This window comes from Chelonia mydas, chromosome 3 (assembly GCF_015237465.2).
Source record: "Chelonia mydas isolate rCheMyd1 chromosome 3, rCheMyd1.pri.v2, whole genome shotgun sequence".
NCBI lineage: Eukaryota > Metazoa > Chordata > Testudines > Cheloniidae > Chelonia > Chelonia mydas.
This window is the reverse complement of record NC_057851.1, coordinates 126,074,159-126,218,337: the sequence shown is the minus strand read 5'-3', so window position 1 is coordinate 126,218,337 and position 144,179 is coordinate 126,074,159. Positions and strand designations below refer to the sequence as shown.

Here is a 144,179-nt window from a genome sequence, read left to right as displayed (position 1 = left end):
GGACTAGAATTTAGATATAGGAAGGCCAGAGAGGAGAAAGTTGCAGTAGCTGAGGTAAAAGATAATCAAGCTATGGACCACAGCAGCCAGGGTTTTAGCATTTGGGATGAAGAGGAATGGATTGATTTTTAGAGATATTATAGATGAATAAGCAACAGGATTTATGAGAGCCTTGATGAGGAGAGGTAAGATTTGAATAAGACTTCAAGGTTGTGAACCTAGTTGACACCACAATACAAAGGTAACACCACAATACAAATAAAAAATGACAGCATGTAGGGTTCTGTTACAAGCCCTGTAATTGTTTCCCTTATAACTTTGCATAGTACAAGTATTTTTGTGTTTATTTGCCAGGCACAACTAGAATTTTGAGGGGAAGTGTGAACCATTTAAAAAATATAAAAAACCTATAAAAATGCATTTGCGTATTGCTGCAGACTGCTTCCAGTGAGAAGGGAACGGAAGGATGAAGTATGGAGATGAGAAAGGTGAACTGAGTGCTAGTGTCAACTGTAGGTTAGAGCAAAGAGAGCATCTCAAAGAGAAACAGCAAATAAGAAGGTGGGAGGGAGGAGTTCCAGACAGCAATGACAATGAATCATAGAATAGAATCATAGAATATCAGGGTTGGAAGGACCTCAGGAGGTCATCTAGTCCAACCCCCTGCTCAAAGCAGGACCGATCCCCAATTAAATCATCCCAGCCAGGGCTTTGTCAAGCCTGACCTTAAAAACTTCTAAGGAAGGAGATTCTACCGCCTCCCTAGGTAATGCATTCCAGTGTTTCACCACCCTCCTAGTGAAAAAGTTTTTCCTAATATCCAACCTAAACCTCCCCCACTGCAACTTGAGACCATTACTGCTTGTTCTGTCATCCGCTACCACTGAGAACAGTCTAGATCCATCCTCTTTGGAACCCCCTTTCAGGTAGTTGAAAGCAGCTATCAAATCCCCCCTCATTCTTCTCTTCTGTAGACTAAACATCCCCAGTTCCCTCAGCCTCTCCTCATAACTCATGTGTTCCAGTCCCCTAATCATTTTTGTTGCCCTCCGCTGGACTCTTTCCAATTTTTCCACATCCTTCTTGTAGTGTGGGGCCCAAAACTGGACACAATACTCCAGATGAGGCCTCATCAGTGTCGAATAGAGGGGAACGATCACGTCCCTCGATCTGCTGGCAGTGCCCCTACTTATACATCCCAAAATGCCATTGGCCTTCTTGGCAACAAGGGCACACTGTTGACTCATATCCAGCTTGTCATCCACTGTAACCTCTAGGTCCTTTTCTGCAGAACTGCTGATGAGCCATTCAGTCCCTAGTCTGTAGCGGTGCATGGGATTCTTCCGTCCTAAGTGCAGGACTCCACACTTGTCCTTGTTGAACCTCATCAGATTTCTTTTGGCCCAATCCTCCAATTTGTCTAGGTCCCTCTGTATCCTATCCCTACCCTCCAGTGTATCTACCTCTCCTCCTAGTTTAGTGTCATCTGCAAACTTGCCGAGGGTGCAATCCACACCATCCTCCAGATCATTAATGAAGATATTGAACAAAACCGGCCCCAGGACCAACCCCTGGGGCACTCCACTTGATACCGGCTGCCAACTAGACATGGAGCCATTGATCACTACCCGTTGAGCCCGACAATCTAGCCAGCTTTCTATCCACTTTATAGTCCTTTCATCCAGCCCATACTTCTTTAACTTGCTGGCAAGAATACTGTGGGAAACTGTGTCAAAAGCTTTGCTAAAGTCAAGAACAACACGTCCACTGCTTTCCCTTCATCCACAGAACCAGTTGTCTCATCATAGAAGGCAATTAGATTAGTCAGGCATGACTGGCCATTGGTGAATCCATGCTGACTATTCCTGATCACTTTCCTCTCCTCTAAGTGCTTCAGAATTGATTCCTTGAAGACCTGCTCCATGATTTTTCCAGGGACTGAGTTGAGGCTGACTGGCTTGTAGTTCCCAGGATCCTCCTTGTTCCCTTTTTTAAAGATGGGCACTACATTAGCCTTTTTCCAGTCGTCCGGGACTTCCCCCGATCGCCATGAGTTTTCAACGATAATGGCCAATGACTCTGCAATCACATCCACCAACTCCTTTAGCACTCTCGGATGCAACGCATCCGGCCCCATGCACTTGTGCACGTCCAGCTTTTCTAAATAGTCCCGAACCACTTCTTTCTCCACAGAGGGCTGGTCACCTCCTCCCCATGCTGTGCTGCCCAGTGCAGTAGTCTGGGTGCTGACCCTGTTCGTGAAGACAGAGGCAAAAAAAGCATTGAGTACATTAGCTTTTTCCACATCCTCTGTCACTGGGTTGCCTCCCTCATTCAGTAAGGGGCCCACACTTTCCTTGACTTTCTTCTTGTTGCTAACATACCTGAAGAAACCCTTCTTGTTATTCTTAACATCTCTTGCTAGCTGCAACTCCAGGTGTGATTTGGCCTTCCTGATTTCACTCCTGCATGCCCGAGCAATATTTTTATACTCATCCCTGGTCATCTGTCCAATCTTCCACTTCTTGTAAGCTTCTTTTTTGTATTTAAGAGCAGCAAGGATTTCACTGTTGAGCCAAGCTGGTCGCCTGCCATATTTACTATTCTTTCTACATATCGGGATGGTTTGTCCCTGTAACCTCAATAAGGATTCTTTAAAATACAGCCAGCTCTCCTGGACTCCTTTCCCCCTCATGTTATTCTCCCAGGGAATCTTGCCCATCAGTTCCCTGAGGGAGTCAAAGTCTGCTTTTCTGAAGTCCAGGGTCCATATTCTGCTGCTTTCCTTTCTTCCTCGTGTCAGGATCCTGAACTTGACTATCTCATGATCACTGCCTCCCAGGTTCCCATCCACTTTTACTTCCCCTACTAATTCTTCCTGGTTTGTGAGCAGCAGGTCAAGAAGAGCTCTGCCCCTAGTTGGTTCCTCCAGCACTTGCACCAGGAAATTGTCCCCTACATTTTCCAAAAACTTCCTGGATTGTCTGTGCACCGCTGTATTGCTCTCCCAGCAGGTATCAGGGTGATTGAAGTCTCCTATGAGAACCAGGGCATGCGATCTAGTAACTTCTGCAAGTTGCCGGAAGAAAGCCTCATCCACCTCATCCCCCTGGTCTGGTGGTCTATAGTAGACTCCCACCATGACATCACCCTTGTGTTGCTCACACTTCTAAACTTAATCCAGAGACTCTCAGGTTTTTCTGCAGTTTCATACTTGACCTCTGAGCAGTCATACTGCTCTCTTACATATAGTGCAACTCCCCCACCTTTTCTGCCTTGCCTGTCCTTCCTGAACAGCTTATATCCATCCATGACAGTACTAAAGTCATGTGAGTTATCCCACCAAGTCTCTGTTATTCCAATCACATCATAATTCCTTGACTTTGCCAGGACTTCCAGTTCTCCCTGCTTGTTTCCCAGGCTTCGTGCATTTGTGTATAGGCACTTGAGATAACCCGCTGATCGCCCCTCTTTCTCAGTATGAGGCAGGAGACCTCCCCTCTCATGCGCTCCTGCTCGTGCTTCCTCCCGGTATCCCACTTCCCCACTTACCTCAGGGCTTTGGTCTCCTTCCCCCGGTGAACCTAGTTTAAAGCCCTCCTCACTAGGTTAGCCAGCCTGCTTGCGAAGGTGCTCTTCCTTCTCTTTGTTAGGTGGAGCCCGTCTCTGCCTAGCACTCCTCCTTCTTGGGACACCATCCCATTTTCAAAGAATCCAAAGCCTTCTCTCCGACACCACCTGTGTAGCCATTCGTTGACTTCCACGATTCAACGGTCTCTACCCAGGCCTTTTCCTTCCACGGGGAGGATGGACGAGAACACCACTTGCGCCTCAAACTCCTTTATCCTTCTTCCCAGAGCCACGTAGTCTGCAGTGATCCGCTCAAGGTCATTCTTGGCAGTATCATTGGTGCCCACGTGGAGAAGCAGGAAGGGGTAGCGATCCGAGGGCTTGAAGAGTCTCGGCAGTCTCTCCATCACAACGCGAATCTTAGCTCCTGGCAAGCAGCAGACTTCTCGGTTTTCCCGGTCGGGGAGGCAGATAGATGACTCAGTCCCCCTGAGGAGAGATTCCCTGTCCACCACCACTCGCCTCCTTCTCTTGGGAGCGGTGGTCATGGAACCCCCAACCCTAGGACAGTGCATCTCATGCCTTCCAATTGGCGGAGTCTCCTTCTGCTCCTTTCCCTCAGGCGTATCATCTGGTCCACTCTCCGCATTAGTACCTGTGGAGAGAACATGAAAACGGTTACTTACCTGTATCTGCCCTGCTGGTACATGGACGTTCCCCTTTTTTCTTCTGGAGGTCACATGATGCCAAATTTCTTCACCAGCCTCCTGTCCCCGATGCACAGCCTGCTCTGAATCTTCAGAACCTTGTGCCCATAAAAGCATATCCTGACATCTGTCCAGGAAATCTTCAGTTTCTCTTATGCAACGCAGGGTCGATACCTGTTGCTCCAGACCTTGAACCTTCTCTTCCAATATGGAGACCAGCTTGCACTTCGTACACACAAAGTTGCTTCTGTCCTGTGGAAGAAAGACAAACATAGCACATCCAGTGCAGGTCACAACAGTGCAGGTCACAATGAAAGCAAGAGTGACCCATATCTGTAAAGGAATCTAATCGGAAATGAACAGAAAGGAGGCCAAGATTGGAGGAATGTGGCTGGAGCATTAGAAAGCACCTTTAAAAGTGGTCAGCTTTGTTCTTCTCAAAACAGGGCAGTGCTAGTCTGGGGCTGAGGGGGAGGGGCTTATCCCATTCTCCAGATGGAAGTCACCACATGCTACCGCCTCCACAGGAGAGAGACCACCACAGCAGGCTTTCTCCAGGACTCCCACAGTGAGTCACACCTGATTTGTAAAGGTCTGGCATGCTCACCAAGCTGCTGAGCTTCCCTCTGGCTCCTCTGCTCCTGCTCTCTGGAGGAAAGCTTCAGAAAGGACGGAAGCATCATGCTTTGCTGCTGATTTCCCCTCTTCATGACAGGAATAGTGAAGCTGATTTCTTGCACTTGGTTTCCCCTAAGAACTGCGAGACTCCACTGTAGTTTCTCTTCCCTATTCTGGGAAACTTCTCAACACAGCTCCCCTCCACCCGCAGTGTTGTAGCAACCAGGCAAGGTACTAACAAACTTCAACAGGACTTTATTTTTAAAGTGGAAACCTCTTTACCAAGCTGCTGCTGCACCCTCGGTAGCTCTCACTCCACCTCCTCAACTTCCCCCCCACTTCCTGTTTCCTGTCCTTTCAGACTCCCAACAGCCAGTGCTCCCAGTTCTAATAATTACAAGCACCATCTAAACACCACATTCCCTCCTCTCTTAAGAAACTCTCCCAATTAAAATAAACATTGTTGTTCTAACCACAGGAACAAATATGAAACAAGATACTATACTGTTGGCAGAAATATTACACTGTAAACATTGTAGATACTACATAACATAGTCTCTAGTCCAGACAGGTGGTTGTCTGGGTCTGACAGGCCATCTCGCAAGCCTCGGTTCCGGTGCAATGTCTTGTTGTGTTGATACTATGGTGAAGTCATCCAATGCAGACTGGGTGCTGGCATAATCTCCTCTTGGTGCATAGGCAGGTGTAAGATAAGAAGCATTCCATACCCGCCCATCAGAAAGTCGATAGGTGTAAAGTCCCTTCTTCTCTATGATTTTAAGAGGAGCTGTGAGTTTATGGTCCCCTTTGCGTAAAATTCCAGGTTTTCGTATTCTAACGAAGGAACCACACTCAAACTTTGGTTCCTTAGCACCCCACCGCTTGTCTGTGAAAGCATTATACTTTGCTTGGTTCTGTTCAACTGTTTTTCTCACATCATCCTCAGCTGGGGCACCAGGTCATGCCTTTAACAATCCAGCAATGTTCAGTTTAGTATTCATCTGTTTCCCATGCAGTAACTCTGTGGGTGATCTTTGCATTGTGGCATGTCGTGTAGCCCGGTATGCTTGCAAGAAATCAGTAGTGAAGGTTATCTACAATCTCCCTTCCAGTTTAGTCATTTGCAAACTCTTTCAAACTTCTGTTAAACCGTTCGATTTCTCCATTGGCTTGAGGGTAATATAGGGATGACCTTCTGTGTAAAATGTTCCTCTCTGCTAGAAAAGTTTCAAACTCCAGGGAAGTAAATTGACTACCATTATCTGAAACCAGTTCTTTGGGGTTACCTTCCCTGCTAAAAACTGAAGAGAGGAACTTAATTACTGTAGCAGAAGAGATTTGCTATGTAAACGCTACCTCAGGCCATTTACTGAAATAATCTATTAAAGTGATGGCATAACGGCAGTCACTTGGAGCAGTATCAAAGGGTCCTACAATGTCAATCACCACTTTTTCCCATGCAGATTCAGGAAAAGGAACAGGCTGTAATGGAGGGGTACATGTCATTGCTGTCTTATCATGCATTTGGCAAGTGACACAGGATTTTATGAGTGCTTCCATTTTAGAGTCCATCCCTAGCCCCCAGTACAGATCCCATAGTCATTATTTGGTTCTGACAATTCCTTGATGAGTATCGTGTGCCAGGTGTATGAGTTTTGACTGTAATTCTTCTGGCACAAGTAGCCAGTGTGTACCTCGTAGCACACAGCCATCAAGTAAAGAAAGTTCATCCCAAACTCTAAAATAAGGCAGCAAAACTGGGTCAAGGTTTTTAGGGTTACTGGGCCATCTCTTTGTCAGAAATTCCCATAGTTTTTGTTGAATTGGACACGCTCAACAAGCAGCTTGTAAATTGTTCATTTGTAACTACAGTAAATGTGCTTTTAATAAGCGCAACTACTACATCCTCATCCTCCGGTGGACCATCTGGTGAAGGCAAAGGCAGGCGAGAAAGGCAATCAGCTACCAGATTTTGATTTCCAGGCTTATATTCCAGTTCATAATTGAAAGAGAGTCTTGCGACCATCTAGCAATACGATATCCTGCTCTTCCCAGTCCTTTCATGGTGAGCAACGTCGTCGAAGGGCTGTGGTCTGTGCGCAACTTGAATGTGTGGCCCCACAGGTAAGTTCTCCATTTTTCAGTAGCCCAGACACAAGCAAGTGCTTCTTTTTTGACTGTTTGAGAAATTTGAGAATATTTCCTCTCAGCATTACTTAGTGTCCTTGAAGCAAATGCAACAGTCCTCTCTGTGTTGTCCTCATGAAGTGGTGTGAGGACAGCCCTAAGTCCATAATCAGAAGCATCAGTAGTTACAACTGTGGGCAATGCAGGACTGAATAGTGCAAGTACTGGACTATGTACAATCAAGTCTTTCACCATTTCGAAACTAACTTGTGCATCCATTGTCCACAGCCAGGTTGAACTTCTCTGTAGTAATTCTCATAACTGTTCAATGACAGAAGCATAATTGGCAATGAATTTTGCATACCAGGAGGTAAGACCCAAGAAGGAACGTAAGGTTTGTAAATCTGTTGGAGGAGGAGCATTTGAATTTGCCAGGATATGATCTGGATCAGGTTTTAGTCCAGCCTGTGAAATTGTATGCCCCAGAAAGGAGAGTTCAGTTTGTCTAAATTTGCATTTGGACATATTGAGCTTAAGGCCTGCTTTGCTGATGCAGTTTAGTACAGACTGCAGGTTATTGTCATGCTCCTCAGAAGTATTTCCAAATACGATAATATCATCCAGATAGCACTGAACTCCATGTTGATTCTTCAGAATCAATGACATCATTTTTTGGAAGGCACTTGGGTCAGATGCGAGACCATATGGAACACATTTAAAACAAAATAGTCCCTCATGTGTAATGAATGCTGTGAGGTCTCTGCTATCTTCATGCAACATCACCTGCTAGTATGCACTCTGCAAATCAAGAGTAGAAAACATCTTTGCTCCATGGAGTTTTGCAAATACTTCTTCTATGTGGGGAAAAGGATGGCTGTTAATCACAATAGCTTTATTTGGCTCCCTTAAGTCCACACAAAGTCAAGTGCCTCCACCCTTCTTCTGCGTCACTGCTACAGGTGAAACCCATTCTGGGGAGTCAATCTCTTCAATAATGTCCTTTTGAACAAGTTTTCTAAGTTCCTCTGAAACAGCTTCCCTGACTGAAAACGGTAAGTGCCGTAACTTCTGTCGTACAGGCATAACATTATTCCGCATTTTAACTTTATGCAGAAACCCATAAGCACAGCCGAGTTTCTCCTCAACCTGGTGTTGGGTCCCAGCTGAAACTGGTGTGTGTACCACAAGAGTGCTTTGCTCAGCAAGATCAATTCGTCCATTAACTACCCTGAGATTTAAAGCAGCCAATAAATCTCTGCCAAGGATAGGAGTGCCTTTGTGGACAATGTAGAACTCTGCAGTTACACAGCAGTCACCAAAAGTAACTATTGCTGGCAGGCAGCCATGTACTGGAATATGGTTTTTCAAATAGCACACCAAGTGAAGTTTGGGTTCAGTAAGAGACGCATCTTTAAAGTAACGCAAATAGATGGAATCAGGTAGTATAGATACTGCTGAGCCTGTGTCCAACATTAGCTGAATAGAGTGTGATTTGCATGAGGGTATGGCAGAAATGTTTACAGTGCGCTTTATTTGTTTTGGAATATGTGCAGTAGTGATTTTGTCCACGCTCAGCACAGTAACATCTGGTATTGTAACTGCATGCACCTATTGATTGAACTGGCTGCTGCAACATACTTTAGCAAAATGCCCAATCTTTTTGCAATGATTGCACTGAGCTACTTTTCCCGGACATCCTGTGTAGCTTGCAAGGTGTTGTGGGGCTCCACAGCAAAAGCATGCTTTTACTGTATTTTGAATTTGCTGATTCGGTGGTTTTCCATTAGTTTTCCTCTTGTAATCGTTTGTCTGCAGCAATAGTGAACTTTTCTGCAAAGGAGTCGCAGCCTGGACTGTGCCTCCTGTATCCATGCTCATTATTTTGGCTTCAGCTGTAGCTGACTCAATCTGAGTAGCAATGGTTATTGCTTTTTCTAGTGTAAGTTGTGGTTCTAGAAGTAAATGTTCTCTTACACGAAGCACGGTTGTTTTCTCAATGAGCTGGTCTCTAATCATCTCATCTGCCATATTCCCAAAGTCAAAAGTTACAATCAGACTCCTCAGGGAAGCAAAATACTGCATTATAGTCTCCCCTGTTTTCTGCTCACTCTGGCGAAATCTGTAGCAATTAGCTACTACATTCACTTTTGGCACAAAAAAGTTCTTTAATGCAGTGAGTGCAGTCTCATATTTATCATCTGCAAGGGGAAAAGTGTAAAATATACTCTGCCGTTCTGCTCCAAGGCAGTGGATAAGCAGAGCACGCTTTCTTATTTCAGAAATCTCTGTAGCAGTAATTGCAAGCAGATAAGTCTCAAACATATGGATCCAGGCAGTAAAAGCAATTGGAGGCTCACCTGGGCTTTGCAGAAAGGGTGCAGGTGGGTTCAGAGGCAGAAGATCCCACCCTCGTTGCCAAAATGTTGTAGCAACCAGGCAAGGTACTAACAAACTTCAACAGGATTTTATTTTTAAAGTGGAAACCTCTTTACCAAGCTGCTGCCGCACCCTCGGTAGCTCTCACTCCCCCCCACCCCTTGTAACCTGTCCTTTCAGACTCCCAACAGCCAGTTATCCCAGTTCTAATAATTACAAGCAGCATCTAAACACCACACCCAGACAGACTCCTCAGCAGGGCCAGCTCTAGGTTTTTTGCCACCCGAAGCAAAAAAAAAAAAAACCCTCCGAGAGCGCAACTGCTGAAGCAAAACAAAAACAAAAAACCAACCACCCGGAATAGCGCCACTGGAATGGTTTGGTTTGCTGGTGCCTAGAGCCAGTCCTGGGACTCCTCAGTACCCTGTCTTCTTCTCACAGTGAACTCACTATTACCATCACCCTGTCCCACCAAGCCAGACTCCATGTGACCAGCACCCTTCCCTCGCCGCAAAACGCAACTCAGTGAGATTCCTCGGTACCCTCCCTTCTGCTCCCAGCCCCACCAGACTTCCTGGTACCCATCCCTTTCCCACAGCCCAGAAAGACTCTGTGGTATTCACTCCTCCAAGAGAGAGTTTCCAAATCTCCCCCACTCCCTTACCTTCAGCCAGCCAGTTTCACTGGTACCCATTGCTTCCCTCTGCAGGCCAGACATTCTCACTATGATACCTGAGAGATTGCTCCCTCTCTCGCCCTCTGTGAGTGGTGATGAATCAAAAAAAGGTACTCCACTCCCCATCTCCTCAAGTGCCTGGGATTCAGAGGGCCTCTCTGTCAGGACAAGGAGTTGTTGCTACTTGTGGAAGGTGCGGTGAGGTTTGGAAAGCTTTGAGAAGTGATTCCACATGATAATTGCAGAAAGCTAGTACAGACTTCACCAATCTTTCATTTTAAGTCTCTCTTGAGGCAGTATTCTTTGAGGCCAAAAGAAGAGAGCTAAAAAGGGTGCAAAACCAAACCCTCTCCCACCCTACACAACACTGAGTCACTGGGCTTGGTACAAGGAGATTCTACACTGGTGGGAGAGTTGTGACAGTATGGCAGATGACACAGGAGATCCCTCAGGTAGGCCAGTCCCAGGCCATAGAGAAATGTATAGGTCATAACCAACATCTTACACTTCACCCAATGGTCAGCCAGTACAGATTCCAGAGCACTGGTGTCATGTGGTTCCAGCGAGATGCCCCTCAATAAGTGAGCTGCTGCATTCTGCACCAGCTGCAGTCTTCGAATTGTTTAAAGGTGTAGTCCCATGTAGTGCACATTGCAAAGTCTAATCTTGAGGTCAGACAAGCATGGGTAGCAGTCGCAAGGTCAGCATCCTAAAACAAAGACCATCCCATCACAACCTCCCAGCCAGATACAGGTGGTAAAAAGCAGACTGGGTTACTGTTGTAACAGAACAGTCAAAGAGAAGGTAGGGGTCTAGGATCACCCCTAAATTGGAAACCCCAGTAACATACTCCCTCAATCATACTCCCTCAATCAAAGGGACTGATGGACATACTCCCTCAATCAAAGGGACTGATATTACCTCTGCCATCTCCTTCAGCTTCTTCTCCCAACCCACCGTCACCATGTGAGTTTTGTCTGGGCTAAGTATCAGCCAGCTCACTCACCTCCATGCCCCAATCCCATCCAGATGCCAGCTGAGGCACTGAAATGAAGCGTCCGAATTGACTGTGATAGACATATACAGTTGGGTGTCATCAGCATGACTGAAAACATCACACCCTATGCTTCTTTATTAACCTTCCTTATGACCCCCTGTACACCCTGAAGAGGAGGGTTGAGAGAACGGCACCCCAGAACACCCACACCTGAGTGCTCTCCAAGAAAAGGAGCAATGGCCCACAACTACTCACCGAGGTCTCTCTGAGAGAAAAAAACAAAGTCCACCCGGGTCCGTCGGTGAGTCAACAACACCTTGCAATGAATGTTATCAAAGGGAGCTGATAGATTTATACCAGCATGGACACCTGATCTTCATCCATCCCCAGGAAGAGATCATTGTAAGGGACCAGGGCATAGGCCGTCTGGCCTAAACATCACTGCTGGGCTGCTGTCATTAGGCAGTAGTCAGCAAGCAGGGATCAGAGTAATCACGAGAGCGGGGATCAATAGGCCGGGGCCGGGGGTCACAGCACCCAGATGTCTGTGTGCTTGCCCAGACAACTTCTTGGGGCAGCCATTTTGATTAAATAGTGAGTGTGAACCAATAAAAAGGCCACAGGGTGCTGTTGCTGTAGACACTCTGGGCGGTATGTCCTGCAGTGCCTAATCTCCAGAGTGATACTTGGATGTGGCTCTATGGTCTCCTGGCAGTGATGTGGGCTTTTGTGCCTACTTAAAGCTCTTCTTCAGGTCAGACTTGAAGCTCGAAAGCTTGTGTAAGCTCAAAAGGGTGTCTCTCTCACCAACAGAAGTTGGCACAGTAAAAGATATTACCTCACCTCCCTTGTGTCTCTGAGAGTCATTGACAAGCAAAAGTCCCAGTACTTCCCTGGTGGCCGTCAACAGCCAGGAAGAACATGAATCCAAAACACAGGTTGTGGGATAAAGTTGTCTCAACACCTCCAGTATCCCACTGAGCATCACTGGCTGAAAGTCTAGCAGAGAAGACCAGGCCCTTGTTCCCTCAAGACCTTCTTCTCACACCACAGAAACAGTCAGCCCATCTGTAATATGATCAGTCTTATCTGAAAAATAAGAAATTTCCTCACAATGGGAGGCACTTGGACCAGCTGCCGAGCAGAGACAGTCCACACACTGTGTACAGTCCAAACCAAATCTTCTCCAAGATATTGCAGATGCTAATGGCCGAGACAAATAACTTTTTCTTTCCCTCCTGCACGGCCACAGCATAAGCGTTTTTAAAAAAAATCATTGTGCTCCAACAACTAATTAGACTCAGAATCATAGAATCATAGAATCATAGAATATCAGGGTTGGAAGGGACCCCAGAAGGTCATCTAGTCCAACCCCCTGCTCGAAGCAGGACCAAGTCCCAGTTAAATCATCCCAGCCAGGGCTTTGTCAAGCCTGACCTTAAAAACCTCTAAGGAAGGAGATTCTACCACCTCCCTAGGTAACGCATTCCAGTGTTTCACCACCCTCTTAGTGAAAAAGTTTTTCCTAATATCCAATCTAAACCTCCCCCATTGCAACTTGAGACCATTACTCCTCGTTCTGTCATCTGCTACCATTGAGAACAGTCTAGAGCCATCCTCTTTGGAACCCCCTTTCAGGTAGTTGAAAGCAGCTATCAAATCCCCCCAGAATGAGGCTTCTGCCACTGGTATTCATGCTAGCACAAACAGTTAAGGGATCTAGCCTGTTCCTCACTGCCATGCAAACCTTCCTCGCTCACAATCACTCCACTCAACATACATCCCCCACCCAGACTTAACTTTGGTGCCAAAATGTGCAAAGATATATACAGATATACACACCTGGAGCTATATGCCTGAGCCTCTACTGCATGAGCTAAAAGCCATATGGCTGTTAGCTATGGCTGCAAAGCAAACTCCTTTCTATCCCTCTCTCTCTCTCTCTCTCCCCCTCCATTCCCCAGGTGTGTGGGTTACACATAGAAACTGCTCACCCTTCCCCACCCCCTCTCATGTCTGTCAGCATAGAGCTGCATGACCCATAATCCCCACCCCCACCCCCTGGTATGCACAGGTGTTAAGTGTTCAGTTGGCTGCTAACCTAACCACTAGGCAAGCTCAGCTGGGCCTGGTAAGCCCCCTCCAAATGATTGTACTTCCTGACTGGGCAGAGGAGCCAGCAGGGATGACACATAACTGTTGATAGTGGGAAGGGGGCATGATGTAAAGGTTCTGGTGTACGCATCTGGGTTCAGGGCAGGGCATATAAACCCTGGCAGAAATCTGGAGGGGGTGGGGGGCATGCCCTCCCCCACCATGTGTCGCCTCTGGGAGCCAGCAGTCTTCTACTGGAGCCTTGCAGCAGCTGCAGCTCTCAGTGCTTACCAGGCCCACCACTGTGCATACCCTGCTCTCACTTCTGCTTCCTACTTCTAGCCCTTGCCCCTGCTCCCATCTCTCTGCTCTGGTTTCTTACTCCTGGCTCTGATTCTTGGCTATGTCCCTGACTGGGACTCCAGCTTAGACTTTTGGCCTAGACTTTGACTTCTAACTCCCAGCTTTGACCCATGGGCTACTTAGAATCATAGGACTGGAGGGGACCCTGAGAGGTCATCTAGTCCAGTCCCCCGCGCTCCTGGCAGGACCAAAAGTCCCCTGCACTCTAGGCACCAGCAAAGCAAGCATGTGCTTGGGGCGGCCCAATTCCAGGGGCGGCGTTCCGGCCACCCTTTTTCTTCTTTTTTTTTTTGCTTGGGCAGTTGCGCTCTCGGAGATTGGGGCAGCAAATTTTTTGCTTGGGGCGGCAAAAAACCTGGAGCCGGCCTTGTCCACAACCTCCCTAGGCAATTTTTCCAACATCTAACCACCCTGACAGGAATTTTTTCTCTAATGGCCAACCTAAACCGCCCTTGCTGCAATTTAAGCCCATTGCTTCTTGTCCTACCCTCAGCAGTTAAGAACAGTTTTTCTCCCTCCTCCTTGTAACAACCTTTTATGTACTTGAAAACTATTATCATGTCCCCTCTCAGTCTTTTCTTTTCCAACTAAACAAACCCAATGTTTTCAATTTTCCCTCACAGGTCATGTTTTCTAGACCTTTAATCATTTTTGTTGCTCTTCTCTGCATTTTCTCCAATTTGTCCACATCCTTCCTGAAATGTGGTGCCCAGAACTGGACACATTAGTCCAGTTGAGGCCTAATCAGTGCGGAGTAGAGTGGAAGAAGTTTTTCTCGTGTCTTGCTTACAACACTCCTGCTAAAACATCCCAGAAGGATGTTTGCTTTTTTTGCAACAGCGTGACACTGTTGACTCATATTTAGCTTGTGGTCCAAGCTCTGACTATGACTCAGCCTTTTCCTTCGGCTTAGGCTTAAAACCTTTACCCTGACTCTAGCTTCAACTTTAGACTAGTGCCTGATCCCTGGATCTATGCTTGTCATTGCCCAAACTGCCACCACAACCACCAGGCACTGTCCTGATCCACCTACTAGGTAGGACACCCATGCTCTGGCAGCTTACAGCAGGCTGTCCCTATGCACACTGACGTGACGCTGGTGGTCAGGAATTGCTTAAGATGTGTAGGAGGAGTGGCAAAATACTATTCTTCAGATCTGTCAGCTCTGTTGACAAGCCAAGTTGCTTTTAGACAGGCAGGAACAAGCCATGGTTGGAAAGGCTGATCATCCGTGACAAGAATTTCTGCTGCCCAAATGTTTGGAATTGGATGAAGGGCTACAATCCTTTCATTTCTAGCATTTGTTGTGACATAAGGGAGGCATCTACTGCAGCTTAAAACAGTGGTAAAACTGCTGGCATTGCACCCACCTTACACATCCACTAAATACACTTATGTATTTTTCTAGGGCAGACAAGGTCCCAGAGTCTTCAATGCCCGGGAGTTATTGGAAGACCCCGCGCTGGCCACAACTTGTGCTGGCCACTCTGCCCATGTGAAAAAGAGCAGCTGACAGCCAGCTCGCTGATCATTAGAATTCAGCCATAATGCCCCCCACAGCTGAGCACTCGAAGTGCTTTCAGTGTATGTAATTATACTAACAACTGAATGCAGCTAGGCACAGATTCCTTGTCAAAGGTAGACATGCTCTTTTCTTTATCCTACATTTCCTTTCCTTTTTCTCTCGGCTGCCTACTGAGATGGGCACTCTTCCCTCTTGTGTACTCTTTGCCAGTCAAGGTTACGTAATAGCCATCCAGCCATACTTTTGGATGGGATAGATAGCTGGATAGGAGCATTAAGTTGCCCGCATGAGTTAGCATGTGAACACAGGGGTTGCCAGACAGGTTCACACCAGTGCGCCATTAGTCCAGTAGCAGGTGTTTGACAGGCTTTGCTATTATTGTATTATTGTCAGTGCCAGTGCTCATGCATTGGGGCCCTAAGCAGGAATATTTTGGGGACCCCACCCCACACAACACAAACTAATAATTAATACAGGACCCCCTGGGAGCTGCTTGGAGCCCTAAGAATTGCTTAGTCTGCTCATGCCTAGCGCTGGCTCTGACTACATGCCTTAGCCACAATTTGGGCACGTTGTGCTAGGCACTGTACAAACACAGTAAGATATTGTCCTTGCTCTGAACAGCTTCCAATCTGTTGCCCTGATTCAGCATGATATTTAAGCACATATGTAACTTTAAGCACATAAATAGACCCAGAGAAGTCATTGGTACTATTCATACGCTTAAAATTACACTCACACTTAAGCACCTTGCTGAGCCAGGGCCTATATAGACAAGGGGAAACAGAAACAATGCTCCCTTCCAAATGCTTTGGACAAAGGTGCAAGAAGCCTGTTGTGGACAATTATGGAATAATCTACCCATAGGGGAATTTTCTTCCAAACATTATCATTTAGTGGCTGACTTATGCTCCGAAGCATAAGGATTTTTATCCCAAATACATTAGATAGGATATATTTTTTATATAACTGTGGCTGTTCTCATTCCATCTCACTGTCCTATCCTTTTTTTTTAAATCCCAAGCTCTCCACCTCTATGGTGTCTTGTGGCAATGAGTTCCATGTGTTCTAGGAGGTGGCCTGTTAAAGTTGAGTGATTGTTCTACTAGTTTTCTCTCCCTCTGGGGATCTGATGTGTTAGAGCAGACACAGATTGGTTTGGCCTTCAGCTCTATAGAAGGAGCACACCCCAACATTTACCATTTTCTGCACTGAAAAAGGTTAGCTGGAGAGTGAGGTAATACATGAATGATTTATTTATGTTCTCTGCTTTGTTTGCTTTTTTCTTCTTCCAAGTTTCTCTGAAATGTAATGAAATGAAATGTGATAAAGATTTTTTTAATTGGGCCTATGCACTCTCTTGCTTTTCTGTAATGTATAAAGAAAACTTAAAGGTTTTTATGTTTTTGTTTTAAGGTGATTGTCGTTGTTGTTGGGTTTTTACCTTCTGTAAGCTTTAAGGGCAGGAACCATTCTGCTTTTGTGTTTGTTATAGCACCTAGCATACTGTGGGTGAGAGTATAATTGGAGTGTTCACTAATTTGCATGACAAACATTAAACTTTCCTTCCGCTGTCTATCATCAGGTAGGTTACTGGATGCCATAGGCGGCGAGTTCTATGGGCCCGTGGTGCCTGGGCAGCAGGAATATTCCTGGCCCAGGGCCCAGCTCCAGCAATCTTTGAGACCGGGTCTCTCCCTTGGCCCCGCCTTCTGCCCCGGGCGCTCCCCCTGCAGGTCCCCTGGGAGATTTAAAACGGCCTGGGTCCCCCACCCACCGGCCGCAGAGCTGAGCGGTTTCCTGCTTGCTCGCTCCATGTGGCTGCCAGCTCCTCCCTGTGGCCCCTGGACAGGATGGGTCTATGTCTACACATGCTGCTCCCACCCCCAAGCGCCCCTGTGGCCAATAGGAAGCTGCAGGAGCAGTGCCTGGGGGTAGCAGCACGTGGAGGCCCCCAACCCGCCCTGCCTAGGAACCCCACGTAAGCACCACACACCCCCACCCCCTCCCCGAGCCTGCACCCCCTCCCCTTTCCAACACACCCCCTCCTGCCCCCAAACTCCCTCCCAGAGCCTGCACCCTGCCCCCCAGTCCCCTGCCCCAGCCCAGGGCCTGCACTTGAGACCTCCTCCCCCGCACCCAAACTCCCTCCCAGAGCCTTAGGCAAGTGTGGGTGCGGAGGTGGGCTCTGGGCACCACCAAAATTTCTACAAACCTGCCGCCCCTGCTGGATGCTATTTAAAAAACACTAATTGTGAGTAGAGCTCGTCGAAACATTTTTGATGGATCAGTTTTCTACTGGAAAATGCAGTTTCATTGAAATCAACGTTTCACAGGAACACCTGGATTTTTGTTAATGAAATTTTATATGGAAAAAGCCAAAATTAAGCATTTTGACTTTCTCATTTTGGTAATGTTGAAAATGTTTCATTCTGACTTTGTTTTGATTAATAGTTTTGACTTTTATATTGGTAAATTATTTTAATACTATATGTATATACAGTGTATTAAATATTATGTATCATGTAGTATAGTTAATGTTTTATATTGTATTATAGTGTTTTGGTATTATCAAAACATTTGAACTTTATCAAAATTAGACATTTTCATAACTCTGAATTTAAATTTATCATTTTTGTTCCACAGGAAATCTTGAAATTTGGGATTTTTGTTCCAATTTGGAACAATTCCTTTTCCCCTCCAAATTTTGTTATTTCCTCAGGGAACAGAAATTGGAGTTTTCAGCCATCTCTAGTTAGGAGTCTTATTTATTCTTTCTATCTTGGTACTGAGAATGCCTAAGCTTTTGGAAAACTGGTTCTTTTGTATATGTTTTTACAATTGCTTTCCACTTGGTGAGAGGTTCAAGCCTTCCAGGAAAGAAGCCCATATTAGGAAGAAAGCCACTTACGCTAGGAAAGCCAGCACAAACCAAAGCTGCTTTTATTTTGTAGTCAAGAATTTCTAAAAGCAGCCTCTCAATGCCATGTGATTTTTTTGAATGATTTCTGTAAATCACTGCACTGTTGTGCACCTCTACAAACCAAGGATGGATTTACAAAATTCTGACATGGGATCAAGCTGCAACTTCTAAATCTTGATTTCATAGAATCATAGAAATGTAGGACTGGAAGGGACCTGGATAGGTCATCTAGTCCAGTCCCCTGCATCAGTCCAGGTGTTTAATTCTGGAGATTTGGTTTTGGCCAATCTCTAATAAAATAGAAGGTACAGTAGAACCTCAGAGTTATGAGCACCAGAGTTACAAACTAACCAATCAACACACACCTCATTTGGAATTGGAAGTACACAATCAGGCAGCAGCAGAGACACCAAAAAACGGGGGGAAAAGCAAATACAGTGCATTACTGTATGAAATGTAAACTACTAAAAAGGGGGAAAGCAGCATTTTTCTTCTAAATAGTAAATTTTCAAAGCTGTATTAAGTCAATGTTCAGTTGTAAACTTTTGAAAGAACAACCATAAGGTTTTGTTCAGAGTTACGAACATTTCAGAGTTATGAACAACCTCCATTCCCAAGGTGTTCGTAACTGAGTTTCTACTGTATAATCAAGTGTGCATATTGGTGCCTTATACCTCATAAACATCAGCTGAAATTTTTTTGTCTTAAGAATATTTTTCTTCTTCCAAAGGATATCATATGCCACATACAGAAAATATCTGCAAAAAGAAAAGGAGGACTTGTGGCACCTTAGAGACTAGCCAATTTATTTGAGCATAAGCTTTCATGGGCTAAAACCCACTTCATTGGATGCATGAAAGCTTATGCTCAAATAAATTGGTTAGTCTCTAAGGTGCCACAAGTACTCCTTTTCTTTTTGCAAATACAGACTAACACGGCTGCTACGCTGAAAAAAATATCTGATTACCAGTCCCCTGAGCCATCCAGTCCCCAACTGATCCAGCTTTTTAATATTTTCAGTTGCTAATGAGTTCTGTCTCAGAGTCTGATATGACCAGACCCTTTCATTCCTTTTTGTCAACACTGCAACCAGGACACTTCTGACATCCCCATCCCAGCTCTAGAAGACTGTGAGGATTGAACCCTGAAAGAATGTAATTTAAGCCATGAAGCGAACACTTGTATACAGCCACCTCATTTAAGGGGGTGGAGGGTTTCAGCTTTTTACTAATCCATAGCATGATATGTTGAATTAAATAGTAGAGAAAAGAGGGGGGGAGAAGAGCTAACAAAAATAATGGAGAACAATTATCAAAATGAAACAGACTAGTGTACCATATGATTAACAACATTTACTTTAAAATGATATTTTATTGAATCTGGTATAACTTAACTTATATCGGAAGCTGAAGCAATTATGGTGATTATGCTGGAATAATGCCAGAAAGCAGCTTGGCTGCAATATTAAGATCAAATGAAGCAGCTTCAACTATAAAATACATTACTAAATAGCCAAGGACAGTAACAGATGATGGCAAGGAAAAGTGAGGGAGTGGAGAGGGCATTTTACCACTGCATGCTAAGTGTGCAATCATCAATCCTCTGTCTCACTGAGGACAGTGAGGAGAGGTGGGGGAAATTCCAATCTGTTCAAGGAGTAAAATCAAATACTGGCACAAGGCCACTGTGAAAGGATCTCTCATACCTGAGGGAATTTAAACACATGAGGGCAGCATGAGAATCAGTATGGTTAATAGAATGCTTCAGATGGATTGAAGTCCTTCAGAAAATGCACGTCCCTTTCATGTGCAGGACAGTCTTTTCTTGCCTATATATCATCTTCCCTGTTATCAGGCCAGGGAGTTCAGACCACCCATTATTTGAAAAGAAGCTGTTTGCAGAGGTTCATAATACAAAATATAGCTGCATGAGATGCTGGGCTGTTAAGAATTACAAATGGAGACAAATTCTGTCCTTGATTACACCTTTGCTTCCTCAGTGAAGTCAATGGAGTTGCGCAGGTGCAGCTGAGGTCAGTCTTTGGCCCGATAAAAATAAATACCATCTTGTGGTTCAGACCCGGAGCACAAGTCTGTCCTGTGTACGTCTAGATTTTGAAGTGAACATCCTCAGGTCTAAAGGGGGAGAAAATCTTCCAAACAATCTTTTTGTCTGTGTTGCAGATGCATTTAGATAGGTACAGACAAACTATGTTAACCAGCTCCTGATGAATTTAGTGTGTTTAGATTGTGACAGCCTTTAATCACTAAGTGTGGAGTAAGGTATTATTCAATTTGAGTAAGAGTATCTCAATCAAACACCAATATTAAGGGCTTGTCGTGAAACAGTTCCTGTGCAAATATTTCCAGATTGCCTTATACTACTGCAGAAATGAGAACAGCCTACAGGGTTCACACTTGCGGTTTTTGAACACTTATGGTATCTTTATAAGCACTAAACCTATTCCCCACTGTTAAATTCTCCTTCATGGATATAGTTCACTATTGATAATATAACTGCCATGGAAGTGCTGAACTTAATAAGAAATCTCCTTCACAACTTAAAGGCAACTTTTTGAAGAAAAGCAGATAAATACAACATACCTCATAGTTGTGCAGCTATAGTATCTGTTCTTCAGTACAGGTTCAAGTATGCACTAGAACCCGTGGGAAACGGTTTTCCTGTTTTTGGAAAATATTTGAGATTTTGAAGAAATTTCCCAAGCTGAATTGGGACAAAAAGTTGAAATCTTGAATTTTTTTGTAAACTCACAAACTGAAAAAAAAATAAGTTTGGATCATTCTGATAATTTTGAAGTTGATTTGGTTTCAGCCATTTTTTTATTTGTAAATTGGTTTTACTACAATTAGCTTACATTTTGAAACAAAAAGTCATTTTGAGACAGGAAAATGAAATTTTTAATTTTGAAAATGTCAAAACAGGATATTTTGACAATTAAAAAATAATTTCAACATTTTTTGCAAGGCAAGAAATTCATCAGAACTGACCCTTTCCCCCTGATAATTTTGGTTTCAATGAATCCACATTTTTCAAGTGGAAAATGTCTCAGAAAATTTCCCAATCAGCTCTAGTATGTATTTAAAGGACCAAATTCATCACTGGCATAAGATGGTGTAACTCTTTGCTAAAAGGAATTGTACCATCATTCCCTAGGAGTAAGTTTGGCCCAACAAATCTTGAGGACAGTTTACTGAAGCATGGTGCCTTTCACAAATGTATAAATTCAGTCAGTTTAGACTCTTTTTAAGGTAGTAAGACATCTTCCAGTTTAAACCCCTCTTGCACACTTTTTCAGATGCTCATTACTTTGGCAAATTCTCATTCGGCTGGAAATTTGCTTGCTTGCTTTCAGCTCAATGGGATGATTTTTTTTAATGTAAACAGAATTGTTAGCCATGTGAGTTCTTCCAGAGAGTGTATATTTAAAAAAATGCACTTGGAAATTATGTGCATGCATAACTCAGCAATGGAGAACAATGAACTGATTTTGTTTGTGCTTGGTCCGTTCTATAGATTTCTGTAAGATTTAAGGTGATAAGCCAATTTTGAAGGAAATTAGGTCAGTAATTTTGCAGTTATTAATAATCTTCAATTGAAACCTTTTCTTTGGTGGGGGGGGGGGGGTTTAAGTCTTCAACCCTAGAATGATTTAGGGTTTTGAGCTGCAAAGCACTTTAATTTAATTGATCTTGCTTTTAGATGCTGGACGTCTCAGAGTTAAAAAAAATAAACATTATCTAGTGGAATAACATACATGAGTGAGAGTCTGGAGTTTGGGAGGCAGGGGCGAAATCCTGATGCCATTGAAATCAATGACAAAATTTCCATTGACTCCAACCGAACCGTGATTTGATCCCTGGATTTTATTCCCAAGCATGCAGCTGACTTGTTGTGCGACATTAGGAAAGTCACATAACTTCTCTGTGCCTCAGAGAATGTTTCATTCAATGGCTCTGTGATTTATTCATTAATGTTTGTAAAGCACTTGGAGACATGAGGATGGTGTCGCCAGGAGGGCTTTGGCTTCCTTGGCCATGGGATGCTGTTCCAGGAAGAAGGACTCCTAAGCAGAAATGGGGTCCACCTATCAAAGAATAGGAAGAGCATATTTGGATACAGACTGACTAACCTAGTGAGGAGGGCTTTAAACTAGGTTCGAAGGGGGCAGGTGACCACAGGTAAGTCAAAAAGGTAAGTCAAAAACATTGAGACCTGGCAGAGGGCTTGGAATTTGGGAGGAGCATGGGCTGTTATAGCCGGGATAAGGGAGAGACAAGACAGAACTGTGGGGGAGGGAATCAAATCAGTATCTTAGATGTCTGTATACTAATGCGAGAAGTATGGGGAATAAGCAGGAAGAACTCGAAATGCTAGTAAATAAAAATAACTATGATGTAGTTGGCATAACAGACTTGGTGGGATAATATGCATGACTGAAATGTTGGTATAGAAGGGAGGAGGTGTTGATTATATATTAAAAATGTATACACTTGGACTGAGGTTGAGATGGAACTAGAGACTTGTTGAAAGTCTCTGGGTAAGGATAAAAGGGGTAAAAAACGAGGGTGATGTCATGATAGGGGTCTACTACAGACCACCTAACCAGGAAGACGAAGGGGATGAGGCTTTTTTAAAACAACGAACAAAATCATCCAAAGCACAGGATTTGGTGGTGATGGGGGACTTCAACTACCCTGACATCTGCTGGGAAAATAACACAGCAGGGCACAGATTATCCAACAAGTTCTTGGAATGTATTGGAGACAATTTTTAATTTCAGAAGGTGGAGAAAGCTACTGGGGAGATTCTGTTCTAGATTTGATTTTGACAAATAGGGAGGAACTGGTTGAGAATTTGGAAATGGAAGACAGTTTGGGTGAAAGTAATTATGAAATGATAGAGTTCATGATTCTAAGGAATGGTAGGAGGGAGAACAGCAAAATAAAGACAATGGATTTCAAGAAGGCAGACTTTAGCAAATTCAGAGAGTTTGTATGTAAGATCCCATGGGAAGCAAGTCTAAGGGGAAAAACAATTGTAGAGAGTTGGCAGTTTTTCAAAGAGACATTATTAAGGGCACAAGAGCAAACTATCCCACTGCATAGGAAAGATAGGAAGTATTGCAAGAGACCACCCTCGCTTAACCAGGAGATTTTCAATGATCTAAAACTCAAAAAAAGAGTCCTACAAAACGTAGAAAGTAGGTCAAATTACAAAGGATTAATATAAATAAATAACACAAGTATGTAGGGACAAAATTAGAAAGGCCAAGGCACAAAATGAGATGAAACTAGCTAGAGACATAAAGGGTAACAAGAAAACATTCAACAAATACATTAGAAGCAAGAGAAAGACCAAGGACAGAGTAGGCCTGTTAGTCAATGGGGGTGGGGGGAAGGGAAATAATAACAGAAAATGTGGAAATTGCAGAGGTGCTTTATGACTTCTTTGTTTCGGTTTTCACCACTAAGGTTGGTGGTGATTGGACGTCTAACATAGTGAATGCCATTGAAAATGCGGTAGGATCAGAGGCTAAAACAGGGAAAGAACAAATTAAAAATTACTTAGACAAGTTAGATGTCTTCAAGTTACCAAGGCCTGATGAAATTCATCCTAGAATACTCAAGGAGTGGACTGAGGAGATATCTGAGCCATTAGCGATTATTTTTGAAAAGTCATGGAAGATGGGAGAGATTCCAGAAGACTGGAAAAGGGCAAATATAGTGCCCATTTATAAAAAGGGAAATAAGGACAACCCGGGGAATTACAGACCAGTCAGCTTAACTTCTGTACCTGGAAAGATAATGGAGAAAATAAATTAAGCAATCAATTTGCAAATATCTAGAAGTTAATACAGTGATAAGTAACAGTCAGCATAGATTTGTCAAGAACAAATCATGTCAAAGCAACCTGATAGCTTTCTTTGACAGGGTAACAAGGCTTGGATGGGGGGAAGTGATAGACGTGCTATATCTTGACTTCAGTAAAGCTTTTAATACTGTCTCACATGACCTTCTCATAATCAAACTATGGAAAAGCTATCTAGATGGAGCTACTATAAGATGGGTGCATAACTGGTTGGAAAACGGTCCCAGAGAGTAGTTATCAGTGGTGAAAGGCATAATGAGTAGGGTCCTGCAGGGATCAGTTCTGGGTCCAGTTCTGTTCAATATCTTCATCAGTGATTCAGATAATGGCATAGGGAGTACACTTATAAAGTTTGAGGACGACACCAAGCTGGGAAGGGTTGCAAGTGCTTTGGAGGATAGGATTATAATTCAAAATGATCTGGACAATCTGGAGAAATGATATGAAGTAAATAAGATGGAATTCAATAAGGACAAATGCAAAGTACTCCACTTAGGAAGGAACAATCAGTTGCACACATACAAAATGGGAAATGACTGCCTAGGAAGGAGTACAGCGGAAAGGGATCTGGGGGGTCATAGTGGATCACAAGCTAAATATGATTCAACAGTGTAACACTGTTGCAAAAAAAGGGAACATCATTCTAGGATGTATTAGCAGGAGTGTTGAAAGCAAGACATGAGAAGTAATTCTTCTGCTCTACTCCGCGCTGATTAGGCCTCAACTGGAGTATTGTGTCAAGTTCTGGGCACCACATTTCAGGAAAGATGTGGACAAACTGGAGAAAGTCCAGAGAAGAGCAACAAAAATGATTAAAAGTCTAGAAAACATGACCCATGAGGGAAGATTGAAAGAATTGGGGTTGTTTAGTCTGGAAATGAGAGGACTGAGAGGAGACATGATAACAGTTTTCAAGTACATAAAGGGTTGTTACAAGGAGGAGGGAGAAAAACTGTTCTTAACCTCTGAGGATAGGTCAAGAAGCAATGGGCTTAAATTGCAGCAAGGGCGGTTTAGGTTGGACATTAGGGAAAACTTCTTAATGGTCAGGGTGGTTAAGCACTGGAATAAATTGCCTAGAGAGGTTGTAGAATCTCCATCATTGGAGATTTTTAAGAGCAGGTTGGACAAACACCTGTCAGGGATGGTCTAGATAATGCTTAGTCCTCCCACGAGTGCAGGGGACTGGACTAGATGACCTCTCAAGGTCCCTTCCAGTCCTACGATTCTATGATTCGATGTTCATGAGGTGGAATGAGTTAGTGAAGTCCAGGATATTATTATAAAGACTCCTCCAAATTAAGAACACTGGAGAGCGAAGATTGTTTCAGTCAAGGACAAGTGATGTTTGAAGAAAAACAATTCAGTAATTTTAAAGTCAGCAAGATAAAACATTTCCATTCAGTACTTTAGCTCAATTCAGAACCAGTGATTTTTTTCAAACTCAGGCCCAATCTGAGCTTTTTACTGTAAAAGTTGATCATTGTAAAACCATTAAACTGAATTTCTTCTGACTGGGCTTGTTTTATGGATCTCCTTGGGACTTAATCAAACCAAAGCTGCAACCTCCATGTACTGTACCACACACTGTATTAAAGTTGTAACAGCAATGCTAGTTTGTATTATATAATATAGTTGTCATAAATAGAAAGGGAAGGGTAAACCCCTTTAAAATCCCTCCTGGCCAGAGGAAATCTCCTCTCACCTGTAAAGGGTTAAGAAGCTAAAGGTAACCTCGCTGGCACCTGACCAAAATGACCAATGAGGAGACAAGATACTTTCAAAAGCTGGGAGGAGGGAGAGAAACAAAGGGTATGTGTGTCTGTCTATATTTTGTCTTTGCCGGGGATAGACCAGGAATGAAGCCTTAGAACGTTTAGTAAGTAATCTAGCTAGGTACGTGTTAGATTATGATTTCTTTAAATGGCTGAGAAAAGAATTGTGTTGAATAGAATAACTATTTCTGTCTGTGTATCTTTTTTGTAACTTAAGGTTTTTTGCCTAGAGGGATTCTCTATGTTTTGAATCTAATTACCCTGTAAGGTATCTACTATCCTGACTTTACAGGGGGGATCTTTTTTTTTTATTTCTATTTACTTCTATTTCTATTAAAAGTCTTTTTGTAAGAAAACTGAATGCTTTTTCATTGTTCTCAGATCCAAGGGTTTGGGTCTGTGGTCACCTATGCAAATTGGTGAGGCTTTTTACCAAACCTTGTCCAGGAAGTGGGGTGCAAGGTTTTGGGAAGTATTTTGGGGGGAAAGACGTGTCCAAACAGCTCTTCCCCAGTAACCAGTATTTGTTTGGTGGTGGTAGCGGCCAATCCAAGGACAAAAGGGTGGAATATTTTGTACCTTGGGGAAGTTTTGACCTAAGCTGGTAAAGATAAGCTTAGGAGGTTTTTCATGCAGGTCCCCACATCTGTACCCTAGAGTTCAGAGTGGGGGAGGAACCTTGACATGGTGGCATAGTGGTGGGATTAACCTGAAATCATTTTGAGATCCAGTTGAGATTTTGTTGAACTAGAAATACAGATTTTTAAAAAGGAAGTCCAGAAGCAGCTGAAACTGAAAGCAGCTTGTTTTTTTCTCTGCTTTGTGGCCAAGCAGAGACAAAAGGGGATTATCTTTGTGAATTGCAGGTTTTCTTTGCCTGGAGGCAGGGTACTTAACTCCTGCAGGGAAATTCACAGTCTTCCAACCCAGAGTTTTTTTTTTTTTTCCCTAAAAGTAAATAGAAGGGGGGGTGTTCTACCCATTTGCCTGGAGACAAAAGGGGCAGGGTTTTTTTTTTTTTGGATTTTGATTTTTTACAAGGAGCACAAGTTTAAAAAGGAAACTTGTTTTTTCTTTGGGCTGGGTAAACAGGTTTCCAAGTAGTTGGAAGTTTTTTGCTTTGATTTGGGCCCAGAGCAGAGACAAGGGAATTGTCTTTTTCTGTAGGCTGACAATCACTATCAGAGAATAGGTATTCTATTCCAGCACAGCAAAATTTTACAGCCAAGTTTTGTTTGTTTATTTCTAAACCTCGGGTGTAAAGTTAGTTAAAAACAGAGAGATTAGAATGACAAAATCTGCAGCTCGACTACAGCTGGAATTAGCCAGATTTCAGGCTGAGGAAAGACAAAGGGAACATGAAAGACAGATAGAACTCATGCGGCTGAAGAAGGAGGAGAAGGAACAAGAGAGGAAGCATGTGGAGGAGGAGAGGGAAAAAGAGAGGAAGCATGTGGAGGAGGTGGAGAAGATAAAGGCTCAGCAGAATATACCAACAAACCCTAGCAATCCTTCTCCAGGTACCACTTCCCATCCCAGAAAGTTCCCCACCTACAAGGCAGGTGATGATACTGAGGCCTTCTTAGAAAACTTCGAAAGGGCCTGCCTTGGGTACAACATCTCTACTGACCAATACATGGTAGAGCTGAGGCCGCAGCTCAGTGGACCCTTAGCTGAGGTGGCAGCTGAAATGCCTAAAGAACACATGAACAAGTATGAACTGTTTAAATCCAAGGCGAGAGTCAGAATGGGGATAACACCCGAGCAGTCTCGTCGGAGGTTCAGAGCCCTAAGGTGGAAACCAGACGTGTCATTTACCCGACATGCCTACCACATTGTGAAACATTGGGATGCCTGGATATCCGGAGCAAGTGTTGAATCTCCAGTAAATTTGCCCTTCCTAATGCAAATGGAACAATTCTTAGAGGGTGTTCCTGAAGAAATAGAAAGGTACATCCTAGATGGGAAGCCCAAAACTGTAATCGAGGCGGGAGAGATTGGAGCCAGATGGGTGGAGGTGGCAGAGAAGAAGAAAACTGGTCGCAGTTGGAGCGGAGACCAGAAGGGACAACCCCAGACCACACCCTATTACCGGGGGCCGCCCAAAGCCCCACCTACCTCCCAAAGAACCCTCCAGACCCCTTATCGTCCCTCCACCCCGTTCTCCAGCAACCCTCCTCGCCCCAGTGACCAGTCAGCTGGACGATGTTTTAAATGTAACGAGCTGGGGCATGTAAAGGCCAACTGCCCCAAGAACCCCAACAGATTACAGTTCATTGCACCGGAATCGCACCAGAGGTCCACAGGCCCAGATACCTCCCAGATACCCTTGGAGCGGAGGGAAACTGTGAGTGTGGGCGGGAAGAAGGTCACCGCGTGGAGGGACACCGGAGCACAAGTATCAGCTATCCATGCTTCCTTAGTGGACCCCAATTTAATCAACCCAGAGATCCAAGTGACGATTCAACCCTTCAAGTCCAACTCTTTCGATTTGCCTACAGCCAAGTTGCCTGTCCAGTACAAGGGCTGGTCCGGAACGTGGACTTTTGCAGTCTATGATGATTATCCCATCCCCATGCTGTTGGGGGAAGACTTGGCCAATCATGTGAAGCAGGCCAAGAGGGTGGGAACGGTCACCCGCAGCCAGGCTAACCAAGCCGTGAGGCCTAGCTCTGTTCCGGAAACTTCTATCAGGACCCGGTCAGAGGTGATGGATCCGGACCCCAGACCAATGTCTGCAACAGCAGTAGTGGATCCAGTCCCAGAGACCCAGACGGAACCAGTCCCAGAACCGGAACCAGCCGAACAACCAACACCAGACCCATTGCCAGCACTGAATCCAGTACTTGCAACCTCAACACCAGAGGGCCCCACCGACCCTGAACCGACAGCAGCCGATAACCCGACACAAGAGGCTCAGCCGGAGCCTGAATCCCAACATAGTTCACCAGCGGAGAGCGGTTCACAGTCAACAGAAACAGCCCCATCCCCTATATCGCTTCCAGAGGGACCAAGCCTAGGTCCACAATCCAATAAGGAACTGATGTCTCCAGCATCAAGGGAACAGTTCCAGACCGAACAGGAAGCAGATGAAAGCCTCCAGAGAGCTTGGACGGCGGCACGGAGCCACCCACCGCCTCTCAGCTCTTCTAATCGATCCAGGTTTGTTGTAGAAAGAGGACTTTTATACAAGGAAACTCTTTCTGGTGGACACCAGGAAGACTGGCATCCTCAGAGACAGTTGGTAGTTCCAACTAAATACCGGGCCAAGCTCTTGAGCTTAGCCCATGATCACCCTAGTGGCCATGCTGGGGTGAACAGGACCAAAGACCGTTTGGGGGGGTCATTCCACTGGGAGGGAATGGGCAAGGATGTTTCTACCTATGTCCAGTCTTGTGAGGTGTGCCAAAGAGTGGGAAAGCCCCAAGACCAGGTCAAAGCCCCTCTCCAGCCACTCCCCATCATTGAAGTTCCATTTCAGCGAGTAGCTGTGGATATTCTGGGTCCTTTTCCGAAAAAGACACCCAGAGGAAAGCAGTACATACTGACTTTCATGGATTTTGCCACCCGATGGCCGGAAGCAGTAGCTCTAAGCAACACCAGGGCTAAAAGTGTGTGCCAGGCACTAGCAGACATTTTTGCCAGGGTAGGTTGGCCCTCCGACATCCTCACAGATGCAGGGACTAATTTCCTGGCAAGAACTATGAAAAACCTTTGGGAAGCTCATGGGGTAAATCACTTGGTTGCCACTCCTTACCACCATCAAACAAATGGCATGGTGGAGAAGTTTAATGGAACTTTGGGGGCTATGATACGTAAATTCGTAAATGAGCACTCCAATGATTGGGACCTAGTGTTGCAGCAGTTGCTCTTTGCCTACAGAGCTGTACCACACCCCAGTTTAGGGTTTTCCCCATTTGAACTTGTATATGGCCGTGAGGTTAAGGGGCCATTGCAGTTGGTGAAGCAGCAATGGGAGGGATTTACACCTTCACCAGGAACTAACATTCTGGACTTTGTAACCAACCTACAAAACACCCTCCGAACCTCTTTAGCCCTTGCTAAAGAAAACTTACAGGATACTCAAAAAGAACAAAAAGCCTGGTATGATAAACATGCCAGAGAGCGTTCCTTCAAAGTAGGGGACCAGGTCATGGTCTTAAAGGCGCTCCAGGCCCATAAAATGGAAGCATCGTGGGAAGGGCCATTCACGGTCCAGGAGCGCCTGGGAGCTGTTAATTATCTCATAGCATTCCCCACCTCCAACCGAAAGCCTAAGGTGTACCATATTAATTCTCTAAAGCCCTTTTATTCCAGAGAATTAAAGGTTTGTCAGTTTACAGCCCAGGGAGGAGACGATGCTGAGTGGCCTGAAGGTGTCTACTACGAAGGGAAATGTGCTGGTGGTGTGGAAGAGGTGAACCTCTCCATGACCCTTGGGCGTATGCAGCGACAGCAGATCCAGGGGCTGTGCACTAGCTACGCGCCAACGTTCTCAGCCACCCCAGGACTGACTGAACGGGCATACCACTCCATTGACACAGGTAATGCTCGCCCAATTAGAGTCCAACCTTACCGGGTGTCTCCTCAAGCTAAAACTGCTATAGAACGGGAGATCCGGGATATGTTACAGATGGGTGTAATCCGCCCCTCTGAAAGTGCATGGGCATCTCCAGTGGTTCTAGTTCCCAAACCAGATGGGGAAATACGTTTTTGCGTGGACTACCGTAAGCTAAATGCTGTAACTCGCCCAGACAACTATCCAATGCCACGCACAGATGAACTATTAGAGAAACTGGGACGGGCCCAGTTCATCTCTACCTTGGACTTAACCAAGGGGTACTGGCAGGTACCGCTAGATGCATCTGCCAAGGAAAGGTCAGCCTTCACCACACATCTCGGGCTGTATGAATTTAATGTACTCCCTTTCGGGCTGCGAAATGCACCCGCCACCTTCCAAAGACTTGTAGATGGTCTCCTAGCAGGATTAGGAGAATATGCAGTCGCCTACCTTGACGATGTGGCCATATTTTCGGATTCCTGGGCAGACCACCTGGAACATCTACAAAAAGTCCTTGAGCGCATAAGGGAGGCAGGACTAACTGTTAAGGCTAAGAAGTGTCAAATAGGCCTAAACAGAGTGACTTACCTTGGACACCAGGTGGGTCAAGGAACTATCAGCCCCCTACAGGCCAAAGTGGATGCTATCCAAAAGTGGCCTGTCCCAAAGTCAAAGAAACAGGTTCAATCCTTCTTAGGCTTGGCCGGTTATTACAGACGATTTGTACCGCACTACAGCCAAATCGCCGCCCCACTGACAGACCTAACCAAAAAGAAACAGCCAAATGCGGTTCAGTGGACCGAAAAGTGTCAGAAGGCCTTTAACAAGCTTAAAGCGACACTCATGTCTGACCCTGTACTAAGGGCCCCAGACTTTGACAAACCGTTCCTAGTAACCACAGATGCGTCCGAGCGTGGTGTGGGAGCAGTTTTAATGCAGAAAGGACCTGATCAAGAATTCCACCCTGTAGTGTTTCTCAGCAAAAAACTGTCTGAGAGGGAAAGCCACTGGTCAGTCACTGAAAAAGAATGTTACGCCATTGTCTACGCTCTGGAAAAGCTACGCCCATATGTTTGGGGACGGCGTTTCCACCTGCAAACCGACCATGCTGCACTGAAGTGGCTTCACACGGTCAAAGAAAATAGCAAAAAACTTCTTCGGTGGAGTTTAGCTCTCCAAGATTTTGATTTTGACATCCAACACATCTCAGGAGCTTCTAACAAAGTGGCTGATGCACTCTCCCGTGAAAGTTTCCCAGAATCAACTGGTTAAAATCGTCCTTGAGATGTAGAAAATATTGTTAGTCTTTATGTACTTGGTAGTATATTTAGAGATGCATGTGTCTTATTAACTCTGTTTTTCCTAGAGCTCCAGGAAGAAATCCCAGCCAGTGTTTCACCCTAGCTGAGATTTGGGGGGCGTGTCATAAATAGAAAGGGAAGGGTAAACCCCTTTAAAATCCCTCCTGGCCAGAGGAAATCTCCTCTCACCTGTAAAGGGTTAAGAAGCTAAAGGTAACCTCGCTGGCACCTGACCAAAATGACCAATGAGGAGACAAGATACTTTCAAAAGCTGGGAGGAGGGAGAGAAACAAAGGGTATGTGTGTCTGTCTATATTTTGTCTTTGCCGGGGATAGACCAGGAATGAAGCCTTAGAACGTTTAGTAAGTAATCTAGCTAGGTACGTGTTAGATTATGATTTCTTTAAATGGCTGAGAAAAGAATTGTGCTGAATAGAATAACTATTTCTGTCTGTGTATCTTTTTTGTAACTTAAGGTTTTTTGCCTAGAGGGATTCTCTATGTTTTGAATCTAATTACCCTGTAAGGTATCTACTATCCTGACTTTACAGGGGGGATCTTTTTTTTTTATTTCTATTTACTTCTATTTCTATTAAAAGTCTTTTTGTAAGAAAACTGAATGCTTTTTCATTGTTCTCAGATCCAAGGGTTTGGGTCTGTGGTCACCTATGCAAATTGGTGAGGCTTTTTACCAAACCTTGTCCAGGAAGTGGGGTGCAAGGTTTTGGGAAGTATTTTGGGGGGAAAGACGTGTCCAAACAGCTCTTCCCCAGTAACCAGTATTTGTTTGGTGGTGGTAGCGGCCAATCCAAGGACAAAAGGGTGGAATATTTTGTACCTTGGGGAAGTTTTGACCTAAGCTGGTAAAGATAAGCTTAGGAGGTTTTTCATGCAGGTCCCCACATCTGTACCCTAGAGTTCAGAGTGGGGGAGGAACCTTGACAATAGTATTCAACAGTTTATGAAAAAGACCATTGGCCAGATCCTCAGATGGTGTAATTTGGTGTAGCCCCATGGGCAGCAGGTATCATAGGCTGAGAGTGGCTGTGCCTCCCCAAAAAACCTGGCATGGCCTTGCCCACACTCTGCTCCTAGGGCCCTTCCTGCAGTTCCTTCCTGGTTCCTGCTCTTCTGTAGTCCAGGCTGGCTAGGGCTGGGGCATGCCGGTGTGCCGCTGGTACTTTTGGCCACTGGCGCTGGGGCCACGCTGCTCAAACGGTGCTCAGGGTGCTGGGACTGTGCTATCCGGCCACCCAGTACTCCAGGGCTGGGTGAGCTGCCACCTGGATCTCCGGGGCTTGGGGTGGCCGCACCGCCCGGGCATCCAGAGTTCTGGGGCTGGGGGCACTCGGGCAGCCATGGATGGGGTGGGGGTGGCCCTTAGGGGGTACTCTGGGCTCCTGCTGGGGAGAGGGGGCAGAAGAGGAGGGCGAGGGGTGGGGCCTCGGGCAGAAGGGGAGGGGTCAGGGTCTAGCCTCCCCAAATGGCCCAGCCACCCATGTGTAGCCCCTTGACTTCAATGAAGCTATACTGATTTATACCAGCTCACAATGGGGCCTTATATTTTGAGGTACATGCATGAAGAAAGTTATGGCTGAACTCTGCATTTTCTGATTTGTATGCTTGATTTCTCACCCTTAATGTTTCATTAATGCTAAGAAATTTTGGGGGAAGGGAGGGTGCACAGAAATATCTGTCAGTGTAATGTCATCTGGAGTCGGTAAAACAGGATTTTATAACTTTCAGTTTAAGGATCAGAAATCTCAGCATCTCCTTGCAATGCAATACTAAAAGGCAGAGCTGGTTTCACTTCAATTTGATGCTCAGGAGTCTCTGATGTTTCAGTCACTAGCACGCGTCATGTTGCGTTACTTCTATCAAGTCTTTGCTCCCTCAACCTTTCTTCTGTGAAGCTGCAAGTTTAATCAGAATGGGGGAGAGGGGGAGGGAAGTCAGGTTGCCAAGGATGTCCAACCTCTGCAAAGATCTAAGCTGTTCTAAGAACTGTAAGATGGCAACAGAAGCAGGTCGTGCAAGGATCTCTTCTGAGTTATAAACCCATTTTTTTCTTTTGGAAAAATCCGGTAAAGATGTTGACATTAAAAATCCCCTTATAAAGAAAGCCTCTGACCCAATTAGTTAACATGGTGATACTGATATGGCATATGTAGGAAAAGCACAGTGGGACTAGATGTAAACCTACGATTCTTGTTTTGTATTAATTTTAAGGATGTTCCTCTATAATTTCCTGTGTGATGGCTATAATATTGAAAAATATTAGGGAGAGCACCACATTTCCCCCCTGCACACACTGATGAATTAAATGATTCAGCTGTTCTTATAAGCATCATGTCACAGAGCTTCCCTTCCAGAAGCTGATCCCAAGTCCTTTGATTTCAATGGACTTTGAATCGGGCCCAAATACAGTAAAGAAACAACACGGTAGCTTCTTCACACACTCCCCTCTAATGTGTGTGTATAAGACAGATGGACGCAATACGACACTCAGTCCAACACCAGGCAGTCATTGGCATGTGCATGGGTGGCTGCTGTGGATTTGGTTTGGCTGATGAACTGGAAACGTTGCTTGAGCTTTTGCATGTACATGAGCTTTTGCGCCCTGCAGCTACATTATCCCCATAATCATCCAAGGTAAGTTGTCCATTGAGCACTGTGGAGCTAAGCTCTGCAGTGAAACTGTAAATTGGTTGAGTTTATGGGTGCAAAAATAGAGCTGGGATCCTTCAATGCCACATGGGTGAGCCTTGGGTGCAGCCGCAGGCTGAGCTGGAATATTGTGGCAGGCCTGGTGTGTTGCATAGTAGGAAAGCTGCTCCCTGAGCCATCACACACCTTAATTACAGACAGGCTGGTACTCCCACAGGATCAATAGCAATACCCAAACTGCAGCTATTCCGACCACGTTACAAAGGTACCCCTTAGAAAATCACAAAAAGGGGATCATGGATGCCACAAGGGAGAAACAAACATACCTACATTTCCAATAGGCACCAGGAAAATCTAAGAGAAACAGGACCAATACTGAACATAGACTGAATTTTGCCTTCTCATGTGGAAGAAACTGAAAATATGAATCCTATGTAGATGACAGGGGTCACCATATACATCTTTACCCTTCTGCCTTTGCAAATAGAGAACATTACCCTAGAAATCCCTATACTTTTAGTGTAAGGAATTACACAAATACTGTGGTCATATTAATTCATTGCAAAGGCAATTGTAAAGATGTTGGGCCGGATCCTCAGGTGCAGCAGAGAGGGAAGGTGGCTTTCTGCCCCCTTTCTCCCACCTCCTCCCAATCCTTGGAACTGTTCTGGGCCAATTCAGCTCCCAGCACAACTCAGAGCAACCCCAGGGCTACTCCATATTGTACTAATTTGTAATGGCTTCATCACATTTCCTAGCTTGCCTGGTCCCAATCTCTCCCGAGCCAGCCACTTTTAGAGCTGCTCTGGCTGACAGTAGACCTCTTGCAGGTGGCTTGTGCAGCTTCACCCCTGCTTCAGGCAGATTTACCTTTGCTGAAACCTGCAACCTGGGTTGCTTCTGTTTCTGCTGGCACAACTCAGAAAGCGAATGCCACCTCAGCTATGTCACTACTGGTCTGTCTCTCATGTTGCTATTAGTAAGACTGACGATAACAACCTCAGTCAGGAAAAGGCATTAGCAGAAGACACTAATGAAAGGTTCGGGATATTCTTAGAAAAGACCATCATTTAAAAGGGATGATTTAAAATATTTATTTAACACAGGAAATTATCTGAGTTAGCTGACTTCTGATATTACACTACTTTTTTCTTTCATTTACAAGATTACCAAACAAGACAGTGAGGACCACAGGTGCTGGCTTCCACCTTTCCCTGGGGATGCTCAACCCCCACTTAGCCCCAGTCCCCACCCCCATTCCACCCCTTCCCCCAAGCCCCCACCCCTGCCCTGCCCCTTCCTGCTCCCACCCCACCCCCACCCTGCCTCTCCCTGCCCAGTTCTGCCCCCCTCTCCTGAGTGCGCCCCCCCCCCCCAGTGCATCCTGAACACTGCAGAACGGCTGATTGTGGCGGGCAGGAGGTACTGGGGGGGAGGAGAGAGCTGGCTACCGGTGGGTGCTAAGCACCTGCTAATTTTTTTCTGTGGGTCTCCAGGGCTGGATCACCCACAGAATCAGCACCTACGGTGTGGACCCCCAAAGTGGTCTCTGTGACCAACCAGAGCTTTTAGGAAGCATTATGATAACACTCAACACTATTTGTCCCTGCAAAGAAATTATTGAGGAGATATTGTAAAGTTACATAGGCAGAACAGAGAGCTTTCTCCAGGAAAAGAGCTTCTCAGCTTCCAGCTACAAATGTTTTCAGAATTTCAAAAGAAAAAGGGGCCTCAAGCAGCAAGATTTGGATTCGGAACACCCTAAAGCAGTCGTTTTCAACCTGTGGTCCGTGGACCCCTGGGGGTCCTCAGACTATGTTTAAGATTTCCAAAGGGGTCTGCACCTCCATTCGAAATTTTTTGGGGATCTGCAAATGGTTGAAAATCACCACCCTAAAGGTTGGGGTGTTTGGGCCCAACCCTTTTCAAAAGTCCCAATCAAGCATTAAGCTTGAATTGTTTCTTTCAGAACAGATAATCCGTAGAAGACTTCATTTTCTTGCAGTTGGTATGAAGAATCCAAAAGGAAACCTAAAACATGGTTGAGGGGAGGAAGGATTATTGTCAGGGCCGTCCCTAGCGGGGTGCGGGGCCCAGGCTGGAAGTGACGTCACTTCCGGGAGTGACCATGCCGGGGCGGGTAGGAGAGGCGGGGGGAGATGGTGCCTCCCCAAACAGCCAGGCATAGCCTCTTGCCCACACTCCGCCTGCCCAGAGCCCCACTTTGGCGGTGCCGCTGGGCTCCAGGGAGCTGGAGCCACGCCGCCCGCCTTCCCGAGGCTGGGGAGGCTGTGGCAGCACCACACGCTCTCCCTCCCAGTGCTCTGGGGCTGGGGATGCTGCAGTGGCCCCCCTGCATGCCTTCCCTCCCAGCGTGCTCTCCCTCAGGTGGAAGGAGCAGGGAGAGGGGTAGCCTTCCCCAGCCAGGGGTTCACCCGCCGCCTATGTAGCACTGGCCAATTGCACCGGCCCGCAGGGCCCCCCAAAGCATGGGGCCCGGAGCGGTCACCCCGATTCGCCATCCCCTAGGGACAGCTCTGATTATGGTCAGCATTTTGACCCATCTGGGTCTTTAATATTAGGGTACTCTGCTAGTTGATTAGGGTCCAGTTTCTCAAAAGTGGCTATTGACTTTGGGGGACCCATCTTTGGACACCTGGGGCTGCCTTTCAAAGCTGATGCACACCCACTGCGCTCTTTGACTTCTTTTGGAGTCCTGGGTGCTCAGCACTTCTAAACAGGAGGCCAGAAGGTGTCTGAAGTTGGGTACCGTGAGATGGCAGCATCCAAAATCAGTTGCCGCTTTTGAAAAACGTGGTCTGAATCCACTGTGGTATCAGACACATCAGCCGGTGATGGGACAGTATTGGTTTCTGCTTCTAGCGCCGCATCCTGTAGATGGAAGAAATTGTGAGATATCGAAGAAATTGTGAGATATGGAATTGTTGATTTCTAGTGGAGACAAGTTTAATGTTACCCCTTACACCACCAGCACCCACCAGCCACCCAGCTGTTTGGAGGGCCCTGCTGATCAGCTCCTCCCCTTTCCCTCTCTCCACCCAGTGCCCCCTGCCGATCAGCTGTTTGGCAGAGGTTTCAGTGGTAAATTTTCAACTACCCTGCTCCTAGTGGACAGGAGGAACTCTGGGTTAGGTGCTTGCCCACCCCTCAGCTGTCTAAATATTTTGCTTGATCTCCATTTAGGCAATGCCGTGTCCCGTGCTGGGCCAGCCACACCCCATTCCTCGCTTCCGTACTGTCTGCCTTTGCTATCAGAGACATTGGCAGTTTGTACTTAGAGTGTGGGTTGCTTTTAGGGACAGCACTGGTGGCTGCCCATCTCCTAGGGTGTCATGTCTTATGAAACCACCTGGCCTTTCTGTGCCTAAAGCTGTGGTGTGGGTAGCCATGATTCAGTTTTCTGTGTCTGATGCAATGTAAGTGAAGAAGTCTGTCCGCTGGGGTCAAGCCTCTGAAAGGATTCAAGATAGAAGGTCTATGTCTCACTCTTTGTGTCTATCATAGGGACTGGATAATTGTTCTTTCTTTGCTTTTATTTTAGTTTAAGGAAAGCAATCTCGACTGAAAGTAAATGATTTGTTTTGTGTATGGAAATAACAAAAGCCCTCACTGGTCCTGAGAAGAGATTTATTATGCTGGATTTTGCCTAATTATGTGGTGGTTTCATAGCTACAAAAATCTGCAAGATTATGAAATTGGTATAGTTTTGCAATAAGGGAAGAGAGAATAGCACTAAGAATGGAGACAATTTCCCCTATAATGCTTTTGATGACTGGATATATAAAAAACACAAAGGAAATTAATTTTATGATCATGTGGTCAGAGCTCTGTGTCAATCAAGCAAAATCTATATAATTTTCTATCAGTCAAACTCCCCTGTCAGCCAGAGATCCAGATGGTGGTGGTAGTATAAACATTTAGGTCAGCAAACATGGTTATCTACATGCAGCTTAATTGGCTGAGGGTAAGTTTCCACACCCCACCAACGTGTCTGAGCCTAAGCAGAAGGGCTCCCCACTGGAGAAAGAAGGTAGTGCTCTCTCCAACCTATTCACTACTTGGCCTTGCTGAGGAAATTGCTTGATCCTTCTGGCACTCTTGCCCTCTGTGACGTGGATATTTGTTCACTATGGACCAATGGGACAACCAGCTCATTTAATCGTACTCAGATCAGCCAGGGGATGATATGGATTCTGAGCACTAACAACCTGTTCGGGATGTAAACCAGTGAGTGAGAAGGTGAACAGGATACAAAGCCTCTCCCCAGAGTTGTCTTATCCCCTTTCGGTGATATAATGTTTGTCGTTCTTTGCATATGGTTTAATCCGAATTAATTTTTTAAGCTAGGTCTGGCGCAGGTTGACCTTGGCAGCACTCAGATTCTGTCTGCCCTCTTCCCTCTACCAGGCCTGATTTGAGAACCCCTTAATGCTTTGTCCAGAAGGGTCCTGGTGACCCCATACAGCTGTAAAACATCCCCTTTTTGTTGACCCCAGTAATTCTGCTTCAAAATTCACATGCTACAGGAATTGTCCCTTTAGTGGCCCTCCAGAGAGCATGTTATACCAACATGGAAAAGACTTTTAATCAAAGGTGCGTAGGGCCTAACAGAGAAGCTGCTACTGCCGCTGAGCTCAGTGGGTTATCCTGACTATCTACATGCATAAGTACATAAGTAGTGAGGAAGGGGTCTTGTTGTGGACCTACAGGTGGGCATTTCACTTATCTGAATTCATCCAAACCTTTAAGTATTTGATTCAGCTGAGTTTCCAGCTGGATCATTTGTCCCAATCCTTAATTATGAAAATTCTGTGCTTGGCCTTTGGGAAGAAATGTATTTGCTTCACAACCATTCAGTATCTTCTTCTAAGAAGAAAGAGATTAACAAAGGGTGAAATGGGGTGTGCAAGAGCAGATCACATATTTCAGGTACAGAAATCTGCAAGTAAGCATCCCAGGAGAAATCTAGAAAAAGAAGAACCTGATCTGGTCTTGCCTTTTTATTTTTGGAAGCAATATTAATGTGTGAGAGAAAGTTCTGTCTATTCTGAGATAGATTTAAACCTCAGTGGAATGTTTGAAACTCATTTCAATGACAAACTATTCCACTGAAATGATGAGCTGATGATGATTTTAGAGCAGCTATAAATAAATGGAAGTACTTTAAATAAACAATGTCACATAATTGGCGTGACTGAGACTAACTATTAAGACAATCTGAGGGAACTGGGATTGTTTAGTCTGCGGAAGAGAAGAATGGGGGGGGGGGGAAGGGGATTTGATAGCTGCTTTCAACTACCTGAAAGGGGGTTCCAAAGACGATGGATCTAGACTGTTCTCCGTGGTAGCAGATGACAGAATGAGGAGTAATGGTCTCCAGTTGCAGTGGGGGAGGTTTAGGTTGGATATTAGGAAAAACTTTTTCACTAGGAGGGTGGTGAAACACTGGAATGCATTACCTAGGAGGTGGTGGAATCTCCTTCCCTAGAAGTTTTTAAGATCAGGCTTGACAAAGCCCTGGCTGGGATGATTTAGTTGGGGATTGGTCCTGCTTTGAGCAGGGGGTTGGACTAGATGACCTCCTGAGGTTCCTTCCAACCCTGATATTCTAGGATTCTATGATTCTATGAAACAATAACAGCTGCCACTCACTGAGCTAGGGAAACGTGGCAGGTCAAATGCTTGGCTGGTGTAAATGTGCAACAGAGCTGCTTCTACTTATAACAGCGGACGATGTGGCCCGGAGTCTCTCCCATCTCACCATCAGCAAGGGAGCTTAAGTATGTACCCAAGCTCTGTGCTGGGCCTGTCCTACCCACCCTGAAGGAATACAGGCCCACATTAGATTGGGTGATCGATGGTTTTAAATTAAGTTGGGATATTAGCATGAGCAATAGGCCCAAAGCGTGTGACCAAAAAGAATGAGCTCATGGGAAAGAAGAGTTGTTGTGTTAAACTTGTTAGTGACCTTTCAGAATAACATTGTTATCTTACTTAAGGTTTGAGCCGAAGTAATAGAAATAAAACACAGTTAATTGGGCACCAGGTGCAGTAAATAATTGGCTATATAAGAAACTGCTTCATTTGACCTTAGCTAAGGTCCGATAATTGGCAATGACATCACTTGTTTGTTAAAGGGTGTAAAAAATAAACTCTGAAAGGGTTCATTGCTAATATCTGCTTGATTGGAGCTGACCAATAGGGGCCTAAGCACCCCTGGGTTTAGTTTGTTTGTAAGTATCTTGATCAAATGCTTATAAATATTTTGTTACTGTTTGGATGTAGTAAATTGGTTATTAATTAGGCATTTTAGGCATATTTAGAGCAAGTGTATAAATACCATTTGGCCTTTGGATTTAATAAAGGAATTTATGGTTAAATTAGTGTTGTGGTAACACCTTGCATAAATAATATTAATTCCAATGCAGGCTGAAGCTCGCACTTCACTGGATTCACTGCTTTTGTTACCTGTGCTATCTGGAATCAAGCTAGCTCAGGTAGGCTAGTTCCTTCACAGCTTTTGCTGTGTAGACATACCCGGGGCGGGGGGGAGGCTATACCAATCCCTCCTAAACTTTTTACATTTTTATTTGGGTTTCACTTGGTTGTGTCTCACTCTGAGTCATTGGATGCTCTCTGCTCACTTGGAAATGATATCCAAGGCAAGCTTATGTGTACTTGAAGTTTTTCCTATTTGGTGCCAATATTCAAGGCAGCCTACTGGTTGCAAGTCTATGGGAGCAATTTTTTGTACTTTCTGCCCTTAGATGGGGACAAGGTTATAGCAATGGAAAGGATTGATCAGTCACAGGTAACACAGGCTGAATGTGATTTCAGGTGCAGTCACTTTAACCCAAGATGCAGGTAGAGGGATGAAATATTGTACTACCCCAAAGAATAGGAGCACCCCTTTGGAGTGCAGGCTGAGGGAAGCATGTGCTAGGTGGATCATGCCTGACGTAATTTGTTCTTTCATATCATAAGGGAGAGACATAGGGATGAAACGGATCCCAGGACTCTTGGTCCTTGACTAGCATTTGAGAGTATTGCAGGAATAATTGCCTTGGTTCACCTACACCCCCCCACCTCCCCATGTATATATGTCACAGTTCAGGGCAACTGCATCTGTATTTCCCCTCTGTGGTCCAGCAGGGGCACCCACATTTAGGATTCTGGCTCCTCAGCCATCACCTCTCTTGGGAGGAGAACAGTCACTCTCACCTTCCTGACCAAGAGACTTTTCTGTGTTTACAAGTTCATGGCAGCCTCAGCTCAGAACAAGCACATAGACCATGCAGATCAGCCCGTTCCTTTATACAGTTTGGGCCTTTGATCTTCCGATTCTGGGAACAGCTGATCAGCAGACAGTGGTCCCCTCCTCAGTGCATGGCTGCAGAAGGCTGGGTTTTTGCACAACCAGTGTGTGTGTGTGGGCAGGTGGGGAGGGATTTGCCTTTCCCCCCCTTCCCCCCCACCCACAGATTTTTCCCAAGAATTCCACTTTGCACATATTGTCCCAATAGACCATTCTGGTCTGCCACATTGTTCAATGTAGTCCTTTGCTCATCCAGGCCCACAATAATACATAATACAATGTGCTCCAAAGATATTTAAACTTCATTCAATACAGTTTTTCAAGGCTATTGCAGAAAATTGCCATATCTGTTACATTTCCCCTAAAGAAGGGGGTGTAACTAGTGTAATAGAATGCTAAACTGTATGATCCTGTTCAGCCACTAGGTGGCACCACGTGTGTAACATACCTTATTTAAGCTAACCTCAGCCATAGCTGAGAGAACATTAAAGGATCATATAGTGAACACATCTCTGGCATATCTCTCTGGAAAGGAAGCTCGGTAGCCAGTCCATATCTGGTACAAGAGCCTGACCTGCCAGTAGCAGCCCTGCAACATACCATGTACAAGGTACACATGACAACTAGGGTGATTGACCGGCATCCTAGGGGAACCCATGGACTTATTTCCTGGACAGGCTTATTCCCTGGATGACAGGTTTCACAGTAACAGCCGTGTTAGTCTGTATTCGCAAAAAGAAAAGGAGGACTTGTGGCACCTTAGAGACTAACCAATTTATTTGAGCATAAGCTTTCGCTGTAGCTCACGAAAGCTTATGCTCAAATAAATTGGTTAGTCTCTAAGGTGCCACAAGTCCTCCTTTTCTTTTTCCCTGGATGATGTTTCTGTCATGCCAGGGCCTTTCCTAAGTTCACATTTCAACTATTCAGATGCTAAACATTCTGCAGACAAGCCGGCGTGCATCCTTTAAAAATCCGTACAGAGTCAGTGGACAACTCTCCTGTACAATTTCTCTGCTTAGCTTCCTTCTAATGCTTTGAAGGCTGTCTCTTCTATGCAATTCTGCACAACTGAAAATGTACGTTCCTCTTTAAAGTAAGAAAACTGCAGAGGACATAGTACTTAAGCCACGGAGAAGATTAAAATAACTATTATTTAATTGCTAGAACTTTCCTAAACCACTTTATTAAAAATTAAGGTGTGAGGGTACTATAATGCAGGGGTGGCCAAACTGGCTCATGAGCTGCATGTGGCTCTTTTACAGTTAAAGTGCAGCTCTCAGAGCCCCCCACCCCCTCATTCTCTGCTTACCAGATTGGTTGGGAGAGGTCGGAGCTTCTGCCCTGCGGTGAGGTGGTGGGACTAGGAGCTTCTGCTGAGTAGGGAGGGGCGGTCTCGGGGCTTCAGCTCTGCGAGAGGCATCTTCTGGGGCTTGGGGCTTCAGCGGGAGCAGGGCTGAAGCCTCATGCTCCAGCAGGCGTGCCCCGCAGGGCTGAAGCCCCGAGACTCCTGACCCTGCAGGGCAGAATCCCCTAGCCCCACCAACTTGCCGCAGGGCAGAAGCCCCGAGCCCCAGCAGGTGCACTCCGGCTCTCGAACTTCTGAAGATTGTCATATGCGGCTCAGAGCCAGTAAGTTTGGCCATGCCTGCTATAATGAATCCTTGAAGTCGGTCATGCTTAGGGTTGTCACATAATGCACTGTCATGGCAGTTTTCGATGAATGGAAATATTATTCCCCAAATTACTATGAGTTCCTTCTGGAATTAAAAAAACAACAGATGTCTCTGCTGTGTTACTGTAGAGGGTGTCATTTCTAGCAAGGATGTGGTCTGGCTGTGATGTTCTGTAGTGGGGACAGAGTCCTGTAGCTGCAGAGCTTGGCACGCTGCAGCATAGAGAGACATGGATTCAGGCTTGTCTCAGGGCAGAGCTGTGTCAAGCTTCCTTATCCTGGAGGTGACGTCCTTGTGCTCTGGAAAGGTGGGGGAAAGGGTGATGATGATGGATGTAGAGTCACTGTGTTAGCACCTCCTGCTAGCAGTTTTGTGGAGGATTAGTCACTTGTGCCGCTCACCACTCGCTATTCCTACCAGACAGAAGGAACCCCACTGCTAGTGCATTTGAAGGTGAGAGGAAGCAATTAAATGATGTCAAAAGATCATTTTGCCCAGAATAAAGTTCTAGGAACTCTCATCTGAACTAGTGCTGTTTGGACCAGACAAAGGCACACAGAGACTGTTGGGAGACTAGCAACGCCCTTTCCCTCAATAAAGGAGGATTAAGGCTAGACGGCTATTCAGATTCGGAACTGAGGATATCACAGGCAAGAGTTGACAGAATAGTCACAGAATTGTGTTGTGCAACGAAGAGACTTATATTTTTTTCAGCACTGCCACTATTCAAGCAAGATTGTTGTGTGAGTGGTATTTGTGCTGGGAAGTGGGTTGTTTTAATGGTAAAATTATCACCAAAAAATAAGTATTAGAAAGTGCTCTGTTTGTAATGAAGGGGCATGTAATTCCCAGAGCTGTGCTTTGAAACATTTGACATCCAGTTATTTTTATAGGAGTAGCTTTCTGATGGGTGTCTTTATGACTGGGGGTTAGTTTGTAAGGCAGTGTCTTCCAATGCTAATTTGAAGGCAGGATGCTTAATAGCAATTTGAGTTCCTCGCTCCTTGACTGGTTTTCACATACTGTCGTATTCAGCTAGATCAGAGATATTGCACACTGCCAGACACAAGTCGGTGTTTTAGCAGGGTTTGATATCTGGTGCTAACTGGACTTGCCAAGTATTCATCCTGCACATCACCACATCCTTGCATTATTGACACTAGCAGCTGTCCCAGGTAATCCAGCATGGAGTAGGGGCTGTGCTAATTTGTCTCAGCAGGACATTATTCTTTATGTATCTCACTGCAAAGTGTTCTGTTCTCAAGTTTAATCCGAGACTTCATCCTGGCTTTTTCTCTTTCCTTTTTAACTTTGCTCTGGCAAAAGTTTCCAGGCTCTGACAGCTCTGAAAATCACCCAAAGAGGCTGGGATAGATACCAGATAAAAACTGGCTGCATTCTTGGAATGCATCATGCTGAAGGGACAGTGTACTTTCTCTGCCTCTGGGGGCCGGTGTGCACGCTGGGTTAAATGTGGGTTACAAGAGATAAGAGAAATCTGAAATCCAGTGGAAAATGACACCCTCCAAAATTGATTTAATGGTTTGTACAGGGCATACCTAGTCCAAATAGGCCAAAAGTACAACTGATTTTATCTTTAAAGAAATCCTGGTACTGCACGAATCCAAGACACACATTTAGTAAACAATCTTAAAAGGGATTAGGTTTACAGACCATAGAAGATGGGAAGGCGGGCCCAAGATCCATCAATCACTACTCCACCCCTGCAATTGAAGGAAATTAGTCACATGGGATAGGTCTACCATATCCCAGCATGCGGTCTCTGCTCAAGAAGAGGATGGAAAATATCCCAAGCTCCATGTCAGTAATAAATTGGTGGTGGCAAACTTTTCACCTAAAGTTAAAAGGATAACCATCCTGTCCCATGAGAATTTGACTATGCATATATAGGCCTGATCTGAAGGCAATGGAAAGACTACCACAGACTTCAGTGGACTTTGGATCAGACCTTATATGTATTGAATGGGTTTGGGGCAACTGGGATTGAAGGTGTGATTTTGCAGGTGGAGTGAAGGAAAGATGGGAATGGAAGATGGAAAGAAAAGGCAGGCGAAGGATGACTTAAAACACAGAAAAGGAAAGAAAATAATTAGAAAAAGAAAGAAAAAATATTAACGAGCATGGCAGAGGAGGGGAGAAAGAAGGGTAAGGAATATAACAACAGAAGAGGAGAAAGCATGTCTCTTCATCTTCCTGCATGCTTTGCGGTGAAACCCTCATGGAGTGATAGGGAGCATGGTGTTAGTAGTCTGCTGACAATCATTTGTGGGGTGGGAGAAGGAAGCATGCTGGTGCATTCAGAGTAAGGGCTAAAGGAGGGCCTGGCTGAGGTGGAGTAAGGTCAAGGAGCCTGATTAGAGATTCATAGAGTCCAAGACCAGAAGAGACCATTGCATAGCCGCTGACTCCACGGGTGCTCCGGGGTTGGCGCACCCATGGGGAAAAAATGGTGGGTGCTGAGCACCCACCGGCAGCCCCTCATCAACTCCCCCTCTGCCTTCCAGTGTTTGCTGCCCCCTGACAGGCCCCGCTGATCAGCGCCTTCCCCTCTCTCACCGTGCCTCCCACCCGCCGTGATCAGCTGTTTTATGGCTTGCAGGAGACTTGGGGAGGGAGGGGGAGGAGCAAGGATGCAGCGCGCTGGGGGAAGGGGTGGAATGGGGTGGTAAGAGGTGGGGTGGGGATGGAGCAGGGGCAGGAAGAGGCAGGGCGGGGTGCAGTGGGAGTGGGGTGGCATGGGGCGGGGGCAGGGCCTTGGAGGAAGGGGTGGAGTGGGGTTGGGGCCTGGGGCAGAGCACCATCTGGCACATTAGAAAATTGGTGCCTGTGGACAATTGTGATCATCCAGTCTGAGCTCCTGTATAGCACATGCCATAGAACTTCCCTGAACTAGTTCCCAGAGCAGATCTTTTAGAAAAACATCCAATCTTGATTTTAAAATGGTCAGTGATGGAGAATCCACCACAACACTGGGTAAATGGTTCCTGGGGTTAATTACTCTCACGGACAAAAATTTATGCCTTTCCTGTGTGAATTTGCCTAGCTTCAACTTCCAACCACTGGATCCTGTTATACCTTTTTCTGCTAGATTGAAGAGCCCATTATTAAATAATTGTTCCCCATGTAGATACTTATAGGCTGTGACCAACTCATCCCTTAACCTTCTCTTTGTTAAGCTAAACAGATGAGAGAGGATGTCTGGAACTATTGGGAGAAGTTTGATGTTGGGGACACATCAGGATGTGTCAGGAGACTTGATTGTGTAGTGGGAGGTGGTGTGGGGCTTAGAATAAAGTTATTTTTGCAAGGGCAGTTCATGATTTTAATAAGGAATTTTGCAAGGGCAGTAAGCTCTTTATTTTTGTGCATGTGTGTCTATGTGTGTGTTTTTGTGTGTACACACACAAGGTAGTTGCATGGTTTTAATATCTGGTGGTTTAGAGAAGAGGGGAGCTACTCCTTTTGTCCATCTATTCTTCCTCAGGAGATGGGGACAGAAGAGAACAGGAAGTTGGGGTGCAGTTGCCACTCACCATGACATTTTATTTTGGTTGTCACAAAATTATGATCCTGATGGTGGATTGCCACCTGTTGAAATTGTGTCTATAGACATTGTGGTGGTGTGTTAAGATTTGCAAATGCAAATATCATTAAACTTTGTCACAGTGTTGCAATGTGACTTTGGGGAAGGGAAAATTCAAGTGTCAACCTTGGGTATATACAAGAAAGAAGCAGGCAGGATTTTCTTACTTTAAATCAAAAGGTAGGATCCAATGCTACTAAGTAAAACTCTGAGTTCTCTTACTGTAACTGGATGTTATCTGACTTCTTTCCTCCTGTGGCAAACCACATACTAGGGGAAGGAGCGGAGAGTATGTAGTGGTATGAGTTTTGGCATCAGGATTCCTGGAGTCTGTTCCTTACTTTGCCACTTACTCTCTGTATAACCTTAGGCATGTATCCTTAAACTTTCTGTACCTCAGTTTCCCCAAAAGTAAGATGGGCATAAAACATGATAGGGCTGAAGTGAGGCTTCATTATTGTTAAGTGCTTTGAGACCTTCAGATGGAAGGCACTTGAAATCTGTAAAGTTTGTTATAACTGTAATCATATTCCCATGGGAGATAATATATGTTGAGAGAGAAGACTTCAGGTAACAGGTCTATTGAGTGATGGGCCTGGGTTTTCCAAGATACTTAGATTTTTGGAAGTCTTGAAATAAAGACTTACCTTGAACCGAATAATGCAACTGCCCCATACCTGACCAAACTGCGGGAATCACTAATTACATCTATTAGAGGCCAAGTGATATAGCATACATCAAAAGAGACGAAGAGAGGCTGGGGGGAAACAATTATGGTTAACAAATGAACAAAAACAATTAGGCAGCTTCCCTCCCACAGTAGCAGAAGCTTCAAGCCGTAATCCAAATGAAGTGCGAGGTTAACATGCTGCACATGCTGTTAGAATAAGTGGAATATTCTGTGCACCATCTTAAACAACATTTCTGAGAATCATGGAAAAAACCTGTATACATTACTGGCCTAGAGTCATAAACATATTGGGACTTTAATGAAACATTCACTCACTACTTAGGTTCCTGGGACTTAGATGAGACAAATGAGTATGTTACGATCCTTTGGTCATAGAAAAGGTGGTTCAAACCCCTTCTTCTCTTCCACTCCGCACCCAATCAATCCTAACATCATTGCATGCTGTGAGGAAACCTCTCCTCCTTATCTGGTAAATAGTATACCTGTACTATCAGCATAAACTGTGGCCTACATCTGCCATTACTGCCTTGCTCTCTGAGGGTGACAATGCAGCTGGTGGTTGGACTAAGGATAGAAGATGACTGTGGCATCTCAGGTAGCCTATTTGCTTTAAGGTGCCTGTCCCCCTGTGGCATCTGAGCATTTCTAAGAATTAGCTACGGCCATGTTTAAATAAAATCCCTTTTGTCGGTTCAATAAACGCTATTTGTGCTGATCCTACCCACCGTCAGAGACAGGATGTAGGACAAGCTGAACCACTGCTCTGATCCTGTATGGCTATTCCTGTGTTCTTAGAAAAATATCTACTAGATAACTTTAACAAATTATAGACAGGAATAAGGAAGACACTTCAGAGGACCAGTGTTTTACAACAGATGAGAGCTCGAATTACCCCAACTGTAATAAAAGTGCATTTGAAACCTAACTTGCTATGGCTTCTAAGACAATGAAATAAGGGGGCAGTGAATCATATTGATAGGAAGATGACTCAAAGTTTATTCACAGCTGAGGTTACAATCCTTGCAAAGCTGTTACAGTTTAGTGCCTGTGAGCAGTTCAAAACCTTGAGCATCTCCAGCATTACAACTGTCCGTCCTCCTTCTCTTCTGACTATCCCTTCCCTGCCGTATATACCACTTATGATGTTCCCCAATGATGTTCCCCATTTGTGATTGGGAAATATCAAAAGTTTTGCTCTAGATAAGCTCCAGAAAGTTTCTATCTACCCCAAATTTACCTGAGCTTTTGAAAGTCTCCCTACTTCTATGTTCTTCTTTCTTTTCTTTTAATTATTATTATTGTTGTTTGTTTGTGTACAGTAGGGCCTGGAGTCCCTAATCAGGGATGATATACCCATTGTGGTAGGTACTGTACTCACACATAATGAAAAGACAGTCACTGCCAAAAAGTGCTTATAATCTAACTATGAGAAGATTCAGGTGGAGTTTGGGGTGGGGATGGAGCACATGGTAATGAGGATCCAAGTTATGAATAGTGTAATAAGCAGCAGTCACAGAACACCAAATGACTCACCATTGTCAAGCAATTTGTGGGCATCATTAGCACAGGTGGCCTTTAAGGGGAGGTTTGAAGGAGGATAATAATACCTGTGGCTTTTTAGCTCTTCCTATGAATAAGGGACAGTGTGGAGGCCTTTCCTTTCTTTGAGCGCCATCCCTCGCTTCAGTCTTCGCAGCTGCCCCATAATCTTTCCAGCTTCCTCTCCATGACCTCCTAACAGATCCTAGACTTCAAAATCCCACACCCAACCCCTATGAGTCCTACCAGTATCTTTAGTGCTATTCCATTGGAGCTGACCTCAGAGCTTGCTCGCTCACTCTCTCTCTCTCTCTGTTGGGCTCTAGCTGGATGTTCTGTGCTTCTAGGTTCCCCACCCTTACTGGAAAGTCCTTTAGAATTTAAAACTAATTAACCCCAATAGGGTTCTATAGAAATTATTCTGAAAACCTAAAGAACTAGATTCTCTGCTGTACCCTGTATTCATTGGGGTATGGCGCAGAGGGAACTGATTGTGGCTGCCTGATTCTGGGGTCAGTTGTATGTGGGCTTGCGCTCCATAGTTCTCTAAAGCACATCTACTCTACGGTATGTCTTCTGGCTATAATGCCCGAGGAGCCATCTGTTGCTGGAGAGTAGCCATACACACTCCCTCCACCACCATTTCCCTTTGCTGGGGCAAAGGGAAACCAACCCTGGTATAGGTGGTTCTAGGTCATTGGACTCCCCAGTGTTAGAGGAATTCAAATCCAAGGTCTGGTGGCTTTCTGGCAACTTTGGGCAACTAGAGCAACACAAAGGGGCCAAAATAAATAAGATAATCTTACACATAGATTTGTATTCTCTAGTAAATTCTTTCTATGGGTCTGTGGAGCCATCTCATAGAATCCTGTAGCAGGGATATCATTTTCTGTTATGCTCCATCTGACTTTTCCATAAGAAGACAAGAGGGTCCTCTCAGTATACACTGCCCTGTCTAACTCTGGGAAAGTTCTGGAACTTATGAGACTTCTAAAATTATCCCACTCATACAGGGATGCTAGAGGTGCTGCTGAGAGAGATTTCAGCAAGGTGATTGCAGTATAGCAGGAGATCTGACACAGAGAGAGAGAGAGAGTTTTCAAACACTGAAAGGCTCATTTGATTTAATTTGAAATGTGGGTTATAAATTCAACCATCTCTAGATGCTACGGGCCTGATCTTCAGCTATGGCCAACATAAGTGTCTTGATAAAATCCATTAATTACATGTAGATTGAAGGTTTCAGAGTAGCAGCCGTGTTAGTCTGTATTCGCAAAAAGAAAAGGATTACTTGTGGCACCTTAGAAACTAACCAATTTATTTGAGCATAAGCTTTCGTGAGCTACAGCTCACTTCATCAGATGCATTCAGTGGAAAATACAGTGGGGAGATTTATATACACAGAGAACGTGCAACAATGGGTGTTACCATACACACCGTAAGGAGAGTGATCACTTAAAGTGAGCTATTACGGGGGGGGGAGAGGGGAATCTTTTGTAGTGATAATCAAGGTGGGCCATTTCCAGCAGTTGACAAGAATGTCTGAGGAACAGTGGGGGGTGGGGGAAATAAACATGGGGAAATAGTTTTACTTTGTGTAATGACCCATCCACTCCCAGTCTTTATTCAAGCCTAAGTTAATTGTATCCAGTTTGCAAATTAATTCCAATTCAGCAGTCTCTCGTTGGAGTCTGTTTTTGAAGTTTTTTTGTTGAAGAATTGCCACTTTTAGGTCTGTAATCGAGTGATATATTTTTATATGTAATATACTTTAATGTTTTCAGGGCAGGGATCATGTCTTTCTACATGTTTGTACAGTACCTAGCACAATGGTTATTTGATCATGATCAGGACCCTTGGACATTACTGCAATAGAAATAATAATTAATGATCCACCAGCTCTACTTTTGGCCCTCTACACAAATAGAGGAAGTATACTGTTTCTTCTGGAAAATCGCCTTGCCTTTGTCCAGCAGTCAAAGCTTTGCATTAGAAGATTCTCTACTGTGTCTGCTCAGACACCTGCTGCTCTAAACTATTTGACACATTGTAATCATCAGGCAATAGCGAAACATGAAGGAAAAAAGTCGGTGGCTGGCTGGTGAAGAAAATTGCACCCACAGGGAAGCTGCACAAGCTGGGATATTCATTGCTGAGGGAGATCAGGTAGTGAATGGAGTGCATCACTGCCTCTCTGCCACAAAGGTTCTGTTAGGGGCAGACAGTTTTAATTTACAGCTCATCTTACGTTGACATCTCTCCTGCTGATTCTACTTCCTCTCTGGGCTGGCTCCCAGCAGAGAGTGGTTGCAAGCACTTTGTCATGTTGCTCTTGTCCCTCTGAGATGACTTTGTGCCACAGGGCCTGCAATTCAGATGCACCAGCAGAATTTGAGGGCTGAATATAACCTATTGTTTGGCTGAATATAACCTATTTTTTGCTGCTGTTTTTGGCAATGGGAAGAGTAAAACGTTTTCAGAACCTTTATGCTGGTCTCAAGACTGTGGTCACTGCAACGCTACCAATCCCTGAGCTAACAGAAATTGCTCTCAGCACATTTCTCTCTTCCACTTCATTTCTGATCACTCACTCTGTTGTGGACTGAGCTGCCAGTGGGTACGGGTTGAACAGTAGCCTGATCTAACAGATTGCTAAGAGAGTAACCTAATTTACAACAGATGGTATTTGTTATTACTTTCCATCCATATCAGGAGGAAAAACTCTTCTTGGAAGAAAACTGCATGCAACCTTTCAGTTTTCTTGTAGGACTAGGCAAAATTTATTCAGATAAAATATGATTATACACATAAAGTAAGAACTGCCCCAAAAGTCCAGACAGAGCTTTAACCAAACCTACGTTGAGTTTGAATAATTCTTTTTCTCCACATCTTTTTACACTTTTGGCTATGCCAATCTGTATTACTGGGTCCAGATAGGAACAGAAGTGGTTGTGATAAAATACTACTAAAAAGTTGGCATGCCCATGAGTTTTAGCCCAGTTTCAAAGACTCCAAAAGTTGGTTAGTTTGGGGTTCTTATCCAAACTAACTAAATAATAATAATCCTTAGTAATTTATTTAACACTTTCAATCTTTATTTATTGTTATTATTATTATTATTACCATATCCCCTAGGAGCCCTAGCCATGGGACGGGACCCCATTGTGATAGGTAGTGTACAAACACAGAACAAAAAAGTCAGTCCCTGCTCCAAAGACCTTGCAATCTAATCTTCAAAGTGTTTATAATCTTTGCAATGCACAAGAAATGTTTGAGGTTGGTAAATTTCATTATTGCCATTTTATAGATGGGGAAACAGAGACAGGTAGATGTTAAGTAAATTGCCTCAGGCCACAGCCACAGAGGAAATTAGTGTCAGAGTTGGGATTAAAGCTTCAGAACTCCAAGTTCCTAGACCTGTACTCAAACCACTATGGAGTTCCCTGGTAGTTGTGACATCATCAGCATAGCACATGCTTGGTGATTGCTTGAAGTAAGAGCCAACAATCTGCAATGGTCAGGAACCTGAAAAAGAAACAAATGGCAACAGTAATATTCCCAGTGTGGCCAATGACTCCTCTTTGTCATGCTGTGTTGCCAACTCTGGAGATATTATCACGCATATCACAATATATGTTGTGTTTCTTGAAGCACCAGTTCCTGGAGTCATGTGATTTAAAGGAGACTCTCAAGTAATTTTTGTAAGTTTCTTACCCTCATGATTTTGAAGAAAAGAATGAAAAAGGCTTGTAAAGCAGAAGGCAAATAAAAATAACCTAAAATGTATTATTTTAAAATCTCATGATTTTTAAGCTAAGGTCATGATTTTTTGGAGCTTGACTCAAGATTTTTGAGTGGTTGGTGTTGGCAATACTGCATTCAGCATATTTTGCAATGGTTTTGGTTTTTTGTATTTCGTATTTGCAGATCATCTTAATATATAAGTCTCTCCGTGCTCAGAGGATAACAGATCTCATACAGGTGTTTGCTTTTGGCCCAAATACTGAATAAAATGAAATTATAGTATGATGCCTACCAATGTTTAGTTCTTTAAATCTAAAAATATTTCTCTCTCCACTTGGTTACCTTTGATTCAGTTGTTACCCATTATATTCAACTGTGCCTTTGTCATTTAATGCCTATGGAGGTCAAGCTCTTTGTTACATTGGTACAGTCCATTGAAATCATCAGGGTTGTACCAAAGTAACTGAGAGCAAAACTGGACTTTGTTATATTTTCTTTGGATCCCATAAAGGTAGCACTAAAACACACCCTGCTTAGTTTTACCACTGGCACCTTCAGTTTTACCTGTGGTTTAATGAATAGGCAAGGATAAAAATAACTAAATATGGAAATATGCAATGTTAAAAATTAAAAACAAACCCAACAGAAAGGAAAAGACAATTATTACAAAACCAATTAATAGTATAAACTGTGGCAGTTAACAGAACTAAAATTAATTAATGGTTTAGTGGGGGTGGGGGTTTCTTACAAGACGTGGGCCAGTCAGACAGATGGCCTTTGTTATATGGTGTATCCCTTTCCGCAATTCTTTATTTGTCTTTTGTTATAGATTGTAATGTCTTTGGAGCAGACTCTCTCTTTCTGTATGCCTATAGAACTCTTACCACATTTTGAGTGCTACTGTAACAGAAATAGATAATAATTAATATAGGTCACATATTAGGATTAACCCATTTACTATTAATATCGCCTTGAACCTTACCTCACAGACATAAAGACAGTTCCTTATATTCCCTCCCAGGAATAGTTTGATGAGTACATTGCCCTTTTACGCTACAACCCTTGTTAAAAGCCCAAAGTGTGCACTTCTCCTTTGAACCAGTTTAGACAATGATGGCACATTTGAGTCATTTCCATAACTTCCTCATGTGCTGGTGGTATAGATATAGATTTATGTGATGTATATATTATGCATACAACTCAACTAGTGGTTATTGTTATCAAACACATTCATTTATTCACACCCTACACACTATTGTAATAATCTTTGTACAAAATATGTTTTGTGAGGTATCATTGGATAACTAATCACTCATTGATCAATATCACGATACCGTGTGTGTAGCAACATTATCTGTAAAGTTATGAACATAAGCTGAAATCATGATTGAAGTGTGTTTGCAAGATAAGTGTGGGGAGTGGGTCAACCTGTTTCTCAAAGACAAATCACAAGCTGACATCTTTAGCCAAGTGTCATCAAAGCTGATGGGCAATCACCTATTAAGAGGCCATTTTTGGCAAAGAGGGAGGCAGGAACAAACAGATTGACATCTTAGCAAACAATAGCATGAAACCTCTTTCACCATGAAACTGCATGACTCCTTCGTTACAGAGAGAATCAACTTTATCTAGGGGTAACCCTCAGGAAAAGGCATTTCAAAGAGGGACTGGACTATAAAGTGAGGGGCAAAACCACCCCAAGCTCTCTCTCCCTATCCATCTCTCTCTTTCACCTAAGAAGGCTGAAGAAACAGCCCTTGGACTTTGGGAACAGATCCTGGCCTCAGAGTTTGGTGAAAAATATTACTGAAAACACGTGATAAGGGACTTCACCTTGAACCAAGTCTAGTTTGTTAAGTTTTAGTACTAGGAAGTGTGTTATCTTTATTTCTCTTGTAAACATTTCTGACTTTAATGCCTCATTACTTCTGTTCACTTAAAACTTATCTCCTTGTAGTTAAATACATTTGTTTTATTCTTTAGCCAAAACTAACCCAGTGTTGTGAACTGTGTGGGTATCTCCATTTAGGGTAGCAAGCTGTTGATCCCCTTACGGGGGACAATGGACCTATTATATCTGGGCTGTCTAGGAGAAGGCTGGACTTTGCAGAACGCATGTTTTGAGGGGAAATCTGGGGCTTGGCATGTGTTGGGGACACCCTGAAAATGGTAACCAAGGTTGGTGGAAACCAGAGTGTGACTGATGTGTGGCTGGAATGCTGCAGCTATACACAGACACTCTGGGTGTTACTGCTTGCTGGCAGGCTGTTTGTGAACGTCCCAGGTGGGATCTACAGCAGCAAGACATTGTGAGGCACCCCAGGTTGCAGGCCAGGGGTGGCACAACCCCTCACTGGTCTGGATTGCACTCTGGAATGGGATAGTTATTGAATCCCATAAGAAGTTTATCTTTCAGCTTGGTTATGTACATGCCTTGTGACCTTCTGAAATTCCACAAGGGATAATTGCAGGCTTAGCACTAGGAAGAGCCCCCCGACCTGTTTAATGGAGTACCTGTTCTCCTCTCCTCGTGTATCAGAATTCAATACAAGTCACTGGTCCCAATTTGATCCATGTTTATATTGCTATAACCTGCTCCTCTTGGAGTTATACTAAACACATAACTGCTTCTCTTTTAGACTTCTTGTTCTTGAGTCACATTATTTACAGCCACAAAAATGTGCATGCTTCTCTGTTTCTGTGAAGCATCGGTGCCATCCAGTGGCTAGTTATGCAGATGCGAATATTTGTGTATTCACTTCCAGTATGTTTACTAGAAGATATATTTACTCCTTCCTTCTGTTTTCTAAAGATGGAAGCCAGCAATCTTTTGGGTAGCCTTGTTCCTGTACTACACAGTATATTAAAGCACACAGGGCTAGTTTCTCAGCCACGGTTCTGTCCACTTTGTGCTGTCTGAGGATGTAGTTTGGACAAAATTGGCCAGCTAAGTTGTTCCCCAACAGAGGGGAATTCTCAACTGGCATAAAGCTAGCAGAGTTAGTTCTTATGCACACCTCTCCCACTCTGTCATCAGGAGCAGCTCCTTGTCTGCTCTGATTTCTGTCAGGGGTAGGACCAGGGTAGCTTGAGAATCAATGTGCTACAACCTGACGCCCCCCTCTTCACTCCTGCCTGCACTGTTTCTGGCACTGAAGAGAATCTCGCCCATGAATTACCCCTGATGAAAAGAAGCCCAATTTTGCAACATTTTAATGTGTTTTACACATAAAACATGTTTTAAAAGTTGCAAAACTTTTACATAAATCAAATATGTAATAAATTATTTAAAAAAAATAAAAACAAACAAACAAACAAAAACCACTACCACCAAAACAACAGACCAAACCAATGTCAGTGCAATTCTGTGGTCCAGATTTAAATTGCACATCAGTTGGGGAATTCAGCAACCTTAATTCTTCATCTGGCTCATATGGGCCTTGATTCATCAAGATGCTAAAGCACATATTAACTTTAAGCATGAGTGGAATCTCACTGGCCCCAGTGGAACTACTCATGTGTCTAAAGTTAGGTACGGATGCTTAAGATTCTTGCTGAACCAGGGTCTTGGGCCTTATCCTGCTGTAACTGAAGTCAGTGGAAAAATCCCCATTGACCTCAATGTGCAGGCTTGGACCCACAGAACTAACTCCTGCTCACTTTACTCACATGAGTAGTCCCACTGCCATGTGCTTTGCAGTCAACAGAAAACAATGGATGCAAGTGATGTATTAGTCAGAAACATCTTCCTTTGCTTTGAACTTAAGTCTCTTAATTAGAGTTCAGTCTGAAACATCTACAGGAAGTAGCCAAAATAGAATTTGCCTTTAACAATGTGGGCAGACAGCCAAGCATTGCAGTGGCAGAAATGCCATTTTATTAAGGGAATGCGCTCAAAGCAATGCATCAGCACCAAGTACATCATTTTGTTTAATGTTATGTACGTTTCCTGGAGGTTCTTGGTAGCCTGCGCATCTCCAATGAATTAATTTTAGTATCTCTATCTCTGCATTCAGCATGCTCTTGTACTTCTACCCTTTATCCTAAATTATATGCTATGTCCCTGGCAAGCAGTGTTTTTTAATAAAAATAACACCCAAAGAAACCTTAAGACTGAGACAGGAGGTTACATGGTTTCTTTACTTCCTCATTTAACTAATGTACACTAGAATGGAAGCATTTCTAAGATAGTAGATTAGTCATTGGCAGCCCTCAGGAAAGTGATGATTCAATTATACTAAACATTATTTATAATATCAATGTGCATCCCGTTAAGTGTCCTCTGCTCAGGGATGTGAAGTGACACTGGGATCTTTAAAAGCTGTTAGCCTCCGTGCAGTCTGTAAGTACCTCTTTTTCCCCCCCAATCTTCCTACTTTGGCAACTGTGTTACCTGCACAAAATTCTCTGTTACTCTCACACTCTAGGGTCATTCCTAGGGCTCAGGCATAACCCTGTGGGTTTGCAGGACCTTTTACCAGTGAAAGTGCCTTACACAGTAATATCCTTATCCTCTATTTATTAACAATTACCAAAAACAGAGTGCACAAATTACACGTACAGTGCTCACCACTCCCAATAAAACAGATTAACTTTTCCCTGCTGGCCAGTCAGGATCAGGTCCACCTGGGGGACTCCAGTTTCTACACGGTGTCATTGACAGATTGTTGAGGTCTGGCAGCTCTAATCTTTGGAGCTGTGTCCTGGAGTTGGCTCCCAAAGAACTTCCTTTTGGACCCCAGTTTATATAGTGAAATTTGAGTCCTTTTTAGCTCTGCCTTAACCAAACATTATACTAAAATTTTACTAACCAATCCTAACACATTGTAACAAAATTCTCTAACCAATCCTACCCCACCACCTTAATTTACACCTTGCAAAATTAATTATGTAACAGATAGAAACAATTAAAGAACCAGAGACCATACAGATAAACAATAGGGAAGTGGGGACCATAATGACAAAACAATAAAGAAATGAGGATTTCACAACTACAACTATTGATAAGTGATTTCTTGACAGAATGCTATTAAATTAAGTTTTCTTTAACCATCTTAAGATCTTTTTCTTTATCTGGTGGTAGAGTGGGTGCCATTAGGACAGGGTCTCCTTCTAAACAGCCTGATATTACATTGTTTTAATGTTATTTAGATGGAATGTGAAGATGTGACTTCCTGCTTCTCAGCTAATGGCTACTGTTCGGCTGCTCTTTTAATCTGGCTGCAGATGAAGGCCTTAGGCTTTACAATATGGCTGCAGACAAAGGGCTTATCCTTGCAACTGTGCTGATTCTGAAGTGTTATTTAAATGACTTTCAGATGCCTCATCTTCAGTCTCTCCAAGGGTCCCGTGAAAGAGAGGCATATATTAATCCTTTGTCACCGAGGCCTGCTGATTAAACACAGTTGGAAGGTTTCCACAAGAGTTTATTAAAAGCACCATTTCCCTACTATTTGGAATGGATGGTGTGAAATGGCATTTTAAAAAAAGCCCAGCATACCTGCAGATGATTGAAAATCAAAGAATGAGAACAGCAACACGAGTAAAGCAAAGGAAAAAGGAAGAGGGATGGACCAGAGGCTTATAACAGAAATGTACTGTAGTCATGGTAAAAAAGTAGTGGCAGAAAAGATACCTTCAGACAATTCATTGTAATATCTGATTCATCCACTTCTATGTTAGGACTGTCTATCCTCACCATTCTTCTACATTTTTGTAATATCTCCACTCCATCACACCACTCCCATTGACTAGCACCACTTTGGGTGTCTATTGTCTAGTTTAGTGGACTAGGGCAGAATCAGTATCAGTACTTATGAGTTCTGAAATCAGCTCACTATGACTCTCTTAACTATTTTACCTCAGTTCTCATTGGTAAATTGTGAGGTTCCCATGGAGTGTTTATTATTGTATATTTATATTATACTAGCACCCAGAGACCTCAGTCAGGACCAAGGCCCTCACCAATGTACAAACACACACAAAAAATACATTCCTTACCCACATAGCATTTTAATGACAAATGAGGATGCAAATACAGAACACATCTTTTGGTTTGGATTCCAATCTGGTAAAACCACTGTATAATTGGACTGTGCCTTGAGTATGTTACACAAGAGTCTGGAATTAGACCCAATTTTTATGGGAGATAGGTATCCAGAATCATATGTTAAAGGCTAAATAGATGGCTCCTGTAATAAGGAGCAGGTTCCAGTGAACTTGGACTAATTATCTGCTGCCCAATTGGTCTTGAGGGAAGGCACCTGTGTTTTATAAAGGAACAAGCATCAGCCAACAACCAGCCGCAGTGGTCTCCCTCTTTATAAGGCTCAGGTGCCTTCCCTAAAGGCAGTTGGGCAGTGAACCCCCTCTCTCTTAAAGGGGCCAATCTAACACCAACCTTAGAGCCCTCTATATAACAGAAATGCACATATACCTTTAATATATGACTCTAGATACCCATCTCCTATGAAAGTTGGGTCTAACTGGGATGCATGGAAACTTTATGCCTCTTAAAGGGGCCAGTCACCCTCTGACACTTAGAAAATCTTGTCACATTTAGAAGCTGAGGCAAAGCCTGTCTATCTTTGCCGTAGTAGAATATGGTCAAAATCACTGCCCTAAATTGTCTAGGACCAGAAACCTCATGTACGTTAGAGAACTGACCCCGAGTCAGGGCACCAGGCTAAATACCAGGGGTGGGCAGTGCTTAATTTGTGCCAGGGCTGAGCCGGGGCACCTCTAGGCTTGGCAATCCATAGCCCTGGCACCTCTGGGCTTGCCGCATCAGTTATTAAAGTAAAAAAAAAATTATTGAGCCCCAGTCACCTCTTTCATTAGCTCTTAAGCACGGAAGGGGGATGTTCACACTAGCCATGCTACTCTGAGTTCAGATCTGTTGCAGTTTCGCCCCGTCATGTCTGCACTAGCGCTGCCCTCACACCTCTCATTAGTCTCTGCCCCGCCGCGCTCACTGCGGCTCCCTGAGGCAGTCGCTCCTGCGGGGAGCGTTTGAACGGCACAGCAGCCACCCCAGCACCGCCGTGGAGGAGACGGGTGCGGGCAGGGCCGCAGGGTGATTAATCCGCCGTGGGTGGAGGAAGCCTGGCTGCAGCATCCCAGCTCGGGAGCTCCTCCTAGGGCCTCTTGACTCAGACCCGTCGCGTCCCGCGCCGATCTAGACCTTCAGGGAACGGTGCAGGGTTCTCCTCGGTTTCCTCAAGTTTCGCCGAATTCGGATTACGAACGTGTAGACGGGGCGGTGGGGGGCGGTGCAGTGACGCCTGGCGCCGCTAGGGGCCGCGTTCGCCGGTGGCGGCTTCTCCCAGCTCGGAGGCGGCGACTCGTCGGTGTCGCGCCCGCCGCGTTGCCATGTTGGCGGAAGAGCCGCCGCGGCCGCCTGCAGCTCGGGGAGCCGGGAGCCGGGGCGGAGAGGAGGGGCCCGGGGCCGGCCCGCGCGCGGGGATGGAGGCGAGGGGAGGCATGTGCCTGCCCCGCGGGCCCGGAAACCTCTGCTTCGACAAGGACGAGTTCATGAAGGTGGGGGGAGGGGTCACCGTGGGGCCAGTGGACGAGGCGGTGCCCGTGGGGCGGCGCGGGGGTGTCTGTCCCTGCGCTGGCTGCGGGGGGGGGGAGCGTGTTCCGGGCTTGAGCGGGGGCTGCCCGACTCCCCAGCGGAGCAGTGACGGGTCCCCTGCCGCTGGCCGGGCTGCGCGGGGCGGTGTGTGGGGCGGGCTCATCTCGGCTGGGGCCCTTGGGGCGGTTGGCAGAGGGGGCAGGTCCACACTCCTTTCCTAGGGCTGAGCGGGGGACGCTTGTTATTAATGAGCGGATTTCCGTCCCTTTGGGCTATGCACTAGTTCGCCAGGCTCGAACTGTAGCCTGGCTTCGGTGTCATTGCCTTGGGTGCCCTTCTGTAACCCGCCATGGGGCAAGGCCTGCTTCAAACCCTAATCAGCATAGCAGCCCAAACTCCGTGGTGGCTTTGAGGACCCACAACTGAGCGATAAGCTGGGTGTGTGGTGGTGGTGGTGGTGGCTCAGTTAGGTAGACAGTGGAAGCCTGGAGCACTAACCTCAAAAGCTGAAGTCTGAGTACTGAGATAGGCGTCAGGTGTCCCCTTCCATTCTGATTAGGTTTTTGTACCATCACCTGCGTGCTTTTCATTAGTGCCTTGAGCAGCATGACTAATGTTTGTCACATGTTTGTTCTCTCATCCTCTCCTCTGGGGCGGAAATGTGTGTCCTGAAATTCATGTTTACATATATATACACACACCAACAACACCCATGTTGCTATATGTTTATATTAGAGAAGGCACGATAAAATAAGTACACTTTGCACATGAAGCAGAAGCTGGAAATGGGTGACAGGGGAGGGATCTTTTGATGATTACTTGTTCTGTTCAGGTTTCAGAGTAGCAGCTGTGTTAGTCTGTATTCGCAAAAAGAAAAGGAGTGGCACCTTAGAGACTAACCAATTTATTTGAGCATAAGCTTTCGTGAGCTATAGCTCACTTCATCGGATGCATAAAGTGGAAAATGCAGTGAGGATTTTTTATACACACAGACCATGAAAAAATGGGTGTTTTTCACTTCAAAAGGTTCTCTCTCCCCCCACCCCACTCTCCTGCTGGTAATAGCTTATCTAAAGTGATCACTCTCCTTACAATGTGTATGATAATCAAGGTGGGCCATTTCCAGCACAAATCCAGGGTTTAATAAGAAAGTCTGAGGAACAGTGGGGGGGGGAAGCAGGGGGGAGATAGGTTACCTTGCATAATGACTTAGCCACTCCCAGTCTCTATTCAAGCCTAAGTTAATTGTATCCAATTTGCAAATGAATTCCAATTCAGCAATCTCTCGCTGGAGTCTGGTTTTGAAGTTTTTCTGTTGTCATATCGCAACTTTCATGTCTGTAATCGCGTGACCAGAGAGATTGAAGTGTTCTCTGACTGGTTTATGAATGTTATAATTCTTGACATCTGATTTGTGTCCATTTATTTTTTTACGTAGAGATGTCCAGTTTGACCAATGTACATGTACATTTAGATAAGCTATTACCAGCAGGAGAGTGGGGTGGGGGGAGAGAAAACCTTTTGAAGTGATAAACACCCATTTTTTCATGGTCTGTATGTATAAAAAATCCTCACTGCATTTTCCACTTTATGCATCCAGTGAAGTGAGCTGTAGCTCGTGAAAGCTTATGCTCAAATAAATTGGTTAGTCTCTAAGGTGCCACAAGTACTCCTTTTCTTTTTGTTCTTTTCATTCCCTCTGGGGCACCTGGCATTGGCCACTGTTGGAAGACAGGATACTGGGCTAGAGAGACCATTGGTATGACTCAGTACGGACATTTTTATGTTATGTTAAGGTGGTGAGGTTTATGGTGATCCTTAGTTCCTGTGGGAGTTCATGCCACAGTCTTGGGCTGGTCCCTGGGAAAGCTTTTTCTCCCGGACACAAACTTCCCCTTTATCGGAGAAGGTTCCACTGTGCAGAGGAGCGAAGTTGTTGACCACGATCTTGTTGATAGTGGACAAAGCCCATTGAGTGTTTTGAAGATAAAAATTGAGCCCTTGATTTTGTATTATTTGGGAGGTTAGAAACTATTGTTTTTCTCAATAGTTGCTGCTTGTTTTTCTTTGGGACAACTTATTCTTCACCTTTTCTGTGGCGATGGGGGGGGGGGGAGTGTTGAGAGGTGATAGGCAGCAGAACTTTTGAAAATCTTGAAATTTGTTTTCAAGATAACTTGGATAACTGAGATGCGCTCTCTGGGCTTTGCTCTCTGAATACAGGCCCCTGGAATCACCCATAAAGATAGCTGAAGCACTTTTTGTTGTGGGGGCTTGTTTGCTGTGTTGTCAATGTTTGCAATTGTATTTCCAGTCTTGCAGTATTTGATGGTTTTTATAAAACTCCAGCTCTGGGGGTTACATGATTATGTGAGAATCTCAGCTTCCATTTAAAAAAATGAAAGGAAGTTTCTAGCCCTAATTTTTGCAGCGACAAACTTGAAAATGTAAACTTGGATGTACCTTAATGACACAGAAGACAAATTAAAAGAACCCAAAATTTATAATTTATTTTCACATCTTATATTTTTAAGCCAATCAAATGATTTTTGAATCCTTGAGGTTGACTATACTGTTAAGCTTAAAAAAAAGCTATCTGTATTAATTATAGTATAGATCACTGGTGATTCTCTGCTTCTGTGTAGACTAAAGGCCTTGGGTAGTCCAAAAATATTAGTACGTTGAGAACCCAAGAAATGAATGGACAATGAGATCGGTGTGTGTAGGGCTCTTCTATGAAGTGGTGTGCAGAATGAAAAAGCTGGTAAACTACTAGAACAGGTACATTTGAAATATATAAATTATTGACAATTTTTGTCTAACCTGTTTTAAAATGAGTGTGTCAAGGAAAGACTAAGCTGAATCTACTACTTTGTTTGGTAAGCTTTGACTATATTAGGGACTTTTACAACAAAACTTCTACAGTGCTACCACCATTTCAGCTCTGTTCGTTTTAGAGTGACAGTAACAGGGAAGAGGGAGTTTTGGTTGGCTTTTCTATCAGATTTGGTCATGGAACTTTACTGCTATTGAAAAATTAATGAAAAGAGAGGAAATTGAGTTTCTAGGGGTTAAGTGAAAGTGATTGTGATTGTTACAATGGATGGCTTAGTCTTGTCAAAAGAAGCAAAACATGGGTTTAACAGCCCACCGTCTCAGGTGATTGATTAATTATTTTATTGTAATAATTAGGAGAGAGTAAAGCACCAGTCTGCTTAGTGTATATTGACTTTTGTCCTGAAAGACACTTCTAGCATAGCTCTGTTCAGATCTGAAGTCTCTAGATTAGATGCAATTTTTTTTCCTTTGATTTCTATTTATGTATTGTTTTCTGTTTCCAGTTGTGCCTATCAGTTGTCTAGGAGTGGCTGAAAGACTTTGCAGTAAAAACACAGGCACAGCACTTAATTGCTTAGGGTGGAAGGGAGGGAGGATTGTGCAGTATATGATTGTTGGAAAGTATGCAAAAATTTAATAGGGCTAGTCTCTGAGCAGATTTTTTGGTTTCTGTGACTGAGGTAGGCCTGTGTATTAGAGTCGTGGCTCTTTACAGTTCCTTATATCCATCTCAGATGGGTATATCAGCCAGAGTATTTGCGGCTGTGCAACTGAATGTCAGAAAATCCTTTTACTGTGATGATTTGGAATATGTGCACTACTCCGGACTACTTGCATTTGGTTATTCTTTGGATAAAGATATGTAAGGTATTAAAACCCTTCTTAGGATGACTGCAAAATGACACTTAGGAATATACTTCTAGGAGAAATACACGGGAAGATGAGAAGAAATCACAGATTTTCAGGTAGATGTTAGATTTGGGGGTGTAACTGTAAATAAATAGTGTAGTATAAGAAATATAAACTAGGTTTTAAGAGAAAGCTTTAACTTTTCATCTGTAATAGGGGAAACTTGAAACATAAATCTGTTTTAATGATTTTCCTTTTCTTGTCCATTGATTGTTGTCTGTTTTTGATGTTTGTGCTTGTAACTGCTTCCAAATGACATTCCTGCAGTGCTGCTTCTCAATTTCCTCATACATTATTCTTATCAACTTCAGTACCTCTCTTTCTTTCAGAGTGGATTGACTAAATAATTGATTTTAGTCATGTTTTGCATTTCTACTTTTTAGTGGTTTTTCCTAAAGAAAGATTGATTCTCATTGGTTGATAAACATTAAAACATGTTGATTCGCAGTTAAATATAGTTTTTACACTACATTTGGTGCTTCTTTTGCTAACCAGGAGAATACGCTATCTCTGTACACATTTATTTAAGCAATTATATAGTTTAACTTTTTACTAGATGATTAATTTTTTATTTGTGCCTTGGGCCAAGCTTTATTTGAATGGAAATCCAAATTCAATTAATGCACAAAAATAGCATTTTATTTTTTATTAAATAAAACTACCTTAAATGTGCTCAATATATAATCAAAAGGAGTTTATCAAAACATCTTTTGTATTTAGAACTGATTGCTTTATTAAACCAAGGAAATAATATCTGTACTAATGAACTGACTTGATGATTTCTGGTCACCATTATTTCAGGATTTTAGAACTAGAAGATGTCAGTCTCTTGCACGCAGTTTTTATTCATAGATTGGAAGAAGAAAACAAGTTCTCCTGTTCTTGCAACTCCCAGTTGGTTTCTGAACTTTGAGATAGTCATTCAATTGAACTACAGTAGTTGAATAAATTGAAATGAAGAAAATATTCTCTCTTCAGCTGCAGAAGAGGCTACTGCTTTCAAAAGCTGGTTGAGCACTTCCACAAACTCTGGTTCCAGGTGCTTAGCCAATGATTTCCACCAGTTCAGTGGTCTGACTTCCTTTAAAACTTGGCAGCAAACATATGGACTGCTTAATATTATGTTTTGTCTTTTAATTTAAATAAGTTTAGGCATTAACACAGAGTCTCAGTTTCAAATTTAATTTTAAATAGGTTTGTTTACAATAAATAAACCGGTATTTAATTTAAATTAAAGTGTAATTTAAATTTTAAAAATCCAATTTCAATAGAATATGTTTGCATTGTTAGGTTGACGTAACTATGTTGCTCAGGATACAAAATTTTTCACAAAGTGATGTAGTTAGGTCAATCTAATTTTTAGGCCTATATGTTGAATCACTACGTTCTTCAGAGTAGCAGCTGTGTTAGTCTGTATTCGCAAAAAGAAAAGGAGTACTTGTGGCACCTTAGAGACTAACCAATTTATTTGAGCATAAGCTTTCGTGAGTGAGCTGTAGCTCACGAAAGCTTATGCTCAGATAAATTGGTTAGTTTCTAAGGTGCCACAAGTATTTCTTTTCTTTTCACTACATTTTTGTTGATCTATACAGAATCAAGAAGTCTGAAGAGAACACAATCAACATCAGTAATTAACATTTTGTAGAATGTTTATTTGTGTCCTCTTTTGTCTGTGTGCGCGCACAGGTTTGTGTGTCCATTTTAATCATTTGTTTTTTCTAGACTGTGAGTGAGAATACATTTGACTCTGGATGGAATGAACCTGAAAGGCAGACTCCTATTTCCATGACATTTCCCTAGAGATTTCATAATTTACTGTGAAAAAGCAGCTTCAGCTTCTTTTCCATTGTCCTCTCTCACCTTCCACTGAAACATCTTAATTTGATATTGATTTTTTTTCCTGGTCATCAATCTGATTTCCGAGTGTTGTCTAGTAGTCTTGAGTGTTCTTAAAAATTGTCATCTGTTGGTTGATCTACATAGCTTCGTTTTTCCTTTCCACCTCCTGCAGTCTTAACAGAAGCTTTGAACTTCTCCACTGCAGCATGACTAAAATCAAACATTTAACAATGCCTGCTGAATGCTTAGCTACAAAGTGCAATGTGGCTTTATAAAAAAAGCTTCAGGGTTGAGCTCATACTTGTAACATAGTTTCAGATAAATCCGTGGGCAGTTTAAAGCAGCAGTAAAGGGGTTTGGATAATACAGTACTGCAATACAGATTAGAAGACAGTATCGTCTGTCCCAATGAGTCTAGGATCCCATTAAGCTAAAATCTGTCTCTAGAGTATGGTTTGTCAATTATCTGCAAACCATTTTTTTTTTTCCCTTCAGGTAGGCTCGACAGTTTAGTTTCAAGTAGAATGCTTTATTGCAGGAAAGATCCATTTCTTTTGTATGTTTTTTATTTACATCCCTGTATCTTTTTGCTCGTTTCATTTTCAGCCAGACTTTGATGTCGATCACTTTGTGTCTGACTGCAGAAAGCGTGTCCAGTTGGAAGAGCTCAGAGATGATCTGGAGCTCTATTACAAACTCCTTAAAACTTCTATGGTAGAACTCATAAACAAGGACTATGCAGATTTTGTTAATCTTTCAACAAATCTGGTAAGTCTTCAGGTTTAATTATATGTGTGTGTGTTTTAGTGTGATATTTAGTTACACCACAAAATAGTGAATGTCTTTCTTTCCTGGCATGTTAGGTAAAGAAGCCTTGAATTGTTGCCATTCAAATTGAGAGATACTGGAAAACACTTACGTACTGTACCTGTACTTTCTATATAACTGCTGTTTGTCTGCAGTAAGATGAAAAGCAATAATTGCAATTTCTTATAGATAATGGATTCAGTATGAAGGTAGTAAATAAATGTTGAGAATTCCCCAACCCCCTTAAAATGTGAAAAACCCCTAATACATGTAAAGCTCCAGATATCTGAATTATTAAAACTGAGCGACACACATCTGAGATTCCCGTAAGAATCCTTCAGAAATGGCCATGCTTATAAGCATGCAGACTATGTAACAAGTCGGTACTGTTCAATCCAGTTGACCAAGCACCACAATTCATTTTTCAAATGGAAATGTCTCTAATGCTACCCTTCTACACCAATTTACATGATTTTGCTGATTGAAAAATAAATTACATTTATGTGTAATTATGCACATTTTTGGTCATTGCATTTCTGTATGTTGTGCATTGGAATGCATAGTACAAATATCTATCTTACATAGTTTTTCATTTTTCTTCCTGTTCTGCACCACTAAGACAAATAGTAGTGCTGATTTTTTTGTGCCTTCCTTGTAGTATTAAATGACCATACTGGCACATCCCTAATAAGTATGAATCAAGATGAGATGACTTTTTTGTTAGGATTGTATAGGTCTATAAAACAGTGCTGTATCTAATGGATACAGGCAATAATGAATTCATATGTTAAGTGAAACAAACATTATTATAATCAAATAGCTTCCCAACTGTATGTTTTGATCATTTCTGTAGGTTGGCATGGATAAGGCCCTCAATCAGCTTTCAGTGCCTTTGGGACAGCTACGAGAAGAAGTCATGGTATGTTTGAAATAATCCATATATACCTCAAAATAGCTCAGTGAACTTACATCTCCTACTGTATCTTATGAAAATTAATTGCCTTTTAAATTCCTCGAATTGATAATGGTTTATCAGAGTCTTCTCTTTGAAAATGCGAAATGTAAGACATCATTTCCTGTTTATTGTTTCAGAGGACAGTGTGATATTACTTCTGCTACTACATAACTCTTATTTTGCATTTTCTGTAATGCCTTCCATCCAAGGACCTCAAGTGATCTAAGGACATAAATGAATAAGCCTCATGAAACCACTGTGTAGTGAAGAATTAGCACTATTTTACACCCGAAATTGAGGCACAGAGCCCTTAAGGATGTCTACAGCAGAACCAGAAATAGAGGATGCATCTCCTCCCTCCCAGTTGTATTCATTATTCACAAAGACATCTTTCCTCCCCTTCTCCTTTGAGACCTTTGTTACAGTAGTTCACCTAGCATGAATTGCATTTAGCAGCTGAAATACATTGGTAAAAATCTTCTTCACAGATGTTCCTAGAGGATTTTTGTTGAAAACTTGACTTATAACCTCATCTCTTTGAGGTGGAAAATGCCCATGTGCTAGTACCTTATCTTTCCTCCATGGTGGAAAAATGTTTAAATCCACATATTACCTTCAGTTCCAAAAAACAAAATCACATTAGGGTACCTGTGTACTGCTTGCAAGTTAGTACATTTAACTCATTTTCTTTTTTAAATAAAGCATAAGTTAAAGGGACACAGTCAACTTAAAAAAATCACACTCCTGTCTGAAAACTTACTGTTTGTTTCAAGTAACACTTAGGTAAATTTAAGAGAGGTAAGCAAAGATCTGTACTGGGACCTGTGCAGTTCACTGTTTGCTCCCTTTTCCAGACCTTTAATGAATACGTTGAAGTGGCAAAGTTTGCAGATGATAAAAAATTATTCAAGATAGTTAAGTCCAAAGCTGACTTCATGAGGTACAAAGGAATCTCTCAAAACTGGGCAACAAAATAGCAGATGAAATTCAGTGTTAAGTGTAAAATAATGCACTTTGGGAAAAATAATCACAACTACACATGTATAATGATGGGGTCTAAATTAGCTGTTACCACTCAAGAAAGATCTTGGAGTCACCCTGGATAGTTCTCTGAAAACTTCCACTCAGTGCACAGTAGCAGTCAAAAAGGCAAACAGAATGTTAGGAACTATTAGGAAACGGATAGAAAATAAGACAGAAAATATCCTATCACTATATTAAATCCATGGTGCACCCACATCTTGAATACTGTATTCAGTTCTGGTTGCCCCATCTCAAAAAGATATAATAGAACTGGAAAAGGTTCAGAGAAGGGCAACAGAAATGATCAAGGGTATGGGACAGCTTCCATGTGAAGAGAGACTAAAAAGGGTAGGGTTGTTCAGCTTAGGGAAGAGAGCGCTAAGGCGGGGGGAGATCTAATAGGTCTGTAAAATCGTGACTGGTGTGGAAAAAGTGACTAGAGAAGTGTTATTTACCCTTTCCTGCAGAGGTCACCTAGTGAAATTAACAGGCAGCAGATTAAATACAAACGAGGAAGTATATTTTCACACGTCGCACAATTAGCCTTGTGGAACCTTTTGCCATGGGATGTTGTGAGGGCCAAAACTATAACTGGGTTAAAAAAAAGAACTAGATAAGTTCATGGAGAATAGGCCCATCAATGGCTATGAGCCAAGATGGTCAGGGATGCACCCCATGCTCAGGATGACCCTAAACCTCTGATTGCCATATATTGGGTAGGAAAGACAGGGTGGGTCACTCCAGCTGCCCTGTTCTGTACACTCCCCATGAAGCTCTGGTACTGGCTATTGTTGTAGACCAAATACTGGGCTAAATGGACAATTGGCCTGACCCAGTATGGCAGTTCTTAAATTCTTAAATATAATTGAAAATATTATTCCTCTATTTTCAGTTTTATTTACTTTGTGCATTTGACAGCAGTTCATGTACTGTATATTTCAACTTGTTTCCTCTGTATATCAGTTAATCAGTTTTCCCTATTGTTTGTTTGTCTCTTACATCATAACAGGAGAGAGGAGTGTTTTTTTTTAAATATGAAAATGATTGCAATCCCATAAAAATTAACAGTTCTTAAGGACAGCCAAACCCTTCTTTTTTTAATTGACACAAGTTGGTGTGTTCTTAAGCTTAAATTTTTCCATATCACTAAGCCAAATTTTCCAAATTAATTCATGTCTCTTTCAGAGCCTTAAGTCGTGCGTGAGTGAAGGAATTCGGGCAGTAGATGAACGTATGTCTAAACAAGAGGATATCAGAAGAAAAAAGGTACAATAGACAAATAGCTGGGGAAGAAAATACACTAATTAGAGTTATGTATCTCCCCCCACCCCCCTCAAATAACTCTGTTAAAACAAGAAATTTAGAGAGATGGCTGTGTCTGTCCATATCATACTGTGCACTGGTTTTATACATGTAAAAGTTAGACATCCATTGTTTGGAGACTGTTGGTAGTATAAGGTGAGTGATGGTCAATCAATCATAATCCCAAATTTCCTTTTATCGTTAGGTCAAGCCATTTTTCCTATTAACACTTACTTTACTTTTCACTCTATAAAAAAGAGTGCACTACTATTTCCATTTCATACTGGTGTGTAAAGTTCCACATAATTTAAATGTAGTATAATAAACGTGGAGAGAAAAATGTTTAATTTTTGACTTACACAAAAAACATCTAATTTATTTTGACGTGGAAGAACAAGAATTATTTGGACATGTACTAAAATGTAATGTAGTTCCTATTGTGCTTAACACCATTATATCTAACTAGAATCATAGAAATGAAAGGCTGGAAGGGACCTCAAAATGATCAAGTCCAGCCCCTCAACTGAGGCAGGACTAATAAACCTAGAGTCCTAGACCATCCCTGACAGGTGTTTTTCTAACTTGTTCTTAAAACCTCCAGTGATGGGTATTCCACAATCTCCCTTGGAATCCTATTCCAGATCTTTTCTACCCTTTGAGTTAAAGTTTTTCCTGATATCTAAACTAAATCTCCCTTGCTGCAGAGTAATCCCATAACTTCTTGTCCTACCTTCAGTGGACGTGGAAAACAGTTGATCATGGTCCTCTTTATGACAGCTGTTAACATATCTCAGGTCTGTTCTCATGTCCCCCTTCAGTTGTCTTTTCTCAAGACTAAACATGCCCATTTTTTTAACCTTGCTCATAGATCGGGTTTTCTAAACCATTTATAATTTTTGTTGCTTTCCCGTGGACTCTTTCCAATTTGTCCAAGTCTGACTTAAAGTGTGGCACTCAGAACTGGACAAAGTACTCCAGCTGAGGCCTCACCAGTGCCAAGCAGAGCGGGAAAATTACCTTCTGTGTCTTACGTACAACACTCCTGTTAATACACCCCAGAATGATATTGGCCTTTTTTGCCACTGCATCACATTGTGAACTTGTATTCAGTTTGTGATCCACTGTCCGCCCCAATCTTTTGCAGTAGTACTACTACCTATCCAGTTATTCCCCATTTTGTAGTTGTGCATTTGATTTTTCCTTCTTAAGTATAGTACTTTGCTGTCTTTATTGAATAGCATCTTGTTGATTTCAGACCAATACTTGAGTATGTCAAGGTTCTTTTGAATTTTAATCCTGTCCTCCAAAGTGCTTCCCAGCTTGGTGTCGTCTGCAGATTTTTATGAGCATGCTGTCCGCTCCATTATCCAAGTAATTAATATAAATATTAAGTAGTACCAGAAGTAGGATTGACCCTGGCAGGACCAAATTAGATATGCTCTCCTAGGTTGTCAGCGAACCATTAATAGGTACGCTTTGAGTATGGTCTTTCAACCAGTTTTGATCCACTTTATAGTAATTTCATTTTTATCACATTTCCCTAGTTTGCTTATGAGACTGTCGTGTGGGACTGCATGAAAAGCTTACTAAAATCAAGATATATCCAGTCTGTTGCTTCCCCTCTATCCACTAGGACAATCAGAGAAGGAAATTTGGTTGGTTTGGCATGATTTGTTCTTGACAAATCCATGGTGGCTATTCCTTGTCACCTTAGTATCCTGTAGATGCTTATTTTTAAATTGATTATTTACTAATTTGATCCAGTATCTTTCAAAGTATCGAAGTTAGGCTGAACTGGTGTATAATTTCCTGGGTCGTCTTTTTTTTCTCCTAAACCAATTCAGATTCTTAAGAAACTTTCAAACAAAAATGTGAAGAGTGGCCCCAGTACCATTCTCAGAGTTGTTAATTAGAAAATGGAGATTGAAACAGGAGATGAAGATGATGATAAATAATGCTTTATTTACAGATGTGTGTCTTGAGACTTATTCAGGTTATTCAATCAGTTGAAAAAATTGAGAAAATTCTACACTCCCAAAGCTCTAAAGAATTGTCCTTATTAGAAGCAAACAGGTAAGGAATGTGCAAACATTCAAGATATAGTCCTAACCAACAAGTGCGGTTTCATTGTTGTACTGTACCAGAATTTACAAATACCTTATACATGTTTAGAATTTTAAATACAGTGGAATGACAGCAAGGCCACAGTTAAGATAGTGCCATAGTTCTAAATTTTACAGGATTCTTAAAATCTCAGTTATTCTGAAAAGTGGCAGTAAATTAAATATAGAACTTAACATTTTCATAAATGCTGAATTTTTGAAAGTGTTTTTTTGAGTAAAAGTAGATTGTTGCATGCTCATTAATCAATTTTTAAAAAAGTACATTTCAAAAATTTTGTAGTGTTGTTTTTTTCAGAATCCATTTGCCAATAATCTGTAACACCTTTGGCTCTGAAATCCTTCCTATGTTTCTGCAAATATACCATTAACTCCAGTACTGTTGGGAGTAAAACAAAAAGTAGCTTCTCCTGTTTCCTCAACCTTTTCATATAATTGAAAAGAAAATTGCCAACAGCAAGATGATGTGTATGTGATGATGTCGTATCTGTGGTGGAGGGAGCTTCATGAAGAGTCAGACTGGTACTTGGACTTCTCAGATAACTTCAGGGACAAGTTCCCTTCTCTCTTCCTCTAAGGAAAGATGCGGGGGGACTTCTCTCTCCAGCTGCCTTGAAGCTGAAGTACCAGATGTGATCCTCACATACCTCATCTTGCCTGCAAACTAGCTGTAGTTCATAGGCAGGGGAAATGCTAGTCTTGTGCGCCTCTTGGTGCATGAGATCAGCTCCGCTGCTCTTCAGTTGTGGTACAGGGGGGCATGTCTGGGGGACACGGTCAGTATGGGAGGGTTAGGAGGGAGAATGGAGGTAGGAGCCCTGGATACACCCTCTCCTACTGTTTAAAGAGGGGACACAGTGAAAACTGAGACTGGGTGCAGGGGTAGCAGTTCAATTGTAGGAAATGGGGAAGTTTAGTGGAGCCATGCTAGGATCAAGAAGGCATGGCTATTTCCTTAGAGATGGCCTTCATTAGTGCTGCCATGCCACAGGGGATGGGCAAAGAGCGGGTTTCCTTCATCAGTCAGATTTGTTCCTTTCCAGAGCTGTTGAGTTCTGTAAAACTGGCTTCCCCTGTGACAACAAGCAGAATCGTCATTGCATGGACCAATGTTCTGGGCCGCTGAGGCAGGATCTTGTGCCCAGTATGCCTGCCTCTTACCATTATTCACAGGGAAAACATTGTAACTCTGACCTCATACCCTCCCTCCCCCATGTTAGAGCTGAGAGTTGGGCAGGGAGCAGTGTGCATCTGACCATTAGGTGGACATGATTTTGTTTGTGGAGACCTTATTGTGTATTGAACTGCTAGTTCTAACCTAACAAACACACGTTCTTTTTCAGCCCACTTTTGACTGGACAGATTTTAGAGAGAATTGCCACAGAATTTAACCAATTACAATTTCATGCAGTGCAAAGCAAAGGAATGCCTCTTTTGGACAAAGTCAGACCAGTAAGTACCACTGTTACCCTGCTTAACCTCCATGAAATCTAACATATGCAGTAGGTACAGAACATTACATCAACAGTAATGTTTTAATTAGTTTGTTCTGAGCAAAACAGGTTCCTAGTTTAAAACCATCCTTTACCAACGGTATCTTCTGTGAGTGTTTATGCTGTTATTTTCCAACATCTTTTAGATGAACAGCTGAGAATAGGAATAGAAAATAAGAAATTATATTAAATGTTTGTCAGCATAACATCTTATCCTTAGTCTAAATCTAGGCCTTGGTACTCAGGGGATTTAATAACTCTGATTATCTTATACAGACTGAAGAATAAACAATTGAGTGTGTCCAGAGTAACTACCCTGAATTGATTAAAGGTTTGCCTTTGTGTCCACAGCAATGCTTCCTTAAACTAATTGAGGTGTAGTGGCTATTATCTTTGATGGCTTCCTCAGCCAGCGAACCACCTCTTAGGGTATGTCTGCATTGCAATTAGGCAACCTGTGGCCTCCTGCAGATGGGCAATGTAAACAAACTGTCTCGCGGCCCTCCAACGGATTACCCTGACGAGCTGCAGGTTGCCCAACACTGAGTTAGACTCTTACAGCTGGCCCGTGCTAGCTGGCTTGGGCTGTGGTGCTGTTTGATTGAGGTGTAGATGTTCAGGCTCAGTCTGCAGTTCGAGCTCTGAGACCCTCCCACCTCACAGGGTCCCACATCTCGGGCTTGGGCTCGAGCTCAGATGCGTACACGCTGTTAAACAGACCCATGCCCCATGAGCCCGAGTCAGCTGATGTGGGCCAGCCACTGGTCTTTAATTGCTGTGTAGACAACTTCAGTATAAGTCCAGGGTTCGAACTCAGCCTCAAGCTTAACGCCCTGGCATCTACACACAAATTGCACTAACCCAGAGCTCAGACCCAGGACCCCATGAGCTTGAGTCAAACCAGGACCCAGGGTTCAAACTCCAGTTCATTGCAGTGTAGACACAGTTCCCCCTGGACTCATGCTCTGGGAGTCCTATGAAAGTGTATCACTGGGGGACTTTTAGCCTTCTGGACAGCCAGATGTATTGGACAGTCACGTTTTCTCGTACTGCACCACAAACAAATGTAGTTGCTCTAGCCCTTTTGGGAGGTCACTAGGAAGTCTGGGTTATGGTGGTTGGACTTGGGTCCTCATAATGCCGTGTACATGATAGAGCTCAGGTTGGGACCCGGGGTTCAACAATTCCTAACCTAGGGTTACAAATGAGCGTGGATGCTCAAGCCCTAGGTTAACAAACCCAGGGTCTGCTAACTCGTGTTCTAACAACTCTGGGCTTACATTGCTTGCAGCTGGCAGTTGAATTACTAGCTGAGAATAGTGCAGGGGGAAAGGTGGGAACATTAGTGGAATATTTCAAGAGGAGCAAAACTGTGGGGTGCCTTCCCTATAAATACTCTCAACCAGTGACCCAGTTGTGTATTTTCAAATGATTACTTGCAGCTGGTGACCTACATTTGATTGCCATTTTAGGATGTTCAGGATGGATTCTGAGAGCATTTCCAAGGAGATTATTTTTTAGGGGGATACTTTGAGAGGGGGCATAAAAGGGACTAGACTGGGGGTCAACAGTTGAATCATCAGCTTCATATTGGGAGACATTAGCTGTACAGTGGGACGCTTACTGGGGGAATCTCCTGGAAAGGCATGGCCAAGGGGGTACTTCTGGGGAGAGTGTTGGGAATGAGTGGGGCTTACGTGGAGGAGATGTTGCCAGAGGGAGACCCTCCTCCAACAAACTTAAAGGAAGTTTGCTGGCTGAAGCAGCTGCTAGCCCTGGCAGCTGCCTACCATGATGGTCCTTCGTTTGTGCTAATAGGATGCAGTCATATTGGCTCTCAGTTCTTTGACCTGAAATGTTTGGGACTCAGTCACTGCTTTTCTCAAAAAATCCAGGGGGTAAATGTTGCAAATGATTCAAATGGGTTTGTGTGTTGACACAAGGTGTAGGTTAGTTAATTGGGGAGGAACAATTGTTGACTTATCATTTCTCCCATGCCAATCAGATCCTAGACTGTTTACCAGATTGATTTTTCAATATGTGAAAGAAAATAGTTGACTTTTTCTCTATTTTAACATTGTTAAATTGAGTAATTTCATGATATGGAGTTAAATATACAGTGATACTCCATAGGTTTATTTTAATCACTGGATTTGAATGTTAAATGGTTACAGTTACTACAATTCTGAATGTACACATTTTAATTTTAAAAGTGTGTGTTGAAGTTGGTAAATCTTCTTGCACATAAGTCCTGTAAAGAGGGCAGTGCTCTGTTTTTATTATCTCTCTTCTTTTTTGTAGCGTATAGCTGGAATAACAGCTATGTTGCAGCAGTCTCTGGAAGGGCTGCTCTTGGAAGGCCTTCAAACATCCAATGTTGACATAGTACGTCATTGCTTACGGACCTATGCAACAATAGACAAAACACGAGATGCGGAGGCATTAGTTGGTCAGGTTCTTGTAAAACCATACGTAGATGAGGTAAGATAAGAGCCAGAGAAAAGTAACTTGCTTGGGAAAATAATTTGTTTACTTGTGAACATGCCTAGCTTCCCTCATGCTCCCTCTGAGTGTAGTTAGCACCTTCAAAGCTCCTATTTCCAGCTTCAGGTTGCTCGATAGTATCCCCTAATATCAGTACCCATTTTCAGTTGTCTTAAATATATTTGGCATGAGCAATAGAAAATCAAAATAAAACAGAAGCGAAGCAAAATATAATCATCACTAATGTTAGACTACAATACTGTAATTAGTAAGGCCAGACCTCCTAATTACAGAATATTGATTAAACAAGTTGAATATCTCAAATTTCAGAAATTCTGCTCTTGACAATGCATTCTGTTTCAATCTCACCGTCTTTCTCCAGGGTCAGGAAGTATCTGATCTCTCTGGTCTTATCTGTACTGTCAGTTCTGGTGGAAGGCTTCCACCATTGCACGAGTGTTGATGCAGCTCTACTGGCAATGGTGGAAGTAGTGTTAGTGTAAACCAGTGGTGCCAGGGTTTTTTCCACAGTGTCGAGACATGCTCTGGCCTGGATTATTCAATTTGGGAGTTAAAAGTGCTGGTGAATAATCTGCACTGCTGTTCCCACTGTCTCTAGCACTGGTGCTGCTGCACTGTTGGTTACGTAGTGGTGGAAGGCTTCCCTAAAATTGCCAGTGTGGACAAAGCCTTTGTTAGCTGCCCAGATGTGTTTGTAGACCTTTTCTACACTGGAAACTTTCCCCTCCCCCCACAAAAAAATCTGTATTAGTAATAGTAATAGTCAGAATACTAATGTATACTTGGCATCAGCTGGTCACTGGCACTTCTACCAGCTTATCAACACTAGCATTCCCACCATCACTACGGCTGGTTCAATTTAAGGGCAAATTTAGTTGGCCATGGTAAACAAGGCCTCAAGCTCTCCCTGGGGCATCATGCTAAGGGATGTGTAATAGTTTCAGGGTAACTGAACCTGTATTCATCCCTTCATAGTCTACTCCAGGAGTTCCCAGTCAGGTCTTAGGTCTCTGACTGTCACTTGTCCCAATTTCTTCTGACCAGGAAAGTTCTAAGACTGCACAGCTTCCTGCCATGCACTGTGATATTCCCAGCAAGCTAGTCTGCCTAATGGCCAGTGCTTGTGCTTTTCTTTCTCTCTGAGGGCTATGAACAGTGTTATGCCAGCAGTTACTACACCGCCCTTTATAAGCAAGCCCAGCTATTCCTAAAGTAAAAGGATTCCAGAGAAAACATAAAAAACAACAAAAGGTCCTAGACACATGCTAAAAGCTTGTCTGAGATCACCCATCAGTCTTAGAGGCCCTGGTAGGCCAAAGTCTTTCCAGCCCTCCTGCAGGGGTTGAGGACCCCTTTGACAGAAGGTCCTGTTTGTTGCTGGAACAGAAAAAAGGCCTGCAATCAGTTTAAATGCAGCCTTTCTATACCAAACCCACCTTTTTTTGTCTTCCTAGTCTCTGGAAACCCAGTTTGAACCAGAATGCAAGAACCTTCTCAGGGGGTACTCCTTCTCTGGAGGTGTGAGTGATTCATCTTAATCATACCCCACTCTTCTAGTTCCTGAAGGATCTGTGGTGGTAACCCTCCCAAGTGGAGTAGACCACAATCATGAATCCAATACCTGGCCCACAGTGATACATAAACTTAATCCAATGTGTTTCCCCCAGAGATACTGCATGCGGTTTCAATATCTGTCATAGTAATAAAAACCCATTGTTGGCATATCTGGCATTGGGTCATTCCTCATTTTCAAATAGACATAGAAAATAAGTTTACAGTAGTGTTAATAAAGTTCCTGATCCTCAAACTGATGTAACTTCCTCTCAGTTTGTATTGGGGATATATCAAGTGAAATTGGCATATCACTCAGGTTTGAGTTATGTTTCTCTTCTTGGCTTTTAAAAAATATTATAAGTATAATTATCTGTTAATTATTATTCTGAGATTCTGCACATTGATCTAGCGTGTGTGTGTCTGTCAGTTTTTCCTGTCACTTCCACAGATTAGTCTGATTTATATGCACTCAAGCAGTTGTTACTGCCAGTTAATCATGTACATAAATACATATATATATTACACACACACACCTCTACCCCGATATAACATGAATTCGGATGTAACACGGTAAAGCAGCGCTCTGGGGGGGCGGGGCTGTGCGCTCCGGTAGATCAAAGCAAGCTCGATATAACGTGGTTTCACCTATAACGCGGTAAGATTTTTTTTGGCTCCCAAGGACAGCGTTATATCGGGGTAGAGGTGTATATAAATCATTTACCAAGTTGTTAGGAAGTGCTATTCTACATGTTCTCATATTTAAAATAGTTTTTTTTTTTCTATTGAAACTTGAAGAGCTAAACCCCCTATATTAAGTTTTATACACTTTTCTTCACAGCCAATTAGGAATTCTTTCCAGGAACAGGTAACACCTCCATATTGTTTCGGTGGACACCCACTCCCTGCTGGGATCTGAGTAAACCCTAGTTTAGATTATATTCAGTAAGGCTGTTAATTGACTGTCTTGCTTTGGGTGTTTTCCTTGTTTTTTGATTGAATTATAAAATTGCTATAGTAAAATTAGTATCTTAAAGCTTTCAACACTGCTAATGGTTCTGAAAGATCTGGCCCATTCATACAATGTCTGCTTGGGGGAAAAGCCTATATAATACCAGAGTCATCTCAATAATACCTGATGACACACTTGTACATTTTCCTATTAAAGAACAAAATATTCATAATGTATGCTCCTCCTGTGTGTTGTTGTGAACAGTAAGGAATCTCTCCTACCCTCACATGTTGGTCTCTGTATTGCATAATATTTTTCCTCCTTATCTGGTGGCTTTGGGTTGTGGGTCAATTTAATTGTTCATTCTCACGCTACTTTACCCTTAAGACACTGTTATGGCCACCATTCTCTCAGTTGAGAGAGACTTAATAAAGCTCTTCTCGGGTGAAGGGGCTGCTGTTGAGCAGTGTGAGGTGCTGAGTGGTACTGCATTTTCTCTCTCTACTCCTAGGATAGAGCAGGCTGTTCTTGTAACAGTCCTATTTATGCTCTGCTGTGACTGGTTTATTGATAAAAATGACAAATATTTAAGGTGCAGAACAACATCTCTTTATCAAAATCAGTAACAAAGGGATTTTATTTCTCAGATACTTGAGCACATTCCCATACTGTGCTCTCTTGTTCCTGGGGCTGTACAGTAGCCTTTCCTCAGCCTAGCCTGTCTCCCTGAAGATCCAGGCAGATGTGTCCTTAAACTACTACTTCAGGTTGTTCTGCTTCAGTTCCTTTTAGCTGATGATTTCCACACCTGTGATTCTTTACGTTAGTCCCAGGGGCTGATCTGTGTAGCAGTTGTTTACAGGGTGGCTGACTCTATGGATCATATGAGGGAGATGTCTTCATTATGTAATGAGAGATGCCTTTGCATCTGGAGGCTAATAGCTGGCTTTGTTTCCCCTTTAAGCTATGGTTCTTTCACTCTTGTTGTTGAAGAGTAGTTTCCTCTTCTGATGTGCAATGTGGCCACAGCTCCACTGACAACAGTGAACATGTTCTTTTTTTCTGCTCAGAGAGAGGGACAGAACCTGCAAAGTTTTGGAATAAATGAGAGAAAACTGTTATGAACCATTCTGATTCATCTCTCACCCATGTATGCAAAAATTCATAGGGAAGAACCACTAAAAATTAAGGAACAACCCTTGCGTCTTGAAAGAGGAAAAGAATAGAGCCCTCACCCTGTCCATTAGGAGTACTGCTCTCAGATCCTTAGTTAAACCAAAACAACCACAGGAAAGGCAAGAAATTCTGTCCGTTGTTATGTTAGGTTCCCAAGATCCCTTCTTTCTCTCACCTACTATCCTAAAGGACTAAAAGGGGAAATATACAATATCCTGACGGATGGATGGAGAATACAAGGAATCAGTGGGACAACATTGAAAACAGACAGTATTGCATCTATCTGTTTTGTATTGTTTTGTACTTAGTCCTTGCCCTAAAGAGCTTACAATCTATCTTTTAGTTCTGTGTTTGTACAGTGGGGTTCTGGTCCATGACTAGGGCTCCTATGTGCTACGCTAATACAAGTAATTAATAATAATTCACTTAAAAGGGTAAAATACCCTGTAACAAAAGCTCACTGTTGCTTGGGTTGATTTTGAAAACTAATAATAAAAAGCTGTTTGAAAGGGACTGTGGACCCAATCCTATGTCTATTAAAGTCAGTGGAAAGACTCCAGTTGACTTCAGTAGGCTTTTGATCAGGCCCAACAAAGTCCAAATTGTAGGTTTTAGAAAGTTTGTTCTTACAAGCACTAAAACCAGTAGAAAATTTTCTGTGATTTTTTTTTTTTTATTTTAAGTCCAAGGAAAAGTTTATAAGAAATAATCCACTGTGGTGTTTGCAGTCCAGCTATTGTGGCAGTGTATGCAGACCTGAAAGTACAGTTGATTAGAAACTGACTGTTTAACAATGTTGAGAGCTGCAAAAAAGTTGTAGAAAGTACTTAGATTTTAATAATCTCAGATGTTTTTGGTAAATTGCTTTACATAAATGTCTTTAAACATCATTTTTAATCTAACATTGTCCCTTAGAATAACTCCATTCCTATGCATCTTATGGGGGACAAATTGCTACAATAAATAAGTAAGAGTAGGTTGATAGACTAGGACTCCTGAAACATGAGCTTTCTGTGTATTGCTACATTCCTATTCTAGTCCACTTATTAAAGTTTTGTTTTTGAAGCACCTAAATACTATGATGCTAATCACATTTGAATGATTCCAGAGGCTGGTTAAGCTAACCAGAGTGCTACGTAAGATAAAGAAAATATATAACTCAAAATGGACATTACATTGTAGCAGTTGTAATATTTATTGAATTCAGCGTGTGTATGTTTTACATCTGATTGTTTTTTCGTTGCATGTTCTCCTGTCTGATGTTTCATATTAAAATCTTCCTGGCAGGTGATTGTGGAACAGTATGTTCAATCTCATCCCAATGGCCTGCAGGCCATGTACAATAAACTGCTGGAGTTTGTTCCTCACCATTGCCGTCTCTTGCGTGAAGTAACAGGGGGAGCTATGTCAAGGTAACTGGTTGTCAGCTATAGTTGTGACAGTTGTTGATTATCCAATACTTCTGAATGACCTGTATGATATTTAACTACAATACACAAAGGATTTGCTAGTCCTTTCCTAAAGATTAAAATCGATACTGTTTGTCTGTTAGATCTGCACATGTAAAAAAAAAATGTGAACAAGTTTTCCTGATGCTGTAGCACTGGGCCTGAGAAGGGGGAGAAACTGTATACTACAATAATGAAACTGAGTACCATTACAATAGTCCATCAGCTTGGCCTGACCCTGCAGCAGCCCTGGCCTTCTGCAGCCAGTCTGTCTGGGACCTTCCCTACTGTTATCAATTGGGCCCAGCCACCTCGAAGAGTAGAGGGAAAGCCCTCAGAACAGGGCACTAGGCCTCCGGGAAGCCAGGGGCTAGAGTCGCCAAGAAGCCCAGTTGTGTTGGAAAGTGACATTGTTCAGAGAAGCCAGTGAGAGGTTTTGATTGCTCTTTGCTCCCATTATACAGGCAATGGGTCTGGGTCAGGGTTCTGAAGCACCCTGACCCTAGGGTGGCTTCCCCCAGTCTGTAGGGTGCCTGGAAATGGCACCTTTACATTTAAGGAGAAGAAGGAAGAGCAGGTCATCAGCTTGGAACCTCAGGTTGCTGAAGGTGTCCGTCATATCTTCATTTCATTCAATGACACTTTTGTCCATGTGACTGATATCTCTGGCAAGGAAACAATCTGCTGAATGCCTGATATGATGAGTCCTTTCCCTATGCTGCTGTGTTGGAAGTCTAGGAGGTTGTCCAGAGGTGCAAGTAGCTGGGCAATCACTGCCTTTCACATCAAGCTACAAACAGGTGGAAATATGACCAAAACTCCTGGATCTAGTGCCCAGTCAGCCCTTGGAGCATTGGTTCATTCCAAAATGAAGACTGGGCCTACTGAGGATGTAACCCCATACCCCTCTGATAGTACTCCCAGAAGGAGTGGTTGCCACAGTCATTATCTGTAAACCAATGGTTGGGTTAGATTTTTCTTTGATGCGAGGGAACTTGACTGTGTCCTCCATCCAAGGAGAGGGGCACAAGGAAGTTATTAGAAAATTCAGTTTTCAAAGTTACTAGATTGTCTGCATAACAAAAAAGAAAAAAATTATTAGTTTTCCCCCATAGTTTTGACTAATTCATTATATGTTCTGGAATTACAGATTTGATTGATCTGTATACCTCTTTTTGCTGTCTACTCAAAAATGCTTAATTCCTGTTGCAATTAAACTGCCTGTTTTGAAGCCTACAGAATTCAAGTCTACTAAACTTTATCCATTTATTTATCTATTCAGAGGCTGGTTAATGTAGTAGACTGCTACAATTAGCAGTGCTTAGAATTTAGTCTCTAGAGATTGCAGAATTACTTTTCTATTTAGCCATCTATTGTTGTGCTTTTTACATGTCTTTAGATTTTACTAACATCTCAATTCTGTTAATCCCTCAGCATTTTTAATCCTTCTTTTTATAGGAGGATGTTTTTTTGTATTTACTCTGATGTACCCTACTAGAATTATAAATGCTTCTTTCTTTTTCTGCTCTGTCAGCTTTTGAATCTGGAAATTCAAGATAAACTTTTAATCTTCCACTTGGAAGCATAGCACCAATTGCTGCATGTAGAAATGAGACTCAGAGGAAGCAAAGAGAGGAATTCCCTTTCTTCCCAACATCCTATTTCCATTTGGCATCTGATTGATGAGAGACCTGTTGAAACTTTAAAACATACATGTTAGAGTAGGAATTTTTTTTACTGATAAATATTTGTGTTTTTTCAGAATTTACTAAAAATGTGCTTCTACATAAAACTATTGTTTTTCTAGAAAATGTATTAAATTGGAACAAATTTGGTTGTCTCAAATATGGAGCTCCAATGTAGACATAATAAATATGAAAATTGTGAAGACACAGAAAGAAAGAACTGGTTTAGCTGAGTAAACATGCCTATATAACATGCCTGTGTAATGCAGTGCCTGAGTTTTGGTTAACATTATTGCCAAACTTGAACTTTCATGAGTTAAACTTACCTTTTTATGAAATTTTTTTTGCAATAAATGAAATATTTATCCTCTTGCAGTGAAAAAGCAAATATTGTTCCTGGATATGATTTTTTAGTGAATTCAGTGTGGCCAGAAATAGTACATGGCTTAGAAGAAAAATTACAATCACTTTTTAACCCTGGAAACCCAGATGTATTTCATGAGGTAATTTTACATGTTTTTACATTTGCTATAACTTTGATGTGGGGAAGAACTTGTGTGTCATGTTCTCTAGCTTGTTTTTTCAGATTCTATTGTGAAAATTCATGTTGCTGCATGCCTCCGAATAAGATAGTGTGGTAGAGATCATGTGATAGTTTAAATTCTATTTTAACTTTTTTAGGAGCAAATTCTGCCTTCAGCATGCATTCTGCCCACACATTTGAAGTTAGTGGGACTTGTACGGTCATGTGAATTTGGTCTTAACCTTTGCAAGACAGCCGATGTCTCTGGTTTATAGAAAAACACAACGTAAATAAAGGAGGGAAAGGGAGAACTGAATGTTTAAGGCTGGAACTGCTAGAAAAAGACCGCTGTTGTGTTAGTTAAACATCTGGGAAGCAACTTGGCATTTGAATGTGACTTGCCCTTTACTGTGGAAAGGTTACAAAAAAAAACAAAAAAACCCCACCTTCTTTGACATCCCATCTTTCTCTCTCAACCTTTAGCCTTTTTCATCACTAACAATGCTGTGACTAAAGGTGTTTCAGAGGGCAGCTTGAATAATTCAAGTATTTTGAGGGAATGTGGATGTAAATAAGACTTTGGAGAAATGGCCTCTTGAAAGAACTGCTTTATAATGTCATAAATATTTACTATGTGTGTTCAAAAATGGATTATGAAGTGTATGGAAATACTTGTCACTGCAGTTTTTCCATAATTGTGAACAATGTTACTGTATATCTGTGAGAGATGACATTTTACTGATACTTGTCAGCTGGAAGCTCAATCTGATGTAGAGTAGGGCATAGAGACTGCAGCTTGCCATCTGAACAGATGACAAACTAGGAAATGGTAAGCCTTCCGCTTTGTCATGCGTTCAGATGGTGAGATGCCTGTGTCCTTATCTAAACCAGAATGTCAAAATAGCTTTCTTTTGGGTTTTTTTTCTTACTTGTACTCTCTTAATTGATAGAATCCTCTTTGTAACTAGCTCTATTGAAAAGGATTCTTACATTACTCCTTTTAAGATGGTGGGTGACTATTTGTAACAAACGATCTCAAGGTGGGAGTGGGAGGAGGCATACCAGGTACATCAGTGCAAACGGACTGTTTAAGAAAATGTTGAACTCTTTGCATATGTAGGTGTATCTGTCAAATGGTTCTCCCTATTTTCATGCAAAACTATTTGTAATAAAAACAGATCAATTTCTCTTAGAATTTAAGGTCTCCTTCCTGTAAACATACAATGTAATTACTCACATGCCTAAAGTTAAGCACATGTGCTTGCGGGTTCGGGGCTTAAATAAGGGACAAGCATCATAAGGAGGTTAAAGAAAGAGATCCTGTTTTCATGCAGCTGTCTCGGATAAGGAAATACAGCAAATGTGTATGTGTGTGTTTGTTTCTAAAGAGAATGCTTTTCAGTTTTCCATAAAGCATCAGCTGCTCTTCAATGTTCCATTGAATGCCCTGTGTATGACAGTGTATCAGTTGCATAGTGCTTTTTTTCTTCATGCTGCTCAGGTTAAATTGGAATCTTTGTATCTTTATTGAAAGCTTATCTCCATGTTAAAAAAAAAAAAAAACTTTTAAAAGCTTGCCTTTTAAAATTAATCTGATATTGATCCATAATCCAGATTAAAAGAATTTGACCTTCAGTTACATCATGCAATCAAAATAGAGTACTTCTCCAACTGACTACTTAAATGAGAATTTAGCAATTCTGAATCTGAGTCATTAAAATATTTTAACCTAAAATCAATAAGAAATTAAAATTTCAAGTGTCAAAATGACTTATGGGTTAAGAATTGTGCTGATCTTCTCCACGTGCCAAAATGGAACTGTGCTTTAACCATCTCAGAGGCAAACCATACTGTAATTGTATCCCCGGTACAGATGAGTTGCCATTGAAGACTAGTTCTAATAGTTTCTTCAGTTTCAAGGCTGCCCAGGAGCTTAATATCCCCATTGTAGGTCCTAAGACCTATGAGAATTTAAAAAAGCAAGCTACCTAACAGTAGCTTTAGGCCTTCTTTTTGTAGATGTTTTAGTGCTTCATAAGAGATTTTTGCACACCACTGCACACAATGCTGCAGTATGTGGTAAAGGTCCTACCATGACAAACGCACTGCAGCAGAGATGCTCTGTTCAAATCAGAAATGTGGTGTGATTCATTGATGCTTATTCCAGAAAGCCAATGACTACTTATTAGACAGATCTGGATAAATGGCCAGCCCCAGGGATTGGTTAAGGCAGAGGTCGGCAACCTTTCAGAAGTGGTGTGCCCAGTCTTCATTTATTCACTTTAATTTAAGGTTTCACGTGTCAGTAATACATTTTCACGTTTTTTTGAAGGTCTCTATAAGTCTATATATCATATAACTAAACTATTGTCGTATGTAAAGTAAACAAGGTTTTCAAAATGTTTAAGAAGCTTCATTTAAAATTAAATTAAAATGCTGATCTTACGCCACTGGCCCGCTCAGCCCGCTGCCAGCCTGGGGTTCCATTCACCTAGGCCGGCAGCAGGCTCAGCAGGGCCTGCGGCCGGGACCCTGGCTGGCAAGGGGCTGGCAGCCAGAACCCCAGACCGGTAGTGGGCTGAGCGGGGCTGGCAGCCAGGACCCCAGACTGGCAGTGGGCTGAGCAGCTCAGTCTGCTGCCACTTAGCCCGCTGCCAGTCTGGGGTTCAGTCCGCCGGCTCCTGTCAGCCAGAGTTCCGGCTGCCGGCCCCGCTCAGCCCGCTGCCGGTGTGGGATCCCAGCCCTGCCCACATAGAGTGGGTACCTACCTTCTCCCTGGTTCTAGCCATTCTCTTCCTCTCTCTCTGCACTGAGCTGAGGGTGGGAGTGCACTGAGCACAGGGCTGGGGATGAAGGAGCAGGCTCGGGGTTTGAGTGTAGGGTCTGGCTAGGAGCTAGAATGAGCGAGGGGGCTCAGGGTTGGGGTTTGAGTGTGGAGTGCTTACCTGGGCAGCTCCCATTTGGTGGGGGGGGTGCAGGAGCTCCCGTTTGGTGCTCAAGGTGGGGGTGGGAATGTGGGGGGTGCAAGAGTCAGGACATGGGGTGTGAGGGGACTGGGTATGTGTGGGGGTACTGGAGTCAGGGCTGGGGCCGTGGGGGGTTGCAGGGGTCAGGGCAGGAGGCTGGGGCCGTGGGGGGGGTGCAGGGGTCAGGGCAGGAGGCTGGGGGTGTGGGGGGGTGCAGTAGTCAGGGCAGAGGGCTGGGTGTGTGAGAGGGGGGAGCAGGGGTCAGGGCAGAGGCCTGGGGTCGTGGGGTTGCTCACAGCCCCCTGCCCAGAGCGGCTCACAGCCCCCTGCCCAGAGCGGCTCACAGCAGGTGGCTGGAGGGGATATGCCCTGATTCCACCCTCCTTCCCCACTTCTTTTCCACCTCCTCCCTGGAGCAGCAAGCTTGCAAGGGCCATCAGCTGATTGGTGGCAGGGAGGGAGAGGAGGAGGGGCAGGAACCTAGCATGCTGGGGGAAGAGGCGGGGGAGGGGGGAGCTTGCCTGCTCTGCAGCAGGAGCCAGCGTGGTGGGGTGGGACGGGACAGAGAAGAGCGGGCCGGGCAGGATTTTTAATGGCACGCTGCTGCCAGCCAGGGTCCCGGCCTGGGTTCGGCAGCGGGCTGAGCGGGGCCGGTGGCTGTGACTCGGCAGGTAGCAGCGTGACATTAAAAACTGGCTCGCATGCCGTCTTTGGCACGCGTGCTGTAGGTTGCCGACCCCTGGGTTAAGGACATACAGGAGTTTCACTATCCGAAGCAGTGAGGGCGTGTATGGTGTTACTTGCACGGTGGTGGTGATTATAAAGGCAGCATTTTTCAACAGCTATCAGGTAGTATCCAAGAGTTTCCTTTTTAAGGGAAATACTGCAGTATCTCAGATTCCACTGTGGCACATTAACTCTGTGTATGTTGACTGTTTTATGGCACTGCTGTACATTGCCCTATGGTTAGCCTAAGAAATGGCATTTAAGCTGTGTCTACGCTGCAATGAAAAACCCATGGCTGACCCATGCCAGCTGGCTAGCACTAAGGGGCTGTTTAATTGTGGTGTAGATGTTTGGGCTTGGGCTGCAGCCTGAGCTCTGGGACCCTCCCACCAGTAGCGTAGCCGGGGGGGAGCGGCCGCTCCCCCTCTGAGCACAAGTGGCGCCTTTTTAATTTATAGGTGCCTTTTTTAATTTTTACTCACCCGACGGCGCTCTGGGTCCTTGGCGGCGGGGGCCTTCACTCGCTCCGGGTCCTCGGCGGCATTTTGGCAGCAGGGGCCTTCAGTGCCACTGGGAGCCGGAGCGCCGCCTGGTGAGTACAAGCGGGTGGTACCTTTTTTTATGTCCGCTGCCCCTGTTCGCTCCACCCACCTCACTGGGGCCTGAAGCACAGGCTGAGCCCAAGGCCAAATGTCTACACCACAATTAAATAGCCTTTTAGCCCAAGCCCCGTGAGCTCGAGTCAGCTGGCATGGGCCAGCTGCAGGTTTTTAATTGCAGTGTGGACATACCCCTTATGTCTTGTAGTCTTTAACTCATGTTAATTTTATTCTGTCTAACGCAAAACAAGCCAAGTTCATATAAAATTGGTTCAGTATTTTAAGTTACATTTAAGTTTGTTCAGGTTTTTTTAGATGGCTTCAAAGCTAGTGTGGCTTAGAATGTTATACCAATTCAACTTTAAGCATCATAGAACTGCTGAAGCAGTTTTCATCAGCTCTGTTTTTAATAATCTCAGTGAGATGTGTAAATTAGATCAAGTCTCAGACTATGTGTTGTACTTGAACTTATTATATATAAGGTTGTTAAGAAACTCAGATTTGTATTCTGTTACATATTTATTGGCAAACATATGGTATGGAGACCATATTTTAAAGAATGAGCAAGAAGGACAGATTTTAACCTTAACTCTGCATTTCCTAATTTCTGGTAGATATCTCACCCTTAACATTACATTAATGTCACTCTTTTTGAATGAAATAGTGCATAAATGTTGTATAGTAACAAAGAACTACTCAGAATGCATCTCCTTTTCCTCAGGTGGTGGTTAGCTTTGTGCCTTGCAAAATACAGAATGTATGTCTTGATGAATCACATACTTTATTCCTGTTGAGTCAGTTAACAATAGTTTATTTTTGAGAGTGGATGCAGAATGGCTTTGAGGTACTTGTAAACATCCCACTTGAGGTACACGACTCTGAAAGGAAGTAGTCTGGATAGTTATTCTGAATTACTTATTTGTAAAACATCTGTATACAACCAAAAACATCTAAGATAGCTTCCTAAAATAAGGGCCTAATTTATTACTCTTATAGTGCAAAGTAAACCTCATGCTATCAATCGGTTTCAAATTCTCTCCTCCTTCCCTTCCCACACCAGTTCATTCTGTTCCTACTTCACAGCTTTATCCCTACATGCCTGGCATTGACACTCTCCCACAATCACCTGCTCCCACCTTCCTCCTCTCCTAACACTGAGCAACATGGGAGCTTCTCTTCTTCCACTTCCAGACCACTGAGTCAGCTCACAAGTCCTGGAGCACCTCTGAGTTGTTAGTTCAGTATACTTGGACAAGTACGGAGCGCCAATGAAAGGGGGGTGGAACTTGCACACTCATGGCATAATTCATGGTGAAGTGGTCAGTCTCATTTCCCTTCACCATGGAATAAACTGGATGATTGCTTCAGTTCCATTGCAACCCAGGCTCTGGCCTTATGTGGTATGTCTACACTACAAAATAAATCCTGTGGCAGTGTGTCTCTGAGCCCAGATTTATAGACTGAGACCCATGGGGCTCATGCTATGGCGCTAAGAATGGCCATGTAGATGTTCCTGCTTGGGCTCTGAAACCCAGGGAAGGGGTGGGTTTCAGGAGTCCAAGCTCCAGCCTAAGTGGTAACATCTACATGGCTATTTTTAGAACTGAAGCTTCAGCTCAAGTCTGTAGACTCGGGCTCTGAGATCACTGCCATGAGTGGTGTTTTTGCAGTGTAGACATAGAAAGTTGGGGTAGTGTCAACTGACTTTGAGAAATGAGTACAACTATAATCTTTATAGATCACATAATAGAATCAGCATACAGTCTTGACTATTTAATAGGAAAAACTGAATTATAGTACTCGGAATGTGTTTTTTCTTCATACAGAAATACACTATAAGCATGGATTTTATACAGAGATTTGAACGACAGTGTGGGTCGCAGGCCAGCGTGAAAAGATTAAGATTGCATCCTGCCTACCTCAGCTTTAACAATAAGTGGAATTTGCCTGTTTATTTCCAAATAAGGTCAGTATTTGATTTATTTACTTGTAAGGAAGCAAAAGCGAAGTTTAGCCATGGCAAAAGAATGGAGCCCACAACCAAAGCTCCTCTGTCCCTGGGAGCTGTACTTGTCACATAAAAGCAGCTTTCTTAAAATGGAGAAGCCAAAATGTAAATAAATCTGAAGAAAAAGCATGGATACTGCAACTGGTTACCAGGGCATGTAATTATTTTATACAACTTTCACTGAGTTAGACAAGCCAGAAAACCAGTTAGAGTTACGGTGAAGTTGGTACAGAGTGTCACTGCTAAGACTGCCAGGGACTGGTCTAGACTAGTTTTCAAACCTTGTGCATCTTCTATAGCTCAGTCTCTGCTTACCTTCTTCCTGGAATTAGAAAGAATGTAGATTTAATAGAGTTTTTGGAATGCTTAATAAACTTGCTATCATGGTAGAGTTCTGTTTTTTAAAAGCTCTAAAATAAAGGATTGAATATCATATCAATTAATCTGCCATGGTTATGGGTTAGCTGTACCTCTAATCCCTTCTCTCATTTTACTGGGTGTACCTCCATAGGTGTTAGGTCTCATGACTTTACCTTTTCTGGGATGGAATCCTGCAATTCTCCACTCTTAGACCAAGTCCTGGGCTAAAGTAGCCTGTGTACCAGCTCTGGTTATTCAGCTGATCCAGTTGGACTCAGTACATGTAGTTTTCCCTTCTGGAGCTTATGATCAGAGGTAAACACAGTGGATCAAAACAGCCTTTAAAAAAAATAGTTGTGTAATCTTAACAGTAAGTATGAAGTATAGCATAAGAGATAAGGAATTTGTAAAATAAAGGTCTACACACATCTGTCTTACCTAGAGGCTTGTCATCCCTTGGCAGAGAACCTGGGCATGTCTCTCTTACTGTCTCCCAAAAAAACAGTGTCTCCTCCCTGAGAGTGTCAGTGTCATCCCACCAGAAGCTCTTTGTCTCAGATTGTCTCCTATATTTACAACTTGGTATACCTCTCTCACTCACACACACTCACTCACACACACACACACACACACACACACACACACCCACCCACCCACCCCCCATTGAGCTCAGATGGTAAGAGGTGTGAATTGCCCTTGCATAATCTCTTAAATATCCGTCTATGGGTGCCTGTCCAAAGCCTTTGTTGTATGCAGTGTTGTGGTAGCTATTGAACAGATACGTATCTTTAGGCTGTGTATGCTGTTTAGCTAATGTATGTTGAAATGAGAATTGAAAGTTTTCAGTACTAACCCCCAAAGTTTTTTGTAGTTTAAAAAAAAAAGAGGTCAGGGCATCCAAATCAAGGGAGGAACTATTGATTTTTATCAGGTACAGAACTGTTTGCAGGACCTTGTGCCACTCACTGTTCGTTAGCAAACATGCAGAAAGCTACAGGCACCATGATCATGTGACCTACCTGAAGGTTAACTAAAGCAAATGTAAGAAGTGAGACAATGTGTTGACTTTTTCAGTGTGAAAGCAATAAAGTAAACAAGTTAGTGTTTCTTACTAAAAGTATAGACACTGAATCATCCTCAAACTTGCTGCTTTTTAAAGTTTTTTTTTTTTTTTCTTAATGTTTAAGATTATAACTTGAATCTCTTTCCCACTTGTCCCACTTCATTTCTGCTTGGAAAATTCCATTATTTCTCTTTTAAATGCTTTCCAGTTAGGGATCAAACTAAGTAAAAACCAAAAAAAATCTCCCCAAACAAAATCCACACCTTCTTTATATAGCTGATAGCATAAGGCATGTTTAGACGCCAGTTTAAATAATCATAACTTGTAATACTGAACAATATTTGTTTCTTTCTGTCAGATTTAGAGAGGTAGCAGGAGCCTTAGAAGCTGCACTTTCAGATAGCCTAGAAGAGGCACCAGGTAAACTTCCTTTACTAAAACTTGTAGTTTTTATTGTGTAAATAAAACTGTTTCCAGGTAGTGACAGTGATTGTTAGAGTAATCAGTCACACAAAGCTTTAGATCTTAAAATCATGTCAGTCTTTTTTTTACTGGTAAGTCAATTAAATGGGCTAGACCAACTCATTAATACAAATAGTGGTACCTGGTTTACACAAATGAGATGAGGGATCTAAATTAATGTAGGTCTCCTAGAAGATGCAATTAAAAAATTATGCCGTGCTATTGGAGCGAACATCTTTCCTATTCAGAACACTACAGTTATGAAAGTGAGGAAGAAATGACCATTTCTAAGCAGCAAATGCACTTATTAATCTCAGCAGTATAGGCATCAACTCTAGGAGTCATTTGTCTGCTACATTGGCCAGAAATTAGACAGGAGCAATGAATTCATATCTATTTAGTGAATTAGGAGACTGGAAAAGTGAATTTATAATCTATTGAGTGAATTAGGAGGCAGAACATATTAAATGGGAATGGAGGAAAAGGACTGGTGCTGTGGGAAGAACCAGGAGAGAAACGTACAGGGCCTTTTAAAAGAAACATTAAAGGCAGTGAAAGTGTTTGGTTTTTTTAATGGAATTAGTCTCTCTAATCTGTATAAAACAAATTTTCTAAGCATAGGACTAAAGATTATGAGAAAACAGGACAGTAGAGTTGGAGATATGGGGCACGTTGCCTTTGTTTCTAAGATTTATGCATTAATCTTAGAAACTAAATGAAAAGCATTTACAGATTGAGAGCTAAGTACTATTCATTTGCAAACTGTATAACTCTATTGCCAAAACCGCTTTAAAAGTATTCATGTAATTATAGCTTTTACTTATTGAACTTAACACTCCTTTGGTACCGAACAGTGATAACAGCTGCTGTTTATTGCATTGTGTTGTCAGGACACAGAACAGTTGCTGCTCTGATTGGCAACTTTCATGCACTCAGTCAACTTAGTAACTTTTTTAATGTACTTGTGAAACCTGATAAGATAACATTTTCAGTACTAGTTTTAGTTATCCTATTAGGTGGATAGTCAGTAAATATAGAGACAATGTAGTTGAACGAAGGGCAAGATTCTTATGTCACCTTTGTGTTGCACATTTATGCAATGTTAATGGACACTTGATCCAGGGGAAAGTAGGTCTGATATTAAAAATTTGGCTTTAAACAATTTCGGTAAATTATCTTGGTGATGTTGAAAACCATTTTGAAGTCATTTTTAAAGTTCAAAGTATTTTGATTTAAAAAAATTAATAACAGTAAAAGTACAGTTCCATAAGCTTTGAAAAATAAATTTTCAAAACAAGATCTTAAATCATGATTAGTAATATAACCATTATCCCCTAATTATTTTTTTAGCTGGAAGCTCATATTGCCTTTTGGCCACTCACCTGGTATGGGTGAGTCTTCTGAAGTGTTGGTCAGATCAGATGTTTTTACCATTATTAGCACACCGCCTATGGAAATTTACACTGCAGATTTTAGCACGCTACTCTGTGTTTATTAATGAGGTAAGAGAACGACATGCTTATGCCATTGATACTTATTGATGGCCTGTACATACCAAATGAAATGTGTTCAGTTTAAATCTATAATTTCTAATATATTAGTACCTTTTAGACTAAGAAATGTGTATCAAGTACAGTTTAAATAGAGCCTTAAAACTAAAAAAGATATTGCGAAAGAATGTTAATGGTCACTGTCGGGAACTATCTTGAATCATTACTTATATGAAAAAGTGCCATAGAGAGACAACCCATTCACAGAGTTGTCTCCTCTCAAGTCATTATAATGGGACTGATACTCATGCTTCAGTTCTTCTATGTTGCAACTGAAAAATGGCAGTATTGTTTACAGTGTCACTATACTGCTGGGGAAATCAGCCAGTGGAACCCCTAATGTTCACAGGGGTAACATTTTTAGGAGTGTGAAAATTGCAACATCCTTTGTCAAATGAAAAAGCATAGTCAAGTTCTCAATTTCCATCCTTCTCCCAGTCTCTGCAATCTAAACCAGACACAGTGGTTTGATTGTCATCACCTCATTTTATGGACTTTGGCCCAAAGAACAGATTCAGATACAGAATACATAGATCTCTTTAAAGACATTGATTTTTACACACCAGGGTCTTGAGATGATGCTGTACAATGTTAGATATTCTGCGGCCTTTTGTTAATATTAAAAAAAAACAAAAAACCCAACAACCCTATGTAAATCAAGTACAACGAGGCAGAATAGAAACTTAGATGCTTATAACTTCTGCAAATGTTGTATTGTGTTGGGAAAAATTTGCAGAAGACTTTATACACTGCAATTTTGAGCTCAGCTGTAATTATCTTCTCAAAGACTGAAGTTCATTTCTCACTTGGCTACTACAGCTTTTGCTCAGGCCCATCTCCAGTGAAAGTACAAAGGACAACAAAAAATCTGTGGCAACCAGTAGCAAGGAATCCTCTGTAAACCCAAATTCCAGTGAGGACCAGGGAAATGGCTCTCCAGAAACACAGCGTTTACCTTCTATATCCAGTACTCAGTTGGTATATATTGCTGCAGATTTGGATAGACTTAAGGAGCAGGTTAGTACATGCTACTATACGTACAAGAACATTTTCACTGACCACATGTCAATACTGTTTGGCATATTGCTCACAACATCTTAAATATTTACCAGTGCTGAAACTAGCATAGTCGAAGTAGGGAGGTATCACAAGCAACAAAGCTTTAGGGAGGCGCTGTTGTTTTTATTCAGATCTGGTTGGTTACAGAGATACCAGTCCAGGTACAGGTAATTAAGGAGTCTAGTTTTTCAGTAAAATGAATTTTTCAGCAGCTGTTGCAGTGGCTGCTGAAACCAGATTTTTCCGTTCACTTTTGGCACCAGTGAGCACTGCCCCAGTCTTGCACCTCTCCTTGTGTGAATGATGAACAGCAAGGACCTGGTGTCCAGGGGCACAGTGCAAAATCAGGCTTCATGTTTTGAGCTATTTCTGGTCTAAACAAATATTTACTATTTTAACCTTTGAGCCTCAGCAAGATTTTACTGGTAACAATGAGTTTAAAGCAAAATTCTAAATCTCACAGATGGTTGGGTTGTACAGATCTGCTTGGAGGGTCTCCTGTACTTTTGATTAAACTGAACTTCCTAAAACCTTTGAAGGAGCCAGCTTGTTATTATGATATGAGTAATATGGTGTTTCGTTAATTTTAATGTTTTGCCTTGAAGGGCCGTGGTGGGGGGAGGGCACCAAATGCTTAATTCCATTTTCTCGGGTATGTCATGTATTTTGGTCTTGTTGATTCCCATTTAATAGTCAGTAAAAATATACCCAGTATTTAAACATAACACAGTCTCTCCTTTTAATGCATGGGAGATTTTCAGACCTTGAGAGAACAAACCCATATATGTTCATAACAATGGTTGTATGCATATCTGTTTTTGTTCAGCTTCCTGAACTCTTGGAAATTATCAAACCAAAACTTGAAATGATTGGCTTCAAAAATATATCCTGCATCACAGGTAAAACTGGGAGTTTGATTTTAGTCATTTGGGGAAACAAAGGGAAAACATTATGTGTATGTTTATTCTTGTAATATTTACAAGTAAGAGTTTTTAAAAAAACTATACCATTTGATAGTTCTTTAAAATCTAATTTGGACTAGAACAGTTAATTAGAAATAGTCTTAAATGGGAGCTTCAGAGCTGGAAAAAAATTCTACTGAACTTTGGGAGAGTTTGTATCTGATTCTGAACTTCCTGAGTGTGCCTCATCTCTACTATTACCAACACTAGAAAGCAATTAATCTGATGATCTCCCCCACCTCCGCTTTTTTTTTTTCTGACTGTGACATGGACATTTAGTAACTATTTCCTAAGCTGTGTAATGTTAAATATAGGATTTGATTGCAGAAATAATATCAGAAATGTCTTTGTTACATATCCTAGAACAAGATGTATTGTATGGAGTGGGGATGGGAAGGGTTGCACAAGTTTGCTTATGTCTGGGACTTGGCAGTGTAGCTTAGTTTCAACTTCCACATTTGTAATTCAACAGGAGCCTTGGAAGACTCTCAGGCGTCTTTATCAGCCTCCATGCCTACCTTGAATAATAAGATCATTCAGGATTTGAGTGAATCCTGCTTCAGTTATCTGAAAAGCGCACTAGAAGTACCAAGACACTATAGAAGAACCAATAAGGTCAGTGCTGGTCTCATGTGAAAAGAAGTGCTCTCATGAAAGGCTGTGAATACAACCAGCTGATGTATTCAGGGTTTCTACCACACCTATCTATAGCTGCTTGCAAATATCCCTACTTTGTGACTGTTTAATTCCTGCCACCATTTCATTCTTGCCACACTCAAGAGAACTTTAATATGGTCTTTAAGAAAAATATCATACTTGGCTCTTAAAGTGTGACAGTAGTTGCTAAAACCTGCTGTCACCCTTAGGTGTCCTAGAGAACAGTTGGTTTCAAGTAGCAAGTGCCCTTGAGGCAAAACACCACTGCAGCTGTTGTTGGCACCATTGTCAGGGCAGATTGGAAACAATATGGAAATTGATCTGTCCTCTCATCCTTAGATTTGGTCCTGTTCTCCACAGACCCCTCATCTGTCTTGTCCTAAGTCCGAGTTGTAAGCACAATGGCTAGGTATGATCGTACCTGTTTTGTGGACAAATAGAGAGCGTTAGTCACTGATGCTGTCAAGCCTGTTCATTTCATGAATTTATTTTCTTTTGGGTGGGGGGAAGCCTTGATTTAAATAATCAATTTTAATCAGTTTTTGCATATGTACTTCAGTTATTTTCTAAAGAATTCTCAATGGTTGATATAAAACATTAAAACGTAAGAATGGCCATACTGGGTTAGACCAAAGGTCCATGTAGCCCAGTATCCTGTCTTCTGACCGTGGCCAATGGCAGGTGTTTCAGAGGGAATGAACAGATAATCATCAAGTGATCCATCCCCTGTTGCCATTCCCAATTTCTGTCAAACAGAGGCTAGGGACACCATCCCTGTCCAGCATGGCTAATAGCCATTGATGGACCTATCTTCCATGAAAGTATTTAGTTCTTTTTGGAACCCTGTTAGTGTCTTGGTCTTCATAACATCCTCTGTTGATTTACTACTGAATAGAGCCTTGACTATATTTGGTACATCTTTTTGCTACCTAGGATGGTACTCTATAACTATGTACATTTATTTAAGCATTTATGTAGCTTATTATTTTCAGATTTTTTTTAATTGTACATTTTTAGTATGTTAGAAAATGGTGAATCATATATTGCTTATTTTCCAGATAATTCAGTTTTTGCTCATGATTTTTGTCAAGCTGCATTAGGATGGTAACTGGAATTTAATTAAACATAAAACAGCATATACAATGTATTTTTATTAAAAACATTTATGTAAAATGTTTTGGATACATAAACTTCTTAACAAAACATTTCATATACAAGTAAATAATTTATTATATAGAGGGGTTAACTATAATCAGTGAATTACATTGATTATTTCAGGTCAGCCTGGGAAAATTTTTGAATATGCCTAAATGAAAATGAATGGAGCATAAGTTCCTGCTCACTCTTGAAAATGAGACAGTCTCCTAAGTTACTTAATTGTCCTTCAGACTTTTAAAACTAGTAGATTTCATCCCCTCCCTCCTCATTTTTATTCATAGACTGAAAGGAAGAGACAAGTTTTCCTGCTTTTTCAACTCCCAATTGATTTTTCAACTTTGAATGAATTTGCACAAATGAAGAAAATATTCTGTGTGCGCCTTCAGAAGCAGCTACTCTTGTCAATAACTGGTTGAGCATTTCCAGGTTTCAGGTGCTTAGCTAGTGACTTCCCCCAGTTCAGTGATGTGATTTTCTTTAAAATGAGAACTGAGCCACTCAGAGCTCAGGTAAGGAGAAGCTATAAAACATGCCTACGAGACCTCGGGTGGGCTCAGTGAATGATCCTAATGATCTTTGTTGGTGTCTCCTGGAGTCAGAGGCCTGGTCTCAATGCCGGTGATTATCTTGGCCAGTCTCTTGCGTCCAGAAGCATAACCCCTTGGTCCCCAACAGGATCAAGCCTTTAAAACAGTACATGGCCTGTGGTGTCCTATTTCTAACGCTTGACTTCAAAAGTTAGATATTTTCCCCCCGATACTGTCTTTATATAGAAAAGCAGCCTTTAACTTAAAGCTGTTGCTAGAGGCACATGGATTCAGCATAACTATTCTTTATTTCAGTGTTTTAAGAGGTGATGATAATTTTAGGCCTTAACAGATTTTGTATTAAACCTGTTTAAAATGAAATCTGACATTTTTTTATTTTGCTGTTTAAATTATAATAAGGTTTTCTTTTTAAAAATCTGATTTCAATAAATCCGATTTTAAAAAAAAAAATCAATTATTTTTATCCACCTTGCTAGCAGGAGACTCAGGAGACATGGTTTCATTTCCTGTGTGACCTTGGGCAAAACATTTAGTCTGTCTCAGTTGCCGCTCTGAAAAATGGGGCTTTGCCAGGGGTGGTATAAGGATAAATGCACTAAAAAGTGTCAGGGACTCAGATGCTATGGTAGTGAGGCGATATACGTATCTAAGACTAGGGCTGGCTGGTCAAGGAGGGTCGGACTGGGATGAGGAGCCAGGGTTAGGGAAGAGACAAGACTGGGACAAGTTGGGGGCATGGGGCAGAAGGGGTCAAGCCTCGGGAAACTCCCAAACTTCTGTGCCCATTAGAGTACACTCCCCTCCAGAGCCTGGAATGGAACCAAAATTCCTGAGTCTCACCATTACTGTGCTCTCAGCAAATATCTCTGAAATTCCCTGGCATCGTCTCTCATCCCCCTCTAGTCTGGTCCAGATAGCGGATGACTATCTACTACAGCTACCTGTCACTCCATTAGCTCAAATGGCAGAGGTCTGTGGTCAAGCACGGTTGATCCATGTACATGTCGGTATGATACCACATGAGAGAATTTATTAAATGGCTACTTCCTGATCTCGGGGCAGATTAATGTGGTGTTTCCAAAGACACGTAGTGGAACAGATACCTTGGCCAATGAGGGAAAAGAAGTGTTCTGTTAAATGTGTGGCAGTTTCTGGACAATTCCTGAGTCACAAGATTGCAGAAGTTGCACGGAGTACACCATCACGTGGGGATTGCTGACAACAGGCTGATTTGCCTCAATACGCAAATTGCGGGATATACATACAACTGCCTAGGTGACTACTGACTCCTGCCAGTTACATCTTTTCCTGTTCTCAAACCTAGGAGATTCAATGGCAAAAACTCTAAGGCAAAGTGAGGCTTGCTTGGTGATATGTTGTCCCCTTGCAGAACACTGAGTTGAGCAAAATTCAAACTTCTGAAAACCAGGAAATGCAGAGTTAAGGTTGCCCATGCAGTCTGAACTCTGCCTCTTTCAGCAATGCCCCAGTACTCCCCATTAACACACACGTTTATTCTACCACCCCACAGTTGCTGAAATATACACACACTTCACCTCCCTTTACCAGCTATTCACTCACCCACAGGATTCTGTCTAATGCTATTAAAGGACAAATAGGGGAAGGGAGGGAAAGGTTGCCTATGCCACTTTTCCCTCTGTTCTCCTAAAACTGATTTTCAGAAGTTTGAGTTTGGCTCAACTCCGCGTCCTGCAAGGAGATGACATATGCCCAAGCAGCATTAACATCCTCTTTGCCATTGACTATGCTTTGCGTTTCACATGTATGGTATATTTGACATGGCATTCTTAAATAACAAGATATTTATCTGCTCTGTTCTCCACCTTGCTTCCTACGTGATTTACCAGGAGGTGCCAACTAAAGCATCACCTTACGTCGACAGTGCTCTTAAACCTTTCTACCGACTACAGAATGAGTACAAGGATATGTTGACGCAGCCCAGGATTCATCAATGGTTGGAAAGTGCCCTATCTGAAAGCACACAAAAGTAAGTGAAAAGATAGTAGAACCATACAGAACAATCTCAGTGTTTGCCAAAACTGTAACCTTAACTCACCGGTCAGTTTTTTTAATTTCAAAACCAAAGCAGGCATATTCCGTTGATAGCAAGGTATGTTCATAGGGAGATAGTGTGGTCTTGTGTATACCACATGCAGGACTGGGAGTCAGGAGATCCAAGTTCTGTTCACAGCTCTGCTACTGACGAACTGTGTGACCTAGGATGAAGCACTTAACCTCTGCTGCACTTTTCCCCTCTTTAAAATGCATGTAATAGGTTACCCATCTTTTTAAAAAGCTTTTGAGATCTATGAATCAGGTGCTCTGTATAGGAGTTAAGTATTTTTATTGTTTCAGTAATTACTCATAGTTGAAAATAAAAAGGCATTTAAGTATTGGACACTTCAAAGTGTTTGAAATCTAGAAATTACACTTATTCTGTGGGTGGGTAGAAAGACTGCTGGATAGTAAAGAGACATGTCTTGTCTTTAACACTGAGCTCTTTTCTCCAAACCTGCCCCTATAAATATCCTGATGAGAGAGTGTCTCATTCTTCAGAAGAATACCATATTATTTTGCCTTTTTCTTGGATCAAATGGCGTATTGCCTGAAATCCCTACTTACGTAGGAACTTAAATTCCATTAACCTCTCTTTACTCAGGTATTATGAAACTGTATCAGATGTTTTGAGCTCTGTAAAGAAAATGGAAGAGAGCCTGAAAAGACTCAAACAGGCCAGAAAAACTGTAATTCCAAACCATGTTAGTTCAAACGGGGGCATGAGTGATGATAACAAAATCAGACTACAGTTGGCCCTGGATGTTGAGTACTTCGGAGACCAGGTAAGTTGGAAGAGAAAAGTCTACTTATTAAAGGGTTATCACTAGCTATTTCTTGTGGACCTGTCTTAGTTGTTTACAGTTTTGTTCAGGTCTGCTAGAAAAGGTTGCATGCAAATGCCTGTATAAGTCTGACTTCCATTAAAGCCTATCTCCTAAGCATAAAGCAATTCTCAATTACCACAAATAAAAACTAAAATAATATATTACACTTTTCCACTTTATTCATTTAATTATATGGGTTGGGAAGAAGTCTTGCGTTTCTTTGTTCAAATTCAATTCAATGATCTTCAGAACTTTCTGTTGTGAGAATGAAGCATAAGAAGAGATATAAGCCTCTTCTATGGTCGGAGTCTAGGGCCAGAGCAAGCATTTCCTTAATTCTAATTTTGGCTCTGACCCAGCAACTCTTGTGGCCCTGAGAACATTTAACACCCTCTGCCTTGATTTCCTCATGTGTTGGCAATCTTACCTGAGTTACTAAGTGAGGAGTAGTTAATCTTTCTGAAGGGCTGTGAAAATGCCAGCAAAGCAATAAGTATTACAATGCTTAAACTTGATTCACTTTTGAAATATCATAATGTCATATATAAAACAAAACCTTAACAAACACATACAAAAAGAAAAAATGCACAAGACATGCAGTATCACTAAGCTTTTTCATGTTTTTGTATTTGTAACCCTCTTCCCCCCATCCTCTTATCTGTCTTCTCTTAACTTGTCACTTCCCTGCAGTGATTGTCTCTTTAATGTATGATGTTATTTACTTGTATTATCTAGCATGCTTTAGGGTGCTCAAAGAACAAATGAGGTTTCCTCAAGGTAGGGTGTGTGTACACTCCTCACTTCAAATTACACGAACTGAACATTCATGCTGAACTATGGACATACTAGGTATATTTTTCAAAAGCAAAGCATAAATATTACCAGCTAAGTGCAGCTTCTGTAACATTAGTTACCAAATAATGTTGCTTTTTCCCTTGGTTATGGTTGTGGAATAAATAAACAGATCCTCTAGTCCATCAAACTTCCTGTAAACACATGCTTCCCTGGTACTGGGGTTTAGCACAGGGGTTAAGGGAGAAGACTTTGTGGGAACCCCTTGTTAAAATAAAAGTAGCAAATATTGTTACTGCTAGGGCTGTCAAGCGGTTAAAAAAAATAATTGCAATTAATTGCGCTGTTGAACAATAATAGAACACCATCTATTTAAATATTTGTGGATGTTTTCTACATTTTTCAAATATATTGATTTCAATTACAACACAAAATATAAAGTGTACAGTGCTCACTTTATATTTTTATTACAAATATTTGCACTGGAAAAAATAGAAATAGTATTTTTCAATTCACCTAATACAAGTGTAACTTTAGCATCCTCATGGCCAAGATGGAGTCTGCTTTGCAGGCAGCTCTGGCCAAGAGAAGGCGTGCGCAGGAATGCAGCAGGAAGAATCCCTTCCACCCCAGGGGCACTTGTTCCAACCCCCCCAGAGTGAACGAACACACCCCCCCCACCACCCACCCCAGGAAAAGTACAATGGCTATAACAAAGGGAGATATTTATTTACAGAGGGATGAGAGGAGAAAAACAACAAGGGGAAATATAGGAGGAGCAGTAAAACAGGGTTGCATCCAAACCAAGGCCCCACAGGCCTAGTGGTAGCACAGTCTGAAAGGGCAGACACCAAGCAAATGTGTCTGCACACAGAGTTCAGGAGGCCTGAGCAAAGTTCCAGTTCAGTGCTGAGTCTTGGGTGCTCCTGGTCTTCGGCGCCAGTAAAATTCCCCCAACAAACCCCGCCGGTGCCCCCTTCTGCTGCTCTCTGCAAAGCCACACAGAGCGACCACCGCCCCACTTAACTAGTTACAGCCTCCCTCCTTATTCCCAAATCAGAGTCACAAGCCCCAGTACTCACAGCCCCATGCAGCAGTGGGCAGCAGTGATACTGGGTCCAGCTCCGGCCCGTCCTTCTCAGGTGATTCCTCCCTTGCACACTGCTCCTCCTGGCTCCTGTCCTTTCCACGCTTCAGGCAGGTTCCGGGCTGCTTCACTTTGCGAGGGCCTGTGGGCTGCAGCCCTTCTCTCTCTCGCTCTTGCTCCAGAGCCCCACCTGGATTTTCCCACCTTTTTCTCACTGCTCCCCCTCCCCTCCTTAGGAAAAAGATTTAAAGGGGCCATGCCCTCTAAACCCCAAGGGGTTACACAAGTACTGTAGTGCAATCTCTTTATCATGAAAGTTGAACTTACAAATGTAGAATTATGAACAAAAAATAACTGCACTCAAAAATAAAACAATGTAAAACTTTAGAGCCTACAAGTCCACTCAGTGCTGCTTCTTCAGCTAATTGCTCAGACAACAAGTTTGGTTACAATTTGCAGGAGATAATGCTGCCCTCTTCAGTGTCACCTGAAAGCGAGAACAGGTGTTCACATGGCACTGTTGTAGCCAGGGTCTCAAGATATTTACGTGCCAGATGCACTAAAGATTCATATACCCCTTCATGCTTCAGCCACCATTCCAGAGGACTTACATCCATGCTGATGACAGGTTCTGCTTGATAACAATCCAAAGCAGAGGGGACTGACGCATTTTCATTTTCATCATCTGAATCAGATGTCACAAGCAGAAGACTGATTTCCTTTTTTGGTGGTTCGGGTTCTGTAGTTTCTGCATCAGAGTGTTTCTCTCAAGACTTCTGAAAGCATCCTCCACACCTTGTCCCTCTCAGAGTTTGGGTGGCACTTCAGATTCTTAAACCTTGGGTCGAGTGCTGTAGGTATTTTTAGAAATTTCACATCGGTACCTTCTTTGCGTTTTGTCAAATCTGCAGTGAAAGCATTCTTAAAACGAACATGTGCTGCACCATCCTCCGAGACTGCTATAACATGAAATATATGGTAGAATGTGTGTAAAACAGAGCAGGAGACACACAATTCTCCCCCAAGGAGTTCAGTCACAAACTAAATTAATGCATTATTTTTTTAACAAGCATCAGCATGGAAGCATGTCCTCTGGAATGGTGGCCGAATCATGAAGGAGCATACGAATGTTTAGCATATCTGACATGTAAATACCTTGCAATGCCGGCTACAAAAGTGCCACGCAAACACTTGTTCTCACTTTCAGGTGACATTGTAAATAAGAAGCAGGCAGCAGTATCTCCCGTAAATGTAAACTAACTTGTTTGTCTTAGCGATTGGCTGAACAAGAAGTAGGACTGAGTGGACTTGTAGGCTCTAAAGCAGTGGTGGGCAACCTGCGGCCCACGGGTCGCATGCAGCCTGTCAGGGTAATCCTCTGGTGGGCCGCAAGACAGTGAATGGTGCACCACGGCCACTGGGAGCTGCGGGTGACTGTGCCTGTGGATGATCAGTGTAAACAAACTGTCTCGCGGCCCGCCAGAGGATTACCCTGATGGGCCACGTGCGGCCCATGGGCCGCAGGTTGCACACCACTGCTCTAAAGTTTTACATTGTTTTTTGAGTGCAGTTATGTAACAAAACAAAAAATCTATGTTTGTAAGTTACACTTTCACGATAAAGAGAATGCACTACAGTACTTGTATGAGGTGAATTGAAAAATATTATTTCTTTTGTTTATCATCTTTACAGTGCAAATATTTGTAATAAAAATAATATAAAGTGAGCTCTATACACTTTGTATACTGTGTTGCAGTAGAAATCAATATATTTGAAAATGTAGAACAACATCCAAAATATTTAATAAATTTCAATTGGGATTCTGTTTAACAGTGATTAATCGCAATTAATTTTTTTGAGTTAATTGCGTAAGTTAACTATGATTAATCAACAGCCCTAGTTACTGCATTATCAGTTTTAACTCTGTCAGCACAAGCTGACTTCAATTAGGAGTGTTCAGTTCATGCACACATAGCATGTTTTAGATCAGATCCTCTATAATCGCTGAGAAGATAAATTTGAAAATTATCCATTGTTACAGTAGAACAAAATAAACACCTTAGCATTATTTCAGTAGTTTATTTAAGCAATAGTTTCTTGTCACACAAGGCACACTTATCAAAAATATGTCCTCAGAGAGCTAATTCTCATAAGTGGTAAGTTTGCTAGATAAACTTTATAGGGATCATTAGCAACAGGCACCCTGGAAAACTGCTCAATATTTGCCTGCAAAAAACGTATTAAATGAAAAGTCTTAAAAGCTGGATAGTCCTCTCTTTACAGAGATGAACACGTATAATAATGGACTTTGCTTTGTCAGCACACAACAAAACATGATATGCTTCTTTTCTAGATTTTTACAATAGAATAATGCAAACAAATAAGGTGTCTACCTTATCCTACAAAAAATGTCAGACAACAATTTAACCCTGTCTTCCGTGGGTTTTTTTAGATGCAAAAGATGGGATTACAGACAAGCAACATAAAAAGCTTTTCAGCTCTTCTAGAGCTTGTTCTCGCTGCCAAGGATCAGACTACAGTGGAACAATCTTAAATATATTTGAAAACATGTGATGAGGATGAACCAGGTCTCCAAAAATGGGAGGGAATTATTTCCCTCTTCTTTCTTTTACCAAACACTATGTAGCAATGAAGTGCTTCCTAATGCGTCTCCAGCAACAAGTCAATGCATCTTCTGTCAAGATACCCAAAGACTTGTTTCAACAATAAATTACAAGAGAGCATTCAGTGTAGTTTTCCATTGTATGGAAGGCAGTTTAAAGCATTCTAAACTTTCTACTTTAGATTAAAAGCAAAGCAAATGTTTTTATTTTTATTGTAAATCTTAGTGTGGAAGAACTGACTTAACGATTAAAATAAATATATAATAAATTGTCTTCCTAACTGTGTCATTGAGTGGGGGAGGGAATGGTGCAGTGGAGTCTATGGGTTTAGGGGTTTTTCATCAAAATGTTTAAATCCTGAGTCATCTTCAAACTTAATTTTCAAATGGTGATCCTATGTGCTGACATCTAGTATATAAATGTGCCACTCGTGGCTACTTTCAGACCTCTAGAACTAATGAATACATATACAACGGGAAAATTCTCCTGGAATATAGTGTTCACTGGAATGAGAACACTTTATTTCTTGTTGTTGCAAAATTATCACAACTGTGTATTTTCCCCTCCGAGTTGGATCTTGCGGAGTCCTGTGAAAGAACTGAAAGCTTTTATTGTCCCTTTTAGCTGAATTTTTCTCAGAGTTTATTTTATGACACTTCTTACCCGGAAGGATCCTGAAGCACTTCACATACTATGAATCATTTTATCCACCAATGAAATGTAACCACATCTGGGATGAAACGCAAATAGTGTTAACAGTGCTTAGCCAACACTACACTGCAAAATTTTAAAATAGGAGGTGAAGACTGGTTAGTTGCACAGATAGATTCTAAGTAGGCTGAAAGTAACTTACCCAGTCTGGAATTTAATCAGGCCACCAGAACGAGTGGTACTCACTGATTGTGAGTGAGTAGTAGATCTTTAATTCTAAGCAGCAGCATTGGCTTCAGTGTATTCAGTATGCAGATGGTGTTCTGCTCTGTAATCCCAGCACATGAGACCTAGCTTCATCAGTGGAGCAAATATTACTGTACTTCTGTGAAATCAGGCTTAATATTGATGAGTTGGATGAAGGAACTAGGAGAATTGCTGAGCATGGTTTGAGTGGCGCTCAAGGTGCTGGCTTTGACCTATGAAGACCTGAATAGTATGGGGCCTGGTTATATGAGGGACTGCATCTAATCAGGCTGTACTGCCACAGTTGAGATCAACAGCGACACTCAAGTTAGAGCTCTCTCAATATAAATGAGGGGAAGATGGTTTCCCATTAGGGTCTTGACACTGGGATTCTCCTTGGTCCAGAGCCTGCATTTATTAACCTTCCAGGAGCACTGCACAGCCCACCTCTTTTCAGACATCGAGGAAGGCTGAAGACTTCCAGTGAAGGAGTTGGAGATGGTAGAATGTCTACGTGGTGTTTCATGCCATGTCTGGGTAGAGCGTCTAGTTTTTGTCAGAGGCTATTACTTGGAGATGGTATTGTATTAAAAATATACTATGAAAAGCTTTCATTTTCTCAGGGTTTCTCAGGCTTTGGGTGTTTCCTGAAGCCCTAGCTAAGTCCAGTTGTTTTACATGTAAAAGGCGATAAGAGAACGGGGCTTTGTATAGTAGTAGCAGCAGTGGCTTGTTTTGCAAAGATGTGATATGCTGAATGTTGTCAAAAGTGATAGCACTGTGTGGAACCCACGATGTGCTTGTCCTCACAAGCAGACTGATAACTTAAGTCAGTACCTTTACTGCCCTGGATTGAGGACTTGTAATGCCTTGGACTGAACTAACACTGGATTTTGTGTGTAAGGTGGGCTGTGCATGACTGGTTGCTAGGCTTGTCACTTTTCTCAAATATAATTGAGTCCTCTTCCTATCTTTTTAATAAAATGCAGTTTGAAGTTTGTTATTCTCAAGCTATAACTGTCAGCTTCCCACTGAGTTTCAAATACAGCATGTAACATCCTGACTGAACAAAAGAATACATTGAAGCGTATTTTGGCAGTGTGTTCAGTATACAGTTTGCAGTAAGAATTGTTCACCTGTTAAGAATCCATCTTTTAATTTAAATTTAATAGAATCTGGCCTCCATTTTCTAGATTTACAATATTACTGTCTCAATTTCTGTAAAATAGTGGGAAATCATGTCTGACTGGTAGCCATTGATTGTAATTTAAATTGCAGTCAGCATCTCTTCCTGAAAGCCAGGAATCATGCCTTCGTTAGTGCTGTGGAAGATGGACACACTTTTTTTAAGATTCGTGGAGCCACTTTTTACTTAAATTATTAAATGTGAGATAAGTAATGTGGCAGTATCCTAAGTCTTGACACGTGAATGGGAAATTATAGATAAAGAATGTACTTGTGAGTAATAGAAAAGCTTAATGCCCCGGCCTTCTTTTTAAATAAAATGTTTGTTTTGTTGAGAAATGGCAGACTTAAATGGGATGGTTTTTTTTTGTGGTGTGCCTAAATAAAATTTATAGTGCAGCTGTACACTGTAAAATAAGATTAACATAAGAACGGCCATACTGGGTCATACCAAAGGTCCATCTAGCCCAGTATCCTGTCTTTCGACAGTGGCCAATGCTAGGTGCCTCAGAGGGAATGAACAGAACAGGTAATCATCAGGTGATCCATCCCCTGTTGCCCATTCCCAGCTTCTGGAAAACAGAGGCTTGGGACACCACCCCTGCCCATCCTGGCTAATAGCCATTGATGGACCTGTCCTCCATGAATTTATCTAGTTCTTTTTTGAATCCTGTTATAATCTTGGCCTTCACAACATCCTCTGGCAAGGAGTTCCACAGGTTGACTGTGTGTTGTGTGAATAAATACTTCCTGTTTGTTTTAAACTTGCTGCCTGTTAATTTCATTTGGTGTCCCCTAGTTCATATGTTATGAGAAGGAGTAAATAACACTTCCTTATTTACTTTTTCCACACCTGTTATGATTTTATAGACCTCTATCATATTCCCCCTTAGTCATCTCTTTTCCAAGCTGAAAAGTCCCAGTCTTATTAATCTCGCCTCATACGACAGCTGTTCCATCCCCCTCATCATTTTTGTTGCCCTTTTCTGAACCTTTTCCAATCCCAATAAATCTCTTTTGAGATGGGGCGACCACCTCTCCATGCAGTATTCAAGATGTGGGCATGCCATGGATTTATATAGAAGAAATATATTTTCTGTCTTATTATCTATCCCTGTCTTAATGATTCCCAACATTCTGTTCTCTTTTTTTGACTGCCACTGCACATTGAGTGGATGTTTTCAGAGAAATATCCACAATGACTCCATATTCATTCTGTCCATAAGTCCTGCACAAATATGCTCAGTTTAGAGAGCTTTTCTAAATGCCAGCTATGCAGATTCACCCTTGGGCATGAAAATCAAAATCTGAGTTCTTCCTGGCTTATGAATCATCCCCAGTACGAAAGATTGTGCAGGTTTAACAATTCTGGTGGTGAGCCAGAGAGGAGATGATCTTTCTCTCATGTGGCTTTATTGAGGCTGTATGGCAAAGGAGAGCAAAAAGTAGTCAACTTTTAAAACTCATAACCGACAATGGGAACAAATCTAAGTACAGTGCATTTTTATATAATCACTGAGTCTTTAAATGCCATGTAAGCTTGCATCTCATCCTCACAATGCTGCAGTGCTTGAGCCAGCATTTACCACGTCCTAGTCTTCACTATTACTCATAATCTACTCATCCTTGCCCATAGCAGTGTATCCCTTTCCTGCCCTCCAGGTGCTCTCCTTTCCTACTCACTAAGCATCCACTGCATGGGACCACTGCTACATGCATCTCCCATTCTGCTAAGTGCTCTCACCCTTTTTTTTATTTTATCATCATAATAAAATTGTTACTTGGGCAGAGCAGGGAAGTCAGACAATATGAAACTCCTTGTCTGTGGACAGTGCTATCTTGTTACGGAACTCCCTAGCAGCACGGCTAGGAGAGCTCTCGGTTTGCTGAATGAGTCATGCATGTGGGATAATACAATCTTCACCAGGAAAATAAAACCTCTTGTGCTTTGATGATAAGGGACATTTTAAAATCAATAACAGATTTCTGAAAGTTTGGCAGTTGCCTATATTACACTGGCAGCTATGACCGCGTGCATGGTGCGCTAAATTGCAGCTTAACTTCTGTTGTAAAATGTGAATCTATGGTATGTCTACACTATGAAATTAGGTTGAATGTATAGAAGTCGGTTTGTAGAAAGCGTTTTTATACAGTCGATTGTGTGTGTCCCCACATAAATGCTCTAAGTGCATGTACTCAGCGGAATGTGTCCACAGTACCGAGGCAACCGTCAACTTCCGGAGCGTTGCGCTCTGGGTAGCTATCCCACAGTTCCCACAGTCTCTGCCGCCCATTTGAATTCTGGGTAGAAATCCCAGTGCCTGATGGGGCTAAAACATTGTCGCGGATGGTTCTGGGTACATATCGTCAGGCCCCCCTTCCCTCCCTCCTTCTGTGAAAGCAAGGGCAGACAATCGGTTTGCGCCTTTTACTTGAGTTACCTGTGCAGACACCATACCACGGCAAGCATGGAGCCCGCTCAGCTAACCGTCACCGTATGTCCCCTGGGTGCTGGCAGACGCAGTACTGCATTGCTACACAGCAGCAGTTTATTGCCTTTTGGCAGCAAACAGTGCAGTATGATTGGTAGTCGTCATCGACGTAGACCTGGGTGCTCTTTTAACCAACCTCGATGAGGTCAGGGGCGACTGGGCAAACATGGGAGTGACTCAGCCAGGTCATTTTCCTTTTAAGTTTAGTCTCATGGCGATTGAGTCCTACCAGCAGTGCAGTGTCTTTTAATCAGCAGCCAGGAGAAGACGATGGCCAGCAGTCATACTGCACCTTCTTCTGCCGAGCACCCAGGAGATGACGATGGCTAGCGGTCGTACTGCACAGTCTGCTGCCAGCAAGATGTATAAAGATAGATGAAGTGGCTCAAAACAAGAAATAGATCAGATTTGTTTTGTATTCATTTTCTCCTCCTTCCCTCCGTGAAATCAATGGCCTGCTAAACCCAGTTTTGAGTTCTATCCTTGATGTTTTGAGTTCTGTCCTTGAGGGGGCCATTCAATTTCTCGCAAAGCCACCCCCTTTGTTGATTTTAATTCTCTGTAAGCCAACCCTGTAAGCCATGTCATCAGTCGCCCCTCCCTCCGTCAGGGCAACGGCAGACAATCGTTCCGTGCCTTTTTTCTGTGCAGACGCCATACCACGGCAAGCATGGAGTCCGCTCAGATCACTTTGGCAATTAGGAACACATTAAACACCACATGCATTATCCAGCAGTATATGCAGCACCAGAACCTGGCAAAGCAAAACCGGGCGAGTAGGCGACGTCAGCACAGTGATGAGAGTGATGAGGACATGGACACAGACTTCTCTCAAAGCACAGGCCCTGTCAAGGTGGGCATCATGGTGCTAATGGGGCAGGTTCATGCAATGGAACGCCGATTCTGGGCTTGAGAAACAAGCACAGACTGGTGGGACCGCATAGTGTTGCAGGTCTGGGACGATTCCCAGTGGCTGTGAAACTTTCGCATGCGTAAAGGGACTTTCATGGAACTTTGTGACTCGCTTTCCCCTGCCCTGGGGCGCAAGAATACCAAGATGAGAGCAGCCCTCACAGTTGAGAAGCGAGTGGCAATAGCCCTGTGGAAGCTTGCAACGCCAGACAGCTACTGGTCAGTTGGGAATCAATTTGGAGTGGGCAAATCTACTGCTGTGATGCAAGTAGCCAATACAATCAAAGATCTGCTGATATCAAGGGTAGTAACCCTGGGAAATGTGCAGGTCATAGTAGATGGCTTTGCTGCAATCGGATTCCCTAACTGTGGTGGGGCGATAGACGGAATCCATATCCCTATCTTGGCACCGAAGCACCAAGCCGGCGAGTACGTAAACCGCAAGGGGTACTTTTCAATAGTGCTGCAAGAACTGGTGGATCACAAGGGACGTTTCACCAGCATCAACGTGGGATGGCCGGGAAAGGTACATGACGCTCGCATCTTCAGGAACTCTGGTCTGTTTCAAAAGCTGCAGGAAGGGACTTTATTCCCAGACCAGAAAATAACCATTGGGGATGTTGAAATGCCTATAGTTATCCTTGGGGACCCAGCCTACCCCTTAATGCCATGGCTCATGAAGCAGTACACAGGCAGCCTGGACAGTAGTCAGGAGCTGTTCAACTACAGGCTGAGCAAGTGCAGAATGGTGGTAGAATGTGCCTTTGGACGTTTAAAGGCGCGCTGGCGCAGTTTACTGACTTGGTTAGACCTCAGCAAAACCAATATTCCCATTGTTATTACTGCTTGCTGTGCGCTCCACAATATCTATGAGAGTAAGGGGGAGACGTTTATGGCGGGGTGGGAGGTTGAGGCAAATCGCCTGGCTGCTGGTTAAGCGCAGCCAGACACCAGGGCGGTTAGAAGAGCACAGGAGGGCGCGGTGCGCATCAGAGAAGCTTTGAAAACCAGTTTCATGACTGGCCAGGCTACGGTGTGAAAGTTCTGTTTGTTTCTCATTGATGAACCCCTCCTCCCCCCGCCCCTTGGTTCACTCTACTTCCCTGTAAGCTAACCACCCTCTCCTCCTCCCTTCGATCACCGCTTGCAGAGGCAATAAAGTCGTTGCTTCACATTCATGCATTCTTTATTAATTCATCACACAAATAGGGGGATAACTGCCAAGGTAGCCCAGGAGGGGTGGTGGAGGAGAGAAGCACCAGGAGGGGTGGTGGAGGAGGGAAGGAAAATGGCACACAGCCTTTAGAAGTTTAAAACTTATTGAATGCCAGCCTTCTGTTGTTTGGGCAATCCTCTCGGGTGGAGTGGCTCGGAGGCCCCCCCCACCGCGTTCTTGGACGTCTGGGTGAGGAGGCCATGGAACTCGGGGAGGAGGGTGGTTAGTTACACAGGGGCTGTAGCGGCGGTCTGTGCTCCTGCTGCCTTTCCTGCAGCTCAACCATATGCTGGAGCATATTAGTTTGATCCTCCAGCAGCCTCAGCATTGAATCTTGCCTCCTCTCATCACGCTGCCACCACCTTTCAGCTTCAGCCCTCTCTTCAGCCCGCCACTTACTCTCCTCAGCCCGCCACCTCTCCTCCCGGTCATTTTGTGCTTTCCTGCACTCTGACATTGTCTGCCTCCACGCATTCGTCTGTGCTCTATCAGTGTGGGAGGACAGCATGAGCTCAGAGAACATTTCATTGCGAGTGCGTTTTTTTCGCCTTCTAATCTTCGCTAGCCTCTGGGAAGAAGAAGATCCTGTGATCCTTGAAACATATGCAGCTGGTGGAGAAAAAAAAAGGGACAGTGGTATTTAAAAAGACACATTTTATAGAACAATGGGTACACACTTTCACGGTAAACCTTGTTGTTAACATTACAAACATAGCACATGTGCTTTTGTTCCAAGTTCGCATTTTGCCTCCCCCCAGTGCGTGGCTAGCCCCTCCCCCCTCCCTGTGGCTAACGGGGGAACATTTCTGTTCAGCCACAGTCAAACAGCCCAGCAGGAACGGGCACCTCTGAATGTCCCCTTAAGAAAAGCACCCTATTTCAACCAGATGACCATGAATGATATCACTCTCCTGAGGATAAAAGAGAGATAAAGAACGGATGTTGTTTGAACGCCAGCAAACATACACTGCACTGCTTTGTTCTACAATGATTCCCAAGTATGTGCTACTGGCCTGGAGTGGTAAAGTATCCTACCATGGTGGATGGAATAAGGCTGCCCTCCCCAGAAACCTTTTGCAAAGGCTTTGGGAGTACATCCAGGAGAGCCGCGAATGGCAGGGCAAAGTAATCATTAAACTTGCTTGCTTTTAAACCATGTATAGTATTTTAAAAGGTACACTCACCAGCGGTCCCTTCTCCGCCTGGCAGGTCCGGGAGGCAGCCTTGGGTGGGTTCGGGGGGTACTGGCTCCAGGTCCAGGGTGAGAAACAGTTCCTGGCTGTCGGGAAAACCGGTTTCTCCGCTTGCTTGCTGTGAGCAATCTACAACCTCATCATCATCATCTTCCTCGTCCCCAAAACCTGCTTCCGTGTTGCCTCCATCTCCATTGAAGGAGTCAAACACCAGGGCTGGGTAGTGGTGGCTGAACCCCCTAAAATAGCATGCAGCTCATCATAGAAGCGGCATGTTTTGGGCTGTGACCCGGAGCGGCCGTTCACCTCTCTGGTTTTCTGGTAGGCTTGCCTCAGCTCCTTAAGTTTCACGTGGCACTGTTTCGGGTCCCTGTTATAGCCTCTGTCCTTCATGCCCTGGGAGATTTTGACAAATGTTTTGGCATTTCGAAAACTGGAACGTAGTTCTGATAGCACAGATTCCTCTCCCCATACAGCGATCAGATCCCGTACCTCCCATTCGGTCCATGCTGGAGCTCTGTTGCGATTCTGGGACTCCATCATGGTCACCTCTGCTGATGAGCTCTGCACGGTCACCTGCAGCTTGCCACGCTGGCCAAACAGGAAATTGAAATTCAAAAGTTTGCGGGCCTTTTCCTGTCCATCTGGCCAGTGCATCTGAGTTGAGAGTGCTGTCCAGAGCGGTCACAATAGAGCACTTTGGGATAGCTCCCGGAGGCCAATACTGTCTAATTGTGTCCACAGTACCCCAAATTCGACCCGGCAAGGCTGATTTCAGCGCTAATCCCCTTGTCGGGGGTGGAGTAAGGAAATCGATTTTAAGAGCCCTTTAAGTCGGAAAAAAGGCTTCGTTGTGTGGACGGGTGCAGCGTTAAATCGATTTAACGCTGCTAAATTCAACCTCAACTCCTAGTGTAGACCAGGGCTAAGAGTTACAGCAAATCTCAAAAGTGGGAATGAATGAGGGATCCAGTTATAAACTGTATGATAACTATAGTACTGACAAAGCCATTTGTGAATTTTTCCTGTTCTGAATATTTAACATAAAAGTTGCTTGTGTACAATGCAAGCACAATATTTAAATGTTATAGTGCCTTCTGGAATACATACAGCAAATCAAATAAATGTATAGATACTGCATTTGATGTCATAGTCTTCCCAGGTTTGGCTGTATTAGTTACTCTTATCCATTACAATCTGTAAAAGGTTGCATTCTGGAGCATTTTAGCACTATTTGTAGAGTGCCAGCAGTGTGTTGTGTGCTTTACATACAGGTCGCCAGACAAGGAGTGAAATCCGGGCTCCTTTGACATCACTGGTAAAACTGCCATTCGCTTCAGTAGGTCCAGGATTTCATCCACAGCCCCTACCTCCACAAGTTTACGATCTAAGAGCCTGATTAAACTTCCATCAGAGCCAACAGGGAATCTATTGACTTCAGTGACTTGACTGATTTGGCATTAGGAGCTTGGTTCTGCAACCTTGACTCGTATGTAGTGGCACTTACTCATGTCACAAGTCCAAATTACTTCCAATGGGACTATGTGCTTGAGCTAGAACTACTCTGAGAGTTAAGAATTACAGAACTGGGCCCTAAATAGTAGTAGTCTCTTTCTTTAAGGTCATAAATGTGTATAATAAATGGCTCTCAGTGTAGATGTCTAAATAATTTGTGGTTTTAAAAATAATCTGAACTTTTCTAATGGAAAAATAAGGCTTTCCAAAGAGGTGTGTATAATAATATTGCTCTTTCAGCTCATCAGTGCAAACCAACCTTATTTTAGTTTCCCAATACAGTTAGGAAATACATATTATTTTCCATTCGGATGGGGGTGGGAAGAAGAGAAACATCCCAAAAGCATGCTCACATGGTATTGTTTTAATACTACTTCTGTAATACAATCTGTGCTGCTCCCACAAAACCACCCAACTTTTCAAATGTATAAAAGAGCTGAAGTTACCCCTTCTTTATATTTGTCTGCAATAAAACACCAGTTACGGTAAGCAGTCAAACGTCACACTGCAGCTTGTAATGTTGCTGTTCGTGCCATAAAGATTTCACGCTGGAATCATCATGTTCCCAACAGACAGACAAAGGATTTTCCTCCCTCTCAGTGGATGACTAATGGTGGGGAGGGGGAATACACTATTATCACTAGCATTTTATCTTTTAAAAGTTGTATTTGAAATACCATCTGCTTCATTTCAAAGCTGACTACAGCTGCTCATAGACACTCCCCCCTCCCCACCCTGCAGCCCTTGGCTTTAAACACCGTTCAGTGGGTTTGTTACTCTGCCAATTAAAACCATTGCCTTTGAATTCTTCTCATAAACGGCTAGTAGGAACGGTTTGTTCAGTGTTACTTCCAGTGGCAGCGAGCCTCCATTTTCTTCTAAGAGGTCTTCTGGTAGATCTACTCCGTTCTTCAGTTTGAAAAGGGCCTTATTTATAACCTGGAAAGCAAATATTTAAGTGAATCTGGAGTCACCAGAGCATGAAATTGAGGTGATAAATGAACGCCTATGAAGTATTTTCATTTACTTGTAATAACCAGTAACATGGAGATCAGCAGTAAACACATAAGATGCAGTTTATAGATAATTGAGGTGTGTGTTCCAATAAAGCGCGCCCACCAAAAAAAGAAAGCTAGACAACCAGGCAAACACTCAGCCTGATTCTATGGGTTAAATTTCGAAATCCTATTCACTTCGATGGGGTGAGATTTCACCCTAGTCAGTCCATCTAGGTAGAAAAATCAGGAGTAAAGTCACACACGCTATCTCCAAGAAAGCTTTTCTCCTTTTCATGAATATAAAGACCATCTCCCTAGTCTTCCCCCTCAGGTCTGGATGTTAGTTCTCTGCCCCCAAATAGGTAATGTGTCTCACTTCTGACAGCCTCATTGCACTGGTTTCCTGGACAGACTTACTACTTTACCTCTGACTTAAGTTCCAGGTGCTGCCTCCTTTCGGATGACTACCTGTTAACAGGGTGAGGGAGGGTTCTTGATAGGGGCAGTTATATAAAGTCAGGATGGCACTTTTGGAGCAACAAAAACCTACCCCAGCATTCAGAAGTTTTCCTTCCATTGCTCAGTGACCATCTCTCAACTTTGGAAATTTAGCTAGGCCTCAGAAACTATCTACCTGGGTATTAACTTGCAAAGGATCATTCTTTTAAAGGTTTGAAAGAAGATTCATTAGTAACACATTAAATCAGCCATTGATTATATGGAAATTAGTTGATGGAATAGTTGATGTTTGTACCGTGCTTTGAATATGAATAGCGCTATATAAAAGTAGCGTGTGTCTGTAGTAATCATACAAATGATGCCACTTGGAAAAATGAACACAAAAACAAGGTAAAATAAATAGACCATCCCAATTTGATGCACAGTTGTCATCTTAAAAGTCTAGTGTAGTGTTTCTCAACGTGGGGGTTGTGGGATGGGTGGGTGGGGGGTTCACAAGTGCAGGACTGGCATTAGGGGATGGCAAGCAGGGCAATTGCCCCCACCACAGAGGGCCCTATGAAACTAAGTTACATGCTTCAGTCCTGGGCAGTGGGGCTCAGGCTTGGGGAGGGGAGGATAAAAAAAAAATTTTTTTTTAAGTCCAAGGTGAGCTGCAAGCACTAAAAAGGTTGAGAGAAACTGGTCTAGTGTGTCCATGTTCCAGATGCAGGTTTCAGGTAAGGTAGCAGCTCCTGTGCCCCATGGGCTTTGGAATATTCAGGGCGGGCACTGAACAGCCGAATACCTACAGCCCTCCCTCAGCAACAGAGGTTACAGTCTGAGCTTGCCGAAATATTCATAGCGGAATACATTTGTCAAACCATGCTCCTGCTCATGGACACACTTGGAGCTCTATTACATTATTTATGATTGACAGGAACCATGTCTCCCTATATTTTTGTACAGCGTCTTTTGCAATAGGACCTCAAACCTGACTTTTTGATAGTGGTGCTATTTTAATGCATGTAGTAGTGATGATGTCTGAACCGTTTATGCAAACAAATTTCAGCCTGGGGGTTGTTCCCAGAGCAATTCCTTTTGTTCTTCATGGCCATTCAGTATGGCCCTTCCCCCTCCCTCGCCTCCCCCCCAACACCACTGTCCTTGCCGTTTGTTGTGTTATATTTTTAGCTGATTTATATACATTTGGTTGGACAAGATACATGGGTGAAGGCGTTTCTTAATACGGATGGCATGTACTGTACCTTTCCAACGGTAAGATTGGCATCACTTATTTTAGTAAGATTTGCTTTCTTCCCCAGCAGTGCAGACAAATTCATGTTTGTGAGCAGTTCCTGAAGGTCATACGCGCTTTGTATTGTTAACTCTGGCAAAGATAATTTAATATGTCTGTAGAAAATATATTTAAAAAAAGAAAGGTATGAATGATTATTGTTCCACCAATATCCATGGGGGAAAAGTGACCTTGGATTTTAAAACCAGTGGGAGGCTAAGCAGAAGTGTTGTGCATATAGGCACACAAGAATAATTATTTTTCAGTGTCACAGAACAATAGAAGCTATGTGTGCTGTTTCTGAGGGGTAACTTGCCCACTATTATGGGTGGAGTGCTGATGAAATATGGCCCCGATCCAGTAAAGCATTTAGGTAAGTGTTTAACTTTAAGCATGAGTAGCCCCATTGGTGGGCCCTGTATTACCAGTTCTAGCAAGGCTTTTGTTTGTTTTTTGCTTTTTTTGGGAAGAGGCAAAATACCAGGGCTAAAATCTTGGCCCAATTGAAGTCAAACTCCAGTTGACTTCAATGGAGCCAGGATGTAACTCCAGAATCCATGTTATCAACACGTAAAAGGAGGGGACAAAATAAGGGTGAAAGGTTGTGACTTGAGAGCACACGTAGTTATACGAGCGAGGAGCAATACAAGGGCTAGCTTTCCTCATGCTTCTAGACAACTGATCATCCTCTGGAGTCTCCTGGTGTAACAGTGTTGCACAACTAGATGCAGTGTTGTGTTTCAGAAGGGTTGGTATGCCTTCCTCGGAAGGATTTGGCCACTGTTAGAGAGAGGAAACTGGCTAGCTATGGGCCATTGGCTTGTTCTGGTTTAGTAATCCCTATATTCTTATGTGAGATTTTGTTTGTACATTTAAATATACCTGGGTGACAGATTTTGCAGCCAAGTCGAAGATGGATGCAAGGAAAGTTCCGACTCTATTGGGTTCAGGTCATTGCTGTTGACAGGCTGCACCAGCACAAGGAAAGCGTTCTCGCTGACAGGAACTTTGATTACTGAAAAATTCTTGCTGTCGTCCCTCTTGTACTGAAATGTTCCAGTTATGGACATCATAGGCACCAGGGTCTTTGTGCTTGAATCAGTCCAGAACTCCTGAAGCTCTTTCAGTTGGGAGGCTTTCTTCACATTGGCTGAAAACCAGAGTGAGAAAGGGAGAAGGTCCAATTTATTTATGTGTTATCGCTATTTAACCATTACCAGAGTCACTTTTTCTTTTGAGAATACAAATATGACATTGTGTAAGAGAATTACATGCCAAATGTTAACTATGTGAGTGTACATGCTGCGCTGCTGAATGCACCCGGGGTGGCCTTAGGCAAAGGCTATGGTACCTATGGCACCATATGTAAAAGAACCATCGGACTGTTATTGGGACTCCTGTGGTCATTCAACAGTTTGCTATTGTTGTCTTCAAATGCTTTGTATCTGGTGAATATTAAAAAGAAACTGATATAATATTGGTAGAAAGTAGGACTTGTCCTAACCTGAGAGCTAGTCTCCATCAATAAATAGATATATTTAGGCATGGCAGAATTTTATTTTAATTTTTTTAATAATTTAAATGAATAATAGCGATGTTTATTTTTAAGCAGCTTTTTCTATTTTGATTTATGTAAATTTTCACAGTTGCACAAAATTATGGTTTTAAGCATTTTTAAATTTTTTTTATAAATTTAAGTTTTCATAGTTGCAGAAAATTATGTGGTGGTTAGACAAAAATTTAATGACAGTAGATGTTGAGATTCAAAAAGTTTCAGCTTTATAACCATTAAAACACAAATTTTCAACATTGTGTCAAAATATACAAAGTAAATATCCTTCAATCAAATTCTACTAAGTTCTCAAGCAGCCTGTTTTTAATTTGCCTACCTGTAAATTTTTATAATCTATTAAACAATTTTTTCATCAGTTTGTGAGTGCACGGTGAACTTGACATTTACCAATCTAGTCCTTCCAAGCCTAGATGTATCAATGTTTTTAGTGTCTCATGTGTTATGAATAATGAATATGGAAAATGAGGCTACTGTTAGCACATGAAATAAATGTACACACTCTGTACATTACAGTACAGAAACTCTTGCCTCTGAAACACGCTTGCATGAGAAGAGTATTATGCACAATATTACTTCACCTTAAAGAAGAAACAGGTAAGAAGATACATGAAAGAAGTATACATAATAATGAAGGGTAGAGAAGGTATATTGGCCACAGCTATTCACCTCTTCTTATAATATAAGAATAAGGGGACATAAGCTGAAATTAAAAGGAAGCAACTTTAAAATAAGGAAATATTTTTTTTCATACATGGTAAGAGCATAGCCTGTGGAACTCATTGCCACACGGTATTAGAGGCCAAGACTACAGCAGTATTCAGAAACAAATTGGACATTTATATGGAAAACAAGCATATCCAGCATTGTAAAAGTAAATATGTTTTTAAGGAGTTTTGGAACCCTCACACTTCAGGCCATACCATAAGCCAAACTCTAACTATTTTGGGTTAGGAGGAAATTTTCCCAGGTGGGGGCAGGGGGTGGCAGGTTATCCCATAGCTGCCTCTTGTGTGGATTCTTTTTCCTTCTTCCGAGGCAGCTAGTACTGCCCTTTGTCAGAGCCAGGACACTAGATAAGCTGGACATCGGGTCTGCTCCAGCACAGTTGTTACGATCCTATTAAATAAACATAACTCTCACTTTAGGTCTCTGATCAGAGTGAGGTGACTCAATCTCACTGGGATTATTAAACACAAACCTTGGTTGCTAAAAGCCTGCAATTTGAACCCTGAACGCAGTTGAGGAACTTCACTTGCCGGTGATACGTTATTTTGCTAAATGCTGCCAGTGAAAAGTCCTTGGTTTGGCAACCAAATCAGCATGACTATGACCGTGTGCTGCCTCTGCAATATCAGTACTAGTTGCAATAATTAATTTTGAGCCTGATTTTTGCATCACTGACCTCTCCAAGAGCTTGCCATGGACTTTGGGTGCAGGGTCAACCTCATTACCATTTGGTGGGCCAGATCCTCAGCACCTGTAAATCTGCACAGTTCCATTGACTACATGGATTTCCCCAGCTAAGGAAACGGTATCTGGCCAACTGTTTTGGAAATCATACTATGTTTCTATTAAGTCTTTTGTATAATATTAGTGTGTGAAGGGAGCTATCCCCATTTTCCTGGTAATGAAATATTCACCCTCCAAAAATATTGAAGGCAATCCCCAAGCTACTGAGACTCTGCCAGCCCATTTGTCACATCATTGTATTCAGAAGAAGTAAGTGGGAAAGAACCTTTAATTAAATACAGACAGTATTCATAAATTCCAAGGCCAGAATGGACTACTGTGATCATCTAGTCTGACCTCCTGTAGAGCACTGGCCATAGAACTTCCCCAAAACAATTCCTCGAGCTTATCTTTTAGACAAACATCCCATCTTGATTTAAAAATTGTTAGCGATGGAGAATCCAGCACAGCCCTTGGTAAGTTAATTATTCACTGTTCTAACTTATTCCTTATTTCCAGTCAGAATTTGGCTAGCTTCAACTTTCAGCCATTGAATGATGTTACCTTTCTCTGCTAGATTGAAGAGCCCATTGTTAAATACTTGTTACCCACCTAGGTACTGTGACCGGGTTGGGCCAGATGACTACAGGAGAGTGATAGAAGGCAGATATATTAGCCCCAGGTTAAGTAGGTCCCTTTTCCCTGGGTAAGGTAACAGGGAAGGTTCCAGAACAATCAGGAACTTTCTGGAAACAAGACAGGCTGATTAGAACACCTGCAGCCAATCAAGAAGCTGCTAGAATCAATTAAGGGAGGCTAATCAGGGCACCTGGGTTTAAAAACTTCACTTCAGTTTGTGGCGCATGTGAGGAGCTGGGAGCAAGAGGCACTAGGAGCTGAGAGTGAGAACGCATACTATTGGAGGACTGAGGAATACAAGCATTATCAGACACCAGGAGGAAGGTCCTGTGGTGAGAATAAAGAAGGTGTTGGGAGGAGGCCATGGGGAAGTAGCCCAGGGCGTTGTAGCTGTCGCACAGCTGTTCCAGGAGGCACTCTAGACAGCTGCATTCCACAGGGCCCTGGGCTGGAACCCGGAGTAGAGGGCGGGCCCGGATTCCTCCCAAACCTCCCAGCTCCTGGTCAGACACGGGAGGAGTTGACCTGGACTGTGGGTTCATGAAAACAGCCAAACTGAAGGCTGCCATGAATCTCCAAGGCGAGCAAATCTGCCAATAAGCGCAAGACCCACCAAGGTAGAGGAGGAACTTTGTCACAGTACTTAGAGTGTGATTAAGTCACCCTTTAACCTTCTTTGTTAAATTAAATAGAGCTCCTTGAGTCTATCGCTATGTCAGGTATTCTAATCCTTTAATCATTCTTGTGGCTCTTCTCTGAACCCTATTCAATTTATCAACATCCTTCTTGAATTGTGGGTACCAGAAGTGGACACAGTATTCCAGCAGCAGTTGCACCAGTGCCAAGTACAAAGATAAAATAATCTCTCTACTCCTATTCAAGATTCTTCTGTTTTTGCATCAAAGGATCAAATTAGCCCTTTTGGCTAGAGCATCACACTGGGAGCTCATGTTCAGCTGATTGTCCACCATGACCCCCAAATCTTTTTCAGAGTCACGGCTTCTCAGGATAGAATCCCCCATCCTGTAAGTATGGCCTATGTTTTGTTCCTCTATATATACGTTTACATTTAGCCATATTAAAGTGTGTTTTTCTTGTAATAGGAAACGAAAGAGAAAGAAAGAAGGGAATGCCTGTATAATAGGAAAAGATCATCTTAGCTGGACAACTGAAAGAAATGCTTTTTTACTGGGAGTCAACTAGTGTCAAGTCACCGGCTTTGTGTAACCTTTATACTGCTTTATCAAAGGAAAGAAGCCTATATCAAGGAGGACAAGAGAAGGGAGGGAGAAAGACATAGAGGCTAGCAGAAACATGCTGAAACTCTAGCCTGACAAGCTAGGAGAGGACTCTGGACACACACCCACACCCACACCCACACACCCCACCACCACCACCACCAGGAGAGAACCATTGTTCATCTATGCTTCAAGTAATATTTCGCATACTTAGTAACACAATTTTTGTACCCATCTAGTAGAGCTGGTCAGAAAATGGCTTTCTATTCTGTGGAAAACTTTGACCTTTTGTCAAAAAAACAAACATTTTCCATTGAAAACCAGTGTTTTGGGGTTTACAATTAAGTGTCAGGTTTTTGCAGAAAATTTAAACTTTCTGTGGAAAATGTTCCACTGAAAAACAGTCTGGATGTGGAAAATTTTCACCCAGCACTACCATCTGACTGTGCTATTATAGGATCCAGCTTCTCGCATTGATTTTTAATTATTTATTTTTGCAACTTTGAAAAACATTTTCTAACCCCTCCTCCCCCCAGTAAATTGTGTGTTTAATCAAGCGTGACTTGCAAGGAATTTCAAAAATGGTTCTTGTTCCCTTTTGTTGTGGCTGTACTATGCTTGACGGTCCCTTTATGAACATGGTGGTTGTACCACAATGCATTCTGTAATGTGGAGAGGGGCTCGGTCTTTATTTAAAATAACTATATAAGAGTGGGTTACAACTTGGAGGTCTAGAATAGTGAAACCTTGGTTTCTAATTGGATCACTACCACCTAGACAGTCCCATGACTATGGGTAATATCTTATGATCGTGTAATATAGCCTAGAAGAATTTGATATATTTTCCTCTCCTGCGTTTACTGGGAGAAAATGTGAAGCTTGTAAGTGTAAGTTAACGTGGCTGCTCTTCAGTAAACAGAAGAGCCAAGCAAGATCTGCTGAACAGTAGGGAAGGGCTGCAGCAGTGGTTATTTTCTAATTCATCCAAGTCTGAACTGCTTTTCTCTAGCCCCCATGTGGAGTCTGTGGCACATGTGTGTTCATCTTCCTCTTAAGAGAGCAGACGAAATAGAGCTAGACCGGTGAAGCAGAGAGACATGACAAACATATATTCCTAAATCAAACAGTGAATTTCAAACACAGGGGAAGGCGATCCAAAGAAATAGCTTTGTTATAAAAAAAAAAAAAACTCTACCCTCTCTGGTTGTGCCCAGCTGACAGCAAAGTTAAAAGGTCAGAATCATCTCATAATGTACATTGGTCAAACTGGACAGTCTCTACGTAAAAGAATAAATGGACACAAATCAGATGTCAAGAATTATAACATTCATAAACCAGTCGGAGAACACTTCAATGTCTCTGGTCACTCTATCTCAGACCTAAAGGTCGCAATATTAAAACAAAAAGACTTCAAAAACAGACTCCAACGAGAGACTGCTGAATTGGAATTAAGTCTCATCCACCCCTGAAGAGCAGCCACCTCTTGGATGGACTCTGGCAGCTACTGTGTGCCAGCAGCAGTCCACCACCCCAGTATTGTAGAAGGGAATGTGGAGGCTAACTATCCAACTGGAGCTACAGGGGGAGTTCTAAGTAAGCAGAAAGGAACTATCCTGGTTGGAATTGGCCAGAGCATCAAGTTGAGTTCTCCTATTCTTGTGAAACTCCTCTTCTTCTGAAAAATATGCTTGCACTTTTGGGGACCAGGAGCCCTTTCCACCTGTGCCATGTGAAATGTGCAGGCGTGAAACCCTTACTTTAGAACTTATACTCAAGGAGGTTTCTGATGTAGCATCTTTGCCCTGCCTGGGGCCAACAGAGAGGCAGAACAGGCAGGCAGTGGGTACGAATGCTTCGTTTCATAGGCTGGGGACCCAAACCTGTGGATCTCTACACAACTGGTCAGAGGAAATCTCCCTCCATTCTCCCCTCAGTCCCCCTTACGCACGGCAATGACTCTGTGGCTGGCTGACAGATGTTGCCTATCACGGTCTGTCTGTAGATGAGGCACTGATGGCATATGCACCAGGGCGAAGGATGACCTTGTGGTTAAGAAACGGGAGTGGGACTTGGGAGATCTGGGCTCAGTTTCTGAGACAGACTTCCTGTGTGACTCTGGGCAAGTCACTTATTCACGTTAAGTGCAGTTTCACATCTGTAACAGGGATTGTAATACTTTCTTTCTCCCACCCTTTCTCTTGTCTTTTTAGACCATAAGCTCTTTGGGGGAAAGTGACTGTTTTTGTACAGCGCCAAGCACAAAGAGGAACTTGCTCTACCAACAATACAAACAGTATGGCTATTATTATTTATTAAGTGTAATACTAAGGCCACATCTTGCAGCACTCTAGGCTTTCAGCTGAGGTCTTCCATCTAGCTGCTGATTAGGCCTGATCCTGCTTAACCTAAGAAAGCAAAGCCCAAGGTGGGAGAGCTGTGAGGTACAAAATGTGCTGGTTTGCAGAAACTGATGAATCTGGAGGTCATTAGCTGCCCCCCTGAGATTGCCATTGAAATTAATTCTCATTGTTCTTACCTTTAAACTGAATGTAAGTCACAAACAGCAGGGTGGTAGACGGGTCTATGTTTGTCAGTACATTCTGGGTTCTGCTGGCATCTTTGCCCTTCACAAAGTTTTCGATTAGTTCTGCTGCCTGACTTGGGTTCGTAAAGTCAACAGCTCGGGCATAAAAATAATCGGCGGAAGGGGCCAGACTGTGCACGAGTGATTTGGATAAACGCACACTGGGAGCAGAGAAGAGGCAGGAAAGCTTGGTAAAAAGCAGATCATCAGCTCCGCTTGAGAGGAGCAGGTCATCCATGGTCTTCAGGGTCAAAAGGACTTTGTGTCCATCCACTTTGGAGGTGCAGTCTGGGTCACCGGAGGGGGGAACAAATCCCAAGAAGTTCTGTAAATCAGCTGCTGTCTGTTCGGAGGCCCCTAAGTAGAATGACAACAAAGACCTGTAGAGATTGGTAGGTGACAGGAGAATGTTTTCACCCTTCAATGTTTCCTTCAGCGCCCCATAGAAGCGCATACCAAGGACATGCACTAGGTCTTTCAAGTAGCTCAGCTTTTGGTCACGCTTGGTATCCGAGCTTTGTGTTCCCAGCTTGGTTTTGTCTTTCAGGTTCTCTTCATAGGCAGGGATGGTCTGGGACTCAATGGAAATGGGGACAAACATTTTCTCCTCCTGCGTCAAGTTGTCCAGCTTCTCACAGCTGCTTTTGTTGTAGGAAAACAAATGGAAAGGGTGGACGTACACCCGGTCACACACAATGGGGCTCAGGCACAGGAAGAAACACAGGAGGCTCACTCCTAGATTCATGTTGAAGAACAATTTCAGCAAAGTCTGTTTGGAAAAAAAAAAAGTAAGTAAGTGGGGGGAAGGGTTAGCTAATTAACATGCCATTTACTTTTTTCCTCTCACAGGCAGTGTGAAATGTTAATATTGCTTTTCCTCACAGGTCAGGAAATCAGATGGGTGGGAGTTTTCAAAAGAGTTTAGCATTGGCCTAACTCTGCTCTGACTGAAAACAATGGTAAAATATCCATTGAGCTCAATGGGAGCAGATGCTGGGTGCTCTTGAAGATCCCATCCCCAGTGTGTGTCACTGGTACTCGTATAGCCCCCAGGCACGTAGCATCTGAGTGCATCTCATTTTAATGTCTGTATCTTCACAACACCCCTGTGAGGTAAGGAAGTGCTATTAACCCCCTTTCACAGATGGACAACTGAGGCACAGAGAGACTGTGACTTGCCCAAGCTTATACAGGAAGTCTGTGGCAAGGCAGGGAATTGAAGCCAGGTCTCTGAACTCCCACCCTGCTGCTCCCCTTCCCCTCCCCCAGCACTGTACCGTCTTTCTCCTCTGTGTATCTAATCATCATAGTAATTAGCACTTATTTTCAAAATGCAGTACACACACTCGGTAATTCTCACAACATGTCTCTGACATGGATTGTGTTCTCTCTCTCCCTCCTTCCGTGGAAACTTCAGCATTAGCAGATGTTGGGATATTTTTTTCCACGTTACTTCCCTCTAACAATTGCTGTTCTAGAAGTCATGAACAATGTTTTGCTATACTGGATTAGCAATTTCCATCTTGTACTGAGACAATTTTCGACTCTCATTTTACTTCACTAGAAATCAAATTTCACTGTGTGAGTTCATTCTGGATTTTTGTGAGTATCCATGGAGAGAGAGACACACATGCATACCCAATACTGATGTGTTCTTACAAATTTTGCATGTTCTAATTATCTCTACTCATATACCAAATTTTGCCTGTTTCTGAATTTTTGGAGTGTCGTCTTTAAATTTGAAGCTGTGGATTGGAAACCTGCATGTTTCATATTAAAACGTGTGATAATTTGTGAATTTGCAAGATAGTAACACCCATCATACTTCAAAATGTTTTTATTTAGGGCTAGATTCTGACACCCTTCATCACAACGAGCAGTGCCTTACTCCGTAAGTGTTTCTGCTGATTTCAGTAGAACCACTTATGGGGTGTAATACAACTTAACATGAGCAAGGGTTTCAGAATTGTGTCCCTCTTCTAGCTCTTTCCTGGCTCTGCAGGGCTCATGAATGGTGCAAGATGAGAAAACAGGCTCAGTTTTCAGCTCTGCTCATCTTTGGTAGTTGTAGAAGGTCTGACTGGCAGCTGCTATGAATCTGGCAGTCTGAGCCTGCTGAGAAAAGTACCCTAGCAACATTGTCTGCAATGGGCTCTGTTCCTTTTCACCACCTTCCTTCTTGGTGCTCGTTGTTTACACTGATTGGTGGTGGTGTGATTTGAATCCATTCTCTGGGTGGCAGGCACTTTCCTGGCATGATTAATGATACCCCATTGTCCAGCTGTAGTGCCTTCCATCTGAGGATCTCAAAGGGCTTTTCAGTTAGTAATGCCGGAAACCTCCCAGCACCTGTCTGAGGTATTACCCCATTTTGCAAATGGGAAGATTGAGGTAGAGAGAGATTAACTACAAACTAAAATTCACACCAGTAGACAGATGCACTACCATGTCTGCCTGCACGCTAACAAGTTCATTTAAATACCCAGTTGTGTACACCTCTCTAGCTACGTGTGTGCAAGCTGGGGATCTGCTCATGCACAATAGAGTAGCTGGAAATTTTCACGCCTGCCTACTTACTGAAAATCAGGCCCGAAGGGACTTGCTCAAGGTCACACAAGTCTGGGGAAGAGGACTGGAATAGAACCCAGCTTTATTGACTCCCAGTTCTATGCCTAAAATACACATCTATTCTTTCTCCCTATTTAGCTAGCATACTACATCCTTTATTAGTCCAGTCATGGCCTTCAGAACTGCAACATTTCCTTCCTTCCTTCAGCATCAGCTTTTGGCTTAAATCAGTTGGTGGTGCTCAAAGCAAACTTCCCATCCCAGAGTTTCAAACAAGACACAGCCAAATCTCTAAGGCATCAAATCTATGGGATTATTTAGTAAATTGTAGCAGACTGCTTGCAACTAAACTGAACAAGATGCTTTCCTGCTTCTCTTTTCATAAAAGGCATAGCTACTTCTCCAGCTGTGCTGAATGTATTTCCAGCCAGATCATCTCCTTAGCATTTCCCAGGTGATCAGTAGGCAATTGCAACAGAAAGGCCAAGAATTAAAGGCACTGCCATTCCATCTCTAGACCTTACCTCTAATAGGACTTTGGCCCGTTAGAAACCAAGTTTTAAGAATCCTTTCCCATGGTGAAAACAATTTTGTCCCATCTACACCAGCAGTGAAACTGTCTTCTGCCTTGGGGCATGTGATTACCAGGCTAGCTGTACTGTGTCCCTTCTCCGCGTCTTTCCAGGTGCACCCCCACACACACAGCAGGCTACTCCCGGACTGGAATTCTGCAATTCATCCACTCTCAGAACAGGGCCTGAGTTATAGGCCCTGGTACTAATCATGTCTAATTCTAGGTCCAGCTGTCCTTGGACTCTGAGATCAGTGGGAGCCTGTGCCAGCATGAGCTTACAGTGAGATAGAAAACATTTCTTCAAAACAAAGCCTGATTTATTTTGCCCCAAAGGTACACAACTGTTAAAGAAGTAGGTTTAAACCAACATAGAGTCCTGACGTATATGTCCTTACCTAAGCTGAACCTCTCTCTCAGAAGAAGCAGCCTACGCTGCTTGCAGCCTTCCTTCTGTCTCTCTGTCAGCCTGTCAGCCTTTTCACTGGCACATCCTGGCCAGCCAGCTAGCTCCTCTCACTCATCCAACCCCCCCTCCCTTTTCTAATCCCTTTCAGGGTTTCTTTAGTCTCCTTTGATCCAGGCTTAGCCTTGGGGAAGATACCCCAATTTACCCTGAATGGAGCCAGCTATTGTTACCTTAAATCCTTTGAGGCTGCATACTTGAGGGTACGTCCACACTGGAATAAAAGCCCCTGAGCAAAGCCACATCTGGCCCCAGTCAGCTGACTCAGGTTCATGGGGCTCAGGGGCTGTAAAATTCTTGTGTACACGTTCAGGCTCAAGCTGGAGCTGGGGCTCTGGGGCCCCGCAAGGGGGGAGGATCCCAGGGGCTGGGCTCCAGCCTCATCCTGGATGTCTATACAGCAATTTTACAGCCCTGCGACCCAAACCCAAGGCAGCTGACCCAGGCCAGCCATGAGCGTTCACTTACTGAGTAGACATACCCTGAGGGGATGTCTTCTCTGAGGGGTTGTTTCACGTATCCTAGGTTCCTTAACCACCCCCCTTTACAGCCTTCTTTGATTTAACTCTGCATTCAGGCAGGTAACTATACCAAACTGAACAGGGAGATGGTCACACTCAATATTCATTAAAAAACAGTACAGACATTCTCCGAGTTTGTCACAGATCCATTGCTGGCCACCCTTGTTACCAGTAAGACCATTTCCTAGTGCAGCCAAATCCATAGCATTACTTCCTCCAGATGAGCACTGAGGCTGTGCCTGTATCCGAAAGAGAAAATTTCACTCTCTGGGGATGCCAGTCCAGAAACTTTCACCAGCGCTAAAGAGTCATTTAAAAATTAACATTCAAAGCAAAACCATCTATTCAATCAACAGGTTTGCTAGTCTTTGTCCTTCATCTCACCTTGCTCTCTTATGGTATCTTCCGCAAACCCGGCTCCTCTCAGCACCTGCTGTATCTGAAGCACTCTACCATGACTGCTGGCACATTTATGCCTTTTTGAAAGGGAAGACCCTTTCCAGTGCTGTTCCACAGAGCTACATTGCATCACCAAGTGGAGCGGTGAGTGGAGACTAGATCAGACCAGATGGGACCAGATGAAACATGAGCATGGCTGAACACTAGACCCATTGGTGGGTTTACAGATCAATATACAGCCTTTAACCAAGCACAGCATGGTCTTCTGTTACACATTCACTGGCCTGGACTGTGACTTTCTGTTATGCATATGGGCCCATAGTAATGCCAGATAAAAAACCAGCTCATGTTCTTGTAACCTTTCACCCCTTTCCCTTCCCTGCTTAGTACAGATACACTGCTACATTTAAGACCAAATTTGTTCCTGGAGTAACTCCATTTGGGTGTGACTTTTAAACCATTTTTAAAGCTAGCCTGTAAAGGCATTCTTCTAATAATTAGGTGTGGGCCCTTTGTCAGGTTTTATCTGCAGTAGAGTAGGGTTGCCATGGTTTTGGAAATTAATACAGGCCTAGCGATAGAACTTGAGCTTTCAGAAGAAAAGAATCTCTTTCCCATCTTTCATTTTAGACCATCCAGCAATATAGACTCCAGAGATAGAGGTGGCAGAAGTCTACCTCAGGCAGACCTTTGACTGCCACCTGTGCAGCCATTAGGAACTCTAGGAAGTTGTTTGTTTGCTTTTTCCCTCCCTAAGACACTGGTTGTACACGCAAAGACAAAGGGATAGGCATGTTTCCCAATTAATCCCACCTCGCTACAGCCACTTGAAGGGTACACAGAAAGCACACACCTCTCAAACCTGCTCACAAGTCAGTGCAGAGGATCCCAGTCTGATTTCCCATGCTTTGTGTCTGATTTCAAAATGATGATTTGCTTCCTATATTATTCCCACCATTGCCTAATCCGGGTTACACATTAGCTTTCCCCTCTTATCTGATTTCTGTTCAAAATGTTCTGGGATATGTTGCTGTGTTTTTCCATCTGTTATTAATCCTCATTGCCTCCTTCAGTGAAGAAGAGCAAATAGTGGCTGAAGAGCTGATTTCATCAGCATCACAGCCATTATTTCCACTGTGTCCTACTTTCTCATCTCTTTGGCAATATTGAAATTAAATCAGTCCTTGCCAGGTATTCTTACTGCCCTGCCGTGCCAACATGGAATCGTTGCTGTCAGATGAACCAATTTCAGTGTGCAAACGTTATCAAATACTCTTCATAAATGTTAACCCTAACAGAGAGATATTGAACTGACAGCTAGCTAAAGAGTAAATATTAGATACAGAGAATGCAAAGACATTTTAGTTCAGGCACTTGTATCTGCTGATCAGACTGAGGTTGTAGGCTACTCCTTCGCTAAGGACAGTCTGCACTCTGAATAAGTGTCTGGAATGATGAGGAAAGTTCTAGGTAGGGCTGAGGGAAATTCAAGCACTTTCCCTTTACACAGAAATAAATGTAAATTATGTATTCGGTTTTGTTCAATTTGGCTTCCCACCCTCCGTAATTTTGCATTGAGACTTTTCTGAGTTAAAGAGACTAATGGATCCATGTATGAGACTATGGATCCTACTGAGACTATGGATCCATGTATAGTTAACCCAGATGTAGTGACACTCTCTTTATAATGAAGCAGAGTGACTGTGTTCAATTTTTTTTCAGTGCGTAGCAATATGCAAATAACAAGTCTGAGTGTAGTGAACCTCTGCTTTGTTCTGTGAATAAGAAGCTTCGTTATAAGAGGTTCCACTGTACAGGTTTTGGAAATTAATACATGCCTAAAGATAGACCTTTTGGCTTCAAAAGAAAATAATCTCTTTACCGTCTTTCATTTAAGATATCCAACAATACAGATTCCACAGAGAGAGGTGATAGAATTCTACTGGATTTGGGGGTTTGTCTTCGTCGTCTTTCTCTTTCTCTTCTTTTCTTTTCTTTCCTTTAAAGAATAGGATACACCTTGAATAGAGCTGTGCAAATGCTGCACTGAATTACTCACAAAAATTAATTTGCTTTCATATTTGTGAGCCTTTTTGTTTCCCAGGAATGCTTGTAACCATTCATGTCTCGTTTGCTTTGTTTGCAGAAAGGAAAGTGATGTCTAGGAGCGCATGTGCAGGGGGAATCAAGGGGAAAGGAGAAGCGTGTGCAGGGGGAAAGGAAGGGGCAGAGGAAAGGAAAGCATGTGCAAGGATAGAGGAGGAAAAGTTGACATAGTTACAGTGAAGGATGTACAGGAGGATCAGGAGAGAGAAAGGATGGTCATGGGGAAAGGAAATGAAAGGGGACAGTGTCATTACCTTTTTTTCCAAAAAGGACAAAACACTTATTGTGTTAAAGACCGTTAAAAATACCTAGATGCTTTCCTACTTCCCTTTCCATGGAAGCAGCAGCTGTAGTTGTCACAAGGAGGCCAGGCAGTGGCATGGGAACCGGTCCATGAGACACTTAGGGTAATATTTTAAAAAACTCCTAAGTGAGATAGGAGCCCACATCCTATTTTCAAAAGTGATTCAGGCACTTAGGTGTCAGTCTCACTGGGAAACACCTAAGTGCCTAAATCACTTTAAAAATTAGATGTGGTCTCCTACATCTCTTAGGTGCTTTTGAAAATTTCCCCCTTTCTCTCTTAAGAGGTCTGCACTATGAATAATTTTGAGAACCCTGCTCCCTGTTATATATGTTGTATTGGGGCCTGAATTTAATTTCTGCATACCCTACAAAACCTATGTTCTCTAGGCTCACTTTGCTGCACGAGTGACCTATTTTAAAGTAAACAGAGTGAGGAGGGCAAGTTTTGTTTAAAAAATAATAGATTTATGTACAGAAGTAAAAAACCAATTTCCCCCTTGCCCTCTGAGAACTGTTGCAATACTGTCCCTGGTTTGAGCCTGATTTATTTATTTTTGTGATCTGTGATGGCAAAAGACTATACAAAGTGATTTTGTTAACTATTATAATGAAACCTCGATAAGAAATAGTTTGGTAAATGTTTTTTTCCTGTTTTTTTTCTGTATTTATATACAATGACGACTTCTGCCCTCAATCTCTGAAAATGCTATTCCCTGAAGGCAGCTGGTGAGCATGGGGCTGTTCGAAGGGCTTGCCCAATTTTTGCATAAAAAAACATCGAATCACAGCATTCAAAGTACATATGATGAAACAGAGACGTTACGGAATACCTCAGCATTTGCTACAAGTTCTCACGGCGAAGAACAGTGGAAAAATTTGTGACTAATTGGAGACAATAAGCAAGAAGGAAAGTCTAATAGCTCCGAGGTTTAAAGTTGAAGGAGATTTTTCAGTCACTGTCACCTTGTGTTCAGTAATATAGGGCCCAATCCTCAGCTGGGTATCATTCAATTCTTACTCAGAATGCCTACTGAAGCCAAGGAAAGGCCGAGTAAGGGCTTCCAGGAGTTTGTCTTGGATAACTGCCCAGAAGAGGGCCAGATCTTCACAAATCCTGTGACTCACCTATCATGGCTATCTTCAAAGAAACAGAAGTTCACTGCTTCCTACAAGAGCTAAAAAAGCACTATTTTAAGAAAATTTATTGTGTGTGAGAAAACTGAACTGGGTGTGAGAAAACAGGGGGTAGGGAAAGAGAGAACAAGAGAAGAGCAAAAACATTATTATCTGTTTTAGTTTGTATTAAGGTAGCACCTACAGGCCCGAGCCAGCAAAAGGGCCCCACTGTGCTAGGGGATGTATAGTAGCATATCAAAAGACAGTCCCTGCCCTCAAGGGCTTACCATCTAAATCAGGGGTTGGCAACCTTTGAGAAGTGGTGTGCCAAGTCTTCACTAATTTAAGGTTTTGCGTGCCAGTAATAAATTTTACATTTACAGGGGCCGGCAGACTGAACCCCAGACCGGCAGCAGGCTGAGCCGCTCAGCCCGCTGCCGACCTGGGGTTCATAGAATCATAGAATCATAGAATATCAGGGTTGGAAGGGACCCCAGAAGGTCATCTAGTCCAACCCCCTGCTCGAAGCAGGACCAAGTCCCAGTTAAATCATCCCAGCCAGGGCTTTGTCAAGCCTGACCTTAAAAACCTCTAAGGAAGGAGATTCTACCACCTCCCTAGGTAACGCATTCCAGTGTTTCACCACCCTCTTAGTGAAAAAGTTTTTCCTAATATCCAATCTAAACCTCCCCCATTGCAACTTGAGACCATTACTCCTCGTTCTGTCATCTGCTACCATTGAGAACAGTCTAGAGCCATCCTCTTTGGAACCCCCTTTCAGGTAGTTGAAAGCAGCTATCAAATCCCCCTCATTCTTCTCTTCTGCAGACTAAACAATCCCAGCTCCCTCAGCCTCTCCTCATAAGTCATGTTCTCTAGACCCCTAATCATTTTTGTTGCCCTTCGCTGGACTCTCTCCAATTTATCCACATCCTTCTTGTAGTGTGGGGCCCAAAACTGGACACAGTATTCCAGATGAGGCCTCACCAGTGTCGAATAGAGGGGAACGATCACGTCCCTCGATCTGCTCGCTATGCCCCTACTTATACATCCCAAAATGCCATTGGCCTTCTTGGCAATATCCAGCTTCTCGTCCACTGTCACCCCTAGGTCCTTTTCTGCAGAACTGCTGCCTAGCCATTCGGTCCCTAGTCTGTAGCGGTGCATTGGATTCTTCCATCCTAAGTGCAGGACCCTGCACTTATCCTTATTGAACCTCATCAGATTTCTTTTGGCCCAAACCTCCAATTTGTCTAGGTCCTTCTGTATCCTATCCCTCCCCTCCAGCGTATCTACCACTCCTCCCAGTTTAGTATCATCCGCAAATTTGCTGAGAGTGCAATCCACACCATCCTCCAGATCATTTATGAAGATATTGAACAAAACCGGCCCCAGGACCGACCCCTGGGGCACTCCACTTGACACCGGCTGCCAACTAGACATGGAGCCATTGATCACTACCCGTTGAGCCCGACAATCTAGCCAGCTTTCTACCCACCTTATAGTGCATTCATCCAGCCCATACTTCCTTAACTTGCTGACAAGAATACTGTGGGAGACCGTGTCAAAAGCTTTGCTAAAGTCAAGATGGTTCTATCCATCCAGGCTGGCAGTGGGATATGTGGGGCCAGCAGCTGGGACCCCAGCTGGCAGCAGAGTGCCACTAAAAATCGGCTCACATGCTGCAGGGAAGCTCTGACAGGCAAATGGTGGGAGAAAAGGAGAGAACCCACAAGCAGAAAATTGGGAACTGAGTAAGAGAGTAAGTGACTTGCCCCAGGTCACCCAGAAGTCTGTGGCAGAGCTGGGAATCTCCTGATTCCTAACTTCTTCTGAAAAACAAAAAGAGAAACTAAGCAACAGAAAGCAAAAAAGAGGAGAGAGGGAAACTGGAGAACAAGGAGAGCAAATGTACAGGAAAAAAGATGAGACAAGGTACCTGTATCAGAGCACACAGCATGGAAGGACGTTGACAAGGGGGCATCTAAGCCCCAGTTCATCACAAGTGAGAAGTCCAATGAAAAAAGGATACAAGCCCCTGGGATGTAGAGTGCTATCACTTTGTAGGGAAAATGCCTGAGCTGAAGCTGCTCATGCATTGAACAGCTTCACTGCTGATGTGCCAGGTATGTTACGCAAAATTCACAGTTGTGGTCCAGCAATGATTCTGCAGCGCAGATTCTGGATGGGGCTAGCCACAAAGAGGCTAATGCACAATTCCTGATCAAGGATAAATAGAGTAGGATGTAGAGGAGGAGACAACTGCTTGCCAGCATGGCTCTGCATAGACTTTGCCACTGCAGCTATTTCAGGCAATGATCCTTCAAAAGGCTTCATGGTTTTCTGGGGGGGGGTTGTGCTACTTAGTTTAAAAAGGTAGAGCACTAGTGATCTGGGATTCTCTGCATCATAACAGCTTTGTCCCTTAGATAAGAACATAAGAACAGCCATACTGAGTCAGACCAATGGTCCATCTAGCCCAATGTCTGGTCTTCTGACAGTGGCTAGTTCTGGATGCTTCAGAGGGAATGAACAGAACAGGGTATTTTATTGAGTGATCCATCCCCTGTCATCCAGCCCCAGCTTCTAGCAGTCAGAGGTTTAAGGACATCCGGAGCATGGGGTTGCATCCCTGACCATATTGGCTAATAGCCATGGATGGAGCTATCCTCCATGAATTTGTCTAATTCTTTTTTGAACCTTGTTATATTTTTGGCCTTTGCAACATCTCCTAGCAACGAGTTCCACAGGTTGACTGTGAAGTACTTTCCTTGTGTTTGTTTTAAACCTGCTGCCTATTAATTTAATTGGGTGACCCCTGGTTTGTGTATTATGTGAAGGGGTAAATCACGCTTCCTTCCTTACTTTCTCCACACCAGTCACGATTTTTCAGACCTCTAACATATCTCCCCTCAGTCATCTCTTTTCCAACCCGAACAGTCCGAGTCTTTTTAATCTCTCCTCCTATGGAAGCTGTTCCATACCCCCAGTCATCTTTGTTTTCCTTATCTGTACTTTTCCCAATTTTAATGTCTCTTTTTTGACATGGTGGCATTTTTTGGTCCTCTTAGTGTTTTTTATTTAGTATTATTTATTTGTTTTTATTTTTATTATTATTATTTGGGGTATACATTTAGTTTGAGCCTCTATTATGGTGTGTCTTAAGTTTCCGTGCAGCTTGCAGGAATTTCACTCTTCCTTTTTATTTCTGTTTAACTATGCTCCTCATTTTTGTGTAGTTCCCATTTTAGAAGATAAATGCTACTGTGATGGGTTTCTTTGATATTTTCTCTCCTACAAGGATGTTAAATGTAATTACGTTACGATCGCTCTTACTGAGCAGTTCAGCTATTTCACTTCTCGGACCACATCTTGTGCGCCACTTAGGATTAAATCAAGAATTGCCGCTTTCTTTGTGGCTTCCAGGACTAGCTGCTCCAAGAAGCAGTCATTGATTATGTATAGAAAATTTATCTCTGCATCCCATCCTGAGGTGACGTGTCCAGTCAGGATTGGGATAGTTGAAATTCCCCATTGTTGTTGAGTTTTTTGTTTTACTGCCTCTCTAATCTCCCTGAGCATTTCACAATCACCATCACCATCCTGGTCAGGTGGTTGGTAATATATTCCTACTGCTATATTCTTATGATTCAAGCATGGAATTTCTATCTATAGAGATGCTATTGTACTGTTTGATTCATTTAAGATTTTTGCTATGTTTGACTCTATGCTTTCTTTCACATCTAATGCCACTCTCCCACCTGCATGACTATCCTGTCATTCCTATATATTTTGTACCCTGGTATTACCGTAAGTATCTGATATCCAATTGCTATGCCTGCTGCTTCTGAATAATCCCACTCTTCAATATAATTTAATGATATTCCAAACTCTGGCAGTTATTCCCAGTTTATCCACCAATGAGTCATTCAAATTCCTCTAGAGGAAACAGCCAAATAAGCCTCCCAAATGTCCATTAGGCTCCCCCAATCACCCAGTCATGAGCAAAGCAAACAGTTGCTTTGTAGATTACCATGCTGAGCAATTTGTTCAGAATGTACCTTCGTGCTCTTAAACACAGTTATCCTTTGCTTAACTTAATTAACTCAGTCTCCTCAAAATGTCATCATGGCTACTGGTACACGGAGCGTAGAAAGCTTCTAAAGGAATATTGCCCTTGAGGAAGATCTGCACTGCATTGATATTCTATCTGTGGTGCTCATCTAATGATTTATTACCTACAAATGAGTTTATATTAACACTAGCTCACTTTGTTCCATCTTATAATTACGTTTGGCTTGATAAGACTTCTGTTTGCAGGTCCAGGGTACAGAGGTTTCTCTGCATGTGTATAAATTTCTCTCTTTTCCCACCCTCCACTCCCCATGGAAGATGCAATGTTTTTAACAGCATTTTTTAAATGTTTCCTATATATAAGGATAACTAATATTCCTGTGTTTGTCGTGCACAGTTTTTCATCCTAAAGTATCTCACAGTACTTTACAGATGGTTGTTATCACTACAGTAACACACAGAGGCCTATCTTGACATTGTGCTAGATACAGTACACATACATCATAAGAGAGTCCCCGCCCCAAAGGTCTAACAATGTAAATAGACAAGACAGACAAAGGATAGGAGGGGAAACACAGACACAATGTGGAAGTGATTTGCCCAAGGTCACACAGCAAGTTTGCAGCAGTTCTGGAAATAGAATCAAGATCTCCTGATTCCCAGCCCAATGCCTTATCTACTAGACCATGGGGCTTCTCTGTCAGCGTTGCTCAAGGGAAGGAAAGGAAATACACCGCTTGAGTGGCAGTGCTTGAAGAGTGTTCTACCTGGGGAGAGCCCAGAGGAGAACACTATATGGTGAGACTTGCTGAATGTTGCTACACTGGCATTGCCTGGTGCAAGGGAGGCAGTGCAACCCCACCCCAATGCTTTCCATCTGAGGAAACCAGCAGTATAAGCTCAGTCAATTTATTTAATTATTGCATCACAGACAAGTGTGGGGGAAGAGGCTTGGCTATTGCTGTCAGGGACGTAATGTTGTATGCCTTGGGATTTAAATTCCTACAGTCCCGGGAAGCAAATATCCGAATCTCTTTAACTTTCCAAGGTGAAAAATTAAGTTCCATACAAATTTACTGTGTGTGAGAGATCTTTAATCCGGTCTGCTTTGCAGGGATGTTAAAAAAAAAAAAATCATTGCATTTTTGTTTTTGTTTTTCGCTCTAAGACAAAATGTTCCCTCTCATCACTGGGCAGTATTCTGGGCACTGGCTGGCTGCTACCTTCCATCGCAGAAGTGGCTGCAATTTAGCAGTGCTATAGGTGTATAGTTTATAAAATGCATTAGGGTCAAAAGTGCTAGATACATGTACAGTGGTTGTACTTAAGTTTCCCACATTTACCAATTTGAGAGAGGTTCCCCATTCTTAAAGTGGGGAATACTGGGAGAACTGGAAGTATTACTCAAACTGGCAGAAACATTTTAAGAGATAAGGATTTGGAGAAGTGAGCTGTGTAGGTGGTTTTCAGATCCATGGTAGTTTTAAAGTAGGGCTTGGGTTCGTATTCAATAGCCCTGAAATCTTTTGAACAGTTCTTGTGAGATTTCAGTCTCAAATGGCAAAAACCTCATTAGGGCCCTGATCCGGTGCCCAATGAATCAGTGGGAAGATTCCTTTGGGCTTTGGCTCAGGCCCTTACTCAGCTGCTCGCACAAGATTTTGGTCACCTCTGAACCAGAACTGACTGACTAGGTCTCTTCCAGTTTGAGATCCTCTCCGGAACCAAACTGGGTTTGGATCTACAGATGGGAATCTGAACTTCCCTGAAATGTCAAGCAATTTGATTCAAAGTTCCAGTCTTGGCTTCACTCTGATAGATATGTAGAGAGAGTGAGCTATTACCATTAATAATGTGTACATATATTTCAGAATTAAGGAATAGAAGGAATACTGTGAAGCTGGACTTAGGTACATTTGGTAAACAGTAGATGAGGGCTGTGCATAGACTATTTATGACATAGCATGCCATTTTTATTTTACTGGGACAATATATCTTAGTGGCCTGGCAGTTTTTCTGGTTCTTTATCAGGTCTTTTATGAACACACTGGTAGAACTCTGTGTCTAGCTGCCTCCACTATGTGATCTTATTCTGTATGATGGTAGCTCTGCCTCAGAAGATTAGGGACCTTCTTTTGGCAGAAGACAACGTCTGCCAATGACTTGCTAGCTACAATCCTGTCAGCATAGGCTCACTGTGAACGCTGCTCTGCATAGCAGTAGAAATGCCTGTGTGTAACTATTTTCTGGTCTAAGCTTTGAAGTAATTGAAAGTTCACACCACAGGAAAGGGTGTTAACAAGTCCTCTTAGAACTACACTGCCTAGTTTCTTAGCCGATTCTGCCCCCTTGTGAAGCTATACCGCTAGATCCCTGATCGTCTGTAATGCATAATGTATGTGTGTTGTGTGTACTACACTGTATATAATGTTCGTAGGTGTGGCTATCAAATAGTCACTGGGGACAGTGTTATTCCTTTACCTTATTAAGCCTATAATTTTTTAAACAAAGGCAGACCAAGCTTTAGATATTCGCTATATCTACTATTGTTTTACAGGAAGTAAAACTATAACTTGTCAATTTTCTGTATTTCAGAGGTAAATAGCATAACAGTCGTTCTGAAAATCAGAATTTCATATTCTTCCATTTTTTACTGGATACTTTAACAAATATTTATTGTGCTGCAGTTTGGGATCCATTTTCATTCTGTTTTGATTTTTTTTTTAATGTAAAAATGTTACCTTAGTTCTTTCCTTGGTTCAGTAGTTAGGTTTCTAATAAAGTGAGTGACATCAGGATTGTTGTATAGTGGAAAATTTTATCCAAGGCATAAAGATAGGGAAGAATACATTTGGCCTAAAGTATTCTTAGTGGGAAAGGTATTAAGAAATTCCCAGAGTCCTTTCTGTTCCCTGTCAGGACTTTGAAGGACCCAATAATGAAAGTCCAAAAAAACTATTGTACTAAAATTCTGCATGAAATTTATTGTACTTATTAGGACTGATAACTGCTTTTAAGGAGAATAAACTCTGTTCAAACTGACAATATACTGCTTTTTAAATTAAGGATTTTTGGTGACAATATAAATCACTAAAGCACAAAACAGATCTAGACTGTTCTCAGTGGTAGCTGATGACAGAACAAGGAGTAATGGTCTCAAGTTGCAGTGGGAGAGGTTTAGGTTGGATATTAGGAAAAACTTTTTCACTAGGAGGGTGGTGAAACACTGGAATGCGTTACCTAGGGAGGTGGTGGAATCTCCTTCCTTCGAAGTTTTTAAGGTCAGGCTTGACAAAGCCCTGGCTGGGATGATTTAGTTGGGGACTGGTCCTGCTTTGAGCAGGGGGTTGGACTAGATGACCTCCTGAGGTCCCTTCCAACTCTGATATTCTATGATTCTATGAAAAGTGGTTTGTATGTAAATATTACATATAAAACTACATTAGACAGATGTTATTTATGTTGCAAATTCAAGCACTTGCAAGTTATGGAATGCCTGAGTTACAGTTACAGTTGTGCAACCTTAATTCTGTCTCCTTATGCATCCTTCCTGTGCATTGACTGAGGCAAGGGTCCTGTCAAAAATAAGTATGTTCCCTTGTAAATAAAGACTGTTGTATAATGCTTACGCACAAGAGGATAGAAGTAATATTCATGGTTAGTTATTTTGTCAGGCTACTAATGTTTTCCTGAGCAATGCAAACAAGAAGAAAATGGTGATTTTCAAGTGCTTGTATCTCAGCAAAACCTAAATGAATTTCATGGAAATACACCCCCCACCCACACGCACCCCGGAATGATCTTCAAACGCCTGCTGCAAACAATGAAGGTGGAAAAGTATCTCAAACAAGGTCTCAAGTCTCTTTTATAAGGAGAAGTATGAAGCAAGGCAATCTAAATATAGAGGACGGTACCAGCTCCCCCTGCAATGAAGTACTTAAACCACAGGCTTTGTCTTCAGTGACAAACAAGGTGTGTTTTTTACCACAGGATAACTAACGCATGTTAGCTATCTTGATGTAAAATCCTAGTGGAGACAAAGCACTGTAGTTTTGCTGTGAGATCGGCTAAGTGAGATTAACAGCAGGCAAGGGGCATAGTGTTGACCTCTCCTAGCTACATCATGGTAAAAACAACACACTTGTCTTCACTAGGGTTTTGCAGCAAGGGAGCTAATGTGCATCAGTTATCCCACAGAACAAACCCAAAGTTTTGGCTATGAAGATGGACACAGAGAGTTGGAGTAAAGATTATTATTATTTATTATTTGTATTACCATAGTGCTTAGGGGCCCTAGTCATGGACCAGGGACCCATTATGCGAGGTGCTGTGCAGACCAAGACCAATTGTGTACTGTACTCTGCAGATACTGACAAAACATTTTAGACTGAAACGTCTTTTATTTGATGATTGAACAGTGCCTGCCACCGTGGGGCCCAACATGGCAACAACCATTTGTCACTACCCCAATATAACTGTTTAATAATAACAATGAGCATTAATTGGACTAGAATTTTTGGTATCTATTGTTTTTAATGCATTTTTTATTGGCTTGAGGGATTTTCACCCTTGATCTTCAAAATCTTTTTCTCTCTGTTCTTCAGACAGAATAGTAAATCTGAAACGTTCTGAGCACATTTGGCTAATGTATAGCAAGCGACATCTAGACAGACAGGGTGGTCCAGTGGATAGGGCACAGGAGAGCCAACCCAGCCATGGACTCGTGTGAACTTGATCACTTAACCTGTCTGAGCCTTGGTGTTCACCCCTCTGTAAACGCTTACCCATCTATCCAGACTACTTTGTGATCAACAAAGGAAGTGTACTAAGTGTTATATTATGACTCCACGCCAGACAAAACTTTCTCCACAAAAACTCCATGCTGGGAATGATTTCAGCTAGCTTGAGCGGTCGTTAAACCCCAAAACATGACCCTGATTCGTGAAAGGTTTGCTGCAGCTTGTGATCCTTTCAGTGAACTTGACCCAAGGTATGAGTGAGGTTGGCCAGAGTTTCACATAGAGTTGGGCCCAGTTGAGCAACTTTGAGAAGAAACTTTGTGATTTAATGACTGTGATTGGAGTATTTGAACTTAAACCTCAATGTGAAACTCAGAGGTAATCTACCACTATAAACTGAGACTAGTGTTTAAATATCATAAAAACAAAGATGTCTTGTTTCATTTAAAAAAAACTGAGAGGGGAAGGAAAGAAACAGATATTGAGCTTCATCAGCATATGGGTGGTATTTAAAGCCTTGTAATTTATTTAAATGTTTAATTGTATCCTTACAGACCCAAGGGAAATGATAAAATACTCTAGACAAAACCCAGCAGTGACCCTCAAAACACTGTCTACTCGCAGTGGGATGTGGGATGAGGATAAATTCATATAACCTGAAACAATCTTTTAGAGTAGGATGAATCAAGTCGAGTTCAGCTTATGTGGAGGATAGCCAATGAACAAGAGTCCTACAAAATCAGGCAGGTCAAAGGCTGTGGCTAAATCCAGCAAAATTAAAAATGACGACAGACCAAGAGATTTAACAACGGAAAGGTTATTAAAGACCATAATCAGGTCTGTTTCATTGGAGTGACCCGCTTTAAACCCAGAATGGTAAGAGTCAGTCAGGTCTGTATAGCAGAGAAATAATAGAAATATGACTAAGAAAAACACACTCAACAAGTTTACTGACCAAGGAGGAGATTGTGTGCTATGCCTAGACAGAGCACAGAACTCTCAGGCATAGGCACCAGGTCATATGGGCCTGCAGGCCCTGCGCCCCACCAGTGTTTGATCCAGGGACACAAGGAGAATTTTGTTAAGGAGGTGGCCCAGGTTACCTGCCCCACCACCCCAAATTTGAGTGGTGTTGCAAGCTGGCACATGGGGTGTGACACCACTAAAATTTGGCCTGTCCTCCCCTCTGTCATGCCATGCCTACCTGTGGTGCTTCACCCCTCCCAGATCCACAAGTATAGGTGGATCTGGCTCCTACGCCCCCTGTGACGGCTTCTACCCTGAGCCCCACCAAAAATTTTACTCGTAGGCCATTGGGAGGTGGGAGCTAAAATGGCTTTAAGCTCTACCTCCTGATTCTGGGCTGCTCCGGAATCCAACACAAACCCCGGTATAATTTAGTTATGGCAGCTTGTTTCCACTTCCTTATGGGCAGCAGGACTGTCCAGAATCTCAGCAGTGCTCCATGCTGCAGCCCTGCCTCTGGCACACCCCTATGCCAGGGCTCGGGATGGCGTCCTCCGTTCCTGTATTTGGGGGAATTCTTCCCTGGTCAGACCCAAGGCTTTCAACGTCCTTTATGGTGCCGTGACCCTTTTACCAGCTATACTGAGGCTGAAGGAGGGGGTGAGAATCTCACCCAAAGGAAGGCAGAGAAAAGGCATAAGATTTACAGGTCTGAGGCAGGGTCTTTATGCATTGGGCTTACTTATAGCAGTCTTTTAAAAAAAAAAAAAAACAACAACAAACCTCCAAGCAAATTAGAGCTGGTAGTATTTACCAATATGACACGCAATGACAGAAATGAGCTGTGGAAGGAAACTTCACAAGGAGACATGTAGTAAACTTGATTTTATTAAAGGCACGAAATAGCCACTGAACATAGATTGCAGTGGGAGTTAGGGACCTAAATACCTTTTAAAATCTGGGCTTAGTTGTTCAGATACAATGGGGACACTGATGCTCTGTTACTGCCGTGATGGGTGTGTTATAAGACCATAGCTAGATGGATTAGAGAGAGACAAAACTAGAACACTGAATTATCATCAGAGAGCACTAGGGAAGAAGGCATAGAGAAGAGAACCTAGCGTGGTTTAGTGGTTCCCAGACTGTGGTGAGCAGAGCACTTGCTGATGGACTATGGAGAGCTGGCTGGGCACATAGTGCTGATGCTCCTCCTTGTGGCCACCTGTTAAACTGTTTTAACAGACAAAAAATACAGTGCTATCCTGATATTACCCTTCATATGGGTGTTGTATGATCCCCAACGGGACTGGCGGCAGGTCTGTGCAGTCGCCAGCCAGAGTGGGGACAGATTTGTGCCAACACCAGTGAAAGGTCAGCCATGTCCATGTGATCACCGGGGGAGGGGAGTTGGATCACCAGCTTCTAGGAGACAATCTCTATTAGCCTGTGGCCCACACTATGAAAAAGCATAAGAACCTTGGCTGTAGGAAATATAAAACTGTTTGCAAGGTATCTTGTGAAGAGACGTTTAATGGTGCCTGGAGGAAAAGAAGAACAAGAATTCAGCCCTAGCATGAATTGCCAGCCTTTACATCCCTCATGTCGCCGTGCTGTGCCCCTGAAGAGTATGTCTGGACATGTAGCTCCTATTAAGATATTTACACCCCACAGGAATGAATTACAAAATCAAAGGTTTTTCAGTGGCCTGCAGGAAGTGAGTTTATCTCAATCCGTCC

At 42.8% G+C, this 144,179-nt stretch overlaps 2 protein-coding genes across 6 annotated transcripts; one reads left to right on the top strand and one right to left on the bottom strand.

The window, feature by feature from the left end:
- Positions 1-60,123: 60,123 nt before the first annotated feature.
- Positions 60,124-105,258, top strand: COG2 (component of oligomeric golgi complex 2). Of its 4 annotated transcripts, XM_043543277.1 has the most exons (19): positions 60,180-60,298; positions 64,884-65,121; positions 66,528-66,689; positions 67,582-67,647; positions 69,892-69,972; positions 71,978-72,081; positions 73,472-73,580; positions 75,923-76,102; positions 81,093-81,217; positions 83,315-83,441; positions 89,579-89,718; positions 91,542-91,603; positions 92,996-93,147; positions 94,015-94,212; positions 95,081-95,153; positions 95,689-95,831; positions 99,448-99,587; positions 100,260-100,440; positions 104,814-105,258. In XM_043543277.1, exons 3-19 carry the CDS (start codon positions 66,633-66,635, stop codon positions 104,913-104,915), a joined length of 2,040 nt encoding a protein of 679 aa, XP_043399212.1. In that variant the 5' UTR covers positions 60,180-60,298; positions 64,884-65,121; positions 66,528-66,632; the 3' UTR covers positions 104,916-105,258. The 4 variants fall into 4 exon arrangements, with proteins under 4 accessions (XP_037751145.1, XP_037751146.1, XP_037751144.1 ...); XM_037895216.2 differs by lacking the exon at positions 64,884-65,121 and having other exon boundaries at positions 60,125-60,298; XM_037895217.2 differs by lacking the exons at positions 64,884-65,121; positions 75,923-76,102 and having other exon boundaries at positions 60,124-60,298.
- Positions 105,259-112,871: 7,613 nt separating this feature from the next.
- AGT (angiotensinogen) lies at positions 112,872-129,284 on the bottom strand. 2 transcript variants are annotated; one of them, XM_007071059.4, is made up of 5 exons: positions 128,149-128,268; positions 124,564-125,380; positions 118,011-118,278; positions 117,100-117,244; positions 112,872-115,334 (listed from the first exon to the last, which is right to left on the bottom strand). In XM_007071059.4, exons 2-5 carry the CDS (start codon positions 125,354-125,356, stop codon positions 115,146-115,148), a joined length of 1,395 nt encoding a protein of 464 aa, XP_007071121.2. In that variant the 5' UTR covers positions 125,357-125,380; positions 128,149-128,268; the 3' UTR covers positions 112,872-115,145. The 2 variants fall into 2 exon arrangements, with proteins under 2 accessions (XP_007071121.2, XP_043399211.1); XM_043543276.1 differs by lacking the exon at positions 128,149-128,268 and adding an exon at positions 129,122-129,284 and having other exon boundaries at positions 113,722-115,334.
- Positions 129,285-144,179: the final 14,895 nt, after the last annotated feature.

Coding starts and splice junctions, on each gene's coding strand:
- COG2 (XM_037895216.2), top strand. CDS start 60,131: ATGTTGGCGGAAGAGCCGCCGCGGCCGCCTGCAGCTCGGGGAGCCGGG. Junction 66,690..67,581: donor TTAATCTTTCAACAAATCTG/GTAAGTCTTCAG, acceptor TCATTTCTGTAG/GTTGGCATGGATAAGGCCCT. Junction 95,154..95,688: donor AAATATATCCTGCATCACAG/GTAAAACTGGGA, acceptor GTAATTCAACAG/GAGCCTTGGAAGACTCTCAG.
- AGT (XM_043543276.1), bottom strand. CDS start 125,356: ATGAATCTAGGAGTGAGCCTCCTGTGTTTCTTCCTGTGCCTGAGCCCC. Junction 117,245..118,010: donor CTGCAAAATCTGTCACCCAG/GTATATTTAAAT, acceptor TATTTTCTACAG/ACATATTAAATTATCTTTGC. Junction 115,335..117,099: donor CCAATCTTACCGTTGGAAAG/GTACAGTACATG, acceptor TTTGCTTTCCAG/GTTATAAATAAGGCCCTTTT.